Here is a 144179-nt window from a genome sequence, read left to right on the forward strand (position 1 = left end):
GGAGTTGAATTGTTATGTGGAAAACTGAGAAATGTTATACATGTACAAATTATTGTATTTTACTATCAACTGGAAACCATGAATCCACCAGTAAAGATATATATAAATTCTCTTGTTGGAAATAAGAGTTTGGAAGAGATGTTTTATGATTTAGAATATGTGCCACTTTTTTTTTTTTTTTTTAGAAATAAAGTGAAAGAGGGAAGATTTTGTTCCCCTCTCGGTTCCCTATTGCCAGAAAGATTTAGAATTTCAGAACTAATTGCTAAAAATCTGTTAACACTGAGAGAAAGAGAACCCTTGTCTACAAAGTAGAACAGTGGTACAATTAAGCAGAATATGGAACACGTAATTTTTTGTATGTATAATGACATTCATTCTTTGAAGTTTAAATGTTAAATCCTCAGGTTGAGGAGATAGTATAATGGTGACAGAGACAACTTTCATGTCTGAGTTGAAGTTTCAATCCCTAGCACCACCAAATGCCAGAGCAAAGCAGTGCAGGGTGGGAAGAATATTGATTTCCTCTGAAAAGCCTTCTGATTTGCCAACGCACTCTATCACCTATACTTGCACTTTTCTTTTGTTCATGACACATTGTTGATGAGTAGTTCAAACAAGTGTGCAATAAAATCCTCTAGGTTTGTTTAACGCACAAATTGTGTAGCCAAGATGGTGGCTCAGTGGTAAAGCATAGGACTTACATTAGGAGGTCATGAGTGCAGTCTTCGGTACTGCATATATTGGAATGATGCTCTGGTTCTCTCATTAAAATAACTTGGGGGGGGAGAGCATAAATTGCTTCACTGTACCCTCAAGAGTTCTGCTTGTGTGGAGGGGATGGGCCTTAAGATTCAATTTTATACAGATTACTTGTATTTACACTGGCTCCTGTTTAAAAGCTGCTGTATTGAGACTATACTTTGAAAACTATAGTTACTTCTTGTCTTCCTGGAAAAGCTTACTAGAGACCTATTTTGAATTGTAGAGGGGTGTGTGCATCTTAGTAGTAAGAAGGTAAATCCAGCTTGGAAATGGGCAAATAATTTGGACAGAGGCTTTTCCAGGGAAGATATATGGGTAGCGAACACGTGAGGTGACTGGGCTGTGACACACCTGGTTGAGCACACATGTTACAGTGCACAAGGACCAGGGTTCAGGACCCCGTTCCCCACCTGCAGGAGAGACGCTTCATAAACAGTGAAGCAGGTCTAAGTGTCCTTCTTTCTCTCTTCCTGTCTCCTCCTCCCATCTCAATTTATCTCTGCTCTACCAAATAAAAATAGAAAGAAAAAAGAAAAAGAAAAATGGCCACCAGGAGCGGTAGATTTGTAGTACCAGCACCAAGCTCCAGCAATAACACTGGTGGCAATATCCAAACCAACAACGATATGAAAAGATGGGTAACCATTAGGGAAATCCAAGTTAAATTCATAATGAGATTTTTTTTTTTCTGATAGAGAAATTGAGAGGAAAGAGGGAGGGCTGTGGGAAGGAGAAAGAGACTTGCAGTACTACTTTGCCACTCATGGAGCTTTCCCCCTTGCATGTGGGGACAAGGCTTGAACCTGGACCTGTGTGCATTGTAATATGTGTGCTCAACCAAGTGTGCCACCACCCAGCCCTGAGATATTTTATAACCAGGAAAATAACTAAAATTAAAACAGTTGACAGTAATAAGTGAGGATGAGGAGAAAGTGAAACCCTGATCTACATGATAGGATAAAATAAGGTACAAAAACAACAGGTAGTTTTGTAAAAACTTAAACACAGGACCAGCAAGATAGCTTACTTGGATAATGTGCTTGCTTTGTTATGTTCAGAACCCCGGTTTCATCCTAGCCCTCACTATACTGAAGGAAACTTTGCTGTTGTGGTATCTTTCTCTCTATTCCTGTCTCTGGTTTTCTATTTGAAAAAGGCTGGAGCAGTAAAGCCCCTGTGATGAGAAAAAAACAAAACAAAACATAAGGGTAAGCCTACATCTACTTTGTAAGTCATTCACTCCTATGTATTTCCTTGAGAGAAATAGATGTCTATTTTAAGACCTACATGAACATTCATAGCAATTTTACTTTTTTTTTTTTTTTTTCAGAGCACTGCTTTTAGTTTATGGCAGGGAATTGAACCTGGGACTTTGGATCCTCAGTCATGAGAGTCTCTTTGCATAACTGTTATGCTATCTACTCCTGCCCAGCAATTTTGCTTTTAATAATAAAAAATTGGAATCTTCACAGATGAACAAACTAGCATATCAATTCAACAGAATACTAAATAATAAAAGGAGGCATTACAGTTACAAGCAATGATATATATGAGTAATAAAATCATTGCATTGAGCTAAAGAGGAAAGAGAAAAGGTTGCAACCTAGGGAATGGCACAGTGGAATAACCACTGGACCCTCAATCACATATGCCGGAGCACATATCCCAGAATCCCAGAATCACATAGGCCAGAGCCAATGCTCAGCTTCTCCCCCCACCATAAATAAGTAAATTTATTTAAAAATATATAGTGTATTATTTTATTTACTAAAAATTCTATGAAAACTTAATACATATATACCAGTGATTGCCTAAGTGAAAACATCAAAATTTCATACTTAAGATACATACACTTCATTGTTAGCTGTTTTAAACATAACTAAAGCACAGACTCCCTGAGTGTGCTTTTTCACTACGTTTTAAACGGCAGAAACTCTGAATAATCTCCTCTTTGCAACCTTACCTGGAGAGAAATCTCTATAACCATCTGCCCAGGCCTCTGAATTTTCAGGCCTGTCGTCTCTCGATTCGACACTAGGAGGCAGAGGCGGCGGAGGTCGAAGCTCTCTGCCTCTCTAGCCTGATCCCATGTTTGGCTCGACTTCCGGTTCTGCCTAGCTCCGCTTACGCAGGAACCTACAAGCTACTTTGGCGGCCTGCGAGCGACCTAGTGTGTTGTGGCCCGCGCGTTCTGAAATCGTTCTGCTGGGCTGCGGCGGGGGCTGCTGAACGGGAGTGTCCTGGGGCGTCTCGTGCTCCGGCAGTGTTTTCCTTTCCATTGGAGCGGAGGTAAAGTGCTGCCATGACGGCCCCTGCTCAGCCCAAGAAAATCGTGGCCCCCACGGTGTCCCAGATCAACGCGGAGTTCGTGACCCAGGTATGTGCGGACGAGTTCGTGCATGCGGGAAGGTGGCAGCCCAGACCCCGAGCCCTGAGGCAGGGGTTCCCCCTGGGACTGGAAACACCCAGTAATCATTGGTTCCGTGCTGAGACACACAGGCCTTTTTCCCGGGTGTGTGCTGTGCTCGGTGCTGGGGTAGCAAGACGAGAGGAAGGGTCGGTGCTTGGGGAAGAGGAGCACAAAGGTGACAGCCTGTGTCCATAGAAGTCTACCAGGTGCTTTCGCAGCAGAGATGATCCTGGACTGACTATCGAGAGGGAGAAATCGACTTTCTCTTGGCTCGAGTGACCTGGATATGTGAACAGGATGCTTGAGCAGGTGACAAAATACCTGCTGCGCATAGATGCCCCTCGCTGCCTGAGCGCTCCTTTGCCCTCCTCACCACATTTTATTTCGAACCACAGTTGGTTCTCAATAGGCAAACAACCCTGCAGCCGGTAGCAACATTTCTGTCTTTATCCGGTTGCTTTGTGTATTTAATAAGAGTGAAAGTTGGGTCAACAGCGGTAGAGAATATTCCATCCTCCGAAGGGAGACTGGACAACAGACTCTATGCTACACATGAGGAAGATGGGTCCTGAAATTGGGGCAGCTTGGAGTGTTCCTACTCATGACGACAGAATGTGAGCTCAGATCTACAGGGATGCAGAGGTCACATAGGCTTCTAAGCTGAATATGGGCCCCAGATCACATCAGATCGATGGGGTTACAGCCAACAATATTTATACACCTTTCCCATATTTGGGAGCTACTCTGTCTGCTTCTCTGCATCTCTGTCCTCCCCTAAGTCCCATTGTCACCAATGTTTTCTTCCATTGTGGTGAGATGCATAAGGAACAGAGAATGGTCGGGATAAAGTGTTGAAGTTCAGTTAGATTGGAGGGTGATGACCATTTTGGAGAAGGTCATATAAGTTACTGTAAGGTTTTTTGAGTCTTTTGCACAGGCCATTGGCCTCACCATTGGGAATTTATAAGTGTTTTGATTATGACACATGCTTTACTAAGAAACAAGACAGGGGTCTCTTCTCAAGTGTCCCAATTAAACAGGTAGGAAAGGCAAGGTAGATAAATATGTGACTAATAGTGCAGAGAGTTAAAACTTTAATAAAGTTACTCACAACAGGAAGAAAAGGAACAGCAAATTTGCTCTGTCAGGTAGAGTCTGAGAGCCCTCACAGAAGACAGAACATTTCCGGTTTTACTTCTTTGGTCCATTCATCTACTCATAGCCTATTACTTAAGAACCTCAAACATGACAGAAACAGCAGATTCACTTTTTTTTATTGCCTCCAAGGTTATTGCAGGGGCACAGTGCCTGTACCATAAATCCACTGCTCCAGGAGGCCATTATCTCCCCCCCCCCCTTTTGTTGCTCTTGTTGTAGCCTTGTTGTGGTCATTATTGTTATTGTTGATGTCGTTCGTTGATGGATAGGGCAGAAAGAAATGGAGAGAGGAGGGGAAGTCAGAGAGGGGGAGAGAAAGATAGACACCTATGGACCTGCTTCATTGCCTGTGAAGCAACTCCCCTGCAGGTGGGGAGCTGAGGGCCCGAACCAGGATTCTTATACTAGTCCTTGCGCTTTGCGTCAAGGAGACTTAATCCTCTGCTATAACGCCCAACCCCCTGCAGATTCACTTTTACAGTAAATATAGCACTGAGTCTTTCTGCTTGGCCAGCATTTTCTTTTCTTTGTTTTTCTTATTTCATTTTAAGATCTATGTATAGATGAGAGGGGCAGAGCCAGAGAGTCATTCTAGAATACGCAGCACAGGGAATTGAACTCATGATCTAATGCTTCTGAGCCCAGTGGAAGCTTGGGTTTGAATCTGGGGGCATGGCAAAGCAGGTACACTATCCAGGTGAGCTGTCCTGCTGTCCCCATTTTATTTCTTTTATATTTTGTAATTCTTCTAAGTTTCTGGAGATATGTAGATTTAAAACTCACAATTTCTAGATAAAGCATAATCTGAGATGTAACAATTCTTATTCTCTAATAATCTACTGCTATCCTATAGTTTGTTTTTGGCTTTTGGGTTTTTGTTTGTTTTGTTTAGGTCTGTCTGGTTGTGTACTAATCACTTAAATATTTGCTGTTGTACAAATCAACATTCTGAAGCAGGGAGCTAAGAGTAGCTTCAACACAGAGGATTTATATGTGAGAGGTTCCAGGCTCAGTTCCCAAGAACACCAATAGTCAGAGTTAAGTGATGCTTCAGTCAAAATCAAATAAAAATCAGCATTCCTAAAGACTGATTGTGTTTTTCAGTTCTGGTTCAGTGCTTAGCTAATTATAATTTTGAGCAGCTAGCTCACTGGTTTTTCTAGGCCTGAATTTCTTTATCACTATGTTGAAGGTGTTTGACCTTGGTTATTCATTTTTACCCAGTTGTTTCTCTAGGGCTAGTTAGAACACAATATTTTTTGTTCTTTAATCACAGTGGCAGGATACAGTATAGGACTTTACTGGCATTTAGGTGATTACTCTGCCCATCCCCTCACACACACCAATAATGTCTTGTTAATAAAAATATTATTGGGGGGCTGGTGGGTGGTAGTGCACCTAGCTAAGCACATATTTTGCAGTGTACAAGGACCCAGGTTCTTGTCCCGGTCTCCACGTCCAGGAGGAAAGTTTTGCGAGGAGTGAGGCAGTGTTGCAGTTATCTCTCTGTCTCTATCAACTTCTTCCCTCTCAATTGCCATCTCTCCCTGTCCAATAAATAAAATAAAGATAAAAATTAAAATAAATAAGATATCAGTAAATTTTCTCCGCCTGTAGCATCACAGTGCTATGAATCTGTGACTTACTATTTATATTGTTTATTTTTGCAGTTAGCATGCAAGTACTGGGCTCCCCATATCAAGAAAAAGTCACCTTTTGACATAAAGGTAAGTGTTTTCCAGCTTGCAGCCTACTTTTTGAGTAGAAATTTTATTTTGAGGCCATAACTCAACAAAAGTTTTTTTTTGTTTGTTTTTGTTTAAAGCCTTATAAGATTTTGTTATTTATGTACTAAAGAGAGAACCAGGTCATCTGGCATATGTGGTGTGAAGGATCAATCTCAGGACCTTACATTTGCAAATTGAGCTTTACCACTCCACCACCTCCCTGGTCACCCCATAATTTACTTTTTTTTGTCTTGCCTGGCCTTCACCACACCAAGATGACTTTTTCAGGTAGACAGAGGCATAGAATGAAAGACACTACAGCACTGAAAACCTGTTGGGCTCAGACCTCAGTCTTATCAATGACAAAGTGGTACCTTCCCAGTGGACTACCTTGCCAGCCCCATAATTATCTTTTAGATTGGCTGTATTTATCTCATGAGAGAAAGAAGCTGTCCAGATCACCACTCTGTCATATGGGGTGTTAGAGTTTAGTTGCAGTCTCAGGCATATAAATCTATTTTTTTCAGTTTCTCTGTTATTCTCTCTTTCTCCCAACTTCAGTATCACTTTATTGAGAGAATGTTGATTTGCAGGATCTTTGTTGGCACAAGGGTCCATTTCTATATTTCCTCAAAACTGCTATCAGTACATTTTTACCCTCAACTAAACCTTCATCTTATTCTACCATATTATTCTCCCATAGGGACTTAGGGCCCCCCCAGCTCTGTTATTATTTTAAACATTAAAAATGTAGTTTTTTAATTATCAACTAATAATTACTTTTTAGAAAGTTCTGGAAACACAGAAGTTACTCACAGAAAATAATGGTTGCTACCAGAAAGAATCTGTGCTATCTCTTTTTAAATTTCCCTTAAGCCTTTTTTTTTTTTTTTTTTTTGGTGTGGATTTTCCTAAAGACTCATTGTTTTAAATTTTAATTCATTATTATTCAAAGATACAATGTGAGGATCTTTGTAAATACATAATTTTAGGTAATTCACTTAGCATAAGCTAATGCTTTTATTTTTAGGTTGAAAAAAATGATAAAAATCTGTAATAGTGAAAGTTGCTTAATATAGAGGCTTAAATGACTGTGGTCAAGAAAAATCAGTAAGGAGGTGAACTTACGATTCATTTGAAACAATTTAGTTTTATGTTTTAGTAGTGTTTTTATTTGTTATTAGATAGAGACAGAGAAGTTGAGTGGGGAAAGGAAGATACAGAGGGAGAGGGATAGACACCAGCAGCACTGCTCCACCACTTGTAAAGTTCTCCCCCTCCAGGTGGGGACCAGGGGTTTGAACCTGGGTCATTACACTCTGTAATGTGAGCCCTTAACCAGATGTGCCACCGCCTGACCCCTTGAATCCATTTATTAATGAAAGTGGAGTCTGGATATAGTTTACGTGATAGTCTGCTTTACTGCTGGTCTAGCTTCGTGGGCAGGAGAGACGACCAGGGACTCATGGCTGAGTAGTACGCAGTTCAGTGTTTATTCATGTGGAACACAGCACAATCTAAGCTATCTCTAATCACAATCCTGTCCTTATATATCCTGAACTGTCAGGTTGGAAGAGGATGTATGTAGGATAGAGGGTGGAGAGAAGGAAAAAGTGCTCGAACCAGTGAGGATTAAACCAATGCCCTGGAGGCAGGGTTGGTGCTTAGTTAACAGTGTTATGTAAATAGAGAGCAGTGTTAAACCTGCAGGGTGGTGCTTAGTTAAGCAGGATTAAAGACAGAGGCTTTAAGCAGGGGGGAGCTGGCTTACTGCCCAACACTTTACCAAGCATGAGGCCCTAGGTTTGAACACCAGAACCACATGGGAGCATTACACCACCAGGAAAGGTGCCATGGTTAGTGGAACAGTGCTGTATACCTCATTCTTCTCTGTCTCTTTATCTGAAATAAAAAGAATGGGGGGAAAAATCAGCCAGTGAACAGTGTATATGAGGGTTCCTGGCACCCCCTCCCCCCACACACAAACACATAAATTTTAAAAACAGAAAAAAATTTAAATGTGATATAAATTCCTACTGAAAGAGGTTCTTTAAAACTGCCTCTAAGACTGTGAGAATTATGGTGGTTATCATTGGGTGGGAGACACAGACCTTTCTTTGGTGATGGATCCGGTATAACTATACCCTGTAAATAATCATGAGTTTAAAAATTTAAAAAAAGAGGATTTTTAAAAAGAAAAATAGAGCTGAGTAGCATATTACATGCCTTTTAAAAGTAATCACAGCCCAGCATGTGGTGCAGTGGGTAGAGCTTTGGACCCTCAAGCATAAGGTCCTGAGTTCCATGCTGGGCATTACATGTGCCAGAGTGATGTGGTTCATTGTCTGTCTGTCTTGTTAATAAATATATCCTTATTTTAAAAAAAAATTAACTTTTTTTTATTTACTTTTTAAAATTTTTTCCTCTTTTGTTGCCTTTGTTTATCATCATTGTTGTTGTTATTGCTGTCGTTGTTGGATAGGACAGAGAGAAATCGAGAGAGATGGGGATAGAGAGAGGGGGAGAAAAAGATAGACACCTGCAGGTCTGCTTTATAAATTTTTTGTTTTGCCAGCAGTGCTGTTTTTATTCACAATGAGATTGTTCATAAATATCGTAATTGCTTTGCTACTGCTTCAACTACTGATAACTTTTCCTACTATTGTGCTGAGGAATAAACCTAAGGGTTTGTACAGCGTGATCTGCTTAACTGCCTCCCCAGCTAAGTTTTTATTTTATCTTTTGAAGTGAAGACACCAAATCTCCCTTTTACCCCATGGACTTTCCATGTGCCAGAGGTGCCAGGACTTGATGCATGGCTAAACATGCAGATTACCCAGTGGACTACAGCTTGGACCCTGATAACTATATTTAAAGACTTGCCATGTAATAGGAAGAAGAAGAAGAAAAAAAAAAAGACCCACCATGTGTCAGGACTTAATTTTTTATATGCAGATGTGTTATAGCATCCCAGTGGTACTTTTTGCTATTAAATCCTTTTTTGTGGATTGGGAAACAACTTGAAAGTGGTCAGGCATTTACAAGAGCTCTAAGCCATCAGCAATGAATGAAACCATCAACTGCCAAGCCTAAATCCTTGAGAATTATACCATCCTACCCACCCTAGCCATCACAGTACTTCTAAGGTTTTCATGTGCATTTGGAAAACTGGATGTAACAGTTACTATTTCTTTTTGGTTTTTTGTTGTTTTTTTTAATGTGGTGCTAATAAATGAGTCCAGAATTTTTTTGTTTTGTTTTGTTCTCATTATTTAAGAGAGAAAGATCAAGAAGAGAAACTCCACAGCACAGCTTCACTATACATAGAGCTCCCCATATGCTCCCATGTGATACTTGGGCTTACACCCAGGATTTGTTTGGTGTAAAGGAAGGTTCATTTCCCCACTTTTTTCCACCTCTTTTTTTTTTTTTTAATTGGAGAGAGAAGAAGGGAAGAGAGATTCAGAGAATCACTCTGTCTTATGCAGTACTAGGGATCAAACTCAGGACCTCAAGCTAACATTTAATGCACTGTACCACTTCCCACATCACTGTTTTCACAATTTTGATTTATTTTCTTGTTTTTGAAAATGTCAATACATGTTAATATATGTTCAAAACTCTTAATATGTGTTACAACTCTTAAATGAAATCTGGTAAGTTATAACTTTAAAATTAAAAAAATAATTCTCATCTTATGAATTTTGATTTCCCAAAGAAATATTATAAACACATCATATCAATGATAGTTTTTTAAGACTCTATATAAATATATTTTACTTTCTGTTCACATCTTGAGGAATGTAGCTAGTTATAAAAAAGTTTCTTAAATACTGTTTCAAGAGCAGTAATATCGGGGAGTCCGGCTGTAGCGCAGCGGGTTAAGCGCAGGTGGCGCGAAGCACAAGGACCGGCATAAGGATCCCGGTTCGAACCCCGGCTCCCCACCTGCAGGGGAGTCGCTTCACAGGCGGTGAAGCAGGTCTGCAGGTGTCTATCTTTCTCTCCCCTTCTCTGTCTTCCCCTCCTCTCTCCATTTCTCTCTGTCCTATCCAACAACGACAACAACAATAATAACTACAACAATAAAACAACAAGGGCAACAAAAGGGAATAAATAAATAAAATAAATATTAAAAAAAAATAAAAAAAAAAAAAAAGAGCAGTAATATTTACTAGCTTTCCTAAACTAACTTTGTATAGTTTCAATAATTAAAAGGTATTGACTTTGTATCTGAAAACTTGACATATTAAATATTTTTATATTTTTTGATAACAGGTCATTGAAGAAATATATGAGAAAGAGATTGTCAAATCAAGGTAGGAATGAGTTTGTTTTATTTTATTTTTATCATTTCTTTTTACCAGACCACTATTCAGCTCTGTCTCCTGGTGGTGTGGGTGATTGAAATTGTGACTTTAGAGCCTCATCTATGAGAGTATCTTTGCTACTATGCTACCTCCCTCACCCTGGGAATGAGTTTAAATGTTATTAAGTAGAACTATATCAGATCTTGTCTGAACTTCTAAACTAAATGTGAACATAACTTGGAACTTTCTGTCTGTTCTGATTTGGTCATCAGGAAAATAATAGCTAGAAAACTATTCTTTTTTTTTTAACTTTTTTTTTCTTTATTGGGGGATTAATGTTTTACATTTGACAGTGAATACAATAGTTTGTACATGCATAACATTTCTCAGTTTTCCATATAACAATACAACTCCCACTAGGTCCTCTGTCATCGTTTTCCAGGACCTGTACTCTTCCCCCTCGACTCACCCCAGAGTCTTTTACTTTGGTGCAAAACACCAACTCCAGTCCAGGTTCTGCTTAGTGAAAAGTATCATTTTTCTTCTGAAGGCTATATAGATGGGGGCTGGGTGGTGGCACACCTGGTTAAGCTTATATAGTACTAAGTGCACGGACCTGCTCAAGGACCAGAATTCTGATTTCTCTCAGTCCTATCTAATAAAAATAAGGAAAGAAGAAGAAGAAGAAGAAAAATGGCCTGTGGGAGGGTGGATTCCTAGCGCTGGCACCAAGCCCCAGTTATAACCCTGGTGGCAGTTAAAAAAACAATAAAGAAAAAAGAGAAAGAAAAAAGAGAAAGAAATACAGAGGAAAGCAAACATGGAGATTTTCTTTCAGTTCAACTAGTACTAATTTTCTGATAACTCACTGAAAAAGATTATTTAAAAAAATCAGAAATTAAATATAGTTACATAGGAAATAAAATCTATTATAATGGGATTATGTGACAGTGCCCATGGTTGAGTACGCTTGATAGATATATAAGAACCCTGGTTTAAGCCTCTGATCCCCACCTGCAGAGGGGAAGCTTCATGAGTGGTGAAACAATGGTACAGGTGTCTCCCTTTCTATCTCCACCTTCCCTCTCAATTCATCTCTGTCTCTATCCAAAATATATATAGCTATAAACAAATTTAAAAATTAAATATAAAGATCTGTTATGCGCAGCATATAAAATATAACTCTTTTTAGTATTTTTTTTTCCTTTTTTCCCCTTTACTCTGAGAGACAGAGAGGTTCAGAAAAAGAGAGGGGAAAGAGATACCTGTAGCGCTGCTTCTCCACCCAGGAAGCTTCACCTTCCCGGGGGGGGGGGGTTGAACCCCATTCTTGTGCCTGATGACTCCTGTGCTTCACCATTTGCACTGCAATTTTAAATAGAAATTATTTTTAGACAGTATACAAAGGAGGTAATTAAACAAATCTTCCCTACCCCTTAATTGTTTTATTTATTTGTATGTAGATCTATTCTAGTACCTTTTCTCTCTGATTTTTTTTTTTAAATTAGACCTTTTATCTGTACTTATTATTCCAGATCATACCTTTTTAAAAAATTTAGCAGTATATGCCAGGTATATTTCCATATCAGCACCTACTGAATTACATGTCTAGTGAATATTCTAAAAGTCCAACTGAATAAATATTTTAATAAGGAATAGAAATATTTGTTATGATTGTGACAGACTTTATTTTTTATTTATTTATTTATTTTTTATTTATTTATTTTTTTTATTTAAGAAAGGATTAATTAACAAAACCATAGGGTAGGAGGGGTACAACTCCACACAATTCCCACCACCCAATCTCCATATCCCACCCCCTCCCCCGATAGCTTTCCCATTCTCTATCCCTCTGGGAGCATGGACCCAGGGTCATTGAGGGTTGCAGAAGGTAGAAGGTCTGGCTTCTGTAATTGCTTCCTCGCTGAACATGGGTGTTGACTGGTCGGTCCATACTCCCAGTCTGCCTCTCTCTTTCCCTAGTAGGATGGGTCTCTGGGGAAGCTGAGCTCCAGGACACATTGGTGGTGTCTTCAATCCAGGGAAGTCTGGCCGGCATCCTGATGACACCTGGAACCTGGTGACTAAAAAGAGAGTTAACATACAAAGCCAAACAAATTGTTGAGCAATCATGGACCAAAAGCTTGGAAAAGTGGAGAGGAAGTATTAGGGAGGTACTCACTGCAAACTCTAGTATACTTCTGCTTTCTTACTTTGGTGCCATACTCCAAACTCAGTCAATTTCTGCTTTGCGTTTCTACTTTTTTTTTTTTTACATGCATAACATTCCCCAGATTCCCATTTAACAATACAACCCCCACTATTTCATTCATCATTTTTCATGGACCTGTATTCTCCCCACCCACCCACCCACCCACCCCAGAGTCTTTTACTTTGGTGTAATACTCCAATTCCATTTCAGGTTCGACTTGTGTTTTCTTTTCTAATCTTGTTTTTCAACTTCGGCCTGAGAGTGAGATCATCCCATATTCATCCTTCTGTTTCTGACTTATTTCACTCAACATGATTTTTTCAAGGTCCATCCAAGATCGGCTGAAAACGGTGAAGTCACCATTTTTTACAGCTGAGTAGTATTCCATTGTGTATATATACCACAGCTTGCTCAGCCACTCATCTGTTGTTGGACACCTGGGTTGTGACAGACTTTATAAAAGCTCGTGTTTGGCATTTTTTGTGTGCTTGAGGCTCAGAATGTAAATTTTACTAAATATTATGGAAGGAAGTCCTTGACAGTGTCAGAATAAAAGGATAATTGTTTTGTTATGGGATTTTGAGTCTACGTGTATGCATGGGTAGGATCATGTTAGTTTTCATTTGAAGAGCAGTTTGAGCAGACACCAGTGGAAAGTAGTAGACATGATGGTGATTTTTTTTCCCCCTTTGGTTACCCTTGTTATTGTAGCCTCGTTGTGGTTATTATTATTGCCATTGTTGATGTTGTTTGTTGTTGGATAGGACAGAGAGAAATGGAGAGAGGAGGGGAAGACAGAGGGGGAGAGAAAGGTAGACACCTGCAGACCTGCTTCACCGTCTGTGAACTTGACTCCTCTGCAGGTGGGGAGCCGGGGGCTCGAACCGGGATCCTTACGCTGGCCCTTGCGCTTTGTGCCATATGCACTTAACCCACTGTGCCACCGCCCGACCCCCAATATATTTTTTTAAAAGATAACTTACTTGGAGGGGCCAAGAGGTAAAAACAAAAAAAGTTACCTGAGTATTATAGAAGTTGAATTATGGATGAAATTGTCTGAGGAAATTTAGCTAAAAATGAATGGACAGATACATTCTGAGGTCCCTTTCCCTTACAGAGTAGACCTAATTCATTCCAGTGGATGTCTGAAACCACAGATAGTTCTAAACTGGATATGTACTGTTTTTTCTTATACATGTGGGCATATACTAAAGTTAAAAGTTTAATTTACAAATTAGGTACAAGTTATTAATGTCAGTGACCACTAATAGAATAGAGCAAATATAACAATATTAATACTTAATATCACTTGAAAGGCTTCATGGTACATAAAATGTTTAAACTGCAGTTGGTGGTAGGTAGTTGGAAGCAAGGAAAAATGAAACTTCTGATTGGTGGAGGTCAGCTCTCTGTTGTGGATATGCTAATCTGAAAATTATCTTGAATCTTCAGAACTAATTCTCTACCTCTTTTCAGAACTGGCTTTCGATCAGTGGACACTATATGCTTTTTTTTCTTTAATTTAAAACTTTGCTGTTGTTTCTTCCTTGAGCATATTTTTAAAAAAAAATTTTCCAAATTGGAGAACTAAAGGTTTATGGGACAGTTGTTGACACCTGGGTACAATTCTTTTCTCCCTGTAAAAGGTATCTGCACATCAGTCCCACCACTGGGACATAAATTTTATATGATTAGTAACTAAAAGTTACTTAAAAAAAAAAAAATATATATATATATATATATATATATATTGCTGTAAAAACTGACTTGATTCTGCTTGCTGAGAATTTTTGGATAGAAACAAAAATTGAGAGGGAAGAAGGAGGGAGAGAGACACTTAAAGCACTGCTTCACCACTTGTGATGTTTTCTCACTGGAGGTGGGGACTGGGGCCTTGAACCCAGGCCCTTGTGCACTGTAGCACTTACACTGGGTGTGCTGCTTCTGGGCCCCCATCATAGCACTCTTAGTAGATAACTCTTCATCTTGTTTACATTTTTGAATGATTAAAGTTGACCCCAACCCTCTATGTTAAAAATATTTAGTTCACCTCTGTAACACATAGAATATAGAGCCTATTTAAAAATCAAAATGATCATCTTTCAGGTAAGGAAGCAATTTCATTTAGTTATGTGCCACATAGCACCTTCATTTTGAGGGGGATGGTTTGATGTAAGAATTGCTCGCTTGTTTGTAGGCTACCAAATGTGCCAGTTTATAGCCACAAAGCACTCTGAATTTTAAGATTCTTGTAGTACACATTCTTTGTACATCAACCATGCTTTCCTATGTGACACTGGGGGGTGGGAGGGATCAAGCAGATTTGACAGATTAGTATTCTTAAGAGTATAAATAGCTCACATGTATGATATCAAAATATGTAGATGTTCAAATAACCATGGGATTTTTATCAAGCCGATAAAATACCTCATTTAGTGTGCTGCTTTACCATGTGTGCAACCCAGGTTCAGGCTCAGCCCCCACCACATTTTGGTGTTGTGGTCTCCCTCCATCTTTATCTCTGCCTCTCTTTCTTTATTGGGGAGGGGGGAGCCTTCAACAAATGTGTAGTATGTCACATAATTGATTTGTTTGCTGTCCTTAGCACTATGAGATAGGACATGCTTGTCTTACTACTATATATCTATTTGATTTTAAAATATAAAAAGTAGCAGAAATTTCTTAGGAGCTTATTACTATGTGACAGATTTTCTTGTAATCAGCTTATATCCTCACACCAGCTGTTCATGACTGTTACAATCCTTAATTTATGAAGAAGGTAACTAAAATACAAAGATTAAAGTAAATAGCTCAAGATATTTCCCAGTAGTTAGAGGCAGAGCCAGGTACTAAGTTTTGGTTCACTGGCTCTTTTCCATTTTTCTGTTCCTAAAACACATCCCATTGCCCTTTACAGTCCTCTTAAAATATTTTGGCCTGTTATCCTGTTATGAATTTATGCAAGTGGTTTGTGTGCTGGGGAGGGGCTGGGGTGACTTAGAAGGCAATTTACTTTTCTGTTTGTTTTTATTGAAAATGTTTAGATTGGGGGTGTACTTCTCAGGTATAAAACCCATGGCACTTAACCCCCTATACACACATACATGCACACATACTCAACCCACTTATTACAAAATGTAATACAGAAAATACAGAAATGTATTACAGAAAAGAGCATGAAGCAGAAATATATAGCTTTCTGAATTATTAAATGCATTATCATCACCTAGGTCAAACAACCCCAAATTGTCATCATGCTAGAAACCTTCACTTTGCTTTACCATTTTAATGTGTAAGTTTGTTAGACCGGGGCACTGTGCTGTTGTTTTTCCACTGTGAGTAAATGGAACCATGCTATATATGTTCTTTAGTGGTTGGCTTATTATTAATAATTACGAATTTTTGTGTATTAATAAGTCTGGAAGTGGCTTAGAAGTTCATAATGTTAGAGCCCTTGTCATCCTCTTAAAAAGTATTTTTATGGGAGTCGGGCGGTGGCGCAGTGGGTTAAGCGCACGTGGCGCAAAGCGCGGGGACCGGACTAAGGATCCCGGTTCAAGCCCCCGGCTCCCCATCTGCAGGGGAGTCGCTTCACGGGCGGTGAAGCAGGTCTGCAGGTGTCTATCTTTCTCTCCCCTCTCTCTCTGTCTTCCCCTCCTCTCTCCATTTCTCTCTGTCCTATCCAACAACAAAGCAACGTCAACAATGGCAATAATAACCGAAACGAGGCTGCAACAACTAGGGCAACAAAAAGGGGGAAAAATGGCCTCCAGGAGCGGTGGATTCATGGTGCAGGCACCGAGCCCAGCAATAACCCTGGAGGAAAAAAAAAAAAAAGTATTTTTACTCTGTGTGTTTGCAAAAGGGGTTCCACAGCTCTAGACCTCATGTTTCACACAACCATGTTTCAAGACAGAAAGTGAAGACAATCATAGAAGAAAAAGAGCCCCCTCTGAATGTCCCTTTGCCACTTCTTTTCTTATTAAATTACATGACATAGTTAACAATGCAGTTAATGTAAACAGTTTGTTGTGTGTCTGTTACCTAACTTTGGGAAGATCTAATGAAACACATACTAAACCCATGGCACCTTGTCAAGCACAAAGCATACTATTAGTAAATATCAGTAACTTAAAAATGTCTCTGACTTTCCTTATCTTTTTTTTTTTTTAATGCTAAGGTAATTCTTTTTATTTTATGGGAGGGGGTAGTGAATTACATCACATTTGTCTATTTGTATAGTTTCTCAATTCTGCATAACAGGTGTCTGCGACATAGTCTTGCTTCCTTACCTCCACCCCCCATTAAGGACCCCAGGCCTTTTGTCCATTCACTCTGCAGTCTCTTGTTTTGGTGCACTACTACACTCGAGGTCCAAGTTTCATGCTGTGTTCTTTCTCTGTGTTCTAACTTTGTCTCCTAAGTTCCACTTACATGTGGAGTCCTCCAGTATTCATCCACCTCTCCATGACCTATCCCACCCAACACTTTACCTTCTGCTTCAAATAAAGCAAAGATTGCAGTTATAGACTTTCAGTTCTGATGTCTAGGCTTTTGATAGTTGGCCTTGGTTCACCAACATCAGTCACATCACTCTGTCCTATTTGTCCTCCCTTTTCCTACATGTTTGCTCCTTTTGTTGCTGTTGTTTAGAGTTCCCATTTCTATTTAGCCACTAGAATAGACGTGAAAGATTACTAACCAGTGATTGAGAAATAGAGACAGGGCTTTTTTTTTTTTTTTTGGCAGTTATGATCCATTATAAATGCTTACATTAAAATTATATGATATAGGGGGTAGACAGTAGTACAGCGGGTTAAGCACACATGGCGCAAAGCACAAGGACTCGCATAAGGATCCCGGTTCGAGCCCCTGGCACCCCACCTGCAGGAGAGGCACTTCACAGGTGGTGAAGCAGGTCTGCAGGTGTCTGTCTTTCTCTCCCCCTGTCTGTCTTCACCTCCTCTCTCCATTTCTCTCTGTCCTATCTAACAACAACATCAATAACAACAACAAAAATAACTACAACAATGATTAAAAACAACAAGGGAAGCGAAAGGGAAAATAAATACATTTTAAAAAATTATATTTTATAATGTATTTGTTATGCCTCATTACATAGTACATCTCAAGTCATGGTATGGGTAGGCTATGCTACTCTTTGTAGCTAAAAATTAAGTAAGTTGCTATAAAACAAAATAAAAAAATTCTGAAGCAAAATCAGCTTTTTTCCAATGTATATTAAAACAGATTGTTCCAAAATTAAAGTGAGATTCTAGAATTTATCTGTGTTCATAATTTCAAAATATTTATATTCAGTATTTAAATATATTTATTTTCAGGTTTGCCATCAGAAAGATAATGCTTTTGGAATTTAGGTGAGTTGACACTATGACTTATCTAAATATTCTGCATTTCTGTGAGTAGTTAAGAATACAGTATTCAATTTTGAAGATGCACAATTTTGTCATTGGCTAATTTTGGAAGACTTGGATGACATTCTTTGCTCAGAGATCATGCTTTCCTAGCATTCTAACTTGTGTTTTGAAGTGTTTCTCCTGAATTGAGACAGTTCTGCTGAACTATTTCTAAACTCTTACTTGGTTCCTCTAACCATCAGTGGAAGTAAATTGGAATGCATTCTGTTGCCACTTTTTCCCTGCCAACTCAATTTCTGCTAAAGCAGCCTCGTTCTGACATTGCCATTTATAGCACTAATATCAACATGCTATTTGTGAAGGGAGAAATTGAGAGTAGAGAGGCTAAGTAGTATATTCATGTTATTGATAGAACCAAGTAGCAATTGGCAAAGCTCAGATTTCTCTTTTTTCCCACACTACTTTGAGCTCTAGCATGCCTCAGAAGTCTGAGTCAGTATTTATAATTGTTACTATGCTGATTTGAAGCTAGTGAGTTCAATCAAAACATGCATGAAGTAGATTGCTTTATCATTTTTTGGATTGTATTTCTACAAGGAGACCTCTAGATGTACAGTTACTAATGAAGTAGTGAGTTAAATACCTAAGGAGTAAACTCAGGACTCCATGGGTGTGTAATACAATACCACAGAGAAGCCTCTCCAGCTCAGCATTTTAGTTCTTTTTTATTTAGAGGGAGAAAGGTAGCATCACTCCACCATCGCATAGTGGCGGTAGCTCATATATAGCAAGATGTACGCTCTACCAAGTGAGTGATCTGTTGACCCTGAAACACAGGAATATTGGAGATTCAGGAAGTACAGCAAATTCTTAACCCAGCAAAAGCAACAAAGAACAATGAAAATCTTCAAATCTACTGAAGGAAGAGACTGATAATTCAAGGAAGCACAAATTGACTTGTAGGCTTCTTGATTATAACTGTAGCGAAGATAATGGAATAGGATTCTAGTCGCCATCATAGAAAAGCTCCTGTAGCTAGTTAAATTGTCTTACAGTAAATTTCAGCAATGTAGACTGTTGCTGAAAGAAGTTCTTATGGTGCAGGAAAACGAAATTTAAACTTGTAGAAGGTGAAATCAAGCATGTACCTTCTGTTTATGAGTAGCACTAAGTCAGTCCCTGGGAACCTTTGCCATCCATTTTGGGTGAAAGTAGTTCTTTTTCATTTTCCTAGGTTCTTGAAAATTAAACGAGGGATTGTTAAAATAGAGCTCAGGAAAAGCAATGTGAACAGACCTTTGAAACAAAACATGTACAAAATTTCCCATTCTATAGCAGATTTTAAAACATGTAACTACATTCTTGCACTTGAGTGTATGAGTGATTGAAAAGTTAGATGATTGAAAGTAGGAACAGAAGCCATGGAGATGCTACAGTGACTTGAGACGATCAAGCATGAAGTCCTGACTTCCCCACATCATGTGTACCATAGTGATGCTCTAGTTCTCTCCTCCCCTCAATTAAATAAATTAATAATTAAAATTAAAAAACTAAGCATGAACAAAAAGTTCTGTTTATTTTCATTAATGCTTGAGATTAGTTTAAAATTCACTATAGCAATTCATGCTCATAACTACCCTAAATCATAAGAAATGGCTAAGTTATGTTTTGACAATCAGAAATGATTTAAATTTCTTTGTAACATTTTCATCATAGTCTTAAAATAAAGGTTTTGGAATCTTGAACAGAAAACTTCAAGAGAAAACCTTGAAAGTTGACTTATATTGTAAACTATGTCTTACAGAGCATCTTTTTTAGTTTTTGGAAGTTCTTTGGTCATGTTAGGGTGTTATTAGTCAAGCCTCAGTTACATTTACCTATGAAACTGTTGTCTATTTATTTTGTTCAAAAACTTTTATTTTGTTGTTTTGTTTCATGAAGAGTCATAAAGGAATATCCACTGTCCTGATGGTGGTAATAACTATTAGTAAACTTTGATGTTTGCTACTTGGTAGTAAAAACCTGTTTTTTCTTCCAAGCTACATTTGCTGTTTCTACCTTCATAGTATGTAGCAGCGAGCTATACAGCAAGTAAATCTAGGAAGCATTCTCAAGTATAAAAGATTTTGAAAGTGTTTTCAGAAAGTTATAGTTATCTTTCCCACATGAGTAACATACTACATTGATTAGTAATGAAATACCCTGCCTTTTTCTCTCTGCAGCCAGTATCTTGAGAATTATCTCTGGATGAATTATTCTCCCGAGATGTCCAGCAAAGCCTATTTAATGTCCATCTGCTGTATGGTGAATGAGAAATTCAGAGAAAATGTCCCTGCATGGGAGGTAATCAATTTAAATTATTTCATAGCTTTCATACTGTATTCCCTAAGCCACTACAAAGTAGTGGAATGTTAGCTGATAAGAATGTTTTTAGAATAGAACATTGCCTTACATAAATATTTAGAAAGAGGAGGGAATATATGAAAAGTAATATTTGCTGCCTTCAGGTTCCATACTTTATTCAAGCTAATTTGCCATGACTTAAAAAAATAAGAGTGAATTTACTTTTTGGTTTGTTTAGGAGACAAAACAATGGAATACATGATATACAATAAAATGAAATTTATATTACTAAACATAGATCTCAAAGGAGATACTTTCAGTGTGCTATTTCTCAACTAAGTGTATATATTTGCAGTTTTACATGAGTAAACAGTATTCCCAAAGTCAAGACAAATATTTATGTATTATTTTAATTTTCACTTTGTCCCTAACTTGGTGTCTGTTTTCCTTTGAAATTTCTGATAGACTGGCATTTTCTCTCTGTTGCTTGTGCAATAGATGTTTGGTCAGTAGACATCCAAAATCTAGGTTTTATTTGGGCTTCATAACGAGTTTTTTCCTTTTTGATCAGGCTTTTTTAAATGAAGAAAAGATATGGCACTTTGTCATTTCTTTTTAGGGACTGGTCTCCAAAGTGATTTGTTAGACTCATTGAGATAAAGCCATATCTACATCTTAACTATTCATTAAGTAGCTACCCTCTTAAGGCAAATAAGGGCTCGTGGTATATGATGGGGCCTTGTTTCTTATTGAGAGATATTAGATGTTTTTTTTTTAATTTATTTAAGAAAGGATTAATTAACAAAACCATAGGGTAGGAGGGGTACAACTCCACACAATTCCCACCGCCCAATCTCCATATCCCACCCCCTCCCCTGATAGCTTTCCTATTCTCTATCCCTCTGGGAGCATGGACCCAGGGTCATTGAGGGTTGCAGAAGGTGGAAGGTCTGGCTTCTGTAATTGCTTCCCCGCTGAACATGGGCGTTGACTGGTCGGTCCATACTCCCAGTCTGCCTCTCTCTTTCCCTAGTAGGGTGGGGCTCTGGGGAAGCTGAGCTCCAGGACACATTGGTGGGGTCTTCAATCCAGGGAAGTCTGGCCTGCATCCTGATGGCATCTGGAACCTGGTGACTGAAAAGAGAGTTAACATACAAAGCCAAACAAATTGTTGAGCAATCCTGGACCCAAAACTTGGAAAAGTGGAGAGGAAGTATTAGGGAGGTACTCACTGCAAACTCTAGTGTACTTCTGCTTTCTAGATGTTTCTTGACATTGCTCCAAACTAGTATACAATGAGAAGAGGCAAATCTTATGAGTGAGCAAATGAACTAGCCAGTTTGCTAAAAAGATCACTTTAGGGGGCTGGGTGGTGGTGCCCCTGATCGAGTGCACATTACAATGCACAAGGACCCGGACTCAATCCCTCGGTCTCTACCTGCTGGGGGAAACTTCACTAGTGGTGAAACAGTGCTGCAAGTGTCTCTTTATCTCCCCCTTGCTTCATGATTTCTCTCCATTTCTATCCGATAAATAATAATATATTTGAAAAGGTACTTCAACTTATTTTTTAAAAGATTACTGATCAGAACTTCAAATGTAGAAATGAGAATGTACATTGAAAGACATGGCTACAAATTTAGCAGACTTTCGACTGGATTTGATCACTGATAGGGCATTTAGGGAAAGGTATTGCTTTTAATACTCATCCAGACTTGGGCAACTGATAAAGGAGAGTGCCAGTTAGTAAACTAGATGAGAGACAGATACATACTTCAACAATTCAACCTTTTGGACACTTTATGTCAAAAGGAAGCCAACAAGTATTGTTACACAAAAATAAATAATAAAGGGATTAAAGCCTCTGCAATCTCATATCATCCCACAAAAACCTGTATTTGACTTCCTGCCATTAATTATAAATAAATTAATAATCTCTTTCATAATAACCTTGGTTCTAAAAAGTCTACCACTATTTGTTCAAGGGAGGAAAAACAGGTGAGTAAACCATTACAAAAATGAAGTTTTTTCTTTTTGTTCTCTTTTCAGACATTTAAGAAGAAGCCAGACCACTTTCCCTTTTTTTTCAAGTGCATCTTGAAAGCAGCATTAGCTGAAACTGATGGTGAATTTTCACTCCATGAGCAGACAGTCTTACTGCTTTTTCTTGATCACTGCTTCAATAGCTTGGTAATTTTGCTTTTATTTTGGGAGGGAAGCGGTTTAAATGGAATTCTATTAATGTAGATGAGATTACCTGTAAATAGCTATAGACATGGGGATTATGGATAGTGCTTAAAGCTTAACTTCAGCCATTTCTTGATAAAATTACTTAATAAGATCTGTTTACTTTTCAATATATTTAGATTTATTTTCTTTTTATCTAGAATCTAAGACAAATGATAATGTGAGCACACTTAGGGCACCAAAATGAGAAGAGGGGAAAAAAAGAGTCTATTTAATATGACCCTTGAGTAATGAGACTTGTCATAAGCTGCACATAAAATGAAAATTGATAATTTTTCATTCATGCTTAATGCACACCTAGCAGGCCAGCAGGAGAGTTGTGCTCTGAATTAACTGATTAAAGAGTGGTTGTGAATGCACATTGGAACCTCATTTTTATTTAGAATAAAAAACTTAGAGGCTTTTTAGCAACCATCAGTTTACAAAATATAAATTTCCAGATTGCCACTTGACCCCCTCAGTTTGTGTGTAAGTGTACTATCAATTTAGAAGCACTTTATCTTTAGCTAGATCTATAATTTCAGATAACCAAAGATAACCAAAGCACCACATCCAGCACCAACATTAGAGTGTCACTCTCAATGTCAGATTCACCAACTTACACTTCTCACCCCTTTCCCTTTCTCTGGTAATGACCTTGTCTCCCTCCCTCCCTCCCTTCCTTCCTTCCTTTCTTTCTTTTTCTTTCTTCTTATTATTGATTTAATAATGATCAACAAGACCATAGGATAATAGAGGTTCAGTTTCTACCACAGAGTTCCGTGTCCCATCCCCTCCATTGAAAGCCTTCCTGTTCTTTACTCCCTCTGGGAGCATGGACCCAGTATCATAATGGGATATAGAAGGTGGAGGGTCTAGCTTCTGTAATTGCTTCTCCACTGGACGGGAGTTGGTAGGTCGATCCATGCTTCCAGCCAGTTTCTATCTTTCCCTAGTGGGGCAGGACTCTAAAGAGGTGGGGATCCATTGAACATTGGTGAGATCATCTATCTGATGAAATCAGGTTGGTGCCATGGTAGCATCTGCAACTTGGTGGCTAATAAACATTAAGATATAAAGCATAACAAAATGTTTGATAATCAGGAACCTAAAGGTAAGAATATAGCACATGAGCTTTGGGGTCTCCATTTTGGAAAAAGCTAGTAGGTCTGTTTTAGGTATATTCCAAGGGTCCATGACTTTACTGATTTTTGCCGAGCCTGACAGCTAACATGCAGGTGGGTCAAAGGCACTGTCTGGGAAGATGGTGTCAGAGTTGGAAATAGGACTAAATCAGGGAAGAGCATAGCTCCCAATTATGGGAAAGGTATATAGTATTGTTAACTGTAAACCCCATCAGTTTTATCTAGGGCCCATATTCAGCACAGGAGCCTGTGCAACCTCTGCATCCCTGCAGGTTTGAGCTCACATTCCGTGGTCATAGCTAGAAACAGTCTAGGCTGTACTCGTTGCTGAATCAGTCTTCCTCAAGTGGCAGAGTATACCAAACTAACCTCCCTTCAGAGAAGGGGGCAGTCCCCACCATTGCTAACCCACATTGAGGGCAAGATGGCCTTGTTTCTTTGCAGTCCAAGAGACATTATTGTCTAGTTTGTTGCTGTGACTGTGTGTGGAACACTTTCATCCTTCATAAGATTATCTTAACTGTCTCCAGTAATGAATACTTCATTTGTGCTTTCTTGCTTGAGTTATTTGAGGTTTTAGACCAATTTAGAGAGAAAATGCTTTTGCGTTGTTAAGTTGTTTAGACTCCTGCAAGAAAATTCATGTTTTTGGTTTTTTTGTTTTTTTTTTTGGACTGAAGACTAAAGGGTGGTCATTGCCTGTTTTTATGTACTGCCTCACATGGGCCTTATAAAGACATAAAAGGATTTATGATGCTCCCCTGGGTGAAACTATGGCATCTTAATGTCATTCAACTAGATAAACATGAATGTAACTCCTTATCAGAAATTGAATTAAAATAAGATTTAATTAGAGGAACTGGATGGTATTACATTTAATATATCTAAAAGCTTATGGATTATTTAGTTGCTGTGTTCCTTTAAGTACAGAGTAAAATCTCATTATCTGAGGTACATCTTGTTATGTCCTACCAAGTAACTGCAGACTCTGAGTTTGCTAAAACTGAGTCATAGCTATTAATAAAAATTGAGGGCTACTTCTTTTGTTTTCTTTTTTCATAAACTCTGGCTTATGGTGGTGCAGGGGATTGAACCTGGGACTTCAGAGCCTCAGGCATCAGTCTCTTTGCATAACCATTATGCTATCTACCCCCCCCAAGGTTATATTTTTGTAAGATGTCTGGTCATAACATTTTCATCCAGCAATCAACATGTAACTTATTTTATATGTGCTTTAGTTTAAAGACACATTATTTAATGTATAATTGATTAATTAGTGAACTTGTGGCCTACACCACTGTAACTTAGAGATGAACTGCATATTTTCTCCCTAAGGCACTTTACATAGTAATACTAGACAGTAATTGAGTACTGTATTTGGTGGCCACTTTAAGTAGGAAAGTCTCTAACAACAAAGAACACATACAAAAAGGCAAAAATAAAGACACTTAATAAACTAAGAAATAGAACTGAAGCAGAAAGGCAAAGTCACCTATTCAGCGTCAGTTCCAAATTAGTGTGTTGAGCAACTGAAAATTTTTTGCTGCTACTCTATGCTCTGTTTTCATTTTCTTAGAGGACAGCTTTGGGGATTTTTTTTTTTTTTGTCTGTTTTCGTTTGCTTGTTTTTTAATATTTATTTATTTATTCCCTTTTGTTGTTTTATTGTTGTGGTTATTATTGATGTTGTTGTTGCATAGGATAGAGAGAAATAGAGAGAGGAGGGGAAGACAGAAAGGGGGAGAGAAAGATAGACACCTGCAGACCTGCTTCACTGCCTGTGAAGCGACTCTCCTGCAGGTGAGGTGCACGGTGCTCAAACCAGGATCCTTACGCCTTATTTGCTTGTTTTAACTGAGAGAGCTAGAGCATCTCCCTGATATATGCAGTGAAGAAGATTAAATTCAGAAATGCATGCCTGCAAGTCCTGTTCTCTACTACTGAGTTACCTCCCAAGCCGTGTGTGTGTGTGTGTGTGTGTGTGTGTGTGTGTGTGTGTGTGTGTGTGTGTGTGTGTGTGTGTGTTTACCACCAGGAGTTGTTGCTAGGACTCAGTGCTGGCTCTACAAATTCACCTCTCCTGGCAGCCATCTCCTCTCCCCCATTTTATTGTTTTATTTGATAAGACAGAGAAACTGAGTGTGGAGAAAGAGATTGGGGGGAGAAACCTGTAGACCTGCTTCACTGCTCATGAAGCTTTCCCCTGCAAGTGGGGAGTGGGGCCTGAACCCCAGTCCTTGCACACCATAGCCAAACCCCCTCAACTTTGGTTTTTGATGAAAAATTATTTCTACTTTTTTCCTGAACTTCACTTTACAGATATATATGACTCTAAAAATTCAGATATATAGTTATGGATGTGACACTGTAGTATCAAAGAAGATTTATAAGGAGTCTATAAATCTGACCAGGGTCACTAAAATTACTGCCTGCTCTGTGTTCTCTGAATGACCAGGAAAACACCAGGAGTGTTGAATTTGGGCTTGCAAATACTTTATTTTTGTCCAAATTGGGGAATCATAAATAAAGTTTTGAACTTATTCATGGTAAAGTATTAGTGGCACACCCCTAGCCTCCCAAACTTAAAAAAGGCAGTATGCTTAGTATATTTCTTGTGTAAAACCAGGTTAAGATGCTCCGGGGACTAGGCAGTGGCACATTACAATACGCAAGGACCTGAGTTCAAGCCCCTGGTCCCCACCTCTAGGGGGAAAGCTCCACTAGCTCGCCCCCTCCACTTTCAATTTCTCTCTGTCTCTGTCCAATAATAATAAATAAATAAAATTTAAAAAAAAAACAGGTTAAGATGCTGGTATGTTCTGTGTAGAGGTGTGACTCCTAAAAATCTTACAGGATTGCAAAACCAATGGCAGATCAATCAGATTTGATTTGTAAGTGAGTGAATGGCTGAATAATCCTGGTGTGTTTAAAAACATATTTTTTTCATTAAACAGGAAGTAGACTTAATACGGAGTCAAGTGCAGCAGCTTATCTCTCTTCCAATGTGGATGGGCTTACAGTCTGTAAGTATCGAATTCTCAGAAGCTTTGTATGGATTTATGTCATAAGCAGAATATGTGATTGTATACCATGTGGCTTTAAGATAAATATAAAATTGATAGCTTACCACAAAGGTCACAGTTTCAATCTCTGGTACCACCATGTGGCAGAACTGACCAGTGCTCTGGTCTATTTGTCATTCTTACTCTCAGAGAAATAATCTTTTAAAAGGAGGACTGATGAGATAGTTCACCTGGTAGGATACATGCCTTGCCATGTAGGCAGCCCCTGTTTGATTCCTGGCACCACAGAGGAGGTGCTTAGGCACCAAAGGAAGCTCCAGTGCTCTGGTGTTTCTCCCTCCTTCTACCTCTATCTGAATGAAAACGTGGCCTAGAGCAGTAAAATGTGTATGTAGTACCTCAGCTCCAATAAATAGCTAAAAAGGGCACCCGAAGATAGTTCACTTGGTAGAATATTCCTTGCTATGTGTATGACTGGTGTCTGGACCCAGGAACCTCATGGAGTACCAGATACTGGGGAAAGCTCCCATGTGATCTGTTTCTTCCTATCTGTTTGTCTATGAATTTTTAAGAAGTCTGCCTGGTAGTGGTAAAAATCATTCATGACAACTCAAAAGTACTGCCCAAATGTTTTTTTCTTTAAAAAATGGTAGTTAAGGGCGGAGGTAGAAAGCATAATGGCTATGCAAAGAGACTGTCATGCCTGAGGCTCCGAAGTCCCAGGTTCAATCCCCTGCACCACCATAAGCCATAGCTGAGCAGTGCTCTGGTGTTTCTCTCTGTGTCCATCTCTCTGAAAAATAAAATAAAATACTATAAACAACAAAAGGTAGTTCAAATTTTTCAGTGTAGACTCAGTGACTATGCATTAATTTATCACTGTTTTTTTTTTTCATTTTAAAGTTTTTATGTCTAGGCTAAAATATTTTTTACCTAAGTTTTGTATTTTGAGGTGAAGTAGATTAATATCTGTTCACTTCATAGAGAAGTGTGTTTAATTTAGCAAAGAATGATTATTATCTTCATGTATGTCTTTGGATGAGACTAAATGCAGACTTGAATTTTTTTTTTTTGGAGGTTTACAAATTACAGAGTAACAGGGGTACACTTGCACACCTTTCCCACCACCAGAGTTCTGTGTCCCCATTCCCTCCTTTGGAAACTGCAGTGATTTTCTCAAGGTCACAGATATGTGTTAACTATTATTTCTATAACTGTCTCTATATTTTTTTCACCATTTTTTCTATGGTCCTACCTTCTCTTCCACTTTAAGTCACTGCTATACCTATTACTACTTCTGAATGTCTTTCCTTTTTTCTTCTCTCTGTGGGTCCTGATGAAATTGAGCTTCAGAGCTCTCTGGTCATCTTCCCCTAACGTTTTTCCCCCTCTGGGAATAACAATTCTTTTTGGGTTGCAGAAGGTAGGCGTTCTGGCTTCTGTGATTGCTTCTCTGCAGGACATGGGCATTGGCAGGTTAATCTGTACCCCCCAGGATGTTTCTATATTTCCCTACTGAGGGAGAGCTCTGAAAAGCTGAAGTTCTGGGGCACATTGGTGAGATCATAGAGTTCAGGATGGAATCATAGTAGCATCTGCAGTTGGGTGGCTGAAAGGCAGTAAATTATGAGGCAGGACGAAAATGTTTAATAGGAACCATAAAGTAGGAATAGAGCAAGTAAGAATAGGGACTTCAGGGTAGTAAGGAGCTAGGAAGTCTAGTTTAGATATGTTCCTTGAGGCCCATGATTTTTTTACCTGAGCTCGAGCATGGAGGTAGGCTAAAAATAAAATATTGTCTGGGCAGATATAGTCAAAGTTGCGAATAGGGCTAGAAAGTTGGATTAGGGCAGAGTAGCTCCCAAACTTGAAGAAAATATATAAATACAGTTAACTGTTTACCATGTCAGTCTGACCCAGGGCCCATGTATATTCACATAGTACAAGAGCCTACAGACTTTAACTTTTATTTTATTAGAATTGACATATAGGAGAAGATCTGAATCAGTTTAATATCAACTTTATTTTTCTATAACATCTTTACTGCATAATGTGCCAGTATCAAAACTGAATTAACAGGTCTTGGGACTAAAAGTTAGAACTATCAAATTTGAGATAACACTGTATTCGTAGTTCCATTTTCATTTGTTAATACCCAGATTTGCAAGCTCATTCAGTTAATGACTGAAGCAAGTACACAGAAAAAAAAATATTACTAAGCATGAAAATGTTAAGTACCTTAAGAAAAGTCATAATTTGAATACGTTCTTATTCTGTGATCATTGTCTTAAAATCTTTTTTCCAAACTTCAGTGATTATGCTTTGAAGTGTTCTCATTTTCAGACTTAAGTCTTAATTACAGAAATCAGAAGTTTAATCTACGTTTGAGCTGGGGCCAGGTGGTGATGCACCTGGTTGGGTGCACATGTTACAATGCTCATAGACTTGGGTTTGAGCCTCCTGTCCCCCACCTGCAGAGGGAAGGATTTGCAAGTGGTGAAGTAGTGCTGTAGGTGTTGCTTTGTCTTACTCTCTGTCTGCTTCCCCCTTCCTCTCAATTTCTGGCTGTCTTTATCAAATAAATAAAGATAATTAAAAAAAAATTTTTTTTGTCTATTATTGAGCTTAAACTTTTTTACTAGAAAGGCTATTTTTCTTCCCTTCCCCATATTCACCCTCTCCCCCTGCAGTCATTTCCAGGGCTTTGCTGTTGTAGGCCCATTTTTTTCTGATAGAATGAGAAAGAGGCAGAGGGAAAGAGAAAAACCATAGTACTGAAGCTTCCCCCAGGGAGGTGCGAATCAGACTCAAACCTGAGTCATATGCATGACAAAGCAGGCACCTTATCCACGTGAGCTATCTTACCTGCCCTTCTTTGTCTTAACAAATGATAGAGTGGAACAGATATGTATAGTTAATAGCTTGTTTTCAGTGTGTCATGGTGCATTGAGGTTCATCCCATTGTGGTATGTTTATATTCACCTACTGGAAAACTTGCTAAGGATTGATCTAATCATTATCCTTATAAACTTTGCAGTTGCTCACGATTTACCATATCACTCTTGCAGGCACGGTTGGAATTGGAATTAAAAAAGACACCTAAATTAAGAAAATTCTGGAACTTGATTAAAAAGAATGATGAAAAGATGGACCCAGAAACAAGAGAACAGTATGTTGGCAGAGGTTCATCCCATGCTGGTTTTTTATTCTGTGTGATGACTCTTAGATGATGTTGCCTGTTTTGTGACTTCCTTTATATATTGCTAAAGCAAATGCATAGCTGGGTGGTTCTTTTATTCCACTGTCATGGGACTACTTTTCCTAAAGGTCTTAGGAGAAGCTGTACCATCACCATTTTTCTTTTTTTCTTTCTGCTTCAGTGATCTGTGTATTTTCTCTTCTTTTCACTGCTCATTTATTCAGACTGTCATAGATAGGCCTCAGTTTTCTCCATAAACTTCAGACTATCAGCTTAGTTTTTCTTTCTTTTTCCTTGCTTTGCATACTACAACCATATTCCATTCATTTAATAGATACTGAGTGTTTATTGTTTTGCCAGCTGCTGTTATAGTTACTGGGAGCATAATAATAATAAATAAATAAGGAAACTAATTCTTGGTATTGTGGAACTTAACATTCTTGTTAGGGGAGGCAGCAATAAACAGATGGTTTTTGTAGTACTCTAACTAGATGATGGTGTATGTTATGGAAGGAAATAAATTAGGTATAAAGTAGATGAGGATTGACTCTCATGGCCATCTCAAATTACATTTTCTGGGACCACAAGGTAGCATAGTGGTAGTACAAGAGATTTTCACTGTGGGGACTATGAAGTTTCAATTTCAAGCCCCACCACAACCATAAGCCAGACCTGACCTGGGTTTTTGTTTTTGTTTGTTTGTTTTTTTTAAATTTATTTAAGAAAGGAGACATTAACAAAATCATAGGATGGGGTGGGGGTACAACTCCACACAATTCCCACCACCCAGTCTCCATATCCCATCCCCTTCCCAATAGTTTTCCCATTCTCTATCCCTCTGGGAGCATGGACCCAGGGTCATTGAGGGTTGCAGAAGATGGGAGGTCTGGCTTCTGTAATTGCTTCCCCGCTGAACAGGGGCGTTGACTGGTCAGTCCATACTCCCAGTCTGCCTCTCTCTCCCTAGTAGGGTGAGTCTCTGGGGAAGCGGAGCTCCAGGACGCATTGGTGGGGTCTTCAGTCCAGGGAAGCCTGGCCGGCATCCTGATGGCATCTGGAACCTGGTGGATGAAAAGAGAGTTAACTTACAAAGCCAAACAAATTATTGAAGAGACCTCTGGTTTAAAAAAAAAAAAAACACTAAGATTTCAGGCCTAAATTATGTAGCAAAAAGTAGCTTTTGGTTCTTATTGTTTCTTCCACTTAGTAATCTATATATCCATATCTGTAAAGCTTGTAACTCCCATTTAAATTCTGACTGTCATTTTTCCATTCTCAACTAAAATGGTTCCTTTTACCTCACCAATCAGTTCTAATAGTACATTTTGTGGTTTTGTTGTTTGGTTTTTTTTTTTTTCCTTGCTTTATGTTGTTTTCTTTGACTCTTCATTTGATCATGTTGATTATACTCTTTTTTTTATTAAAACTTCCTTTTTTAAGATTTATTTTATTGTGTTTATTTATTATTGGATAGAGAAGGAAAGAGAATACCTGCAGCCCTGCTTTACCATTCATGAAACTTTCCCTCTGCAAGTGGGGACCAGGGGCTTGAACCAGGGTCCTTGCACACTGTAGTGTGTGCACTTAACCAGGTGCCACCACCTGGCCCTAATTAAACTCTTTTTTTTTTTTTTTTACTGTAGTTATTGTTGTTGTCATTGTTGTTGGATAGGACAAAGAGAAAAGGAGAGAGGAGGGGAAGACATAGAGGGGGAGAGAAAGACACCTGCAGACCTGCTTCACCGTCTGTGGGGAGCCGAGGCCTGGAAACAGGATCCTTCTGCAGGTCCTTGCGCTTTGCACCACATGCGCTTAACCAGCTGCACTACTGCCCGATTCCCAATTAAATTGTTTTATATTCCGCCTTCTTTAACTTCTGCAGCTTTCCTAGTTTTTGTTCGTTTTTTTTTTTTTTTTTCTCCTTCCCTGACTCCCTTCCAAGGCATTGACATACCTCAAGGCTTTTTCTCTTACTGTTTTCTCTCAAATTTGTGAAAAATTGAGATCTAGAGAAAAGAAAGAGTTGGCTTTAAGACACAAACCTAGAGAGTAAAAAAAAAAAAATTAGAATTTAGATCTCGTTTCTTCTGTCAACAAATCTTTTCCCTTTACTACATTGCAAATAGGAAATTAGAATTTTATTTTAAATGTGATAAACTGTTTTTATCAATAGTAATTAGACTTAGACTTTGGAAAGCTTATTCAGGGGCCAGGCAGTGGTGCAACTAGTTAAGCACACGTATTACAGTGCTCAGAGACCCAGGTTTAAGCCGCTGGTCCCCACCTGCAGGGGGAAAGCTTCACAGGTGGTGAAGCAGGGCTGTGGCTGTTTCTCTGTCTCTTTCCCTCTCCACCTGCTCCTCTCTCAGTCTGTCCATATCCAATATTTTGTAATACTTTGGACAAGAAGTAGTGATCATTTGAACTATCTCTTGGTAATAGATGATGTAAAATAGAGATAGTTAATGAATTTTGGTAACTGTTAGGTGTGAGATTAATAGTAAGCTTTTTTTCTTACTAGGTCACTGAGTGCTAGTGAGATATTTATCAAGATGGTGACTAAGAGGGTGATTAGCTTTGGCATAGAGAGAACAAATTCAGTTTTGCTATGCTAATAAGTCTTGCAGGAAATAGAAGGATAACTGTAGGATATGCTATATGTGTTGCATGTATAGATAATAATTAAACCCTGAATCTGGGTGAAGTTATTTAGGGAGGTACCTGGAAAATAAACCTGCAAAATTTGATCCCGGATAAGGAAAAGTAATATCTGGAATTACACTAGTAGCTACTAAAGATGAGAAGAACTGAAGAAAAAACAAAACAAAAAAACAAAACTGCATGTCCTATATAATAAATTTGAGAGTAAAGGAAAGAGAGCCATGAGGACAGACTATTAGGGCACAGTAGGAATAGCTCTTTAATATCCAACCATATAGCATCATCTCTTCCGTGACATCTTTTCAACAACTAATCACATGATATGGTATTGTTTGCATTATTTGACTACTACTCTGCCATCCCCCCTCCTCTTATTATGGTTTAAACCTAAATCTTTGTGACCTGAAGTCTCCTCTGTTTTGGGTATACAACTCTTGGCTGTGTACTTTTGGCTAGAAGCATTACTATGCACTCTCATTTGACTCAGTTATGTGATACTCTTTGTTTATTCCTCCCAAACTCTTCTTCCTGCATACTTTATTTTAATGCTTAGATTTGACATGCTTCGTTTCTCTCTCTCTCTTTCTAGCTACTTACATCCTGTCAGCAAGTCCTGTTTCTGTTTGTTTCATTTGTCCTTCCTCTCCCTGTCTTAACTATGTAGACTTACTATCTCTCATCTTAGTATAGGCCTTCATAGCCTTTTGCTAAATTATAATGAATTTCTATTTGATGTTTCTTCTAGCTTTCCCACAACTGAATTTAATTAGCTGTCTATATATAAAATTGTTTACTGTATTCCTACTCACATTCAGTGGTTTCTTAGTTCCCATAGGTTATGACTTGGGCCAGAGACAGGGAGAACTTGAATGGATATAGCGCTTTTTATAGTGATTGCTTAGAACATGTATAGATCAGAGCGTTTGCTGTGTAATTAAACTTAATTCAGTTCCATACTCATTTGCTGTGCAACTTTGGACAAGGTACTTCACCTTCTTGAGCCTACGTATGAGACTGTGACAGTTGTAGCTATGTCACAGGCCTACTGTCACCAGTAGTGGTGATTATTTGTATGAAGTATTGAGTGCAGTTCAGGCCCAGTTAATGAGTAAGTGCATAATTAATGTCATCTGTTTTATTAATTAGTTCCCGGTTTGTGTTATTTTATATTATATGGCTTTAGTTCAAAGATTTTTTGTCAGTCCCCTCTTTTTAGCAGAGCTAGCTAGCACAATGTTATTTGTAGCTGATCCAAATAAATATTTGTATATATTTTAACATGTACTATATATGTTAATCAACAAATATTTACCAGGTATTGAACAGCTTCAAATGATACTGTTAGTTCTGCTGGAAATACAAAGAAGGGGATGACAAAAATATACTTGAACTTGAAATTCAATAAGTATTTGTTGATTGACTGTTAGCATCTTAAATTAGTGAATAGACAAGAGCATATGTAAAGCAGAAAAAGAACACTAAAATCAAATAAAAAACCCTTGGGGATTAGGATATGTAGTCTTTTAAAATATAGTTTTATCGTTTCACCATTGGCTTACAGTATCATGTAAATTTCAGTAGAACAGCTTCACATACTTTGATGGATGTATGTTTCACCAGACAAAACTACCATAAAAATAAAAATTAGTGAGTAGAAGATAGAACTTACTCAGCAGTTTAGTTTTACTTTTGTAATATTATATATATGTATATATGTTTGGGTTTTTTTTTCAAAATTAACTCCATCTGTCACTCTTGTTTTAGGGCATATCAAGAGAGAAGATTTCTGTCACGACTCATTCAGAAGTTTATCTCTGTGCTGAAATCTGTACCACTTTCTGGTAACTCTTTTCCATAGCTCATCGTTTAGATGGCTCTATAGTACTCATTTATTTCTAGTCTCAAAACTGTTCTTAGCCATAGTTTTCAATTGCAGTGACAAAGTATATATCCTTTCTTTTTCAAGTATACTCTTTCCATCTCTATTTCCATCTGCCATCTCAATATCTCTCTGTCATATCTGAAAGGAAGGAAGAAAGGAAAGGAGGTGAAGGAAGGGAGGGATGGAAGGAAGGAAGGAAATAATGGCTGCCAGGAGTGATGGATTCATAGTGCCTGCACCAAGTCCCAGTGATAACCCTGATGAAGAAAAGAAAAATGAATTGAGTACAGAGTTCACTCAAAGAATTTTCTATGAAAAACCATTTACTTTCCTTTGATAGTACCAAGAACAAAAACTAGCAACAGGTTTAAATGGACTTAACTTAAAAGTTGTTAAATTGTTCCTCTTGCAATATGCTCACATGCCTGAGGTCCTCAGTTCAAATCGTTTCATTTTAGTACCACATCTGCCCCCAAACATGCTCTGGACTGTCTCTCACTAAAAAGGTAAAGCTGTTACCAAATCAACTGTTGCTTTCTTCTGTATTTTTATTCAGATCATTTGTTTATCCTGCTGAACTGCCTTTTGCACCTAAAGCCGTCCATTTTAATGTATAATGCACAGAATAATCTAAGTGAGGAATTCTAATTTGCTTTTTCTGCTATGTCTAGAACCTGTCACTATGGACAAAGTTCATTACTGTGAAAGATTCATTGAACTAATGATTGATCTAGAGGTAAGAAATGTACAGTAAGTTTTCTGTTACATAATTACTATGAAATTCAGTGTGACAGGTGTGACTGTATATGAAATATTCACCACCTTACAGTAGCCGTTATTAGTACCTTTTTCAAGGAGTCACAGGAAAGAAACTCAAGATCAATTAGTCCTTGACATTTTTTTAGATGACATCTTCTATCTAACATAGATTACTGATTCTAGGAGAAAAAATTAGTGTAGTTAGTCGCCAAACAATGACAATTTAGTTCTATTATACTTCAATGGCTCTTCATAGAGTTTTTAGTAGTCACCAAAGTCATGGACTTGTAAACTATCCTTTAATCACCTCATTTTACTTTTTGTTCTTAAAAAAACATACATATGTATATGTAATTTTTATTTTATTAGATGGAGACAGAGAGAAATTGAGTGGGGAGAGGGAGAGACACCTGTAGACTTGCTTTACTGCTTGTGAAAATGTCCGCCATAGGTGGGGAGCTGGGACTTAAACCCAGGTCCTTGTGTGGAGCAATATGTATGTTGCGCTCAGCCAGGTGCCCCACCACCCAGCCCCACATCTCATTTTTCTAAGCGTGCCTAATAGTATTTTTAAAATTTATTAATAATTTAACAGCTTTATAATATTATAAGATAGTCAGGGCATAATTCCACATCAATATACCACCATAGTTCTGTGTGCTTCCATCTCCCTCCAGCAGTAACCCTACTGTCATCCCAAGATTATAGGGATGGGTGGATTCTCTCTCTTTATATGTCTCTCCCTTTCTTCGTAAATATAATTGTGTTTTTTTCACCCATTTCTAGTCACTTTTATGGCCCAGCCTCCACTTCCTTACTAAGTCACACTTAACACCTATTACAATTTCCAGTTGTCCTTTTTTCCCTCTTTTCCTATCAGATAAGAGAAATATAAGAGAAATAGTGCTTGGCTTCTTAGGTGTTCTCTCGATTCTCTTCCCTCTCAGTAATAGTATGAAAAGAAAAGTTCCATGTCACAAAAGCTTCATGTCCCAGTGATCATCTTCACCTAATACTACTTCGTCTGGAAGTATGGATGGACCAAAGTTCTCTTTGGGATGTAGAACTCTTTGGTATGCAGAAGGGAAGACTTCTGGGTTCTGTATTGCCTCTACTGGACATGGACATTGGCCATTCGATCCATACCCCCAGCCTATATATATATCATCTTTCCTTATTAGTGTAGAGCTCTGTTGAAGTGAGCTTCTAGGATGTGTTGGTGAGGTCTATTCAGGGAGATCAGGATGAAGTTATAGTAGCATTAGGAACCTGATGGCTGAGGCTAACAATGCTTCTGCTGGTGTCTCAGTTTGATAAGGTTTGCTAAGTTCAATAGTTGTCAGTCTTGTTTGAGAGCAGTTCGCTGTTACTTAATGGCCACACCTCAGAAGTTCCTACTAGTATTGATGAAAGAAGATTTAGTTGTCTTCATCAATTTTTAAAATTATGTTTCTTAAAAAAATATTTCTTACTATAAGATGCAACATTTTGATGGAATTTCAGGTGCAGCATTGATATAGTTCACATTGAAATCCTTTCTTTTACCTCTTTAATACATGGAACTGAAAAGAAAATCCTATCACTTATGTGGAGAGATAGGGTAGTCGACATAAGAATTATTATTGGAATATTCAGCTAATAGTCACACATGAAGTCTTCATTCAAATTCTTGCTCTAACCTCTAAGGATCCTAAATAACCTTTTCTGTGATATGAGGGTGTTTGATCAGATGAGTAATATTTAAACTATGAGTTTAGAATTTTCTTGATGACTGTTACAGTGAGAAGAGGTAGGAGAGAAGTTTCCATTCTGGGATCCCTGTCCTCTTTTCTCTTAAAGCAGCTGTTGTAAAACCTATATGAAATACGTATTTGGATTTCACATAGGTTTTTTCTTGAAAACTACTAGTGTGTCTGAGTCTTCTTTCAGTGCTGTATTTTATTTAAAAATGTTACCACTCAGATCTATAAAAGAAGCAAAAAACTCAGTAAAAAAGTGGGCCAAAGAACTAAACTGACAGTTTTCTTTTTTTATTTATTAATTTTCTTAATTAGTTAATACTGATTTACCAAATTATAACAGGGATGTAATTCCATACCTTTCCTACCACCAGAGTTCTGTGTCCTCATTGCCTCCATTAGAAACTGCATTAGTTTTCCCAAGTTCACAGGTATAGGTTGCCTATTCACTATTTATCTATATTTGTCCATTTTTTTCCTATGGTCCTGCCTTCTCTTCATTTCTAAATCACACCTACTCCTTCTGAGTACCCTTTCATCCCCCCCCCCCCTTTCTTGGGTCCTAATTGGACCTGAAGCTGGAGTTGAAGTTGGAGTTTAGAGCTCTCTGGTCATCTTCCCTTAACATTTGCCTTCTGGGAGTATGGACCAAAATTCTTTCTTCTCTTTTCTTTCTTTCTTTCTTTCTTTCTTTCTTTCTTTCTTTCTTTCTTTCTTTCTTTCTTTCTTTCTTTTCCCTCCAGGGTTATTGCCGGGGCTCGGTTCCTGTACCACGAATCCACTGTTCCTGGAGACCATTTTTTTCCCCCTTTGTTGCCCTTGTTGTTTTATCATTGTTGTGGTTATTATTGTTGTTATTGCTGTCGTTGGATAGGACAGAGAAAAATCGAGAGGAGGGAAGACGGGGAGAGAAAGAGAGACACCTGCAAACCTGCTTCACCAGCTGTGAAGCGACTCCCCTGAAGATGGGCAGCCAGGGGCTCGCACCAAGATTCCCATGCTGCTCCTTGCACTTTGCGCCACGTGCGCTTAACCTGTTGTTTTACCACCTGAATCCCTCAAAATTCCTTATGGGGTGCAGAAGGTGGAAGGTCATGAAGAAATTCTTCACTTATCATTAGAGAAATGCAAATTAAAATACACCAAGATGACATCTCACACCCGAGAGAATAGCATACATCAACAAACCAGGAAATGACAGGTGTTGAGTAGGTTGTGAAGGAAAGGGAACTCTGCTATATTGCTGGTGGGAATGCAAACTGTATAACCCCTTTGAAGACTGTATGGAGAATCCATAAATAAAAATGGAAGTACCTTATGATCCAATAATACTACTCTTAGGCATTTATCCAGTGGACACTCAAGCACTATTTTGAAGGGAAATACACCCCTATGTTCATAGCTGCATTTATTCACAGTAGCCAGTGATGACTGGCTAAGGAAGTTATGGAATATATATTCCATGGCATACTGCTCTGTGATCGAAAAGATCATATTGTGTCCTTTGTGACAAGGTAGATGGAACTGGAGGTGGTTGTAATTAGTGAAAAAAGCAAAGAGATGAAAGACAACTACCAGATGGTTTCACTCATATGTGGAATCTAGAGATCTGGTTTACATGAATTTGTAATATATATATTCTCCAACAAAACTGAAACAAGCAAACTGTAAGACTTGTCCAAGCTATGGTGGTTATGTTATCTTTGGGAGGTTGAAGTGTGGGGATACACAACTTTGGTGGTAGGAGTAGAAAAGAACATTTGAACATGCACTCAATCAGGTAGGCCACCACCTGGCGCCCAGAACTGTATATTTAATCTTGTAATAAGCTATTGATAACAAATAAAAGATATTTAAAATGCAAAAAATATCTTACCGAGTTTCTTTTTTTTTTTAATTGGTGATTTAATACTTATTTACAAAATTAAAAGCTAATAGGGGTATAATTCCATAACGTTTTCACCACCAGAGTTCTGTGTCCTCATTCTCTCCACTGAAACTTGTAGAAGTTTTCTCATGGTCACACCTAGGGGTTGCCTTTCTGTCTAGAACCATTGAGTTCACATCATGAACCTACCCCTCTGTTTTGGTTTGAGATCAGTGTCCTCTAGGAGGATGGAGGGGGCTTTATGTTTGATTACTGTTTCTGAGTGAAATACCAATAAACTTTAGCTTGACAGAATACCTTCAAGCTGATTGCTTTGGTCTTTACTCTTTCTAGGCTCTGCTCCCTACAAGACGCTGGTTTAATACCATCCTGGATGATTCGCACCTTTTAGTTCATTGTTACCTCTCCAATCTTGTTCATCGGGAAGAAGATGGCCATCTTTTCTCCCAGGTGATCACTGATAACGGAACATATTGTTTCCTAATTTTTCTTTTGTTTGCTATACATCTAGAAGCATCTTAACACAAAATAAAATTTGCTCCATATTGTGTTGACTAATGTAAATTCCGAATTAGAGACTCTAAAGTAAAATCAAGCAGTGAGGACTAGGGAGAAGAGTTCAAAGCACAGAATTCCTGCTTATGGTCTCAATAGTTAGTCCCTGGTACTATATATACCAGAACTTCTGCTTGCTCTCATATTTTTCTCTCAGTACCTCTCAAAGTAATTAAAAACAAGCCACACACACAAAGAAAAGAGGAAAGAAAAAAGAAAAAATTGTTACCCAAGAAACATAAAATTAAATTTCAACATACAAAACGAATGCATTCTTGCTCGTGGTTTATAGTAGTTTTATATTATAATTTTTTGTTCATGTGCTTTTATTACTGAACTGAATTATAATTTTGGTGATGTAGGCCCCCAACATATATATTTTCATTTTATGTCAGTAGTGACTATGGAATATAGTAGACTATCAGCATTAATTTCAAATAAACTGCCATAATACACCTGGAACTCTTTTAAAAACATAATAATATGGTGGCAGGCAGTTAGGAGCATGAAAGTATCTATATATACACTTAGTTTGCTGCCTGGGCTTGAAAGAAAAAGTATTCATGTTTCTCATTTAGGAGCAAAAGATAGCGTACCTCTAATACCTACCTTCCAGTGAGATCATAATTAAAGATATAATTTTTTGTATTTGCTTATTTTAAGAATTAATTTTTGTTTCTATAAGCATTCCTTTTTTTCTCACTCTCTCATTAAATTTTTGTCATTAAGTTGCCACGTGTACTCAAACATTAAAATCCTCTGTGATTCGCCATAGTTTATAGATTTGGCATGAAAGCAGCCAGTTGACTCTTTGGTGCTGCTGGCCCAGAAGGAAAGTCGGCCTTCATTAGTCAGCAAAACAGAGACTGCCAAGAGGAGTGAACAGCTTAGCTTTCCCCACCTTGATGTTCTCTCCTATTAGGAGCTACATGTATTTAGAATTCCCACTTAGGAATTCTAACGTCATACAGAAATTTCTATATAAGTAGTGAAATAAAAGACCTCAGGAGTTCCCATGAGTGGCATAGCTCAATAAATTTGTGGTGGCATGGTATAGCTTTGAAAGAATCTTTTTCATTAAAATTTATATACACAGTGGAATACTACTCAGCTATTAAGAATGACGAAGCCACCTTCATCTCATCTTGGATGGAACTTTAAGGCGTCATATTAAGTGAGATAAGGCAGAAGCAGAAGGATGAATATGGGATGATCTCACTCACTGGCAGAATTTAGGAAGCAAGAACAAAAGGGAGGGAGTCGGGTGGTAGTGCAGTGAGTACGAAGCACAAGGAGGCATAAGGATCCTGGTTCGAGCACCTGGCTCCCCCACCTGTAGGGGAGTCGCTTCACAGACAGTGAAGCAGGTCTGCAGGTGTCTTTCTCTCCCCCTCTGTCTTCCCCTTCTCTCTCCATTTCTCTCTGTCCTATCCAACAACGACGACATCAATAACTACAACAATAAAGAAACGGGCAACAAAAAAAAAGGGAATAAATAAATATATTTTTTTAAAGAACAGAAAAGGGAAACAAAGTACATCTTGGGCTGATTTGGTATATTGCACCAAAGCAAAGGACTCTGGGTGGGGAAGGGGGACAGGGAGAGGGGTGAAGTGAGAGTGGGCTTTCAGGTCCCAGTCCATGATAATGGACCTAATCTGGAGGTGAGTGTTTTGTAGACACCTGTCTTGGTGATATGAGAAATTGTGCCCATGTGTCAACAACTGTACTGTAAACCATTCACCTTCCAATAACAAAATAAACAGGAATATCTGGATTTAAACTGAAAAAGAAAAAAAAAATGCTTTCATTTTATTAGATCTTTAACATCTCTCTAGTATTGTGGCTGCAGTTACACTTTATCTCTGTAGAAATAAACCATGCATATGAAATAGACTTAATAACTGACTTAAAAGGCCCAGGCTTTAATTTCACATAAACTTTGGGGAGTATGTGCTGCACTGTTTACACAGTTTCTTAGCATTTCCAAGGATGAAGGTACGTGAACTTACGTGTTGTTTTTAGTAGAACTGTGCTTTTCTGATCTTGTGTTCACAGTGTATTAATTTAAATGTATGCTTTCAGCTTTTGGACATGCTGAAATTCTATACTGGTTTTGAAATTAATGACCAGACTGGAAATGCACTGACAGAGAATGAGATGACTACAATTCACTACGATAGAATTACTTCTCTGCAGGTAATGGAAATGTATGAGAGCCTTGGTGTCTGCTCCATAAATGCGGGTCACACTACAAGTCGGGTTTTATGTGATGGAGAGAGAATAAAAGTAGTATATTAAGAGTTTTTTAATTTAAACTGCTAAAATATTGCTAATTCTGATCAATTTGTGGAGGGGGAGTGTTTTGTCTCATAGTACTCAATCCTGAGAATCATTTTATTTACTTACATTTGGTGCTCAGAAATAGTAATTACTGGGCCAGTTTTCTGCTTTTCACTATCAGTTTCAAGGCCACAGAGTGTAGAGCATTTGCCTTGTGTGTGTGAGAATCTGGACTCACTCCCTAGCACTGTGTAAGAAGTACAGAGACAAATGGGTAGAATTTCATGGGTGATGGGTAGTACTTCAAATGAAGACTGTGCCTGTGTGTTTGTGTGTGCGCATGTGCATTTGTTACCATGCTCAAGGACCTTGGTTCAAGACTCCAGTCCCCAGCTGCAGGAGGGGAACTTCATGATTGTGAAGCAAGTGTTGCGGTTATTTCTCTTCTTTTTTTTACTTATATTTTATTTTTTTATATTTATTTGTTTGTTTTTCCCTTTTGTTACCCTTGTTTTTTATTGTTGTTGTTATTGATGTCGTCATTATTAGATAGGACAAAGAGAAATGGAGAGAGGAGAGGAAGACAGAGAGGGAGAGAGAGACAAACACCTGCAGACCTGCTTCACTGCCTGTGAAGCAGCCGGGGGCTCCAACCAGGATCCTTAAGCCAGTCCTTGCTCTTTGCACCATGTGCGCTTAACCCACCCACTGTGCTACTGCCTGACTCCCAGTTATTTCTCTTCTTTCTCCCCTAATTTCTTTTTTGTCTTTTGTTTTAATTTTACTTATTTATTCCTTTTGTTGCCCTTGTTTTATTGTTGTAGTTATTATTGATGCCATCATTGTTGGATAGGACAGAGAGAAATAGAGAGAGGAGAGGAAGACAGAGCGGGGGAGAGAAAGAGAGACCTGCAGATCTGCTTCACCATTTGTGGAGCGACTCCCAAGTCGGAGCTGAACCTGGATCCTTCCGCCGGTCCTTGTGCTTTGCGCCACATGCGCTTAACCCACAGCGCTACCACCTGACACCCTTCTCTCTTAATTTTTATCTATCTGCACATAATAAATGAAGAATTGAGCCTGGAAAATGGATCCACAGTAGAGTGCATACATGAGAACACATTCATTTTGATATCTGGCACTACATTAAAGCAAAGAAAGAGGTGTGTGTGTGTGTGTGTGTGTGTGTATGTGTGTGTGTTTTATTTTGTTAGTCTTTCAAGATATGACAATGTATGTGTAAACTTGCAATTTTCAGGTAAAAATAAAACTTAGGAGCCAGAGAGATAGTTCACTGGATAGAACACCTGCCTTGCCACGGACACAGCCCAACTTCCAGCCCCGTGCAAGAAGTTCCAGTATTGTGGTGTTCCTACTCTTTCTCTGAGTGCAAAAGGTGGTACAAAAATGGCAAGACCACTCTTTCAGTAGACTCCAGCTCCCCCCACACTCCCTAAAAAAAGTTTAAGGAACTGAGATTTGCCACTGGAGCTCAGATACACCTTCCTCCAAATTCCTTTGCTTTCTAGAAAGTTCCTGATCTCATTGCTCGTGAACTCCTTTTCCTTTGGTGACCCAAGATTTTACTTGTCATTGTAAAGTTATTCATTTCTTTCTGTTTGATTCTTTTTATTTTATTTTATTTTTATTTTTTAATTTTTTCACATTTATTTATTCTCTTTTGTAACCCTTGTTTTATTGTTTTTGTTTATTGATGTCATTGTTGTTGGATAGGACAGAGAGAAATGGAGAGAGGAGGGGAAGACAGAGAGGGGAGAGAGAAAGATAGACACCTGCAGGCCTGCTTCACCACCTGTGAAGTGACTCCCCTGCAGGTGGGGAGCCGGGGCTGGAACCGGGATCCTTCCGCCAGTTCTTGTGCTTTTCACCACCTGTGCTTAACCCGCTGCGCTACCACCCAACTTCTGTTTGATTCTTTTAAGATAAAGATTCAAACTTCAAACTACCTCTAGTAAGCAGTTCCACTCTCTCAAGAAATCTCTATTTTCCTTCCCCAAAGTAGAACTTAGGTATCCCAGTGCTAAGAACGTCTTGGAGGGATGGGAATATGTTCACTCTACCACCTCAAAAGTCTTGTCTTACCTCTTCTTGAATCATTAGTGTTTCTGTTCTGCATTTTCCCTTGAAGTGGCAAAATTTATGTAGGATGTGGTTCTCTTGGCACAAAGCCTATCTGCTCCTGAGGAGCTTAACTGGCTCCTGCTGACAAGGTCTCACTCTTGTTGAAGGTATAGAGCTCTCTCCTGGGAGCTCACTTCCACTTACTGTGAGTTTAGGTCAAGATCAGCCTTGGGTTGTAGTGACCCCATGGCAGACTAGCCCATCAACTTGGCGCTCAGCTGTGTCATCAGCTCCGGGACACATGAGGACCTCTGTCTGAGTCTTCTCTAGGCCACGTGAGCATTAAAGAGGATAGGCTATTCTCACACACCTCTGCCAACTCACCACGACATCATGATTTCTGTCTTCTGACAGCTTTTTGTCTTGTGTTGGTGAGGGTGCTAGCCTGCAAAGTCCTCATCTGTTAGAGCTTCAAATTCAAGCAAGGCACAAGCACACTATCCTTTTGGCCTCTCCCTCAAACTGTTCCTGCAGTGAGAATTTCCCTTGGTGTCTTCTAGTTTTGTTAGGCCAGTACTTTTTGTATGTTTTTTTTTTTTTTTTAAGATTTTATTTATTTATCAGAAAGACAGGAGGAGAGAGAAAGAACCAGACATCAGTCTGGCACATGTGCTGCCAGGGATGGAACTCAGGACCTCATGCTTGAGAGTCCAAAGCTTTATCATTGTGCCACCTCCCGGACCACTTTTTTTTTTTTTCTTTTAACCAGCTCCTGGTTGTGGTGGTGCGGGGGATTGAACCTGAGACTTTGGAGCCTCAGACATGAGAGTCTGCTTTGCAGAACCATTATGCTATCTACCCTCTACCTAGCACAGTGTTTTTATTAGCACATCCCTTTGGATGCCAGCTTTCCTCTCTCCGGGAATGCAGATGTCAGCAATCTAAGGATATCAGAATTTAGACAACCTCCTCCCTCCCCAAGCCCACGTTAGAGGGCCCTGCTTACGTGGGGCTGCCAGTGCAGAGCAGTTCATAGGCTTTTTTTTAGAGCCTGTTAGAGATGGAAGTCCTGGAGAAGTGCTTCTGCTGATTCTGGTGACAGACCAGCTGCTCTCCACCTTTTTGTATGTTTTTATAAAGTCCCTCCCCCCCTTCTGTCAATGAAACTGGCTTTCATGGTTATTGTTAATTATACTTAAACTAGAGTTTTAGAAATAAAATACTGAACATTGACTCTACTTTTGCATTCTTACTAGCAACACTTAGACCTGGGCTATGTTAGCAGATCTCAGTTTTACATTTTCCTAGTAGTGTTGAGTACTTCTGACTGAATAATACAGAAATCATGTTTGAGAAGCATGCAAGAGAAGTGTATTAATATTTAAATGGGGAGTCGGGCGGTAGCACAGTGGGTTAAGCGCAGGTGGCGCAAAGTGCAAGGATTGGCTCAAGGATCCGGGTTCCAGCCCCCGGCTCCCCACCTGCAGGGGAGCCGCTTCACAGGCGGTGAAGCAGGTCTGCAGGTGTCTATCTTTCTCTCCCCCCTCTGTCTTCCCCTCCTCTCTCCATTTCTCTCTGTCCTATCCTACAATGACGCCATCAATAACAACAACAATAAAAAACAAGGGCAACAAAAGGGAACAAATATTTTTTTAAAAGATATTGTAGTTGTGGCATTAAAATATAGACATTAGTTATTGACTTCTTGTTCTTTTCTAGAGAGCTGCTTTTGCACATTTCCCTGAACTCTATGATTTTGCTCTCTCAAATGTGGCAGAGGTGGATACTCGGGAATCCTTGATCAGATTGTTCGGACCTCTTAGGTAAGGCATCCAAAGGAAAGCTGTATATTCTTCTTTTTTTTTCACCATAATTTTGCTTTTCATTTTGACTTTGAATCTTTTTTGTACTCCCTTAAGTGACATCACTTGTACTGGACATAGCTCTTTGCTACCATTTGGATTTTGTTTGTTTGTTGTTGTTGTTGTTGTTGAGGCTTTATTCCTCCAGGCTGACTTTTTTCACACACAGACAGAGAGGAGAGAGAAACCACAGCACTGAAGCTTCCTCTCGTGTGTTCAAAGACTGGGTTTGAACCTGGGCTGCGTGCTTAACAAAGCAGGGACCTTCCCAGATGAGCTATTTTGTGAATCCAAGGGATTTTTTTTTTTCTTTTTAATGTTCTGCCAGAGTTTTATCCAGGATATCTCATGCATGTGCATTATCACCCATTGAGAGCCAGGTGGTGGACCATCTGGTTGAGGGTACATGTTCTAATGCTCATGGACCCATGTTCAAGCCTCTGGTCCCTACCTGTAAGGGAAAAGCTATTTAGTGAAGCAGTGCTGCAGTGTCTCCTGCTCCATCTCTCTCTCTTCTTTACCTCACATTATCTGTCTCTGATAATAGATAAAAATAATTATTTTTTTTTAAATGAGCAAGTGAAAGTGAAAGAAGAGAGACAGAGGGAGAGCAAAGCACCACTGCACCATCCATGAAGTTTCTTTCACTATATTTGCTATTAAAAGGTGTTTGATATTTGACTCACTTAAATATAATCACTCATTCTCTCTTTTTCTTTCTCTTTTTTACTTTTATTAATTTTTGAATGAGACTTTAGCTCTGTTCAAAAATTGCTCTAGCATATGTGGTACCAGGGACTGAACACTTCTATGTATATGAAATTCACTACACCCACCACCAAAGTTCCAGTGCCACCCTGCCAAAAAGACTCCTCTCCCTCCTTATCCCTTCCAACCATCTCCTCCTATAATCACCTGAGTTTTCATGGAATAAGAATTTTTTTAAGACTTTTTAAAAAAATTTTTTAAAAATATTTATTTATTCCCTTTGGTTGCCCTTGTTGTTTTATTGTTGTAGTTATTATTGTTGTTGTTGATGTCATCGTTGTTGGATAGGACAGAGAGAAATAGAGAGAGGAGGGGAAGAAAGAGGGGGAGAGAGAGACACCTGTAGACCTGCTTCACTGCCTGTGAAGCGACTCCTCTGCAGATGGGAGCCGGGGCCTCGAACCGGGATCCTTACTCCAGTTCTTGTGCTTGGTGCCACCTGCGCTTAACCCGCTTAACCTGCATTACCATCCAACTCCCGAACTTTTTTTTTTTTAATTGACAGTTTACTTTTCTGCGTTTGAGTGAAACCATTCAGTAACTGCCTTTTACTTTCTTGTGCTCACATAATCACCTCTACTTCTGTCTGTTTTACTCAAAAGGCTCCATTTCACTGGTTTATTTTAATCTATAATTGTATATGTGTTATTCCATTATGTATATTCCCACAGTTCCTTTGTGCATTCATCTGTGGGTGGCCATTTATGTTGATAATGTGTTTTGACTTTATAGTGATTTGCTATAAATATAGGTGTGCATATATCCTTTTGAATTAGCAGTGTTCTGACAAAAATAACTAGCAAACAAACTGATCTATATCTCCAATTCCCAAATAGTGTTTCATGGGGGCCAAGTGGTGGCGCACCTGGTTGAGCGCACATGTTACAGTGTGCAAGGACCCCAGTTCAAGCCCCTGGTCCCCACCTGCAGGGGGAACGCTTTGCAAGTGGTGAAGCAGGGCTGCAGGTGTCTCTCTCTCTCCCTATCTCCCCCTTCCCTCTCGATTTCTGACTATCTCTATCTAATAAATAATAAAAAAGAAAGTCTTTTAAAAAAATAGTGTTTCATATCCTTCAGATAGATACCATTTATGATCCTACCACTGTAGAATCATAAGCTGTTTCCCTTTTAGAATTTTTAGGGAACTTTTATACTGTTATCCAGGCTCTTCCAGTTTACATTCCCACTAAGACTGTACCAGAGCTCATTTTTCTCCACATCCTCATCAATAGTTGTTTCCAATCTCATTGGCTTGGGCCTTTCTCACAAGTGTGAGGTGGTAGCTCATTTTAGTTTTGATTTGCATTTCCCTAGTAATGATAATGGTGTGTTCATTTTGGCCCACATATCTGTAGGTCATACACATATTTTTGGAGAACATCTTTTTTAGGCAAAACTCTAAGTCACTGTTAAAATTACATGTTACAAAGTAAAGTGAATATATTCGCATCTGAATTTTCTTTATTCTGCAGTTCAAATACACTCCACCAGGTGGCATCATACCTTTGCTTGCTACCCACTCTTCCTGAAAATGAAGACACAACTTTGGATAAAAAATTTCTTCTAGAATTACTGGTAAATATGGTCATTTGAATTTCACATGTAGTTTCTGTTATCTTTTTCAGTCTTTCTGAAATATGTAGATTGGCACAGTGGTTTTTTTTGTTTTGTTTTTTGTAAGGCATCAGATATATCCTAACCGATTTGTAGTTCTATAATTTGATTTTGTCATATTTATTACCGTATCCAGCTCTTTTTATCTTTTAGAATGTTTTATTTATGACAAAGAGTCATAACATATAAGAATTTTTAAGCAACTTCCTTGTTGGTTACTAGCTTTAGGTATTGGGAATAGTTGACCCTGCTTTTGCATTTAAAAGGTGACAGTTATACAGGCACACACAGACAATCCATCTGTATCCCTACCTTTGTACTTTTAAAATGCATCATTTAAATATTTCAATATTAAATTCAGTATCTTGAGCATGTTTAGAAATAGGATAAGCTATTACTGATTTGTTGGTTGCAGAAGCCCAAGGGAGCTCCCAGTTTGTTTGGGAAATGAAGAATTTAGTTCTTGAATGAATATATTTTTGATCATTTAATTTTTAATTAAGTTTTAATTTATCTTGAGAGAGATCAGAAACTACTTCACTATTTTAAGCAGTACTGGGCATCAATCCCAGGAATCAAACCACTCAGCCATCTTCCCAGCACTAAACCTGAATCTGTTGAGATAAGTGTTAAGTTCATAACAAAATTGAGGAAAAGAGAGCTACTTTATTTTTCAACTTTAAAAAATTAGTTCAACAACAGGAGGGTATCTAGTAGTGAAAATATTTGATTAAAATGTATATACTTTAAAAGATAAAGGGTGCCATCAAACTAGCCTCCGAAAGATGTATGTTCCCAACAGAATGTTACCCTAATGTTTTTGTTTTTGTTTTTGTTTTTGCCTCCAGGGTTATAACTGGGGCAAATCCACTGCTCCTGGAGGCTATTTTTCCCATTTTGTTGCCCTTGTAGTTGTTGTTATTGTTGTCATAGCTGTTGTTATTGAATAGAACAGAGAGAAATGGAGAGAGGAGGAGAAGACAGAGAGGGGGAGAGAAAGATATACACCTGCAGACCTGCTCGAACCAGGATCTTTACACTAGCCCTTGCGCTTTGCACCATATGCGTTTAACCTGCTGCGCTACCACCCAGCCCCCTACCCTAAGCTCTTATCAGCACTGGGTGTTTTGAATCTTTCTAACTTTTTCCCCTTCTGGTTGGTAAAAGCATAATAGCTTATTTTAAGTTTTCATTTTCTCACTGCTGGAAGGTTAAAGCCTGTGTTTCAGACATTTTTATACCCATAAACACATATTTTTTGCTGTGTGTGTGCGTGTGTGTATGTATTCATAATATTTTACATGTATACAATTTAATGTTTAAATCCCACCCTATTAAACTTTTAGTATAGGGTGTACAATACAGCTCTTTATTGTAGGAAAAAATATAGCATACTGGTGTTGGGAAATGACAGGAAACTATTTGCAACAGGTGTTTTAAGCCTGGTGACAGTTGTTTAAGTGCTATTTGGGGGAGAAATCCTTGGGAAGGTTTTTTGAATTAATTTGAGCATTAAAATACTTGACATTGACCTGTCTTGAGTGACCATCTTGGCATTCTTTCTTACAAATAGCTTCATTGTTTCTGACTGCAAATGCTTTCTTAAAAAAAAAAAAAAAAAAAAAAAAGCCCCCCCCCTTTTTTCTTTTAAACAGTGTAGAAATTTTTTATTAAAGTAGGACTTGGGGTGATAAATAAGTCTTGCTAGGGAAAGAATTTTTTTGTTTGGTAGTTTGTTTTTGTTTGGATTCACAGCTCTTACTGGTGGAAATAGTTCTTAGCATAACATTGACCCTTAGGGGCTAGATAATGGCACACCTGGCTAAGTACATGTGTGACCATGTGCAAGGATCCAGGTTCAAGTCCCTGGTTCCTACCTGCAATGGGAAAGCTTCATAAATGGTAAAGCAGAGCTACAACTGTCTCTCTCCCTCTGTTTCTCTTCCCTCTCAATTTCTCTTTGTCCTATCATCTAAAGTAAATAAAGTCAATCAAAAGTTGATCCTTTGCTATTTTAAGATTTTATAGCTAAAATTTCAAATACTGTAGTGTTTATCAAAACCATGCTAGCTAGCATATTCTCTTAAGTATATTTTTCTTATGTGGCTACCATAATGTTATCTCCAAAGATATACTTACATTTTTTCCCCTCTAATAATTGTTGAATCATGTTCAAAAACCAACCAGTTTGCCCAAGAAGCTTATTCCCAGCTAGAGCTCATTACTAGGGTCCTCTACAAATACAACTCTTCAAGATAGTGAATGCTTTTCCAGCAGGTTTGGAGGGATAAGTGTTTCATGGACTCCACCAAGCACAAGAGTTGTTCTCCCAGCAAATGCCACCCTTATACTTCAAATAGTTATACCCAAAGAAAATAAGTTGAAAACTTCGTGTTGCCATAGCTTTGTCTGTGTATCCCCTCACTTTCCCAAGGCTTTGAATGGTCTGATATCCAACGTATGATATATATGTTGAATTAAGTATTATTGTTTGTGTGTCATGTATCTTTCCTAAAATAAGTGTCATTATGAAATAGTATGTGATACATTTCTCAAATTTATCATTTTAACATCTGTTGGTCAGGTAACAAGCAAAATAAACTTCAGCTTCTATTTAAACAGGTTTCTGTATTTGAGCTGGATAATTGTAATAGTGAAATTAGGAAGGTACATAGTTATTAAATAGAATTCTCTTAGTTACAAAGGAGATGACTTAGGGCAGGGGTTTAGATAACTTTTTTTTTAATTTATTTTTTTATTGGGGAATTAATGTTTTACATTCAACAGTAAATACAATAGTTTGTACATGCATAACATTCCCCAGTTTCCCATTTAACAATACAAGCCCCACTATGTCATTTATCATCCTTAGATAAATTTTCATATGATTGTTTAGATAATATAAGAATGAAAACTAACCTAAAATCTAGGGTCTTTTTTTTTTTAAGTTCTTTGTATATGCCAGGTACTCTTGACACTCTTACAGTATTCTATTTCATTTTCATTGAAATACCTAAGAGCTAAGTAGCAATCAGTCTTACTGAAAAGGTAATCAAGACAAGGAAATATGAACTAATCTACCCAGTATTTGCATAGCTCATGGTGGAGGTGTTTGGAGTAGAACTCAGGTCTTTCTAATTCTGAAGCCCATCATGACTGATATCTTTTTTTATGTTTGATTTATTGGACAAAGAGGAGCATTTAACAAAAATAACTGGAAAACATAAAACTTCTCATTGTATGGTGAATTCTCCCACAAATTTATTTTAAAATTTTTTCCTGTGGTTAAGTGCACACGTTATTAAGATCAAAGACCCAGATTCAAGCCTGTAGTATTCACAAGTGGTGAAGCAGAGCTGTAGATGTCTTTCTTTCTGTCTCTGCCCCCCACCCCACACACACACCCTGTAGTTGGGGAATCAGAGCTCAAACCGGGGGCCTTTGCACATGGCAGTGTATTTGCTCAACCTGGTGTACCACCACCCAGCCTCTTCCTTCCCTCTTTCTTTCCCCCTTTCATAAATATTTTTTTTATAAAAAGGATGCTTCTAACTTACTGCATGAACTTGTTCTTTCAGGTATCTCGTCATGAACGTCGAATATCTCAGATTCAGCAATTGAACCAGATGCCTTTGTACCCAACTGAGAAAATCATATGGGATGAAAATATTGTGCCAACTGAGTACTATTCTGGGGAAGGTATGGTTAAGGAATACAGAATGCAGGTGTACCCTGAAACTTAGGTTTGTCATATGTCACATACAGTTTGCTATATGTAACTGAAAACATACCTATACATTAGGATAATTTCCTGCTGCCTTTAACTTTAGAAGCTAGAAATGATTTGGTATTTTGGCTGGTTGGTATTTTCTTAGAATTCTTATTAAATTTCTTCGGACCATCATTGTGTGTGTGTGTGCGCGCACGCGCACACACCTGTGTCTTGAGAAAATGAGCCTGAGATGGTAAAGCCAGGACCTCACCTCACAGTTCTCAGGGCCACATTTTCACAAGATAGATGTCAGTACACCTCACCACTCATCAAACCATCTTCCTCCATCATGGAGTACTGAGTCCCCAGTTCTGTCTTAGCAACATCCCCCTCCCTTCTCCTTTTTTAATTCCCAGATCTGCTGAGATAGACCACAGTCCAATAAAGATAATACTCTTTATTGGCACAGTAGTAATTATTGGAGATAGACTGTTATAGTATAATATACATATTAAGTTTTCATGCTAAATTTTGTCATAGGCTGAATTTCTGGTGGCATTATTTATTCAGATTTAGGACAATTTTTGAAATTACTTGATAAGTGTCACTTTCTTTTACAGGTTGTCTTGCACTTCCTAAGTTAAATTTGCAGTTTTTGACTCTTCATGATTATCTCCTGAGGAACTTTAATCTCTTCCGCTTAGAATCAACTTATGAAATCAGGCAGGACATCGAGGATAGTGTCAGCAGAATGAAGCCATGGTTAGTAAATTGGTTTCACCTTACTGATTTATAGAAAAATGCACATGCAAGCAGTGACACTTTTGTAAGAAACCTCCAACCGTATTTAAAACTTACCTACAATATGATGTATTCACTCTTTGGGAAAAAATCCCTTGTAATGTGAATTAGAATATATCAGATGTGCTAAAGTATAAAACGTGTTATCTATATAATTGGGAGTGGGGTCAGGAACTGGCATTAAGGGAGAAGAGGAGTAATGTGGAGGTGGGTGTGTTGGATGCTAATGGAAGGGTAAGAGGAGAAGGTATTGTTTGACCTGTTGACTTGTACTAGCGCAGGACAGTTAGGTCCTGGAAGATAGAGTTATTTTACTGCTCCAGCTACTCTGGTGCCTGTTACTAGTCTCACTTAGCCTCTGTGAAGCCCCTGGCTGGAGAAAGCAGTGTTGCTAATAGTGCCCAGAATAGAACCCTGGAAAGTTTTCCCTTCCCTTCAATCCATAATTGATTTTGAAGACACTACATCAGCAGGGTTGACATTTAGGTCCATTTGAGCAAATCTCATTATTTGAAGAACTCTTTAAATTCAGCTACCCACTTGCTAGTTTATGTCTAGCATTCCTGTAGCTGAGAAAGGATTTCCATTTTAATTATTGTAGACAGCTCTGCTTTATGAGATCTGTGAAGGAGAGCTCTGTTTTGTAGACATGGCTGGCTGGGCAAAGGCTTAGTTAGCTCACTATTTCATTCTAGATGTGGAATTGACGGAGACATTTTGAATCAACAGTGACTGTAAGCAAGTAAAACTGATTACATCAAGTGGATGTTTATTATACTATATATAGTATATATACTACTATAGTATATATACTACTATATAGTCACACCATGTATGTACCTACAGTGGTACTGCATTCTTTAAGAAAAGCTTGACATCTTTTGGATGTGAGCCGATTCAGCAGGTATCATCTAGGCTTCTGTCCTTGCCCTTTTCTGAGCACTGCATGGACACTGTGATTATGGTCTGTGTTTTTCACTTCCTCATTTCATTTCATACACAGTTCTATTTTTTAATTAATTATAATGTGAAGTTATTTTGGGTGAGCTATAAAACACAGCATAAAGTATTTTTGACTTAATAATCAGTTGAGTCAGTAGGCAGGCTGGCTAACTGGGGGATTTGTATCCTCACTGGCTGATCCTCTCTGCCCACAGCTTTGCTGAAATTATTGCCCATTGTTTGGACCCCGGGGGAGTGTTTGATAAAAAAGCTTCCTTTATCTATGATTACCTTACATTTCCATGCTCGGATTCTGACCATTTTATGGCTGGTGAAATAGTTTACTTGGACAGTGTGCTGCCTTGCCATGTGTGAGACCCAGGTTGGAGCTCGGCCTCTGCCAAATGCTCTTGTCTGTCTGTGCCTAAAAAAAAATTGAGTAAAAGGAAAAGGATTTTGGCTATTTTGCAAACTAGGATTTATGAACTAGCTCCTCATCTGGAAGAATTCCCTTGTTTTATTTAAATGCCAAACAAACCAGAAATACTTGTGATCTTAAATGCAAAAAGAAAATGTTTTTTTCCTACATTATTTTCTGCTGGTGAAGAAGCCACTTTTTAGAAGTTTTTCATCTACACTTATGATAAGAAATTTTTCTCAGTTTTTATTCACAATTGTTTATTGTTGATAACTGCTCAGTATAAGATCTGTAACGACTTCTGTTCCACTGCTCCGGGCAGCCATTTTTTTTCTCCTTTCTTTTTTCCTTTCCTTTTCCTACTTCTTTCTTTCTCTCACAGAGATAAGTTGAGGGGGGAGATAAAGAGAGACACCTACAGACCTTCACCACTCATGAAAAACCCCCTCACCCTACTGGCGGGGAGTAGGGACTGGAACCCGGGTCATTGTGCATGGTAATGTGTGCGCTCAACCAGGTACACCACTGCCTGGCTGCCTCAATATATCCTTTTTTTTTTTTAACATGAGGAAGAGAGAGGATGAATAGAGGGAACCAGAGCATCACTTTGCCATTTCATGTAATAGAAATAGTGGTTTGTGGTAAAAGTGTGCAAATTACTAAAAATCCTTGATCTGTATGTTTTATAGTACATATACTATATTGTATTCAAGTTGTAAAAAATGGGGTGATAAGAAGTTGGAAGAATCCCCGGCTCCCCACCTGCAGGGGAGTCGCTTCACAGGCGGTGAAGCAGGTCTGTAGGTGTCTATCTTTCTCTCCTCCTCTCTGTCTTCCCCTCCTCTCTCCATTTCTCTCTGTCCTATCCAACAACGACGACAACAACAATAATAACTACAACAATTAAACAACAAGGGCAACAAAAGGGAAAAAAAGAAGTTGGAAGAAGATTTGTATATTAGGTTATTATTGTATATTAGGTTATACCTTTAAGAAATTATCCTAACACTAGCAAAATCATTGCATTGCAGAATGTTTATTTCAATTAGTTTCTTTCCTTTGATATTATAAAGTTCTATGCTTTATTAAGACACAAAAATCTTTACATAGGATTCTTTTTTTAATTTTTGTAAATGTGTTATTTGGGATAGTAACTTCAATTTTGGGATGTTGCTGCAATTTTTATTGAACAGATTTCCCAAATTTGTAAAATCTAAAGCAGGAATTAGACTAATTAAAGATGAAAGTATGAGTATCCGGGTGGGCATAATAATTACAGCTAGCATGATTGTCCCCACTTCATTCTATAGTTGCTTCTTTTAAATGATTTAAATACTAGGCCCTAGAGGAGGTATTTCCATAGTCATTATTTGTCTGGTTGTTTTTAATTTTTAAACTTAGGCTTGTTCAAAATCATATTTGAAGCAGAAATACTTAAATATGAATAAATAAAAAGGGGCACTTGTGACTATCTTTATGAAGAGAGGTAACTGCTAAGGATATAAAATAAAATTAAGTCTGTTAGATTATTTAATTCTTTGACAAAGTATTTCATCTCTACTGTGCAGTTTTTCTGTAGAGGTGTGGGCAGTATTCCTGTACTGTTTCCCCTAGACTATTTTTACCTGCATTGTTACTTACATAATGGGGCTTAAAGTTTGGAAATAGGAGTTACTAATGTAAGAATTGAAATATGAGGGTTAAATGGGATGTTTTTCCTCTTTTTTAAAAAATATTTTATTTGTTAATGAGAAAAATAGGAGGGGAGAGAGAGAGAGAGAGAGAAAGAACCAGACATCACTCTGGTACATGTGTTGCTGGGGACTGAACTCAGGACCTCAAACTTGCCCTATCCACTGTGCCACCTCCCAGACCACTTTTTTAAATTTTTCTATTTTTTTTTTCCTACCAGAGTTACTGATAGGATTTTGTGCCTCCACAATGATTCAGTCATTCCCAGTGGTCAATTTTTCTTGTTTATTTTTACGGACAGAAGTAGAAAGGGAAAGAGAAAGATTGAGGTCCCTATAGCACTGCTCCACCACCAATCTCCAATCCCAGTCTTCATGTATGTTATATACTGAGTACACCACTGCCTGGGCTCCAAAACAGGATTTCGGGGGGGGGGGGGGGGGCTAAGAGGAGAGACAAACCCTGCACCTCACACATAATGATTTCACCACTGCTGGCTACTTCTTAATTTAAATACACAGAGGGAGGGAGAGCTAGATAGCACAGAACCGTAACTTTCTCGAGTGCCAGAACACTTACCATACAGTGTGAGACCTCAAACTTAAGTTGCATTCAAGGCAAGGCAGGGACTTTACCCAGTCATTTCTCTCATCTGCCCTAAGTCTGAATTCTTATTTTCTTGTGTAAAAGTTGGAGAAAAAGGTTTTCGATTTGGTCATCATCCATTTTTTTTTTAATCTTTCAGGCAGTCTGAGTATGGAGGTGTAGTGTTTGGGGGCTGGGCACGAATGGCTCAGCCTATTGTGGCTTTCACTGTGGTTGAGGTTGCCAAGCCCAACATAGGTGAAAACTGGCCAACCAGAGTCCGTGCAGATGTCACCATCAATCTGAACGTCAGAGACCACATCAAAGATGAGTGGGAAGGTAACTTATTTCAAAAATTCAAAGTTCTTTGGCCTTTTTAGTTTATAGACTTTCACTGATAGCTTTAAGAAAACATTTTCATTAATCTTCCCTTTTAAAACTTTTATTGTATTTTATCTTTTAATTTTGATTTGTATTATTAGTAAGGAGACCAAGGTGTACAGTAAAATCAAACTGTGATACTTTTGTGAAAAACACAGCATAATATTCATCAAATAAGTGTGATTTGAGCATTGCAGTTTGTAAAAGGAGAGAATGTTTTTGAGTCTAGAATTAAATTATATAGTATTTATTAAATGGTAATATCAATATAAAAATATTTGTTCACAGAAGGAGTAAAACCCTCATATCATTTGCATATATGTAGAACAAGTAAGGAAATTTTTTATTTTAAAAGGTAAACAGCCATCAAAGGAATGTCTGAAGTTTGTGGAAAACAAAGCTACAAAGTCAAAATTCAAAGAACTCAAAAGGAATTTAAGTGAAAACAATAAAACACAGATAATAATAGTTTATTTATAATGAAGGAATGAAATCAGATTTTAAAAAAAAACAGTGAAATCCACTGTGTTCGTGGATAAATAATAACTGCAGAATCATTAAGTAAATAATTTTCTCTCCGTGCTTCTGGAAGATTTGCAGAATTGTAGGTCTACGTCATAATTCCATTTAGCAATACGTATGTCCAAAGCTAGTAAGTTAGCTTGAGTTAGAGCATCAGTAACACCTGTGCAAGAAGTAGTGAAGAACTCCTTTTCAGTTGACACTTTTATATATATATTTTTTTTTCTCAAAGGTATGAGACAGTTTTTGCTTGCTGTCCTATTGTGAAAAACAGTAGCGAGTAGTTTTTGTTTCTCTCCTACTTCTTGGCTTATTTTAGAGGGGAAGGGATAGTCCCTTAATTTCTAGAAATTATTGCTCTCCATCTAGCTGTTCATAACCGTAGAGACACTGATATATCAATCAAATAATTATAATAAAATCCACCAAGACAAGCCAGATGTTTAATAAATAGCCACTGTATTTGGTATAGTTTGACACATATTTTTTGTGACTTCTATTTTCTTCAGAAGTGTTCATTAAATCCAGCATGTTATATTTCTAGAATAACGTACACCTTGATTACTGCTGAATTTCAAGAAAGACAGGGTCTTAAATTTATTGCCCCATGGAGCTTAAGGAGGTATTAAACAGTTTTTCACAATAGTTAATAAATTGAAGTGATTTATTAGCTACTTCTAAATATTGTATTGGTTGGAAATAAAACTTTAAAAGGGAGAAGGTATTCTTGGTTGTATTTTTGAAATAACAAGTGGCAAGTCTGCTTACTGATGTTTATAAAGGGGAAGTAGTATCTAAAACTGCTTTCCTCCATTACTTTGGAAACCACTATACGAAGAATATTCGTCTCTACTTTTTTTCTGCTTTCCTCCATTACTTTGGAAACTGCTTTCCTCCATTACTTTGGAAACTGCTTTCCTCCATTACTTTGGAAACCACTATACGAAGAATATTCGTCTCTACTTTTTTTCCCCTCCTTTTTTGAAGTATAGGTAGAATGAAAAACATAATGGCTAAGTTTTGATGAGAAATGGATAATAATAAAACATCGGCGGGGGGTGGCACATGTCATGGGGTATGATGGGGAGAAAAGGTTTTCTGGGGTGCCAGAGGCAAAATCTAGACCGTAGTATTATCATAGATGGATCCACATTGAAGCTGGAAGCCAAAAGTGAGAAGGAAGGTCTATGAAAATTATTGTACTACAAAGCAAAAAGAATCATTGATTTTCCCAACCAAAAAAAAAAAAAATCAGTAATAGTCTAATAATAAATGACATCTTTGTTTTCCTAGGGCTTCGTAAGCATGATGTATGCTTCTTAATTACTGTACGTCCCACAAAACCTTATGGCACTAAGTTTGACCGGAGAAGACCTTTCATTGAACAAGTTGGCCTGGTTTATGTCCGAGGCTGTGAAATCCAGGGCATGCTGGATGATAAAGGGCGTGTCATTGAAGATGGTATGCTGATCTATATTTCTCAGAGTGTGTATACATAGTGTATACATTGCCTTTTTCTTTCCCTTTGCATCTTAGATAGCATTTGTTTGTTTAGATACTATAAGAAGGCTGTAAGATACCTACTACTTCTTTTATTTATAGTTAATGTGGTTTTTAAGTTCTTTTGTAAGATATTATAGGGAGTGAGAGCTTCTGAAATCACCATTATTTAAAACTTGTCCTTTGTACAAGGGAGAGCAAGAGGAAGGGGGAGAGAACAGAGAATTGCTCTGGAAATACGCAGTACCAGGGATTGAACTGAGGACCTCACACAAAAAAATTCTATGCATTACCCACTGTGCTACCTTCCCAGATGCAAAACTTTACCTTTGCAGCATTTTATAACAGTATTATTAAAAAAAAAAATTGCTTTACTTCTTTACAGCTCTTAAATGATGTATTTGCCTAATTTTTTCTTATTAAATTGTAATTGAGTTGATTCAGTATAATAATGGTTCTCAATTAAAAGTATATATTTAATCCGATAAACTTTTTCAAAATGCCCAGGACCTGAGCCCAGACCCAACCTCAGAGGAGAATCAAGGACATTTAGAGTGTTTTTGGATCCAAACCAGTATCAACAAGATATGACCAATACTATCCAAAATGGTGCAGAAGACGTATATGATACTTTCAATATAATAATGAGAAGGAAACCAAAGGAAAATAACTTTAAGGTATTTTTATTTATTTTTTTATTGCCACCAGGGTTATCTATGGAACTTGGTGCCAGCAGTATGAATCCACCACTCCTGTTAGCTGCCGCCCACCACCAATACCACCACCACCCGCTTTTATTTGATGGCACGGAGAGAAATTGAGAGGGGAGGGCCAGATAGTGAGGGAGAGAAAAAGACACCTGCAGATCTGCATCACCACTCATGAAATGTCCTTGCTGTAGGTGGGAAGCAGGGACTAGAACCTGCTTGTGAGGATCTTTGCACATAGTACTATGCACTTAACTGGGTGGTGTGCCCCCTTAAGGTAATCTTTAAAATTTTGCTCTATAGCTGAAAATACTGTCATACTTTTACTAATTTTAAGAAATATGTGTATAGATACCATGTAAAAAAAATATATCAAGAAAACCACTGGCTTTTATGTTTTATTCTAAACAATCCTCTTAAATCTTTAGCCTATAGATCAAATGTTGACATTGAAGGGTCTCCACCTAATGCCACATGAAATACACCAGCACCTCTCACATCCTTGCTTCCATGACTGGTCTTCCCCTCCCATTATCCTCCATATAGCAACTAAATATAAATTATACTTCAATACTACTGTTCAATACTCTTTAATTATTTTAGCACATATTAGAAAGTTGTTAAAATAACCCAAATGACCTTGTATTGAACAGTGTTTTGTTGTCTTTGATATTTAACATTTAGTTCTCATTTATTTCCTTTCTTTTCTAGCCCATTCAGCCTGCCTTCACCCGGATACTTTACTTTTTGCTTGAATTGGTAGATTACTAGCCTTCTCTGTCACTGCTCACGTTCTCATCAGAGTCTCCTATTTTTATATATTTCCACTAATTCTTTCACTCTCAAAAATCCTTTACAATTCTTTTTTTGAGCTAAGTTGCAGTGCCATTTTCTTCCAAAAAATCTCCCCCCAAATCAAGTCATCCCTTCATCCATCTCTCACAGACCTCCAAACTATTTTCACTTTATTTTGTCATATTCTTTAGTATTTGCCACATTGTGCTACTGTATCTCATTGTTGAGGTAATATTTTTCTCTTCCTACTAGATTGTTAATTTCCTTAGAGATCAGAGCTTTCATCGTATTCATCATAATGTGAATTTTCTCATTTATCTGTTCATCCATCTATTCACTTGTTTCATAATCAAAATCTGTATTGCTGCTCTCATGAAAATGTTATCTTCATGGGAATAAGTCAAATGATAAACAAATCACCAAAGACATAGATAAGGAAATTTTAGACAGTGTATTAAATGCGAGAAGATAAAACCACGCTATGGGGTAAGAGTGATTAACCTGTACTATCTTGATATTCTGTCCTTTTAGTTGTACATTTGATATCAAATGGCTTTATGATTCTTTGAAATTAATACTCACTCTCTGATTCCCGTATGTTGGATAAGTCACTTTGTTGAAATGATTATTGGAGAGTCTAGGAATTTGCCTTGGCTTTTGGTAATTACTTCTGATAATGTATATGGTAACTACTATAATTTCATTTTATTCTAGTCCTGATTCTGAAATTTTATTTGACATGCTTTTATTTATTTATTGTTATTAATATTTTATTTATTTAAAGAGGTAAAGAGAAAGGTACAGAGGGGGAAAAAGACCAGAGTACTGCTCAGCTCTGTCTTACGGTGGTGTTGGCAAATTGAACCTGGGACCTCAGAGCCTCAGGCATGAAAATCTTTTGCGTCACCACTTGCTGTCTCCCCAGCCCATGACAATGTTTTAAATATTTTGGTTAATTTATTTTCTAGCAGTATTAATTTTGATATTTCTATGCTGTGAATTGTTTTACAGTTGAAGCATACATTAATATGCTTCTGGTTGTGTGACATTAACACACAGGACCTATTGAATATAATAAAGAGGAGAAAACTCTGGGGTTTTCTTTAATAAGAGTTTGTTTTCCATTGTTTTCTTGCTGTTGTCTATATCTGATAGAATTTTTATCCAGTAGTCAAGTTGTAAACTTCTTTATGACATTCTGTCTAAATGAGCTCCTAGTGGATAAACTGTTCTTGCTAAGTTTGGTCTTTTGTTTAACTCAGTGTATGGTATCAGCTGAAAATATAGCTGTTGACTCAGTCTAGCCAAGCACCTGTCAGCAGAAAATAGCTTCTTGCCCAGAAACACTCAGGAATTCTGGATTAGCAAGTCCAGCACTGCATTCCATTGAAGTGCAAATGTTTGAGATGTCTTCTTGACACAACCTTTTTCTGTACTTTTATGACAGGCTGTGCTGGAGACCATTCGGAACCTGATGAATACTGACTGTGTGGTACCTGACTGGCTGCATGATATCATTTTAGGTTATGGGGATCCAAGTAGTGCCCATTATTCAAAAATGTCAAATCAGATCGCCACCCTTGACTTCAATGATACATTCCTCTCCATTGAGCATTTAAAAGCCAGCTTTCCTGGTCATAATGTTAAAGTTACTGTGGACGACCCAGCTCTACAGATACCCCCTTTCAGGTAACGTCAGAACATGAGTAATTCCTTTTACATGTTCTGTAGTCAGCTCAGGGCTATTCAATTTTGAGTATCAAATTTGGATTTTGTTTGGGCAGTAAACTTTTTCTTCTTTTCAAAAATATTTATTGGAAGGGGCAGTTGGTGGGGCACCTGGTTAAGCACACATTTTACAGTGCATAGGAACCAGGCTTCAAGCCCCTGGTCCCCACCTGCAGGGGGAAGCTTCACGAGTCGTGAAGCAGGGCTGCAGGTGTCTCTCTCTGTCTCTTTCCCTCTCGATACCACCCTCCCCTCTCAGTTTCTCCATATCCAATAATAAATACATAAAATAAAAAATAATTTGAAAAACATTTATTGGTTAGAGATAGAGAAATGAAGAGGGAGGAGACAGAGGAAAAGAGAAGAAGAGACACTTGCAGTGCTTCTCTATCACTCTCAAAGCTTTCCACCTGCAAATGGGAACTTGGGCTTGAACCTAGGTCCTTAGGTCTTGTAACATGTACTCAACTGAGTGTATCACCATCCAGTGCTATTACTCGGCTTTTTCTAATTCTTAGTACAGAAGCTGTTCCAGTGCCACGGTGGAAGTAGCCTCCCATTTGACAAGTTGTCAGCAAATACTGTTTTCTGAAGAGTACCATACTAAATATATTTGTAGATCTTTTACATATTATATTATCTTCCCATCTTGAAATCCCACCATTATTTTTTAGTTTAGTTTTTGAAGATTTATTTATATATAAGAGAGAGATAGATGGAGAGGGAGATGATAGAGAAAATGAGCCGAGCATCACTCTGTCACATGAGGGATCGAACTTGAGACCTCATGCTTGAGAATCCAGTGCTTTACCCACTCTGGTACTTTTCTAGCTGCATTTCTTTTTCACTCCCATTACTCCTCCTATGTCTTATAAACTCAGCCTTCAAGATTTTTTTTTTCCCATATCATTTCAGACTGCTATCTCTTTAGACCTTCAGCACCCTTAGTCTTTGTGATGGCAGTGCCTTTCCTTCCTCCATTTTCTTGCATGAACTCACTACATGCCCTTTTGCTAGAGTCATTCTACTCCCTAACTAAAGCTCTGATTATTCCTGTTGCTTATCAGAATAAGAGCTGAACTCATGAACTTTTGGATTCTCAGTAGTTTGAAGATTACTGTGAAAGTGTACATGAAGAATCAATCTTCTAGTTTAATTTTAGGAAAGTCATTGACGTTCATTGCCTTTGGAGAGTTACTTTCTGAAGTAGCCCTGATCCCAGCTCAGAATTTTCACTCAGAAGGCTTGGAATTCCAGGGATATCCTAACAAGACTTTAGCCTGCCTTAGCCTGTTCCCTTAATATGGCCTCCATTCTAGCAAAGCTGACCACTTGTACTTGGGCCTCTGCTGTTGTTCTTTTTACTGTTGGTATCACCAGAGTGTCACCATATCTGGCTGAATTTCTCATAGAGACAGAAAGATACCACAGCACTGAGGCTTTTTCCAGTGTCGTGGGGAGTGGGGGCACAGGGCAGGCTTAAACCTGGGTTGTACACATGATAAAACAGGCACACTAGGTAAGCCACCTTACCAGCCTTTGGCTTTTATATCTTTCTTCCAGTTGTCCTTGCTCACATATTTGCATCTCTGAAGCCCTTACACCATCTCTCCCATGAAGACTTTTCTTAAATAAATGAAGTACAATGTGTAAAGTATTTTTACAGTGCATTTAAGTGTTTCTTCTTTGATTTTCCCCCACCACTACCACTAATCAGATGACTAACCTAAACACCCTTAACATAAATTTTGGTGGCTTAAGTCAGATCTTTCCCCAGAATTCTTTATATCTGTATATAACCAAGATTTCACACATATAAGACTTCACCACTCATGGGCTAACTTACTGTTTTTTAATTCAGATAGAGAGATAGAGGGAAAGACTCTGGAGCCTACCCTGGTGTCATGCAGTTTCATGTAGTGCTGGGCCCTCACTTATCAAAACATACACCCTACCTTGTGGACTATCTCTCAGCCCCCAGAAAGTGATAAATGTTTTTTTTTTCCCTTATTTGATTACTCTCCGTAATGTTATGCACAAGACAGGTGTTTGTTAAAATTATTTGCTAATTGTGAAACTGAAGAAAGGTTTTGTTTTCACAGGATCACTTTTCCAGTAAGAAGTGGGAAAGGGAAGAAGAGGAAAGATGCAGATGGTGAAGATGAAGACATGCAGGATGCAAAAACTTTAATTGTTGAACCTCATGTTATTCCTAATAGGGGTCCTTATCCTTACAACCAGCCCAAACGGTAATTTTGGTTGTAATAATGAGTAAAAGCCTGCTATATCAAATGAATCAGTAATTTTACGTTTCTGATGATCTACAAATTAAATAGATTTCAGATGCTATGAGAAATCATTTGAACACAAACTTCTTAGGTCACGAGCATGTGTCATATATAGCGGCTACTCTCAAGCACGGGAGCATGACTAAAAAAGGGCATTATAGTTGGTATTAGATTGGGGACTAGAACTTTGATACTTGAGTGAGGTACGACGTAGATAAAATATATTGAAAAGTAGCCAGGACCTTTTTTAAAAAAATTTTATTAGTGATTTAATATTGGTGACAAGATAACTATGACATTTTTTCCACAAATGTTTCCAGTTTCAATTTGGCTATGGAGAGAGAAAGAGGGAAAGGAAATATTTAGAAGAGACTGCTTTAGTCGTCTGAGCTGTATTTTTTTAAAATTTTATTTATTTATTTTAAATTCTATTTATTTAAAATAAATAAATTTTATCTATTTTATTTATGTTGCCCTTGTTTTTATTGTTGTAGTTATTGTTGTTGTTGTTAGATAGGACAGAAAGAAATGGAGAGAGGAGGGGAAGACAGAGGGGGAGAGAAAGATGGACACCGGCAGACTAGCTTCACCGCCTGTGAAGCGACTCCCCTGCAGGTGGGGAGCTGGGGGCTCGAACCAGGATCCTTATGCTGGTCCTTGGCTTCGCACCATGTGCGCTTAACTCACTGCGCTACCGCCCAACTCCCTTAAGCTGTAAAATTTTTAGAGATCTGCACTGCCATATAGTGCTTACCATTGGCAGTCCTGAATTGCATGCTTAAAATTTGTTAAGCAGTACAGAAGGGGACTTCATCATTCTTATTAGCTGAGTATATTCCATTTTGTGTATGTGCCACAACAACTTTCTTAGCTACTTATCTGTTGTTAGACACCTAGGTTGCTTCCAAGCTTGGGCTATTACCAATTGTGCTGTGTACATAGAGCAGAACTTAAGAAACAAGAACAGAAAAGGGAAAAACAAGTAAAACTTGAACTGGGTTTGATGTATTACACCAAAGCAAAGTACTCTGGGGAGGGAGGGGGTTGGGGAGAGTTGGGAAGAACCTAGGTGAGGGTGAGAGTGTTTTCTTCAGACACCTATCATGATTAAATGAGAAATTTTCCTCATGTGGCACCAACTGTACTGTAAACCACTGACATGCATTCCCCCACCCACCCATACCAGTTTTTCTTTTTTTTTCTCTCTCTTAAGAGGGTAGATCCCTTGTGTTTTAACACAGACACTACTATACCATTTAACACAAACAGGCTGGGATGTAGAGATGAGATTGGGAGAAAAGGGATAAATATAAGAGTGTATGTTTAGATTCCTGGTCATTGTTATCTAAATTTCTACTCATCATCACTTATCTGTATTTGTAATCAAATTTCTATCTACTCTTCTTTACAGTAATACAATTCAGTTCACTCATACACAGATAGAGGCCATTAGAGCTGGAATGCAGCCTGGACTAACTATGGTAAGGCATTTAGTGCTCTTTCTATTCTTTTTTTTTTTTCAATTTATTTAAAAAATGAGACATTAACAAAACCATAGGACAAGAGGGGGACAACTCCACACAATTCCCACCACTAGAACTCCGTATCCCATCCCCTTCCCTGATAGCTTTCCTATTCTTTAAAATCCCTTTGAGAGTATGGACCCAAGGTCATTGTGGGGTGCAGAAGGTGGAAGGTCTGGCTTCTGTAATCGCTTCCCTGCTGAACATGGGCATTGACTGGTTGATCCATACTCCTAGCCTGCCTTTCTCTTTCCCTAGTAAGGTGGGGCTCTGGGGAAGCGGAGCTTGATTCAGAGAAGCATCAAGTTTTTTGAGTATGCTGTACTTGGAACACCAGCTCAACTGACTTCAAGTGTTTATAAATAATTGTGGCATGGCATACATAATGATATCTTATTTTTCATTTCAGTGTTCATAATGTTTCATTATAGCATGGATGGCTGTGTCCATTTGTTTATATTTTGCTTACCTGCTTTTGTGCTACAGAAGTAGAGTTTGACTACTTGGGTCAGAAAGTGTATGAACTGCGAAGTCTAAAATGTTTTTTCTGTAAACCCTTCACTGAAACATTACTGCAAACTAACTTAAAATTGTATTCACTTGGAGACTTGCCTTTTTAACTTCCAGTTACTAATTTCATTATGGCCAGAGAACTATCTGTGATTTCAGCTTTTTAAACTTTTATTATTTTTAAATTTTATTCACTTATTAGAAAGAGATAGATAGAAACTGAGGAGAGCAAAAAAGGAGACACCTGCAGCACTGCTTTACTGCTGTGAAGCTTCTAGTCTGTAGTTGGCTGAGGGCTTGAACCCAAGTCCTTGCTCATGGTAACATGTACTCAACTAAGTGCACCACTACCTGCCCCCCCCCCCCTTAATTTGTTGAGGTTTATTTTATGGCCTACGATATTATTTATATTGATGAATAATCCATGTGCATTTAAAATAATGTATATTGTATTGTCTGGAGGCAATATCCCACATGTTAGGTTAATTTGTTTAATGATATTATTTATACTTTCCAGGTAGTTTAAGATTTATTTTATTTATATGAGAGAGAAAGAGTGTAGTCAGAGCGCCACTCTGGTACATATAGCACCAGAAATCAAACAGCTTCAGGCATACAAGTCCTATGTGCCACCAGCTAAGCCATGCTTTGCATGTTTTTTAAAGCTTCATGGATGATAGGACACGCATTCTGGGTTGTTATGTCTTCTTGGTGAATTGATGCTTATCATTATGTAATGTCTTTCTTTATCTCTGGTACTTCTCTTTGCCCTAAAATCTGCTTTGGTACTAATATAGTCACTGCAGCTTTCCTTTGATTAGTGCTCCCACCTGCATGGAGAATGTTTCACAAGTGATGAAGCAGATCTTCAGGCATCTCTTTTCTCCCCTCTACCTTCTACTCCTCTCTCAGTTTCTCCCAATCCTATCATAATAGGAACAACAACAACAAAAATTGGTTTTCAATACTTTTATGGTATCATTCCACTTCTTTTCAGTTATCTTAGTTTATGAGAGAAATAGTGTTGTTTGAAACAGTCATGCAATGTATAAATTTTCTTTTTTTTTAAATGTTTTTTGTTTTGTTTTTGTTTTTAAAGATTTTATTTATTTATGAGAAAGATAGGAGGAGAGAGAAAGAACCAGACATCACCCTGGCACATGTGCTGCTGGGGATCAAACTCTGGACCTCATGCTTGAGAGTCCAAAGCTTTACACTGTACCTCCTGGACCACACATGTATAAATTTCCTCTGGCTGCTTTTAAGATTTTTTGGGGGGGAAATGTTGCTAGCTTTTTTTTTTTTATGTGCTAGGGAATGAACCCAGGGCTTTGTGCATGTGTGATACTACTGACTTCCTTCCCCAGCATAATTTTTTAATTTACATTTTGAAAAAGGAAGCAAGGGAGTTACCGAAGCACTGCTCCATCATTCATGGAGTTCTGCTAGTGCTGTGCATGGTCTTCTCATGTAGTGCTAGTGATCAAACTTAAGGCCTAACAAATGCTACAGCATGCCCTATATCCACTAAACCCTGAGCTTCTTGAATTTACACTTTTTTTAGTAAGCTTTTTGGAAACTTTTAGCTATCATTTCTTTAGACTTTGTTTCAGTACTTTTCCTCTTTTAGGATTTCAATGACATGAGTACTAGACCTTTTAGTACTGCCTATTAAATATAGGTTAATGTGGTGGTGCCTGCCGTGCCTCATCTGTTTCTCTTCTTGTTCAGGTTTGGTGATTTTTGTTGCTGTTTCTTCTGCTACTGGATTGATTCAGAAAAATCTAAAATTAATCAGATATTCAGTTTTTAAATTAACATTTTCTAACAGTGTGATAATTTAGTAGTTTACTCTTATGTTCATCTCCCTACTAGGTTGTGGGACCACCAGGAACTGGAAAAACAGATGTGGCAGTCCAGATCATATCCAACATCTATCACAATTTCCCAGAACAGAGGACTCTGATTGTTACTCATTCCAATCAGGTAAGCATGTATGTGTGCATACATAATCACTTTCTGTTCTTATTTATTATTATTATTGTTATTATTATTATTATTGTTATGACCATGGCACTGCTCAGCTCTGGCTTAAGGGGTGGGAAGAGGACTGAATCTGGGACTTTGGGACCTTAAGCATGAGAATCACTTTGCAATAACCACTATGCTTTATCTCCTTCCATAATGACTTTTGATAGTATCCTCTACTTAGGGTTGATTTGTGTAGCACCAAAACAAACAAAAAGCCTGCAAGATTTCACTCTAAATGAGAATGATAGTAGAGAACTGTTTGTATTATATATGGAAATGAAGATCTGATAAAGCAACTCTAACATCATTCATCTGACAAACATGAAGGAGAGTGATTTGATTATCAAAGGATCATGAACTGTTCAACAAGCAGTGAGATCCTTATTGTTAAAAGATAATATTTTGCATTTGTTCTTGTTTTCTTTTTTATTTTGATTCTTTCCTGATTGAGTGGCACCCACTTTTTTTTTTCTTCTTCTTCTAAATATTAGTTTTTGTTACTTTTAAAAGTATCGCTGTATTGCATCAAAGCAAGGAACTCTGGGTGAAGGGGGGATGGGGCGGAAGAGACCTGTGGGAGCCAGGTGCATAATGAAATTCTATGCATTGACTCCTTCAGTAAGGAAAATCATTAATTATTGAAAACTCACGACTGTGTTTTTTGTTGTTCATTCGTTCGTTTTACGCTTTAGGCCCTGAATCAGTTGTTTGAGAAGATCATGGCTCTAGACATTGATGAGCGCCACCTCCTGCGTCTTGGTCATGGAGAAGAAGAGCTGGAAACAGAGAAAGATTTCAGCAGGTGAGTGCAGAAGGTGCATATTATTCCAAATATGCGAAGAGAAACAAATATGCAAGAGAATTCCTAACGTTCTCTATTAAAGAATGAGCTAAAGGAGAAAACAGTAAACACTCCAACCTAAGTCTGTTTTTTATTTTATTAGGGATTTGATATTGATATACAAAGTCATAAAATAACAGGTATAATTCCACAGTGTTCCCACCACCAGAGTTTTGTATCTCCATTCCCTCCACTGGAAGCTACAGTAATTCTCCCAAGGTTTCAGATATGTGTTAACTATTATTTCTCTCACTATTTATCTATATTCCCCCCCCCCCTTTTTTTTCTGTGGTGCTGCCTTCTCTTCCATTTTAAGTCACAACCATATCTATTAATAATTCCAAATGTCCTTTTTTTTTTTTTTCCTTCTATCTTCTGGTCCTGATGGAGTTAGAATTCAAGTCCCTCTGATCATCTCCCCCTAACATTTCTCCCCCACCCCTCCCCCCTTCAGGAGTATGGACAAGAATTCTTTTGGAGGTACAGAAGGTGGGAATTCTAGCTTCTGTAATTGCTTTTCTGCTGGACTTGGGCATAGGCAGGTTGATCCATACTCCCAGCCTGTTTCTATCTTTCCCTACTGAGGTAGGCCTCTGGAGAGTTGAGGTTCCAGGACACACTGATGAGGTCATCTGCCCAGAGAAGTCAGGATGGCATTGGTAGCATTTACAACTTGGTGGCTGAAAGACAGTAAGATATATAGCAGGACAAAATGATTAATGAACAGGAACCAAAAAGTAGGAATAAAGCAGATGAGAATAGGGATCTTAGGTTAGAAAGAAGTGAGGAAATCTATTTTAAGTGTGTTCCTAGGGGCCCATGACTTTATTTTTCTTGAGTTTGGTGACTAACATTCAGGTGGACAAAACTATTGTCTAGGAAGATGGTGTCAGAGTTGAGAGAAGGGCTAGAAAGTTGGATTAGAATTCCCAAACTTAAAGAAAATCTATAAATAAAATTAACTGTTTACCCCATCAGTCTGACCCAGGGTCCAGATATATTCATACTTAGCACGGGAAACTAACCTCTGAGTCCCTATCAGTCTGAGCTCACAGTCAGTGATCACAGCTGGGAACATTCTAGGCTGCACTCATTTCAGAACCAGTCTTCCTCAAGTGACTGGGTAAGATGACCCACCCTCCCTGCAGAAAGTGGGGCAGTCCCTACTATTACTGCTTTATAGGGAGGACAAGTTCCTGGAGTGGCCCACAAGAGTGCTTGTGATGACATTCCTGATGGAAGTGGCCAGTGATGGTAGGGAGAAGGATCTGTTAGAGGTCTAGGCCCATCCTATCTTTGTGAGAATCCAAAGATCCCCTAACTAGGGCCCCAGATGATGGGTCTGATACTGACCAATTATGTAATCCAGTCTCTTGCCCTTGTCCAGCTTTTGTAATCCTTTATCTGACAAGTTTCGACTTTCTCCCAGTTGTCAAAGCATTGAGTGTCATTTGTTGTATCCAAACTGTTATTAGGTTTATGGGGTCTGCCTTCTTTGGACCTTTCTGCTAAACTGTCAAGATTATTTTGTCTATGTCTAAATGGTAAGAGAATTCCATTTGATGCCTTTTGGGGGGCCATCTGCTAAGATCCCAGGCTTTTTAGGTCTAAGTCTAATCATGGAGAGCTATTAAGCACTTTTCCTTTGAGGTATATAATTGCCCCTTTATGGATACATGTATACCTGTACCCAGTACCCTAGGCCCTGGTCTGTGTATAGTGTCTGTAACTTTGTTATAGTGTGCCATCTGTAATGGAACTAGATAGTCCCATGTGTTAGGAAAGATCTCACCAGATTGGAGGAGTTAAGAGGTTAACATCTCAGGATTGGTGACTCTGGTGACAATCCACAGAAATGAGTCAGTAGCAGCACAACGTGGCAAGGCAGCATTGTAGCGCTGATTTAGTTGAGGTCAACAGAGCCAGTGTGATTATAAGGGATCAGAGAAAAGAACCGTCAAGAAATATGGGCATGTCCTAGAGGTTCCAGGACTAGGAGAAATAAGGATCTTTAAGAAAATGGGAAGAGTAGTTCCTTATAGTCTTACAAAGAGTTTACACTAGCAATAGTTAATTGTTATTATAACCAAATTAATTGGGTATTTTTTTATGAAAATTCAATGGTTAGGATCCACTGTAATATGCTTGTCCTCACTGCATTTTGTGCTCTTTAGGAGTATCTACTATTCACCATATCTTAGATACCGACAGGGCCAAGTGGATTTGATTTATCTGGCCTGTGGTTGTAGGTAACTCAGATGTTTAAAAAACTATATATACCAATATATTTTTTGAACTCTTTGAATAGTGTAAGCCCAGCCCAACATAATTTTGAAAGCTTCTAGTATAAACTACTTAGACTATATAAACAGACCTGCCAGTATGTTTTTAATCTCCTTTTATCTTAGTTCTTTGTGTTTATGCCACTGTCGGAGGCCTCCCCCTTGCTGCCACACTGGCCCTCCTCAGCATACCTCACTTGCTTCAGTGAAGTGAATTCTCTTGTTCATCTTCTTAAAATTCTGACTGCCAGACTGCCATTTGTTTTCTTTTTCTTGAGGTATTTTTTAATATTATCAGATCAAAACTGTACAACTTTACATGATTCCTCTTCACATTTCATTTAATTTGCATATAAGACAGCAATTAATTTGATTCATTTAATGAAATACAGTTGAAAATTAATGACTAGAAGATTTCAGATTTTGTATATTTCAAGGATTTATTTCTGGCTCATGTTTAATATCATGTATTATAAAATTGTTAAAATGTTATAAGTCAGATTTTTTTTTTTGCCAGTTAATCTTTTGGTTTTTTATTTTTTCTAAGTAGCTTTATAGTAACAGCTCATTTTTATTTAAACTCATTTTAAGGCATAACTTCATATACTAGGTATAAGTAACAACTCCACATAATTAATTCGGCCATTAGCTATTGAACATGGTCTTTTACTAAAATTGAGCATAAACATCAGACTAAGAGTATTAAATTATTATCTTACATCTACTTTGAGTTTTTGTAGACTTCACCAGATGTTTGTTACCTTCTAAAAAATCAGAGGGCAGAGAGCAACACACATGAAATTATTTGAGGCTCCAGATTTTTAATTTAGGACCAGCCAGTGATACTTTTAAATTATTCAGAGAATCTTCTTCAAGTATCTCCTCATTGATTTGCAAGCATCAGTTAGACTGTTCTAATAAGCAGTATTTCAATAAACATAAAGGTGCTAATGGATGCTATTATCATTGCCACAGAACTTATACTTTTTTAAAAAATTATTTATAAAATTAAAAATATTGACAAGACCATAGGAGTAGAGGGGTATAATTCCACACAAATCTCACTACCAGAGTTCCATATCCCACCCCCTCCCTTGAAAGCTTTCCTATTCTTTATCCCTCTGGAGAATGGACCCAGGATCATTATGGGGTGCAGAAGGTAGAAGGTCTGGCTTCTATAATTGCTTCTCCACTGAAAATGGGCATTGGCAGGTCGATCCATACTCCCAACCGGCCTCTCTCTTTCCATAGTGGGACAGGGCTCTGGAGAGGTGGGGTTCCAGGACACATTGGTGAGATCATCTACCCAGGGAAGTCAGGATGGAGTCATGGTAGTAGCATCTGCAGCTTGGTGGCTGAAAAAGTATGAAGATATAACGTGGATAATCAGGAGCCTAAAGGCAAGAATATAGCAGATGAGAGTCTCCATTTTGGAAAAAGCTAGTAGGTTTATTTTAGGTATATTCCAAGAGGCCCATGACTTTACTAATTTTTGCCTGAGCCTGACAGCTAATTTGCAGGTGGACCTCAGGTATTGTTTGGGAAGATGTTGCCATAGTTGGAAATAGGACTAGAAAGCTGTATCAGGGCAGAGAGTAGCTCCAAAATATGGGAAAACTGTATAAACATTGTTAACTGTAAAACCCATCAATTTGATCTAGGGCCCATATTCAGTACAGGGGCCTCTGTAAACTCTGCATCCCTGTAGGTCTGAGCTCGCATTCTAAGGAATTTTGCAATAGAACAAAAGCAAAATGTATTTGCTCAACTAGTACACTCTTCCATTCCTTTTCTTTTTTCATACTTGAAAAGGTAAGTAGTGTTTGACTCTGAAAGTAACATCACTTTCACTAAAGAAACAGTTTAAATCCAATTGGGTATTGCCATTCATAAATCTACCCAAAACAAATATTTGTTCGTCTTTTTTTTTTTTTTTTCATTTATTATTGGATAGAGACAGAGAGAAATTAAGAGGGGAGAAGGAGATAGAGAGGGAGAGACAGTGAGGCTCCTGCAGCCCTGCTTCACCACTCATGAAGCTTTCCCCCTGGTTATGGGGACAAGGGGCTTGAACCCAGGTCCTGGTGCACTGTAGTGTGTGCTTAACCAGGTGTGCCACTCTACCTGGCCCCTGTTAGTCTTTTATTTTTTTTAAGACTTATTTAGGAGAGAGATAGGGTGTATGTGTATGTGTGTGCGTGTACACTCTTGTGGGAAATAGTTATCCAATAACTGAGTAGTTATTAGTTAATGTAACAACTAATTGCCCTAAGTTATTAGAAGGGTAGCCAGTGTTCCATTCAGTGATGTAATTGATTTCATTCTTTATAGATCACTGATACATTGCAGACCAGTACTGACATACATGGGGGGGTGCACTTTTTTTAATTTATTTTTTATTATTATTTATTTTCCCTTTTGTTGCTCTTGTTTTGTTGTTATTGCTGTTGTTGTTGTTGGATAGGACAGAGAGAAATAGAGAGAGGAGGGGAAGACAGAGAGTGGGAGAGAAAGACAGACACCTGCAGACCTGCTTCACCACCGGTGAAGCAACTCCCCAGCAGGTGGGGAGCCGGGGGCTCAAACTGGGATCTTTACGCCAGTTCTTGTGCTTTGCGCCACCTGCGCTTAACCCGCTGCGCTACCGCCTGACTCCCAGGGGGCTGCACTTTAAGTAGATTTGGGACAAACTAAGTCATGATCTATCATTTATAGGTAAGTAAGAATATTCTTTCTCTCTTTTTCTTTTCTTTATGCCCACTTACATAAATCCAAACTAGTAAACATTGGCTCACAGCACTGTACTACTAATTTCTTGGGTATTTTGCTGACAGTTTAACTGCAAGTTTTCATGAGATGATTTTTTTTTTTTTTCCTTTCACTCAACTGAAATTTCTAGGTATGGAAGAGTTAATTATGTCCTGGCTCGAAGAATAGAACTTTTAGAAGAAGTCAAACGATTGCAGAAGAGCCTAGGAGTTCCAGGGGATGCTTCTTATACTTGTGAAACTGCAGGCTATTTCTTTTTATATCAGGTAAGAGAGTAAATCATACTTTACTGTGATCTGTTTTCCATTGGAAAGTGCAATGGGTTCTTGAGATCCCTCTGGAAAGCTTTTTTTTTTTTTTTTTTTTTTAATATCTTGCCAAAATTTTGTTTGTGAACTTTAAGTGTGTTTCCTATTATCTTCAATTTGTCTTGCTAAATAGCTTTGGCAACTCATTAAGTGAAAGATCAATGTTTCTACTTTAAAATAAAGATGTTTCATATTTTTTACTATTGACAGAACTTCCTTTTTTTTTCTTTTAATGCCACTAAACATTCTAGCCAACCATTGGTAACAGTACAATAACTTACTTTTACTATGTACATTAATAACTAATGGAGAAAAAAACATTCAAGTTTCTAGAAATAACTTTTATATTGGAACAAATTTCAAAGGCAGCTGTTAAGTTAAAAATCCTATGCAAGGATCCCAGTTCGAGCCCCTGGCTCCCCACCTGCAGGGGAGTCACTTCACAGGTATGAAGCAGACGTGCAGGTGTCTATCTTTCTCTCTCCCTCTCTGTCTTCCCATCCTCTCTATTTCTCTCTGTCCTATCTAACAATGACGACATCAATAACAACAACAATAATTACTACAACAATAAAAAACAACAAGGTCAACAAAAGGGAAAATGAATATAATTTAAAAAATTTTTAAACCCTTTTACTTCTGCATAGGGATGTTTTTTGCTTTTGTTAATAAGGGCTCATTGGTGGAGTAGTGTATAGAAACCACTAGAAAAAAAACCCCAGTAAAATGAATAAGATTACATTTTAATAGTTGGTCAGTTGCTTCAAATAGATTAAGGCATAGTCAGATAATGAAGATTTATTTTTTGAATTTTTTTATTTATAAAAAGGAAATGTTGACAAAATCATAGGATAAGAGGGGCACAACTTCACACATTCCCATCACTAGACCTCCGTATTCCATCTTCTCCCCTGATAGCTTTCCTATTCTTTACCCCTCTGGGAATATGGACCCAAGATCATTGTGGGATGCGGAAAGTTGAAGGTCTGGCTTCTGTAATTGCTTCCCCACTGAACATGGGCGTTGACAGGCCATACATACAGGGCGTTGATCCATACTCCCAGCCTGTCTCTCTCTTTCCCTAGTGGGGAAGTGCTCTGGGGAAGCCGAGCTCCAAGGCACATTGGTGGGGTTGTCTGTCCAGGGAAGTCTGGTCGCAGCCTGCTGGCATCTGGGAACCTGGTGGCTGAAAAGAGAGTTAACATACAAAGCCAAACAAATTGTTGAACAATCATGGACCTAAAGGCTGGAATAGTGCAGATGAAGTGTTGGAGGGTCCTCCATTTTGTAGATAGCTAGTAGGCATATTTTAGTTATATTTCAAAGGACCTGTAGCTATACTAGTGTTTTTTTTTTGTTTGTTTGTTTTTCTTTGTTTTGCCTGAGCCTGAAATCTGATATGCAGATGGATCCAAGTTGTTGTCTGCAGAGATGATGTCATGGCTGGGAAAAGGACCAGAAAGCTGGATCAGGGAAGAGAGTAGCTCCCTAATATGGGGAAGGGGTATAAATATTGTTGACTGTAAGCCCCATCAATTTGATATGATCTGGGGCCCATAATTAGCTTAGGTGCCTGTGTGACCTCTGCATGCCTCTAGATCTGAGCTCACATTCTGTGGTCATGAGTAGGAACATTCCATGCTGCTCCAGTATCGATCCATCTTCCTCAGGTGTAGCATAGAGTATGTTGTCCAGCTTCCCTTCGGAGGATGGAACATTCTCTACCATTGTTGATCCAAGTTGAGGGCAAGGTCCTATGGGGGGTTCCTGATAGAGATGACCAGTAACAATGGAGAGAGGGATTTATTTGAGGTCTAGTTCCATCATGTCTGTTTGGGAATCTCAGGACTCCCTGAGTAGGGCTCAGCTGATGGGGTGGCCTGATAGTGACTAAAGAGTTATCATTAAAGTATGCCAGTCTCTTGCCCTTATGCAGCTTTTGCAGTCCTTGCTTTGATGAGGTTAGCTTTGGAGTGACGGAGAGAACTGTAATAGGAAGTAGGTGAGGAGGGTATCTAAGTCTAATTAGATACTATTTCATTCTGAACTTTATACTGAGTCACTTACAGACTATTGTGTATTTTTGCTTTCAGGTATATATTTTGCCCTAATTTATGGACACATGTGAACATATGCTCTAACGAGACCTGGCCTATATCTAGGTTTTGGGACTCTATTAGGAAGTGAACCTATAGATAATGGAGATTTTTATGTTTTTTTTAATTATATTCTTTTTTTAAATATTTATTCCCTTTTTTTGCTTGTTGTTTTATTGTTGTAGTTAGTATTGATGTTATTGTCGTTGGCTAAGACAGAGAGAAGTGTAGAGGAGGGAGGGGGGATGACAGAGAAGGGGAGAGGAAGATAGACACACCTGCAGACCTGCTTCACCGCCTGTGAAGCGACTCCCCTGCAGGTGGGAGCCAGCACTAGAACTTGATTTTTATGGTCTCATTTGTTTTCTCTATACTAATGCAATTATATATTTTAGGTGTAAATTATAACATTGAAATATATATTTCATGTGTATATAAAATACTACTGTGCTGATTATAATGTGGTTATAAAGACCAATTGGGTTCATTCTAAATGAGCACATTTTGTAGTTTGTTTTGAAATAAGAAAAATATACATCATCCTGCACAGAGACTGACATTAGACTAAAACTGTTAAGAACTTTCAATAATAAAGATAGGCTTAAGTGAAAAATTATCACAAATTAAAAATTGGTATAGTCTCTGAAAGCTTTTAGAAGGAGAGGAGAGGTTTATAAATTATGTAAGATAAGCAATAAACTTGGAAAAATGAATCTAAGGCTTCACTGTGTAGAGCAGCAATTTTGGGGATACAAGATTATTACTGAGAAAAATTGTTTACTAGGACATAGGACAGAAAGAAATTGAGAGGGGGAAGGGAGATAGAGAAGAGAGAGACAGAGATCCATATCACTGCTTCACCACTTATAAAGCTTCCCCCCTGCAGGTGAGGACTGGAAGCTTGAATTCAGGTCCTTTGTGTGGTAGCATGTGCACTCAACTGGGTCCACCACCATATGGCTCCATAAAATTAGCTTTCAAACATATATCTCAGCTTAATAGAACAAGTTCTCTATTGGGCCTACTGGTGATATACGTACAAGCCCCTAGTCCCTACCTGCAGGCAGAGGAAAGGTTTTACAGCTGGTGAAACAGTGCTGCAGGTTTCTCTCCCTCTCTATCTCCTCTTCCTTTCTCAAAATCTCTCTGTCCTGTCAAATAAATATTTTAAAACAAGTTCTCTGTTATACTAATAAGAATTGGAAAAATGATATGGCCCTAGGAGAAGTTTTGACAAGTGTCAAATTTATTAGAAAAAATGACTACCATTTAGGAAGAGAAAGTAAGATAATGAAAAATGTAAGATGTATTTGGTCAGACTGTTACTTTTTAAGCACCAGTAATAAACTATTTTGGATATACGTGGAGAATCCAAAATGTCTGAGATTGCCCTAGAGAGCTTTTTTACCCCCCTACAATCTTAAAGCATTTTCTAAAATAAATATACCAATGACATCATAAGAAATAGTCCAACTGGGTCAAAGATTACTTTTCATTTTCCCTTACCTAGCAGATCTTATTTTGTATCAAATATTTACATTTCATATCTAAAACTAAATGATTGACTTATTAACAGTTTAACCTCAAGTACCTTCTTTCTTTAGGTAATGTCTCGTTGGGAAGAGTATATCAGCAAAGTAAAAAATAAAGGTAGCACATTACCAGATGTTGCAGAAGTCTCTACTTTCTTCCCTTTTCATGAATATTTTGCAAATGCTCCTCAACCTATTTTTAAATGCCGATCATATGAAGAAGACATGGAAATTGCAGAAGGGTGTTTCCGGCACATTAAGAAAATCTTTACTCAGCTTGAGGTATGGATTAATCAAGTTTAAACTTTGCTTTTAAGGTTTTAAGCTTATTTTTAATGATATAAATGTGGAATATTCAAGTCTTTCAAACCAGATTACTTTTGAATGTCATTATTAAAACATTTATAGCTCAAGAAATAATTTTAAACTAAGGAGATGACTAATTAGTAATAGCCAAAACCTGAAAGCAACCTAAGTGCCCAATAACAGATGAGTGGCTGAGAAAGTTGTGGTATATGTACCCAATGGAATACTACTCAGCTATTAAAAATGATGATGTCACCTTTTAAACCTCATCTGGGTGGAGCTTGAGGGAATCATGGTAAGTGAGATAAGCCAGGAAGAGATGGATGAATAAAGAATGATCTCACTCATAGACAGAATTTGAGAAATAAGAACAGAAAGGGAAACAAAGTAGAACTCGGACTGGGTTTGGTCTGTTGTACCAAAGAAAATGATTCTAGGGGGAGCGGAGGCTTTCAGGTCCTGGTACATGATGGTGGAGGAGAACCTAGATAGGGGATGAGAGTTTTGTTTTGTTTTGTTTTGTTTTTTGCAGAAAACTGAGGTTTACACATGTACTAACAACTGTCTTTATGGTTTACTGTAAACCATCATTTGCCCCAATTTAAAAATAAATGTGGGCCAAAAACTAAATAGACAGATGCACATGGCCCATAGACAAATGAAGAAATGTTCCACCTCATTTATCAGTAGAGAAATGCAAATTAAAACTACACTGAGATTCTACCTCACACCTGCAAGAATGGCCTACCTCAACAAAAGTGACAGATGCTGTCAAAGCTGTGGGAGGAAAGTGACTTTTCTGCACTGCTGGTGGGAATGCAAACTGATACAATCTCTTTGGGAGATGTCCTTAAACAAATGCAATGCTGCTCTTGGGAATTTACCTAAAGGGCATGCAAGCGCTTATCCAAAGGGACATATGTACCCCTATATACATAGCTGCATTATTCACAGTGGTCAAAGGCTGGAAGCAGTCTAAATGCCCACTGACACATGACTGGTTAAAGAAATTGTGGAATATATACTCTATAGGATATTACATTGCAGGGAGTCGGGCGGTAGTGCAGTGGGTGAAGCACATGTGGCGCTATCCCGGTTCGAACCCCCACTCCCCACCTGCAGGGGAGTTGCTTCACAGGCAGTGAAGCAGGTCTGCAGGTGTCTATCTTTCTCTTTCCTTCTCTGTCTTCCCCTCCTCCCTCCGTTTCTCTCTCTGTTATATGCAACAACAATGCCGTCAATAACTATAACAACATTAAAATAACAAGGGCAGCAAAAGGGAAAATAAATATGTTTTTAAAAAATTTAAAATAAATAAATAAATAAAAATAAAGACTACTACATTGCAGTTTTTTTGTTTTGGTTTGGTTTGGTTTTAAGGAGATAATGTGTCCTTCTGGACAAAGTGGACAGAACAGGAGGTGATTATTCTTAGCAAAATAAGTAAAGAGATGAAAGACAGCTACTAGATGGTTTCACTCATATGTGGAAACTAGAGACCTGGAATACAGGAAAAAAAAACACATAAACAGTCTCTAGGACTTTATTGAGAGCTATGGTAGTTACCATTGGGTGGGTAAGGGCACAGAATTTTTGTGGTGGGTGTGGTGTGGACTTATACCCTATAAATGTATAGTCTTGTAACCTATTATTAATTGCACACAGAACAAAGGTAAATTAAAATGTATTGTTATTACTAAAAAAAGATTTAAGTAGATGGATGGTAGTTTGGAATAATAAGTATACAGTATGACAGGAGATAAAGTTTTTAAATGCACAGAATACTATGTTTCTGATTATATAAACACAAAAAGTAAGAATAAATAATTCATAGAACCATAGAGATAGCATAATGGTTATGCAAAAGTACTTATAATGTCTGAAGCTTTGAGCTCTTATGTTAAAGTCCCTATACCACCATAAACATAAGCTGAGCAATATTCTGTATTCTGGCTTGTATATATTGGCTTTTATATTTTTTATGTATATTATGCTTATATATATTTATTATATAAAATATATATATATATATATATATATATAGGCTTTTATATATTGGGTCATTGGAAAAGTCATGACTTTTTTTTTGCCTCCAGGGTTATCATTGGAGTTCGGTGTTTACACTGCAAATCCATTGCTCCTGGCAGCCGTTTTTCCTTTTTTTTTTTGATAGAAAAGAGACATTGAGAGGGAGGGGAAGATAAAGTGAGAAAGATACCTACAGACCTGCTTCTGAAGGGACCCCCCCACACACACAGGTGGGGAGCTGAGGCTTGAACCAGGATCCTTGCATGAGTCATTGTTCTTTGTACAGTATATCTAACCAAGTGTGCCAGCCCCCAGCCATGATTCTTTTTTGGATAGAAAAACATGAGGAAAAAAAAAAAAGTCATGACTTTCCCAACAGCCCAGTAGTATCCGTCTTGGGTGACCATGGGAAGATAGAGATACAAGTGCCTTACCTATCCCTGTAACATTTTAAGTATTTAAAAAAAAAAAAGTCAAAACAGTAAAAACTGATTTAAAAAACTGTTAAAACTGATAGTAACAATGTAGTTGACTTTTTTTTTTTTTTTTTTTGGAAGGAGCTTGAGTAAAATGTATACCATGATGATTGCTGTTTTATTCTTTTTTTTTTTTTTTTTTAAGAAAGGATTAATGAACAAAAACATAAGGTAGGAGGGGTACAACTCCACACAATTCCCACCACCCAATCCCCATAACCCACCCCCTCCCATGATAGCTTTCCCATTCTCTAGCCCTCTGGGAGCATGGACCCAGGGTCGTTGAGGGTTGCAGAAGGTAGAAGGTCTGGCTTCTGTAATTGCTTCCCCGCTGAACCCATGTTGACTGGTCGGTCCATACTCCCAGTCTGCCTCTCTCTTTCCCTAGTAAGGTGTGTCTCTGGGGAAGCTGAGCTCCAGGACACATTGGTGGGGTCTTCAATCCAGGGAAGCCTGGCCAGCATCCTGGTGGCATCTGGAACCTGGTGATTGAAAAGAGAGTTAACATATGGAGCCAAACAATTTGTTGAGCTACCATGGATCCCGATTGCTGTTTTATTCTATTGTAAAAATTCACCTTACACAATGAATAGTTTAAATTGTAGTTGGAATGTTACCTGCTTTTTTTTTTTTTACATAGTATTTAATTAGTGGTGAACAGACTTATGATTCAGTATGTTTAGTTTATGAAATGTTTATATTAATTTCTCAGGAATTAAGTCTGATTAGCTAGGTTCCATATGCATAAACTTTGTTTCCCTAATATTCTGTCACTGCCTCCTCTTCCCCCCCAACCCTTTCTAATAGGAATTCAGAGCCTCTGAACTGCTTCGAAGTGGACTGGACAGATCTAAATACCTCTTGGTGAAAGAAGCAAAAATCATTGCTATGACCTGTACTCATGCTGCCTTAAAACGACATGACTTAGTCAAGTTAGGTTTCAAGGTAAAGATTTTTATTTAATTTCCTTAAATCACCTTCTACTTTCGGGGTGTCTCTCTCCTCCGGCACGGAGTCCTCCAGGGGAAAGGTAACAGGCTGGTTCTTTCTCGCTCACGACAGGGGTGACACGAAGTAAAAGACACCAGGGGACTCTTAGCGTGAATCTAGAAACTGAGTCCTTAGAGTCCCAGAATCCTAGAGTCCGTTTATTGGCAAAGTGGACATGAGTTAAATAGAAAAGCAATGGAGGTAATTATTGTTGCAATATGACAGAAATTACAGGTTTCTTAACAGTCAGCATGCCCCTAAGGTAGGGGGTTGGTATGACAGGAATTGATGAGATACAAGACAGTTATTTTCCATAACACAAGCAACTTAATTATCCAAAGGTATTTGAGAGAAGCATAGGGGTTAAACCCGTAGGGTGAGACAGAGAGAAGATGACTATCAAAAGGCCATATAGTTTGGAATCTCTCTTGTCTGGGGTCTGAGGTGTGTGATGAAGTGCGTGATAAGGTGTGTTCTTCTATGATCAGAAGGTGACTTTGAATGAGTGAATCTGTGACCATGTGGCCTGCAGTTAATGGAGGGAAGTACTGGGGTATCTGTGGGCCTGAGAGTCAAGAAGGAAAGAACCAAGTCTGAGTTTCCCCCCTTATGCTCACCTCGGTTGAGAGAGACTTACCAAGAGGTTATCTTCTCAGACCTCCATCCAAAGATGGGGGTGGTTCTCCCTAAGCTCTATCAGGCTCACACATGTTCCCAACATTCTACTAAAGATAGGATTCGGTTTTCTTCCTTGAATATTTCTCTTTCCCCCTCTCTCTCTGTCGCTTATTTTGAGAATGGATCATTTTTTGAAGTTTTCATTTCTAGTTCCTTATAAATGTCTCTATTAAGCAAATGTTTATGGCCTCCCTTGTTTATATGACTGATGAATTCTAAATCTAGTTATCAATAGTATGCCAGTAAGTAACATAATGATATGATTGTTTCACCAGGTTCTAATAATTGGTTTTTCTAATAATAAGTAGTTGATTAGTTTGTTTTCACTAGGTTAAAAAAAAAGTCTCCAGGAGCCAGGCGGTGGTGCAGTGGGTTAAGCGCACGTGGCGCAAAGCTCAAGGACTGGCTTAAGGATCTGGGATCTAGCCCCCGGCTCCCCACCTGCAGGGGGGGTCACTTCACAGGCGGTGAAGCAGGTCTGCAGGTGTCTGTCTTTCTCTCCCCCTCTGTATTCTCTTCCTCTCTCCATTTCTCTCTGTCCTATCTAACAACATCAATAACAACAATAATAACTATGACAATAAAGCAATAAGGGCAACAAAAGGGAATAAATATTTTTTTAAAAAAGAAACCTTTAAAAAAAAAGTCTCCAAATACAACTGAAAACTGTAAAAATGACTTTTGAAAGTGTTTTGTACATCTTAAGATAGGTACATAATCCACATTTTAGACATATGCTACTCCCAGTTAATTTTTCATTCAGTAAATAAAAAGCCTTCCATATTTAGATATGGTCTATTCATTTAGGCTCTAAAGCTGTTATTGTAAATTATTTTATCACATGATAAAGTCAGGAGGAGAGCTTAAAGGCATGATAGATACCCTGTTAGCTTTTGATGCATTGAGATGGAATATAACTGAGCAGTAAATGTGACTTTGCAGAGTGGGATTTTGCAGTGATAGTTAACCTAAGCTCTGATTTTTATGCAATTCACTCAGCTCTGCAGTTGGTTTTACTGAAGCATTATTAAGTATTTTACAACACTTTATGTGTTCTAGTAGTTTCACATCTCTTCAGATGGCTATTACCACACCACACCCACCACCAAAGTACCGTCTTTCCTCACCACACTCAGTGGATTCCTCTACTTCTCTTCAAGTCCCTCTTCAACATCCCCTCTTCTCCAGTAACCTCACTTCTGTGTTTCGAGTCCAAGGCTTTCTTTTGTATTTAAAATAACACCCGTGTACTGACTTGAATTCAATGTCAATAAAGTATTTGTTGTTACTGAAAGTAGCTGACAAGTTTTAAATATTATGAGCTCACAAGTGCTAAGTAAATTCAAGGTGATAGAATTGTTGTTATATTGGATGAGAATATTCCTCAGTTGCAAGGTGTAGGATAAATGATAATTTATGAAAAGCTAGTGTGAGCTTACCCATTCCTATGCTATTGATGAGCATTTCCTACCGGAATATTTTGTTATTTGTGCTGACATGAAATATACTTTGAAGCTGGTGTTCAATCATATCAGCTTAATAATAACCAGGGAGTATGATCTAAGCATACCAAGCTTTTTTATACATTTATGCAGTTCGTAAAAAACTTTTTTTTTCTTTTTTTGATAGAGGTAGAGAGACAGTGAAAGAGACTATAGCACTGAAATTTCCTGCAATGCCACAGGAGCCAGCCTCAAAGCTGGTTTGTACCCATGGCAGAGCAGCACACAGTCCTAGTAAGCTATTTTGCCTGTCCTAATACAGGTTTTCATTAACCATTATCTTTACTTACCAACATGCTCTCCATTGAAACATAGTTAGCTTAAGTGCTGACTGTACCCCGTAGATTTATTTAGATTTTCAATTTTAAGCTTTACTTTGACCAAACTTAAATATCCACCTGGTTGAAGAGTTCAGAACTTTTATGGATCTGCCTAGCATTTACTTTAAAAGCAGTTCCCTATAATAAAACTGATTCATTTCCATTTAGGGTCTTGTATTTTGACTCAGTGCTTTCCTCATGAAGACATGCATGCATATTCCTGCTCTCTTTGTCTTCCCTATGACTTCCAGTATAGTTTTGTCTTAATTTTGTTTTGCAGTTAAAGTCTCCTTTTTTAAGACCAGAATCTATTGACATGTTTTTATAAATTAATAGCACAGAGCTAAACATTAGCTTTAATCATGTCCAGAGGACTCCAACTCAACTAAGTTACCACTCTTGGACAAGTACAGATATAAATGTGTTATCACCCAAATTACAAGATATATAAGCAATTCATTTTTTTAAAGTATAATTAAGCATTAAGAGTTAAGTATTGTATCTTCAGCCTCCCTAAAACTATAAGGAGAGAAAATTTAAAAAATAGAAAACAAAGGGTCTTTTATTTATACTTATGAGATTTGCAAAGTCAATATTTCAAAACAAAACAAAAAAATGGGAGAATTGGATGTCATACATGGTAGAGGTGGGGGAGGGGCCTGGTAGAGTGCACACATTACTATATGCAAAGACCTGGTACAAGTTCTCCGTCCCCACCTGCAATAGGAAAGCCTCACGAGTGGTGGAGCAGTATTACAGATGTCTTTCTTTTTCCCTATCTCCCCCTTCCCTCTCAGTTTTTCTCTGTCTTTACCCAGAAGGAAGGAAGAGGGGGAGAGGGGAGAGGAAAGAGAAAGAGGAAAGAAAATAATGGGAGGATTGGAGGCAGAAAATAGCCACCAGAAGTGGTGCAGAAGCAGTACGCTCACTGTGCAGATATATAATCCCAGCAACGACCTTGGTGACAATTAAAAATGAGGAAGTAGAGGGAAAGGATTAAAACATTGAAAATAAATAGGTCTCAAGCTGAGAAAGCAAAAGAAGAGTAATTGTCAGAGAAAGAATGAAATTCCCTTCTGTCTGAGAAAGACTTGATTTATCTCATTATTATATAAACAAGCAGTTCCTAGCATTATAGTAGACTTTACTAATGGGAGTAAGTTGCTGTGAGACAAAGGAACAGAATATGATGCAATCTGTTTTAGATTAGGTAGTCAGGAAGCAGACAAAATGTGAAAGGAGAATACCATGGGCCAAGGGTTTTAGGCAGGACTGGCGATAACATTTCTGAGAAAATAATGTGGTCGAACAAGAAGAAAGAAAAATGAAGTAGAAGACGAAAAAGGGGCCAGGTTGAATATAGGTCTCAGTTAATACATCTCATGCGGACCATCTTGAAGGATTTCTCTTCAGAAACAGTTTGAAGGTGAAGAGTTAAAACCCAGGCAATGATGTTACCAGGTGACTTTGTATCAGTGGTTTAAAGAAATAAAGTGGACAGGGTGGAACTACTAGCAAAAAGTTTACAGATAATAGAGTGATGGCATGAACTAAAGTGTTGGTTGTAGTAAGAATGGAGAAAAACAGAGAGATTTAGGAGGGAATTCTGAAAGTAAACTTGGCATGCTTTGGTAACAGATTGTGTGCCAAGGGGTGAGACAGAAGTGTACTGGTAAGTGCCAGCAAGGATTTTTTTTTTTTTAATTATTATTAACCCCAGTCACAGCCTAGCGGAACAGTACCAGTAGAGAAATAACTTCTTACATGATCACACATTGATTTTTGTTTATGTAGAACTTTGAGAGGTAAACTGAAAAATAACTGAGCTGATATTACAGTCTAAGAAAAGATCTCTGTGTAGAGTTATGTACTCAACAGACTTCCCTGCAAAAGACCTGAATAGAAGTAGCAGAGATACAATGATAAAATGATTAACTTTCCTTTTGAATACTTTTTGTGTTGTTATTTTTGCCTGAATTTACATGGCTTTTTTCTGGGTGGTTGTTATAGTTATGATAATGGTTTTATGGCATTCAAAATGTCTTTTTGACAAACTTTCCCTTTCTCCTTTGTCAGTATGACAATATTTTAATGGAAGAGGCTGCTCAAATTCTGGAGATAGAAACATTTATACCTCTTCTTCTACAGGTAAGACACTAGAATCTGAGGCAAGAAAAGATGAGCTGAGGAACCCTGGCAGGATGAGGGGGGTGCTGCATAATAAAAATACAGAATTTGGGGGTGCTAATTGCCATGATTATATATTCTTCATAACTTCATTATGTTTGATACTCTATTTTAAGCCTGTAGACTTCCTTTAATCTAATCACTGGTTGTTTAGTATTTGTATTGTTTCTGGGAATACTATTTAAAAATTCATAGTTTATCTCTAAATTTTAAAAAGACTTAGTAATTTTAATCAAGAAAATTACATTGTTATACATTGGAGAGTAGATCAGCTATTTTTTCTATCCTTTTGTTAAAGTTGTTTCACATTTGTTTTTTATTTTCACTGAGTGTATATTCTTCATTGCATGACTAGCTTTTTTTTCTCTGTTTTTAGCTAAATAGTGATACTTAAGAATGTATCCAGATTATTGTATAATATTTTTTACTATGGAAACATTAAAAACAAAATGGAATTCCCAACTTAAGAATAGATACTGCTCAAATTTAGATATTAATAGGTTCCAATTTGGTTTTCTGAGACAAATGACTTGGAACCTGGAATGTATTTTATCAGTTTGTGTTTTAAGAAAGAGACACGTTGAGAAGAAAAATGAACTAATAGTGTAAGAAATAAAAAAATAATAAAGATTTATTTTTACCACATGGCTCATAAGGAGTTCAGAACCGACTCGGCATAATTGTGACACAAGTTGTGTTTCCTTTGGTATTTCTATTTCTTTTCATGTCCTGTATGCCTAATTCCGTCCTCGCAGACCTCTTTTGGATTGCCCAACCTCTTAAACTAAGGTGATCCATGCTTGTCTTCTCAATCCCTCCACCCTCTCTCAACCAGTTGTGATGGTACTTAGGCTTGATTCCAAACTCATTCTGATACTACTTTTCTCTTTCCTGATATAAATAAATAAATCTAAAACCAAAAAAAAAAAAAAACCCTAGTGTTATGTATCATTCTCCATATGTACTGTATTCCTTTCTGGAGCTGGCAAATATCTAGAATTAGTAAGCAAATAAAGCCATTTTGTGAAGAAAGCAAGATTCTTATATAATATATTGGGGGTTATCAGGATAACACATTAATTAGTCTACTTTTACCATTTCATCACTTATTTCTAGAATCCTCAGGATGGTTTTAGCCGACTTAAAAGGTGGATTATGATTGGGGATCACCACCAGTTACCTCCAGTTATTAAGAACATGGCCTTTCAGAAGTATTCCAACATGGAGCAATCTCTCTTCACTCGCTTTGTTCGAGTAGGAGTTCCGACTGTGGACCTTGATGCTCAGGGGAGAGCCAGAGCAAGGTAAAGGACGGGTACGCCCCAGCCCCCTTTTTCTCTTGCCACTAGGATTATTGTGCATGCACAACTACTACACCATTCCCAAAGACCTTTTTACCTTCTTCTCTTCTCTCTCTCTTTTTTTTTTTCTAATAGAGACGAAAGGAACTATAAAGATGGAGAGACAAAAAGAGAGACCTGTAGCACTGCTCCATTGCCTCTGAAGCCTATGCCCTGTAGGTGGAGGGTAGGGACTTGCACTTGGTCTTCATACATAGTAAAGTATGTGATCTACCAGGTGTGTTGGCACCCAGCTGAGGGGTTACTTCTATGATTCAAGTATTTAATAGCATCTTCTCTGTAAACTCAGCATCCCCTGCTATCCAGGAACTCGCCATCTACAGATCCGAAAGCATGTCCATTCCCTGTCATTTGATGTTCGATGTGAATTGATCAAATGGTTTTCCTTCATTTTATTCATGAAGATTCATTTTAAATGACTTAGAAACTAAAGACCACCTTCCACTGTCCGTCCCCTCTATTTTTATCAGAACAAACTCTCCCACCCTCCCCCAAGATAGATGGTCCAAATCAATTCGGGATCTAAATCAAAAGGTGAATACAAAGAGACCACAACAAATGCTTGCTTTATGAAGTTAGCAGACCCCATGTCATAGGTACCTCAAATTCTTCCTTAATTAATAGCCATCTCTCACTCTTAAACTTAAGAGAATAAAGTTTACCTCAGAGCATATAATGGAGCTTTTTGATGTGATTTTAGTCTTCTGAAGTTAAACACAGAGGCAAAAAACAGAAAATAATTTTATTTATTTTTATTTGCTAAAATGATGAGCACAAAAATATGTAAAAATTAAAAAGACCTTATACAAAAGTTTCTTATAAATTTTATGTGTTTGGCTGGGTGGTGGCATACCTGGTAGAGTTTATATATAATATAGTGTGCAAGGATCTGGGTTCAAGCCCCTGGCCCCCACCTACAGATGGCAAGCTTCAAGAGCAGTGAAAGTGTGCTGCAGGTGTCTCTATTTCCCCCTTCCCTCTTAAGTACTCTTGGTCTCTGTCAAATAAATAACATCAAACCTTAAAATGAAAGAGAGACTGACAGACAGTGTTTGCGGTCTGGCGGTGGTGCACCTGCTAGAGCGTGCAAGGACCTAGGTTCAAGCTCTCAGTCCCCACCTGCAGTGCTACAGGTGTCTCTCTTTCCTCCTTTCTTATCAATTTCTTTTTGTATTTAAAGGGTTTTTGCATCACTAATATTTTCTATTTGGGTATTTGTCTTTGGAAAGCTTGTGCAATCTGTACAACTGGCGATACAAAAATCTAGGAAACCTACCCCACGTGCAGCTCCTGCCAGAGTTCAGCACAGCAAATGCCGGCTTGCTCTATGACTTCCAGCTTATCAATGTCGAAGATTTTCAGGGAGTGGGAGAGTCTGAGCCTAACCCTTACTTTTATCAGGTGAGAAAAAAAAAAATGGAGAGGCTTGCTTTGTTCATTTTAACTGGGGCACTTGCTCAGCTGTGGCTGATGGTGGTGATGTGGATGGAAGTGGGTCTTTGAGCTTCAAGCATGCTGCATAATTCTTATGCAGGCCCCTTAAATGTGCAGCTCTTTTAAAGCTTATTTTGTAAGCTTATTTACTACCTAGATTAGTGATCCTGAATCACTTGGCTAATACTTGACAAAAAAGGAAAAGTAAGTCCTTATCTCATACACAACTCAAAATGTTTGAGATTAACTAAAAACATATATGGATGTAGATCAAAGAAAACAAAATGTAAGAATACTAGAAAAAAAAAAGGGTATTGGTACATAAATTTCCAAGTGAAAAATGTCTTCTTGAATTCACTACCAAAAGAAATCATAGGGACCTGGTGGTGGCACACCTGTTTGAGCCCCCAGTCCCCACCTGCAGGGGGAAAGCTTTGCAAGTGGTGAAGCAATGTTGCAGGTGTCTGTCTCTCCTTCTCTATCACTCCCTTCCCTCTAGATTTCTGGCTGTCTCTATCCAATAAATAAAATAAGATAATAAATTGAAATCATAAAGAAAAATATTGATTTGAAAATTAAAATTGTTAAATATTTAGCAATAATGGGTTAAAGTCTGAATATATTGAATATATAGAACTTTTCAAAATAAATTTTATTAGTGATTTAATTTTGAGTTACAAAATTATAAGGTAACGGATATGATTCCACACCTTTCCTACCACTGGAGTTCTGTATCCCCATTCCCTCCAGTTGAAACTAGTTGCGTTAGTTCTCCCAAGATCAGAGGTGTGTCGACTATTACTGCTGTAACTAACTATATTTATATTTGCTCATTTTTTCTATGGTCCTGCCTCTCTTCCTTTCTAAGTCACATCTACTTCTAAGTGTCTTCCCCTTTCTCCTTCTCTCTCCTTCCCTCTCCTTCTCCCTCTCTCTTTCAATATATACATAAAAGATGTTAAAGCTGCTACCTAGATAAATGTAGTCTGCAATCAGTATAGAAAATGAAAAGATTTCAGGGAGTCGGGTAGTAGCGCAGGTGGCACAAAGCTCAAGGATCGATGTAAAGATCCCGATTTGAGCCCCCCCCCATACCTGCCAGGGAGTCGCTTTACAGGTCTTTTTCTCTCCCTCTCTGTCTTCTCCCCTCCTCTCTCCATCGCTCTCTGTCCTGTCTAACAACATCAATAACTACAACAAGGAAAAACAGGGCAACAAAAGGGAAAATAAATAATAAATTAATAAATAAAATATAAATTAAAAAATGTTTTTAAAGGAAAAGATTTCGTTTTCATGTGGCTTCCTGAGAGCTTGTTTGGCGATTCTAGCAGAAGAGCCCTCAACCGAAGCCCCATCTGTCTCTATTCAGGAAAGGTCGTCTTTTTTGACCAAGTGGCGCAGCTTCAGAAGGGACACACATGGAGCAATGAGGGAGGAAGAGGACATTCGCCTAGCCAGACAGATAAGCCAGATCATCCCTGGCAGTCAACGGGGTGATGGATTTTGCAGCCAGATCATCCTCACATCCTCATGTGGCTTCTTTTCCCTATTCTACAAAAACTAAAAAATTTCCCCCATTTTCTCTTTTCTGCCAGTAGGGTTATCAGTGGCATTTGGTGCCAGCACTACTGCTCCCAGTAGCCATTTTTTTCCTCCCCCTCCCATATTTGTATTAGATAGGACAGAGAGAAATTGAGAGGAGAGGTGGAAGAAGAGAGAGAGAGAAAGAGAAAGAGAAACACTGCAGACGTGCTTCACCTCTGATGAAGCTTCCTTCCTGCAGGTGGGGTGCGGGAGCTCAAACCTGGATTCTTGTTCATGGTAGCATGTGAGCTTAACCTGTTGTACAGTGGCTTGACCCCGCAAAACTAGAAATCTTAAATGAAGATATCATTCAGCTGTGTGTCATTTTAATGAATTTTCGGTGATTCTTCCTGGAATTTCCCTATTGCATATATGTGAAATTCAATGTTTGTCTTTCTTTTAAGACTTTCATGTTATGTTTGTGTTCTCATTTTATTTCCCTCATCTATTACTTCCATTTGGTCTCTGCAGTAGCAAGGTGCCCCCCACCAAAGTTCTGTGCCCCAGCCCTCTCAACAATAACCACAAAGTATTGGGCAGAATTTCTGAGTGATTTATTCAGTAGTCACCTTGCTACTTTTTGTTACATCTCTTCCCATAATTGTAGTTGTAGCACACTAAAATAATGTTGAGTTATATTGTCCCTTTTTTTTTTTTAAAGGACGACTCAAACAGCAAGTCATTTTATTAAAACATTTTATTTTTTTTAATCAAGAGAAAGATACGGAGAGAGTGAGATCAGTACACTGCTCAACTCTGGCTGTATGGTGGAACTGGGGAGCCTTGAGCCATGGAGCCTCAGGCATGAAAGTCTTTTTGCATAACTAATTATGCTATCTCCCGAGCCCAAGTTGGTAACTTTCATGATTATTCCCTGCCTTACAAATATATAGCAAATGTGTCAAAGAAAATAATTACCATGTGTTCTATTTTTATTTGTCATTGTTTTTCTTTTTTTGCATCCAGGGTTACTGCTGGGGCTGCTCCTGGAGGCCATTTCTCCCATTTTGTTGCCCTTGTTGTTGTTATTGTTGCCATTGCTGTTGTTGTTGTTGGATAGGACAGAGAGAAATTGAGAGAGGAGGGGAATATAGAGAAGGAGAGAGAAAGATACCTGAAGACCTGCTTCACCACTTGTGAAGCAACTCCCCTGCAGGTGGGGAGCTGGCGCCTCTAACCAGGATCCTTGCACCAGTCCCTGCACTTTGCACCATGTGTTATTAACACACCATGCTACTGCCCAGCCCCCCGGTATTTTTCTTAGATAAAGTATTCCTTAGTTTTATGAGGTTGTTCACATCTGGAGATGTAATGATGAGCAGTTCGATGAGCAGTTCTACTTAACCATTTCTTCTATAGCATTGAAGCAAAAGGAAATAAATTCACATCTCGATCCTATTTGTATTACAGAATCTTGGAGAGGCAGAATATGTAGTGGCACTTTTTATGTACATGTGCTTACTTGGTTATCCTGCAGACAAGATCAGCATTCTAACAACATACAATGGACAAAAGCATCTTATTCGTGACATCATCAATCGAAGATGTGGGAACAATCCATTGATTGGAAGACCAAATAAGGTAGTTTTGTGAACATGATGTGTTCTCTGTTTACCTCATTATCAAGATGGGAAGATTTAAGTTTATTATAGCAAGCTTATTAAATTACACTGATGGGCATCAGACTAGGATACCAGGCAGCAGAGATAAACACACTCTACTTTTGTGGAATTTGGTAGTCTAGTGGAGGAAGAATATTCCACAAATACTTTGTTGTCAACAAACATGAGAATTATAAGAATAATATAGCTTAATTTGGTTATTGTGGTTTATTTCCTAATATTTATTGTTCTCTGAATTCCATATATAAGATCATGTCTGTCTTGGGGATTATTTAAGGCTGAGATTTTATTTTTTTACAGCACTATTTAATAGCTGTAGGTTTTGTTCTTAGGCTACTTTAAAATATACTATATTTCCCCTTTTTTTCTTTTTAGGTGACAACTGTTGATAGATTTCAAGGTCAACAGAATGACTATATTCTCCTTTCTCTAGTACGAACTAGGGCAGTAGGACATCTGAGGTACGTAAGGAAGAACGTTCATTTTGTTGAACTCTATTGTTTATATTTCTACTTTGAATTTCAGTGTCTAAGTAATTTTCAGTTTTTGAAAGTTTAAATCATGATTGTTAATGTTAACGTGCCTTAGTTGGAAAATAGCAGCACCAGCTTTCTTGTCTAGTTAATCATTGCTATTGCTTGTAAACTTTTTTTACTCTGAATTGTTCCAGTGTTTTAATTCTTCAGTAGCATTCAAAGATAATCTTTTATTATAAAGTCTTTACATATATATTGTACTCAGATGTATTTTCTATGTATGTTGAAAACATGCTGTCAGATATTCAAGGAGGTGAAGTAAAAAGCCTCTTCAGAGTAGATTTTTCATTGCATGGGATATCTGACTCCCAGCCCCACCCCCCGTAGACAGTCTTAAAGCTTCAGCGTTAGAGGATAAAGGAGCCATTTGTTCTCCCAGGATTAAGAATTGTCAAAACAATCTATTTTTAGCATTTATTGTGATGTATTCGTGAGCTACAGATTTATAGAAATAATATCCCGTCTTATTACAAAGCGGTCATTTATTTTCATATAAACCTTTATCTTGTGTGACATACCGTCAAAACTAAAAGGAGTGTTCCTTCTATTATTAGGTGGACTTCAGAAAACAATCTAGGTTTTCATAATGCCGTCAAGTCCAGCTCTCTTTGGAGCTTAACCCAGTGATAATGTTATAGAAATCTGGTAAATTTTATGTAAATGTAAGCAAATATGTGTTGTTTCAATATTATTTCACAGCTGTAGCATCCTAAAATACTATTTGTTTTCTGTTTTTAACTATCAAACATGTTTAAGACACTAGCTTTCCTCAAAAGCAATTCCTTTTCTGCATTGAGCTTTATAGCTACTCTCTGAACTAAACATCATGATTTGCATAATTGAAATCTTTCCAAAACTATGAATATATGAATACTGCTTTCTCTTCTCGCTTTTCAGAAATCCTTGTTTTTAATCACACCCCTGTGACTTAAATTATTCCCTTTATGATTCATTTATTTACAAGAAAGAGAAACAAAGGGTCACTTTGGCATATACAGTGCCAGAGATGGGGCTAGGGTCTCACGGATATGAGGCCTGCCTCTAGATTCTCATTACCTAGATAGCTCTGGTTTTATAATGAGGATTTTATCAGAATTCATAGAATTTTTTGACTTTTAGAGAACATCTTTTACTTGTTAGTAAGAAAATCATTTTCAAGTCTGTAAGACAAGGAAATTTATTTCCTTGTATCTCTTGAGAGCAGCTCTAATGACACACAGTATATATACCATATAGTTCACCTATTTTAAGTGTATGGTTCCATGATATTTTATGCTACTATTCAAGTTTTAGGGTATTTTCATCATTCTGTCAAGAAACATTACACTTGGCACTTGCTGCCCTTCCTTTTCCCTCAAGCCTTTGGTAACCACCATTTGATTTGTGTGGGCATGTCATACTTATGTATTTATGGAGAGTTGGGTATTTGAATTATTTCTGTTTTCAACTATTATGTATAATGCTGCTCTGAATGTTCATACACAGTTTTGTATGATCACATTTTCCTTTCTATGAGGTGTGGACCTGGGAAATGGAATCCTGAGTCATTACAAGTCTGTTGAACCACCTAAGGAGCCTCTACACTTTTCCTAATGTATTTAACCACACCTTTCTCTTCCAGGGTCAGCTAATCCAGAGATTGTATAGTTACCACACTATTCACTTCTGCTTCCAAAAATCTGTTCTAGGACACTGCAACTGCCGTTGCCCTGGTTCAAGATACTGCTCCCAGGAGCCCTGTTGACTCACAGTGCCATCCTTTGCTTTCCTTTCTGGTGTTGTTTTAGTTTTGGTGTTTGCTCATGCATTTCATGAATATTTTCAGATCTAACTATTATTTGGCAATTCGCTAGATTCTTGACATCTTCAAAACTACAGCAAAGGGATATGCCTTTCCCTTCTACCTATGAACTTTTCTTAGTTTTCAAGGGGAGCGGACTGATTTCCTAACACTCCTCCCACCCCCACACATTGGCATTAATATAACTAATATCATGCCCTGGTGTCACACAGCACCTCTTGATAAAAAAAGCTAGATCCCTATCAAGGCTATACAACACTACAGAAAATGAAGTTGGATTAAAGATATTTCCAAAAGGTTTTGCATGATGCAAAGATAAAAGCCATTTGACAAATATACCAGTTGCTGGTTCTCTGGTTATTTATTTTGTGACAGTCTTTGTAACATTTGATCTTTGTAACACACCGTAGCATTTTGGGGGGTTAAGAATGATCATTGTTGGACCTTATTGTTTATAAAATCTTCTCTCGTAAAATTTAAAAATCATTAAAAAAAAAAAAAAACCTGATATCAGGGGCTGAGTGGCGGCACACCCAGTAAAGCACACACATGCACCAGGACCCAGGTTCAAGCCCCTGGTCCTCACCTGCAAGGAGGCGGCTTCACAAGCAGTGAAGTAGTGCTACAAATACCCCTCTTTCTCCCACTCTGTCTCCTCCTTCACTCTCAATTCCTCTCAGTTTCTATCCAATAAATTAATTAATTAAAAAAAACTAACATTATTCATCATACAGTCAGTCACATGTAGGGTGTGATCGTTCAGTTAAACCATTTTTATTACTGTTCATATCAACACTGAGTACATATAGACCAGGCATGGAACCCAAGTGCTAGAGTAAATAGTGATCATAATTTTTTTAATTGTCTTTATTTTTATTCATTAGATAGAGACAGCCAGAAATTGCAAGGGAAGGGGATGTTATAGAGGGAGAGAGAGAGAGAGAGAGAGAGAGAGAGAGACCTACAACACTGTTTTCACAAAGCTTTCCCCCTGTAAGTGGGGACCAGGGGCTTGAACCTGGGTCCTTGCACATTGTAACATGTGCACTCATCCAGGTACACCACCACCCAGCCCCTGATAGTTTTATCACTCTATCATGTTTTTGTTTATGATTGTTCTGAGTTACTTAAAATCGTGTGTTAAGAGTTAACCTACCAAACCAGCAAAAAAGCTCACTTGGATAGTGTGTTGCTTGAACCTGGCCCCCACCAAATTGAAGGAAACTTCAGTGCTGTGTTTTCTCTCTCTCTCCCTCTCTCTCTCTCTCTCTTCCCCTCCCCTCACACACACACACACACACACACACACTCTAACTCTCTCATCTCATTTCTCACCTCTATCTAAAAAAAATAATAATAATTAATTAAAAGTTATTCAGGAAATAAAAATTGATGTCAACAGAACCTGGAAATTTGGTAAGTAAAGAAATGGAAAGACGCTGGTACATATTAACTGGCAGCTGAATTGTTCCTTCACATTAGTGAAATAACTACTTAGACCTTTTCATTGCATTGGGTTGTCTTATGATTTCCTCTTCTATATCCTTTCCAAAATATTCAGACGTTAGTTGATTTACTGTTTACTTTTTAAAACTTGTTTTTTTGGGGGTTTTTTTTTGCCGTAGCTTAAAAGGAATATTTAGTGGAACATTGCTTAAGGAAGAAAAGCTATGTAAATATACTATTCAAATATGCTTCTTGATTTTGTTTCTTTCCTAAAGGGATGTTCGTCGCTTAGTGGTGGCCATGTCAAGAGCCAGACTGGGGCTTTATATCTTCGCCAGAGTGTCCCTCTTTCAAAACTGTTTTGAACTAACTCCAGCTTTCAGCCAACTCACAGCACGCCCACTTCACTTGCATATAATTCCAACAGAACCTTTTCCAACCAGTAGAAAGGTAGGACTTTTTCTGTCTTCCTGTGTAAAGCAGCTTTCTTTTAGAGATGACCAGATTACCTAGAATCATAATCACACAGATCTACTTATATATGTTATCTCATTTCTTCTCAAGAACAGCCCTGCTCCATAGACTTTACTCACCTCATTTTACATATGAGAGAATTGAAGGCTAGAGAAATAAGTTGCCCATACATTTATGGGGAAGTGAGAATCCAGGATTTGAAAATCCAGGCAAATCAACTCTAGACACCATATTAGTAATTAATAATAGCGCAAATATTAACAAATGATGACTTTTAAGAGGAATTTAACTAAATATTTGTTAATACATTAATAAATGGTTTAGCCCTTAAAAAAAATTCTCTGAAGTTTATATTCTAAGAGATAGTACATATGCTTAACTAAGAGATTTAGAGGTCCTTGTCACTGCTGCCTTCTCCCAAAGGTAGCCAATCTCTTTAGTCACTCGTTTATCCTTCTTATAGTCCATCTGCAAAAGAAACAAATGCATGTTCATTTCCTTTTTAAAACTTTTAACAATCATACCATAGTTCTTAATGAAAAATTGCCATGATCTTTATGAAAAGTTCGGTCCAGTGGTAATGATTTATTTCTCTCTCCCCTGCTATGATTTGACAACTTATATAAGTGACTGTACATTTCTGTTTGACGTTACACATCATGATTTCAAATCAGTATTTTGTAAACCTTGAGTGAGCTTTTATATCACACACACACACACACACTCACACTTCTGCACATAATAGTACAACTAATACTTAAAATACTAAGTCGTGTACTGTCCAACCTCGTACTATTTCATGTCTTTAGAACCCTGATAGTTTGTTTGGGTTTTTTACCCTTTTTTTTTATTTCTTTATTGGGGAATTAATATTTTACATTCCACAGTAAATACAATAGTTTGTACATGCATAACATTTGCCAGCTTTCCATATAACAATACAACCCCCACTAGGTCCTCTGTCATCCTTCTTGGACCTGTATTCTTCCCACACACACACACACTTTGGTGCAATATGCCAATTCCAGTTCAGGTTCTACTTGTGTTTTCTCTTCTGATCTGATCTTGTTTTTCAACTTCTGCCTGAGAGTGAGATCATCCTATATTCATCCTTCTGTTTCTGACATATTTCACTTAACATGAATTTTTCAAGGAGAACCCTGATAGTTCTTACACATAAGATCGAAACATTGGCTTCTATTGGAATGTTAGCTTTTAAGGTTTTTACTCAACTTAACTTTTTTTTTGCCTTTTAGAATGGAGAGAGACCACCTCATGAAGTGCAGATAATCAAGAATATGCCCCAGATGGCAAACTTTGTATACAACATGTACATGCATTTGATACAAAGCACACATCATTATCATCAGGTAAGTTCTCAGAATTGACTCTTATTTTCTTCCATTGCAGAATAAATCTTTGAAGTACTTGATTCCTTGTGAGTAATCCACTAAACCAAAGTACATTGATATTATGCATGTTTTCAGATATCTTTGTGTAGGTATGACTTGGCGTGATTATAAGCATACAGTTTGTTATATTCTAGCATATCTTTTCATTGGTGTGTAGTAATCCAATGTGTATGTTCAAGTTTTTAAGAGTATTGCAGGGCTGATGAAATACCTCACTTGGGAAGGGCGCTGCTTTGCTGTGTACACAAACCAGGTTTGCACCCAGCCCCGGTTTTCTTCAGATCACACTGAACAAAACTTTAGTGTTATGGTCACTTATTTTCTCTCTCTGTCTCTCTATATGAATTTAAGGGGGGGGGAGGGGAGAAGAAAAACTCCAAACTGCTGGAGAAACTGATTGTATTATTTCTCATTCTCACCAGCAGAATGAGAATCAGCTTACCTATTTCTACTTCCCAAGAAAGTAGAATAAGCTTTGATTGAGATATTTTGGGACATATGCATTCCTTGTGATCAATTTGGGGAAATTAACAGTTTTTAAGACATCAGCATACTTTTCTTTGTGTTTTTATATTTGATAGAACAGAGAGAATGAGAAGGAGGAAGAGATAGAAAGAGAAAGAGAGGGAGTTGGGTGGTAGCACAGCGGGTTAAGCTCAGGTAGCGCAAAGCACAAGGACTGGCATAAGGATCCCGTTCGAGCCCCCGGCTCCCTACCTGCAGGGAAGTCACTTCACAGGCAGTGAAGCAGGTCTGCAAGTGTCTATCTTTCTCTCCCCCTCTCTGACTTCCCCTCCTCTCTCCATTTCTCTCTGTCCTATCCAACAACGACGACATCAAGAACAACAGCAATAACTACAAAAATAAAAAAGCAAGGGCAACAAAAGGGAATAAATAAATAAATAAAACCTGTCAAAAAAAAAAAAAGAAAGGGAGGCAGACTGGCTTTACCACTTGTGAAGCTTCCCCTTCACCCCCTACCCCTGAAGGTGGGGACAGGGACAGGGGTCTTGAACCCTGCTCCTTCTGCATGGTAATATGTGCACTCAATGGAATATACCACCACATGGCCTTAGGAGATTTAACATCTTAACACTATTAAGTGTTTCTTTCTTTGAATTCTCTTCAATGCTTGATAGTCTTTGGCACACAGGCTTACCTTTATACATATGTTGTTAATCCTATTAAGTATTCTTTTTTTTTTTTTTAAGTTCCAGTTTCCAAGAAGAGAAATAGCCCCTACAGAGAGAAGCTGGGCCTTAGCTTTAGACTGGCACATGATAAAGTGAAAGCGAGGCATCCAGAGCTGCCCTGGGTTTCATTGTAAGGGACAGAAGCCTTGTGCCTGTTAACTCCTCTCTGTGCCAAGACTTGGTCCCTCTCCACTTCTCACAGGACTGACCAAAACTGACTCTTTTTTTTTTTCTTCTTTTTTTTTTTTTTTATATAATTTCTTTATTGGTGAATTAATGGTTTACAGTCAACAGTAAAATAAAATATAATAGTTTGTACCTATGTAACATTTCTCAGTTTTCCACATAACAATTCAAACCCTAGTAGGTCTTCCTCTGTATTCTATGACCTGCACCCTCCCCCAGAGGGAGTTTTACTTTGGTGCAATACACCTCCTTCCCCACCCCCCAATTAATTTATTTTACAGGAAGGAGAGGTAGAGATACTAGGCTACCACTTCAGCATAGGCAGTGCCACTGTTTTAGCCATGGCTTCACACAGACAAGTCCTGCATTTCACCTGCTGAACTGTCTCTCCTGCCTCTGAAGCTAGTCTTATCTTGAGTAATTGTGGCAATTAGTCCCAGTCAACAGTCGTTTTTCAGGAGTGTGACAGAACATTCCTTTGGTTAAAAAACAAAAACAACAAAAAAGTCGATTGCTTAATTTCTCTCTCTGACAGCTTAATATGTACTTTGAACAGACCATGTGATATCTACTAAGCATGTTCCAGGATGTCAGCAAAACCCAGGCTGTTGTCACCAGAGTTGTTAGAGGTATCCTATAAAATGATCAGCAGTGTTGAGAACTCAGTATCTGTTACTTTTCTAAATCAGCGTTTGAATTCACATTAATGGTTGCTTTTTCCACCAGACTTTCCTACAGCTGCCACCTGCTATGGTAGAAGAAGGGGAGGAAGTTCAAAGTCAGGAGACAGAACTAGAGCCAGAAGAAGAGCCTGCACCTCCTCAAGCTGACATTATACCAAGTTCAACAGATGGTGGCTCCAGTCAGGAAACCTTGGCTCCTGAGACTGAAAGCACTCCCAGTCAGACTGAGACCACTTCTGGTCATACAGGAGCCACCTCTGATTCAGAAGTCCCCCCTGCTCTGTCTGAGGTCACTCCTGCTGTGGCAGAGCCAATAGAGGAGCCTGAAGAGGCTAACAGCCCTCAAGATGCCTCCTCCACCCCAGCAGAGTCCAAGTAGCCAAACTTGAAGATTTCTCAGGACATTTCATTTGTAAAGTCACCTTTTTTATATTTTACATTTGTTTCTGTTAATTTAATGACACTAGCTAATTTTCAGAACTTATTTTTGCTGATGGATTTCAGTGTCTGTTCTGTTCCTAGAGATGATAAAAGTGTTATCTATGTGGACTCCAGTTTTATTTCTTTAATCAGAAAGTAACTGTTCAAAAGACAAAAGTTCCTTTGATGGGAGTCAGGCGGTAGCGTAGTGGGTTAAGCTCATGTGGCGCAAAGCCCAAGCACCGGCATAAGGATCCCAGTTCGAGCTCCCGGCTCCCCACCTGCATGGTGGTGAAGAAGGTCTGCAGGTGTGAAGAAGGTCTGCAGGTGTCTGACTTCTCGCCCCCTCTCTGTCTTCCTCTCTCTCCATTTCTCTCTGTCCTATCTAACAACGACGACATCAACAATGACATCAATAACAACAACAATAACTACAACAAGAACAACAAAAGGGAATAAATATTTTAAAAAGTTCCTTTGAAATCATTAGCTGATATATACACACACTATAATACCTTCATTAAAACAAGTATCTGCATAATAATACATCACACTTTTAGCAATCTTCTCTAAAGAAAAGATCAAAGTACAGTAGAATTAACCGTATATAACTTTAAGCAAATATTTAAATTGGGAAGGAAGTTATTTTTTCTGTCACAGTGCCAGATGCTTGAGCTGTTATTTTTTTTTTCCTCCATCTTTCTTTGCTATCTTACTTAATATAAAGGCACTGACCCCATGCGATACAGGTTTCTCCGATCCATGGGAGAGGTGTCATGCATTTCCTTCCCCTGAATTTCAGGATTCATTAGCATCACTAAGAGTGACATTTTGTTTGTGGTGCCCTCCCAAACCCTAAGGAACCAGAATTTCAAGGCCACACCTTAGGAATCTATTTTTGCAGGTGTCCCACACCACTAAAGTTTGAGTTTCTGGCAGACTGGCATCAGGTGAGACTGGAGAGACTGAGCCCATTTGTCATTCAGCTAGTCAGGAAGGATCTGGCAAATCATGGCCAGAAAGAAAGAGCCAGAGTCTGGACAGTGAGTGATAGTTATGAGTTCCTATGTGCAGGGTGGATTCCTCTATAGAAAAGTCCTGATTTCTCGGTCCTATCTAGTTCTCTTGATTATCAGCCATAAGGAAACTGAAAGGTAAGAAATACTCTGGATTTGGAAGGGGAAAGGTATTAGGACCTTATTACTCAAATTTAGTATGCAAATCAGCAAAATCATCCTTGTACTGAAGCTTATTAGAAACATGTAAGTTTGACCCAGATCCTATGGTGTCTTTCTGTGTCTCTGTCTTTCTACCTGAAAAAGTCAGCCTGGAGCAGTGAGGCCCCCACAGATGACCAAAAAAAAGGAAAAAGAAAAGCAGAAATTTGGGCTAATTAAAATAATCTGAATCTGCATTCCAGCAAAGTTCCCAGAAGGCTTATATGCACTTCATAGTTTGAACAGCACCGTACTGTGATTTTTCTGTGGTTTTCGCATAAAAGAAAGAATGTATTAGAGGGAGGAAAAATGTACCTGTTAATTCTTCCTTCCCCATTTTGACATTTCCCAAAGTGGCTAAGTGGAGCATTTCCCAAAAATATTAATGACTTTTTAGAAAAAAAATATTAATGACTTAATAGTAATTTACAAAATTAAGAGACAACGGTATAATTCCACTCTGTTCCCACCACCAGAGTTCTGTATCCCCATTCTCATGCTTTTTTTTTTTTTTTAATTTTTATCACCATCAATGGGGATTAGATTATAGTACCAGCACTACAAATCACTCCCAGTGGCCATTTTTTCCTTTTTTTTTTTTTTTTTTTTTAAATTTTCCTTTCTATCATGACTGATAGGACAAAGAGAAACTGAGAAGGGATGGGAGATAGAAAGAAAGAGAGAGAAACACTTGCAGATCTACTTTATCATTTGTGGAAATCCATCCCCACCCTCACAGATGGGGATCAGGACTCAGACCTGGGTCCTTAAATGGTATGCTGCCACCTGGCCCCTGCTTTCATGCTTCTGGTTCTGACATTTTGAAGGAAATTAAACCTAGGAACTCAAGTCAGCAATATTTTTGAGAGGCAAGTATTGGGTTAGATTACCAGAATGTGATGGATACAATTCAGACTCTCGTCTTAAAATGAAATATTAGGGCATGAGAACACTTATGTGAGTGTTGGCGAAAGAAGAATGTGGAAGTGACTTGTGAAGGAAAAAGCCTGAGTCTATTTATTATTTGAGTAAGGATTAAGCCAGATAGGCTGTTACATAATTTCTCAGATTATAAAAATGTGGAAGCAGGTGTTGTGGGCATCAGCATGAGGGCTAGCACTCACAGAATTATTTTTATTGCTGTATATATAGTAGAAAGCTAAGCAAGAGGGAAAGAAGCTTTACTGTATTACTCAGAAAAGATTGCTTTTTCTCACCACATGATAACTGACACCCAAATAAGCAAATTGTTACACTGCCTTCTCATTTCATAGCTGGTGAATTGCGATTGACTACAGAAACAATTTTTCAAGACACTTAAGAAATGCACTCCTAGGAGTCAGGCAGTAGTGCAGCAGGTTAAGCGCACGTGGCACAAAGTGCAAGGGCCCTTATAAGGATCCCAGTTTGAGCCCTGGCTCCCCACCTGCAGGGGAGTCACATCACAGGTGGTGAAGCAGGTCTGCAGGTGTCTCTCTTTCTCTTCCCCTCTCTGTCTTCCCCCTCCTCTCTCCATTTCTCTCTGTCCTATCCAGCAATGACGACATCAGCAACAACAATAATAACTACAACAATAAAAAGAAAAGAAATGCACTCTTAAATTATGGAAGATATGCAACTATGGGAGAGTGGAGTAAATTCTAAACTTGAAATCCTAAACTGTTTTTCTCTTCCCAGCCCCCTCCCCCGATTGAGCATGTGTAAGTGGTTGCTTCATAAATTGTAAAGTTTTCTATTTAATCTGAGATTGCTCCATATAGGTAAGTTGTATCTTGTAACCATTTCAGATTAGTTTTATCGTGTTCCTCATCCTCTGGTTTTCGTATCTGAATGTGTCATGATTTTGAAATCTATTTTTAAAAGCAGACTAAAATGATGCATGCCAAGAGAATGAGCATGAAATGAAGCAATTCAAATACTTAGACTGTTCTTCTCAAAATGCTGAGTTAAGAAAGTTCCTCACCAGCAGTTGAGAATAAATAGCCCCATTGATTTGGACAGATGAATGAGAAGATGTAAACATTATAGGGTCTCTTGAAAGTCAGTGTGATGATGGAATTTGAGATGTTTTTGCTAGATGGCTAAGAGAATTGGTGCAAGTGAGCGATTTGCATTCCTGCAGGAAATAAACACTTATGATTAGGAGACAGCATGGCTCCAAATTCTATCTTGTTGGCTCATCAGCACACGGTTTGACCTTGGATAAGGTTTATAACCTTGCTAAGGACTCACTTAATAGAAATGACAATATCTGACATTTACATTCTCAGTAAATACAAGCCCCTTTCCACTTTCCCCCCTGGATCTTTGAGACAATGTCATCTGTTGCCAACTAGTCCCTGACTTGGACACCCAAGAAGCATAGAGAATGAGAAATCTCTGCAGTTAACCTCTGAGGACCTTTGGGAAACTCTGAATCAGACCATCCAATGCAACAAGGAAAATGGGACTGCTGAAGTTAAAATTCTGGCTGAGCTACACACCAAAGGGAGACACTTAAGTTCTACTGTGATTCTGATGTGCTGCTGTCAAGTTGGAATCCTACTCTCTACCCCAAGATTATTGTATTTATCTCTGTAACTGTGATCCACTTTTTCATTTTTATCTTACAGTCACTTGGATGGTATTTTTAGAGATGTTTCTCAGATAAAAGTTAAGATCAAGATTGAAAAATACTGGGGTTATGTGGTGGTGCACCTGATGCATATATTACCCTGGAAGGGCCTGGATTCGAGCCCCTGATCCCCACCTGCAGTGGGGAAGCTTCATGAGTGGTCAAACAGGTCTGCTGGTGTCTCTCTGTCTCTGTCCTTCTCTCTTGCTCTCCTCAAATTTCGCTATATTCTATCAAATAAAATAAAGTTTTAAAATAAGACTTGATTAAAAAGAAGTGCTGACCCTTTTGTAAGAAACAGAAGAGTAGTTAAAAGCAAGCAGTGGACCAGAAACAAATACTTAGAGGAAAACATTGGTAAAACACTTTCCCACCTACACCTCAAGGACATCTTTGATGAATCAAACCCAATTTCAAGGAAGACTAAAGCAGAAACAAACCAATGGGACTACATCAAATTGAAAAGCTTCTGCACATCCAAAGAAACTATTAAACAAAGAGACCCCTCACAGAATGGGAGAAGATCTTCACATGCCATATATCAGACAAGAAACTAATCACCAAAATATATAAACAGCTCAGCAAACTTAGCACCAAAAAAGCAAATGACCCCATCCAAAAATGGGCAGAGGATATGAACAAAACATTCACTACAGAGGAGATCCAAAAGGCTAACAAACATATGAAAAACTGCTCTAGGTCACTGATTGTCAGAGAAATGCAAATTAAGACAACATTAAGATACCACCTCACTCCTGTAAGAATGGCATACATCAAAAAGGACAGCAGCAACAAATGCTGGAGAGGTTGTGGGGACAGAGGAACACTTTTGTATTGCTGGTGGGAATGTAAATTGGTCCAGCCTCTGTGGAGAGCAGTCTGGAAAACTCTCAGAAGGCTAGACATGGACCTTCCATATGATCCAGTAATTCCTCTCCTGGGGTTATACCCCAAGGACTCCATAACGCCCAACCAAAAAGAGGTGTGTACTCCTATGTTCATAGCAGCACAATTCATAATAGCTAAAACCTGGAAGCAACCCAGGTGCCCAACAACAGATGAGTGACTGAGAAAGCCGTGGTATATATACACAATGGAATACTATGCAGCTATCAAGAACAATGAACCCACCTTCTCTGACCCATCTTGGACAGATCTAGAAGGAATTATGTTAAGTGAGCTAAGTCAGAAAGATAAAGATGAGTATGGGATGATCCCATTCATCAACAGAAATTGACTAAGAAGATCTGAAAGGGAAACTAAAAGCAGGACCTGATCAAATTGTAAGTAGGGCACCAAAGTAAAAACCCTGTGGTGAGGGGTAGACATGCAGCTTCCTGGGCCAGTGGGGGATGGGAGTGGGTGGGAGGGATGGGTCACAGTCTTTTGGTGGTGGGAATGGTGTTTATGTACACTCCTAGCAAAATGTAGACATATAAATCACTAGTTAATTAATTTGAGAGGGGGAAAATCAATTGTATGTCTCAAAGTTTTTCAAAACACAAACTGAATCTTTAATATATAGGCTGTGTATTTGATATGCAGACTCTCTCAAAAGCCTAGACCAAGTAGATCAGATGCATCCAATAGCACAGCTATATACAAGATACTGGGTACTGTACAGCAAACCATAACAAAAGAACTTTTCAAAGTTAACCCAATTACCAAATAATGTGATGATAAAATTAACTATCGATTGTCTTTTTGAACCCTAAGACAACAGGAACTTCACATCTCCACTATAGAGCCCCTACTTCCCCCAGTCCTGGAACCCTTGGATAGGGCCCACTTTTCCATATGCCTCTCCCAATCCATATCAAATAATATTGCATCCGCCGATCACAACCTAACCAACACAATGATTGCCACCTCAACATGCTTCACTTCAGACTGTGTCCAGAGACTTCACATGTGGAATGACAACCCTTCAGCTTCATTACTCAGGTGAGACCTTTCCTTTCATAGTATTCTCTAATTTCATCTCAGGTGCTTCACTTTCTAACAAAGTCCCATAACCTAGATATACACCAGTTTCTGTGAGAGAGAGCATATCTTCACACGTATCTATAAACTACTGCAAAATATATACCTGAAAGCAGAAGTACACTGGAGTTTGCCATGAGTACCTCCCTAACACTTCCTCTCCACTATTCCAAGCTTTGGGTCCATGATTGCTCAACAATTTGTTTGGCTTCGTATGTTAACTCTCTTTTCAGTCACCAGGTTCCAGATGCCATCAGGATGCTGGCCAGGCTTCCCTGGATTGAAGACCCCACCAATGTGTCCTGGAGCTCCGCTTCCCCAGAGACCCACTCTACTAGGGAAAGAGAGAGGCAGACTGGGAGTATGGACCGACCAGTCAATGCCCATGTTCAGCGGGGAAGCAATTACAGAAGCCAGACCTTCTACCTTCTGCAACCCACAATGACCCTGGGTCCATGCTCCCAGAGGGATGGAGAATGGGGAAGCTATCAGGGGAGGGGGTGGGATATGGAGATTGGGTGGTGGGAATTGTGTGGAGTTGTACCCCTCCTACCCTATGGTTTTGTTGATTAATCCTTTCTTAAATTAAAAAAAAAAAAAAAGCAGTGCCTTGCTCCCTGTGAAAAATGCTGGCCAATTAGCTTTTGCAGTTATGCAACAATCACGTTAATACATATTTAAGAATAAAGCAACTGGGGCTGTACTAAAACAAGGAATGAAAATAAACGGGTCTATTTTTCATTCATTCACTGCTACACTTTAGTGCCAGAGAAAGGATTTTAATTCATTCAGAAGGACCCAGGTTTGGACGCTTTAGTTTTTTCCCTAGGGACAAGCCCAAGCTCAGGCTTTTGGAGTATGATTCAAAATGCACCTTGTTTCCTGATGATCAACACTGTGCTTAGTTTAATTATCTGTCTACCTTTTAGTTCGGACTTACACCAGTGATGCCTCAGATGTTTGCATTTACATACAAAGATAGCTAACCTCATTATTTCTTAACGTAAATTATAGGAAATCCTAGTCAAAATACTCTGAAAATCATGTTCCATAGTTAAATAGCATTGAGGACACAATGAAGACTACCACAAGTTTGCAGAATCACAATGCATTATTAGCTAAAGGTTCTGATAATCCCTGCTTGGGAACAAAGCATCATGTTTAACCATATTTAATTTAGTATTTCCCAAGCATACTTGACCACATGACTTTTTTTTAAATATCTATTTCCTTTTGTTGCCCTTGTTTTATTGTTATAAACTATATAGTGATTGTTGTTATTGATGTTGTTGTTGTTGGATAGGACAGAGAAAATGGAGAGAGGGAGGGAAGACAGAGAGGGGGAGAAAGACACCTGCAGACCTGCTTCACCACTTGTGAAGCGACTTCCCTGCAGGTGGGGAGACAGGCTCGAACTGGGATCCATACACTGGTCCTTGCGCTTTGCGCTACGTGCGCTTAACACGCTGTGCTACCTCCCAACTCCCCACCACATGACTTTTTAATGATACTTCAGGGAACTAAATCCTCAAAACAGTTTGGGAACCAGTATCTTTACATCAGCATTTGAACTTTGATCCCCACCCACCCACCCCCCTTAGGTACTGAAAAGGCTTAAAATATGCAGTCCCAAAATATGACACTTTGGCACAGAAATATTTTGAGCTGAAAGCAAATGAGAGGAAACAAATTCAGTAATATCTTCATCTTGCTTCTGGCTGAAAGCATGACATAAATTTCCTTTTGTGAAGGCAAGATGGAGTTTCTCTTCTGTGCCAGGAAGAAGGAACCCACCAGTATGACTGAAACAGAGTTGATACTGAGTTGTGTCCTCCTGAGTAAACTTTGTAAAATTAATCCTTCCCCACCAGTTTCTCCATACATTTACTTTCCTACAGTAGATCACACCTTAATGCCCAAGTCTTCTTTTCTTTGCTGATTAAATACTCTGTAGCCCCATGGAAGAAGAGATAAAACAGATGTCTGAGTGCTTTTTTCTCTTATAAATCTCTTACCAGTTCAATTTATAGATCACCACACAGAGAACTTGGTAGAGGAAAAGATTCTTAAGGATTTTTTTTTTTTCCTTTTTCCTGTAATTAGCCAAAAGCTTGAAGAAGCATAGTTGAGGAGACTCGAGGTGATTTGCACCAAATGTCATTTGGTAGTGTCACTTGAGTGTCACGTGATATCTAATAGCATCCAAATGAAAATGAATCAAAGTTTGATCATTGTAGCATGACTTTCATGTGAATCATCTGAGAAAAGGTCACTGAACATTATCCACATTTTTAATTTTAGAGCTCAACATTTCTCAGGAGGCTTCTCTTTCTCTCTCTCTCCCTCTCCTTCTCTAGCTGTGCAGTGAAAAAGCAGGCTGTGCTATTTACTAAGCTTTTCAGTTCCTAAATATGTCTTTAAAAAGTTTAAGTTAGAGAGTCGGACAGTAGCACAGCGGGTTAAGCGCAGGTAATGCAAAGTGCAAGGACCAGCCTAAGGATCCCAGTTCGAGCCCCCAGCTCCCCACCTGCAGGGGTTGCTTCACAGGTGGTGAAGTAGGTCTGCAGATGTCTGTCTTTCTCTCCCCTTCTCTTCCGTTCCTCTCTCCATTTCTTTTTTTTATTTATTTTTTTTAAATTTCTTTATTGGGGAATTAATGGTTTACATTCAACAGTAAATACAATAGTTTGTGTATGCATAACATTCCCCAGTTTCCCATTTAACAATACAACTCCCACTAGGTCATTTATCATCCTTCATGGACCTGTATTCTCCTCACCCACCCACCCCAGAGTCTTTTACTTTGGTGCGATATGACAATTTCATGTTCTACTTATGTTTTCTTTTCTTATCTTGTTTTTCAACTTCTGCTTGAGAGTGAGATCATCCCATATTCATCCTTCTGTTTCTGACTTATTTCACATAACATGAATTTTTCAAGGTCCATCCAAGATCGGCTGAAAACGGTGAAGTCACCATTTTTTACAGCTGAGTAGTATTCCATTGTGTATATAGACCACAACTTGCTCAGCCACTCATCTGTTGTTGACACCTGGGTTGCTTCCAGGTTTTGGCTATTACAAATTGTGCTGCCAAGAACATATGTGTACACAGATCTTTTTGGATGGATGTGTTGGGTTCCTTAGGATATATCCCCAGGAGGGGAATTGCAGGGTCATAGGGTAGGCCCATTTCTAGCCTTTGGAGAGTTCTCCAGACTGTTCTCCACAGAGGTTGAACCAATTGACATTCCCACCAGCAGTGTAGGAGGGTTCCTTTGACCCCACACCCTCTCCAGCATTTGCTGCTGTTACCTTTTCTGATGTATGACATTCTCACAGGAGTGAAGTGATACCTCATTGTTGTCTTTATTTGCATTTCTCTGACAATCAGAGACTTGGAGCATTTTTTCATATGTTTCTCGGCCTTTTGGATCTCTTCTGTGGTGAATATTCTGTCCAAGTCCTCCCCCCATTTTTGGATGGGGTTATTTGTTGTCTTGTTGTTGAGTCTGGCAAGCTCTTTATATATGTTGGTTATTAAACTCCTATCTGATGTATGGCATGTAAAGATCTTCTCCCATTCTGTGAGGTGGTCTCTTGGTTTGTGTAGTGGTTTCTTTTGCTGTGAAGAAGCTTTTTAATTTGATGTAGTCCCATAGATTTATGCTTGCCTTAGTCTTCTTTGTAATTGTATTCATTTCATTGAAGATGTCTTTAAAATTTATGCGGAAAAAAGTTCTGCCAATATTTTCCTCTAAGTATCTGATAGTTTCTGGTCTAACATCCAAGTCCTTGATCTACTTGGAATTTATTTTTGAATTTGGTGAAATACAGTGATTTAGTTTCATTCTTCTGCATGTTTCAACCCATTGTTTCCAACACCATTTGTTGAAGAGACTTTGCTTTCCCCATGTAATAGTCTGGGCACCTTTGTCAAAGATTAGATGTCCATACGTGTGGGGCCTCATTTCTGGGCTCTCAATTCTATTCCACTGGTCAATATGTCTATTCATGTTCCAGTACCAAGCAGTCTTGATGACAATGGCCCTATAATACAGTTTGAAATCTGGCAGTGTGATGCCTCCGGTTCTGTTCTTTTTTCTCAAGATTGTTTTGGCAATTCTAGGTCTTTTCTGGTTCCAGGTAAACATTTGTAGCATTTTTTCTATTCTCCTAAAAAATGTGCTTGGGATCTTGATGGGGATAACATTAAATTTGTAGATGGCTCTGGATAATATATTCACTTTGATGATGTTAATTCTACCAACCCATGAACATGGAATATTTTTCCACTTCTTTGTGTCTTTTTCAATTTCTTTGAATAGTGACTCATAATTTTCAGTATACAAGTCTTTCACTTCTTTGGTTAGATTTACTCCTAGATATTTTATTGTTTTTGTTGCTATAGTAAAAGGAATTGATTTCTGGATTTCAATTTCTTTAACTTAGTGTTTGTATAGAGGAATGCCACTGACTTTGGAATGTTAATTTTATAGCCTGACACCTTACTGTATTGCCTGATGATTTCCAAAAGCTTCTTGCTGGATTCCTTAGGTTTTTCCATGTATACTATCATGTCATCTGCAAATAAGGAGAGTTTGACTTCTTCTCTTCCAATCTGTATCCCTTTAATTCCTTGCTCCTGCCTGATTGCTATGGCGAGAACTTCCAACACTATGTTGAATAGTAATGGTGATAGTGGGCAGCCCTGTCTAGTAGCTGATCTGAGTGGAAAGGCTTCCAGTTTTTCACCATTGAGTATGATGTTGGCTGTAGGTTACCTCTCTCCATTTCTCTCTGTCCTATCCAACAACGATAACATCAACAACTATAATAAGTACAACAACAACAACAAAAAAAACCAACGGCAACAAAAGGGAAAATAAATAATTTTAAAAAATTTAAGTTCAAAAAAGAAAAAGAGGGTCAGCGAAACAGCTCACATGGACAGTGTGCTGCTCTGCCATGTGCATGACCTGGGTTCAAGTCTGACCTTCATCGCACTGAGGAAAGCTTCAGAGCTGCAGTTTCATTTTAAAAATGAGGACATTTTTCGTTCATGAGAATGTTTTAGGGGACTGGGTAGTGGTACAGCTGGTTGAGCACACATGTTCAATGTCTTAGGAGCCAAATTCAAGCCCCCAGTTCCCACCTGCTGGGTCAAAGCTTTATAAACCTTGAAGCAGTGCTGTGGTTTCTCTGTCTCTTCTATCTCCCCCCCTTCTCTTTCAATTTGTCTCTATCAACTAAATAGAATATTTTTTCTAAACAATTATTTTAGTTATGGGACACCAAAATTTGCCATCAGACATATTAAATTCTCTCCATCAATCACCAGATATGACTCTTCATACTCTCCCCTTCTCGCCACATTGGGCCTGCAATATGTACTGGTTCCACATTTACACTTCTTTCAGCAAATTTAGGTGCAAGAACCTCAATGGTAGCTGCTTATACCAGTAGACAATATCTGATTTAGTATAAAGGATTCTTTTAGGAACTGATCTTATTGACATTTTTCAAAAGGTCAAGAGTTTCATCGAGAAAAATGACTCAGTGGATAAAGACAGGACTTGCATGCCTAAAGCCTCAGATTTCATCCTTGAAAGAACAGAACTGCAGAACTGCACTGTAATCTCTCTCTCTCCATATATATATATGTCATGCACATGACAAAGCAGCACACTGTCCATGTGTGTTGGTATGCATGAGACCCCTTCTGTTTCATTTGGTTTAAATCCCCCCTGCTTAACACTATTCTATTTACATAACCACTTCATTCTATTTATATAACCGCTGTTAACAAGCACTTCCCTCCAGGGCATTGGTTCAATCCCCACTGTTTCATGATATGTTTTTGCTCCACCCCCCCTCCTTGTCACACTCTGATTGTCACCAGTCACTTTTCTCTCCACCCTCTCTATGTCACACCCTGTTTCCACCCTACTTGTCAAGTATATATAAAGACAGCATTGTGAGTTTTAGAGTACTTTACCTTTAGTTTAGCTCAGCTCAGCTCCGCTTAGATTGTGCTGCGTCCTGCATGAATAAAGAGATACTGCCTACAGCTCAACTATGAGTCCCTGGTCGTCTGTTACCTGCCCGTGAAGCCAGCCCGGCGAAAACAACCTAACCCGTCGAAAACGACATATGGCACAACAACGTGGGACCAGACCTGCGCAACTCCCAGATAAGTGAAGACTTTGCCTACCTATGCACTATGGTCTTCTCTTCTACTTACGAAGAGGTTTGCCAAAGCCTCTACTGTTTCATTATGAGACAGTTTCTCTGTCTCTGGAACATTTTACTCTGGGCCACACTTCGGTTCCCTCACCGGGAACTTTGGTTTCTTATGACCGGGATCATAGAGCTTGGGAGATGCACGGAGATTTCTCCTTGGACTTTCTGGATTCCCTCTCCCATGTTTCCTGAGGAAAAGGACTACATTTTGCTCCGGGCCACAGTTTGGTTCTTTATGACCGTGATCGTAGACCTTGGGATATGCATGGGGATTTCCCCTGGGACTTTCTGGACTTCTTCTCGAATGTTTCCCATGGAGAAGGACTACTCTAATTTGAAGAACATTGTCGAGTACCCTGGCAGTTCCCAAGTATGGAGACATGTGGTTAGTTCTACTCTCCTGATTAGATTCTTTCTTCAATGGGAAGACGCTTTTAAAAATGGGTGCCTGAAGCAATCCAGCAGGAACAGTCAGAAACACCCTAAATGGAATTTCGAGGACCTTTTTGGACTAGGTCGCCCTCCGGGGATTCTTAATCCTACATGGTGAGATCTTGATAATCTGGTTCAAGTTGCGTTTCATAAGAGAATGATTTGAATGACTGAATTTTTGTTTGACATTGACTTTAAAAAAAAAAAATGCTGGACGCAGCCATGATTTCTAGAGACATCCATAAACAATCCAAAAAATTGTTTTTTCCTCCTTTGATTTCTCTTTTACGTCTTGACATGAATCTGAAACGTTTAATCCTCAAAACGGTATGAGTTATGGGTGGGGCAGATAGTGCAATGATTATGTTAATTATTCTCATGCTTGAGGCTTTTAACCATGGTTCTTCTGTTTACCTTTCCACATTTTATTGAGTTTAAAGTGTTTTAACAACCTTGAAATGATACTAGAAAGGACTTCCAATTATAATGGAGTTATCAATGATAGTAAACTTCTAATCTGCTACAAGTTTTGTTTGACAAGTAAGTGAATTTCAGCTGTCAAGTCTTCACATGAAAAAGCATCTACTCAAATGGAATTCCCGGAAATCCATTTGGACCCCTGTTCTCTGACATCGCCCCCGGAAACCAATAATGTGACCTGGCACGACCTGAAGAAACAGATTCACAGACTCGAAAGCTCACTCTCTACAGAAAAGCAGAATTCTGGTGGCCAACATTCCCCATCGAGACAGACGTGCAGTGTTTCATCCTCCGGCATTTTCTTCTGTGGTCAGCTACTTTGGACTGACACCTCCATCGGACTTACTGGTACACACAGCTGTGTTTCTCAAAGACTAACTTCAGCCAATTGCCTTGAGACTTTATAGACCATGTCCCCTCGCCTGCAGGCTCTGTCCCAGAGGCAGAAAACTCCCCCTCCTTATTAGGTTATGCCCACAGAGGCATGAAGCGCCCCAAGAGGCAAGAGATGCCCACAGAGGCAGGAAACGCCCTTTGAGGCAAGAGATGCCCCCAGAGGCATGAAGCGTTCCCAGAGGCAAGAAATGCCCTTTCGCCTGCTAGGCCTTGCCCTTTGAGGCAAGAAAAGCTCCACTTGGCATCACACTGGTTATTGCTGCTCGCCTATTTTGTTTTCCATGTCTTATGCCAGTTCTTTTGAAAACGCCTGTACGATATACGTTTCTGTTCACCCCAAAATGGCCATTAGTTAAAAAGAAAGGGGGAATTGTTGGTATGCATGAGACCCCTTCTGTTTCATTTGGTTTAAATCCCCCCTGCTTAACACTATTCTATTTACATAACCACTTCATTCTATTTATATAACCGCTGTTAACAAGCACTTCCCTCCAGGGCATTGGTTCAATCCCCACTGTTTCATGATATGTTTTTGCTCCACCCCCCCTCCTTGTCACACTCTGATTGTCACCAGTCACTTTTCTCTCCACCCTCTCTATGTCACACCCTGTTTCCACCCTACTTGTCAAGTATATATAAAGACAGCATTGTGAGTTTTAGAGTACTTTACCTTTAGTTTAGCTCAGCTCAGCTCCGCTTAGATTGTGCTGCGTCCTGCATGAATAAAGAGATACTGCCTACAGCTCAACTATGAGTCCCTGGTCGTCTGTTACCTGCCCGTGAAGCCAGCCCGGCGAAAACAACCTAACCCGTCGAAAACGACACATGTGAGCTATTTCACTGATCCTCTTCTTCTTTCTTGAACTTAAATTTTTAAAAATTATTTATTTTCCCTTTTGTTGCCCTTGGCTTTTTTTTTATTGTTTTGTGTGTGTATATATATATATATATAGAGAGAGAGAGAGAGAGAGAGGGATACGGCTTTTTAATAATTTTTAAATTGCTGATACATATGATGAAATGAGAATTTGTATCCATGTGTCAACAACTGTACTGTAAACCACTAACTTCCCAATAAAAAAAAGTTAAGTCAAGAGGTATGTAGTGGAGATAGGCATACAAACTATCTCTTCTTTATTATAATTTTTTTTCCTTCTGACTTTAGTTCAGTTGGTTACCAATCTATGTACAGACTGTATTTCTATATTTACTTTCACAGGCATGAATGAAATATAATAGGAAGCTGGCTGAGGTCATTAAAGTGATTTCAATCTTGTGCATTCATGGACTACTGAGAGCCCACTGTACTTATTAGTTCATAAATGAAAACACTGAGGTGTTGCATTATTGAGCTGAGAGACCAGAACTGGGACCAGAACCACTATTAAGGTAAAGCTCACCATGATGTTCTTTCAACTTGTTTTTCTTGAGACAAGGAACAGTGCTTACTAAGGCAAGCCTACTGAAAGATTCCTCTCAGGCTAAGAACACCAGAGAAAGGACTAGAATCACGATAGGAAACAGAAGGTCTATAGAAAGTGTGATTGGCAGCCAGGCTGTAGTGCACCAGTTTAAGCACACATAGAATGAAGAGCAAGGACCAACACAATGACCGGGTTGGAGCCCCTGGCTGAGAGCAGTGAACCCATTCATTCAATAAAAGCACGGCTAGACTAAGAGTTGCAAAGGCATTTTCTAAAAACTCATCACAGTTGACTTTGTAATTATATAAGGACATCCTGCTTATATTGCTTTAAAAACAACTTTCATCCTGAAGAATTTTACTCATACAGATACTCTTTTTTATAAAGGTAGGGGTGGAGGGGGAAGAACTGGAGCATTACTCTGGTACATCAGTGCCAGGTTTTGAACTTGACACCTCACACAAGCAAGTCTTGTACTCTATCTGTTGAGCTATACCCCCAGGCAAACATAGATGTTCTCAGCTTTGAAAAATATACTAATGCTGGGCTAGGCATAGGTACAAGGAAATTGAAAAGCTGAACCAATTGATTGATAGCAGTTATTTATCCAGCAAGTCTTGGTCTCCTCTACAGAAATACAGTTCCTATTCTACTGAAGAACCTGGCACGATGAAGAGCTGTCACTGATACTTAAGGAATTAAACTGGCCAAATTGTTCTCTTAAGTTGCTATGCCATTATTACCCTTGGGTGTGTGAAACGAACTTACTGGTCCTTGATTAAGCAGTTCATTACTGGGGCAAGTGGTGGCATACGAGGTTGAATGCACATGTTACCATGTGCAAAGACCTGGGTTGAAGCTCCCCAGTGTCCCCAGTCCCCACCTGCAGGCTGGAAGCTTCACAAGCTGTAAAGCAGGTGTCTCTTCCTCTCTCCCTCTTTATCTCTGTTCTCCAACTCAGTCTCTCTCTGCCCTGTCATATAGATAATAATAATAAATATTTTTAAAACAACTACTTTCAAAACTATGTTGAATAGTAGTATAGGTGATAGTGGAGAAACCTTGTTCTAGTCATAGCATGTGGAAATGAAAACGAAAGAAAATGGGTTCAAAATGGAAGAGAAGTAAAGCGATCACTATTTGCAGATGATGTGATGATAATACACAGAAAATCTAAAAGAAACCAGTAGACAACTCCTAAAAATCATTAGACAATATAGTTAGGTAGCAGAATACAAGTTATACCAGAACTTCCTTAACAGTTAACCTGTTGTTGAACACTTGGATTATTTCCAAATTTAGGCTAACACAAATAGTGCTGTTGTGAACAGAGGAGCATATAGATCTCTCTGGATAAGTGGTTGTTTGTTTCCCCCGCCCCCTCCATGGTTGGAATTGAAGTTGACTGAATATGTTGAGTGAAATAAGCCAGAAGGAGAAAGACAAATGCCACCACATATCTCATCCGTAGGTGGAACCTAAGAATCAAAGGAAAGGAAAGGACTGTGGCCTATTGCAGCAATCCTGGTAGTAAGGGAGGTGGAGGCGGAGTGGAGTGGGGTGGAGGTTAAGGCTCTACTATCCTAAAGGAGGAAGATGGTTTGGTGATGGAGAGTGAAATGTGGCAATAATCCTGTACACATCAACATCTCTTCAATAAAGTGTTACTGAAGTTGAAAAAGCTGATTTCATGGATCAGCTGCCATAGACATGGCTAGGCTAAAATGCTGAATGCAGGTCAAATGAGTGCAGGGATCTCTGACATCAGACTTGGTTTTCTCAGAACAAATTAAAAATACCAGTATGAGTAGTATTTCCTAAATTGGTGGAATTTTGCATTCAGTAGGGTGCATTATACATGAGTAGGCATTTAGAGATCCCAAGGGATACATTTCACATAAATTGTGTGAAATATTTACATTTATTTTTAGAAAGTAATGAGAGTAAAAGAAAGAGTATTGGTGTGTAAGTGCACAAATTACATTGGTTCTTATGTCAGATATGAGTGAACAAATTTTTCTGCTTAAGTAGACTTGTCAGGAAAACATATTACACACACACACACAGAAAAGTACACAAATCTAGGTGAACAGTTCAATTTTGTTAAAGTGAAAACAATCATCTAGTCATCACCTAAACCAAGAAATAGCATGGCTGAGATAGGTAGAGGTGGTCAACTATGTTGACAGAAACTGTATTTTAGAAGGTGAGCATGATGTATACAACTGTCAAGTTATAATTCTCTAATCTTGAAATGTTCATAATGTCTCTCAGAAGACTAGAAATGGACCTACCCTATGCTCCTGCAATTCCTCTCCTGGGGATATATCCTAAGGAACATAACACACCCATCCAAGTAAGATCTGTGTACACATATGTTCTTAGCAGCACAATTTGTAATAGCCAAAACCTGGAAGCAACCCAGGTGTCCAACAACAGATGAGTGGCTGAGCAAGTTGTGGTATATATATATACACAATGGAATACTACTTGGGTATTAAAAATGGTGACTTCACCGTTTTCAGCCCATCTTGGATGGAGCTTGAAAAATTCCATGTTAAGTGAAATAAGTCAGAAACAGAAGGATGAATATGGGATGATCTCACTCTCAGGCAGAAGCTGAAAAACAAGATCAGAAGAGAAAACACAAGTAGAACCTGAACTGGAGTTGGCATATTACACCAAAGTAAAAGACTCTGGGGAGTGCGGTGGGGTGTGGGGTAGGGGGTGAGGGGAGAATACAGGTCCAAAAAGGATGACAGAGGACCTAGTGGGGCTTGTATTGTTATATGGAAAACTGGGAAATGTTATGCATGTACAAACTATTGTATTTACTGTCGAATGTAAAACATTAATTCCCCAATAAAGAAATTTAAAAAAAGAAATGTTCATAATGTCACAAACCAATGCTATCTTAAAATTTTACTAAGAAAGAAAAGAAATGAAATAGCCATTGGCAGAGGTAGAGTCATGTAGGCAGTGAGCCCCCACAATGACTCTGATGGCAGTAAATTACATAGATCATCCCTTTAAAATTACTCCATTACTCTAAGCCTTATCACCCTGTGTCAAACACTTTATATGAAGAAAACTGGGGTCTGAGCTCTTTTAAATTAGTGATTTAGTATTGATTTTCAAAATTATGAATTAACAGCGGTATAATTCCACACCAGTCCCACCACCACAGTTTGGTGTCCCTATCTCTTTCATTGAAAACTGCAGCAGTTCTCCCAAGTCCACAAACATGGATTGACTATTATTTCTATAACTATATAACTATATATATATATATATATATTTGCCCATTTTTTTCCTATGGCCCTGCCTTCTTTTCCTTTCTAAGTCACAACTATACCTGTTACTACTTCCAAATGTCCTTCCATTTTTCTTCTTCTCTCTGTGGGTCCTGATGGAATTGGAGTTCAGAGCCCTCTGATCATCTTCCACTAACATTTCTCCCACGTTGGTAGTATGGACCAAACTTCTTTATGGGGTACAAAATGTGGGAGTTCTGACTTCCGTGACTGCTTCTCTGCTGGGCATGGGCACTGGCAGATCAATCCATACCCCCAACTGTTTTCTAAATTTCCCTAGTGGGGATTTGAACTTTGATGTGAAAGTTCATCTTTCTCTAAACTATTTGAAAATAAAACACATCCTGTTTAGTTAGCACACCACAGCCTGGGCTCAGAAGTGAGCTACATTATCTATGCTGGTATTTATGATATAAATGTTGTTTGTGATAAAGAGATCGCCATAGGTTGTGAATCTCTTCTGCCCTATGTTAGGTGGAGGTCAGGGTAAACTCTTCAGCTGGTGTGTTGCTTGTAACTACCACAGGGTTTGCTGCAGGAAGTCTCTTTCTAATTCAGTCACCATAGTTACAAAGCTGTTTACATCATTCTTACTGAAATAGTTGTCAGCTACTTGTGAAGCCAGTGTCCGAGAAAGCCCATTGGCTGTTACTCCTAATGTGCACCCCAGTGCACTTAGCGTAGAACAGCACAGGTGTATGTGCTCACGATCATTTTATTATTGATAACGCGAAGGGTTTGTGTTCCCGCAGGCCCTGGATTGAAGCCAAATAGACACCCTTTGACCTTCTTGGGATGGAGAGTGGGGCTGTTGCCTTTGGTCAGCTCTGCTTACATAATCTGGAAGAAGAGCATTTACCACTGTTCACAGTGAGGGTCTGGGTGCCAGCACCCTGCCAAGTACTCCATTAGTTAAGGAGAAAAGCCATTTGTATTCTGAAATTGCAAATCAACCAGGCAATCACCACGAAGAACTAGCCCCCGTGAAAATAAAGCGGGTGCTATTTTTGGAGCCTTAATCATGTGTATTTATAGACCTGGGTTTAGTTCTATTTGAAAGTTTTCACATTATACAGTAGCACTGTGATTATCAACACACTTAGAGTATAAGGGGATGGATGGGAGGCTTGATCCACTTACATTTATTTCTGAGTAATTGGAGTTAGTCACAAAGAAACACTATGGCTGCTACTGAACTCCTTTCAGAAACTGCTGTAGTCAGCTCACTATCAGATCAGAAAGCCACCTATGAGGTCTTGTGGGTGAAAGAGTAGGAGAGGGTGTTCTCACAATATTTGTCACTGATAAATACAAACCTTCCTTAGAGATTCAGCCTTCTGACTTCAGACCTCTTTTCAGGTGAAGGTGGTTAAAATATCTTAAATAAAAAAAAAAAAGACCTAAATGTAATCTTAAGAGAGATGATTCCCCTGTTCATAACAGCCTTGTTAGAAAGCAGTTATCCTAAGGGGTATATGTGTTAAAAAGAGAAAACAAGCAAAAAAAAAAACCAGAACAACGAAACAAAAACCCACCTCACTTTAAAATATATATATATATATATATATATGTGTATATATATATATATATATATACACACACATATATATATGTATATATATATATATATACTAGGGTTGGGGCTAGTGTGATGGTTCAGTGGAATAGTGCATTTTTGAAACCATGGAATTGGCAACCAGACACATACACAAGAAAACACATTTAGTTTGGCAAACCAGAGTGGTTATAGATTTTCAGAGGCTGGAAAGGTGAAATTTTAACCCAACTGATTGATAGTCTCATAAATCACTATTAATATGACATGTTGGGGGAAAATAGACTTATTATCTCAAGTTCCCTAAGTGCCTAGACCATAACCCTACACACAAATATTTGCTTTAGCATAAACATTTAATATCTTAAATCTGCAAGATGATCAAACTCTGATAATGGGATAAAATTGTTCAAGGAGCTCTAAAAATGTATAAAATAAGAGCAAATATAGCTCTTATTTTTATTTATTTATTTATTGCCTCCAGGGTTATTGCTGGGGCTTGGTGCCTGCTCTATGAATCCACTGTTTCTGGAGGCGATTTTTCCCATTTTGTTCCTGCTCATTGTTGTTGTTATTGTTGCCATTGATGTTGTTGGATAGGACAGACAGAAATCAAGAGAGGAGGAGGAGACAGAGCGGGGGAGAGAAAATAGACACTTGCAGACCTGCTTCACTGCCTGTGAAGTGACCCCCCTGCAGGTGGGGATGTTGGAACTCAAACCGGGATCTTTACACAGATCCTTATGCTTCGCACAACGTGAGTTTAATCTGCTGCACTACCACCTGCCCCCCAAATATAGCTCTTTAAACATCTAAATCAACTACAACTTTAGGTCATAAAGATCACTTGGCCCTGTAAGTATCTAAAATACAAAGAGGTTCAGATACTACTAAAAGGGTTCTAAGCATAGTGAAGTCAAGTATATTAATATAGATGCTAACCACTTATATTCTTATCCAACTTCAGGCTAGCTACCAAACTCAAGCAAAACCACCATAGTTGTGTGCCCCCCCCGAAAATGCCTAAAATAAATTTCCTAGCTTTCTTCTACCCTAAAATCCCTAATATCATCTGCTCTATTCATAATTTTTGATTCAGTTTGTCTCAGCCCAGGAGGTAGAAGAGTGGATAAAGCACTGGACTTGCAAGCATGAGGTCCTGAGTCCAAACCTCAACATGGCATGTGACAGAGTGATGCTCTGATTCTCTTTCTTTAATAAATAAGTGAGTCATTTGGGGAGTCGGGCAGCAGTGCAGCGGGTTAAACGCAGGTGGCACAAAGTGCAAGGACTGGCTTAAGGATTCTGGTTCAAGCCCCCGGCTCCCCACCTGCAGGGGAGTCGCTTCACAGGCAGTGAAGCAGGTCTGCAGGTGTCTATCTTTCTCTCCCCCTCTCTGTCTTCCCCTCCTCTCTCCATTTCTCTCTGTCCTATCCAATAATGACAACAACAATAATAACTACAACAATAAAAACAAGGGCAACAAAAGGGAATAAATAAATAAATATTAAAAAAAGATAAGTGAATCTTTTTTTTTTAAAATCAAAGCAAATGTCAAAGACAGTTTGGGAGTCTGGTGGAACTGAACTAAAAGTAGCATTGCCATTTGCTAACTATGCACCTTGTTTTTGTTTCTTCAGTGACATAATGAGGATAACGATACTTTCCTTGAAAAGCTGTTGAAAGCATTGCATGTCTTAAAATATGGTCATTGAGTCATAGAAATTCTTTTTTTTTTTTTTTGCCTCCATAGTTATGGCTGGGGCTCGGTGCCTGCACCCTGAATCCACTGCTCCTGGAGGCTATTTTCACCCTTTTGTTGCCCTTGTTGTTCATCATTGTTGGATAGGACAGAGAGAAATGGAGAGAGGAGGGGAAGACAGAGAGGGGGAGAGAAAGACAGACACCTGCAGACCTGCTTCACCACCTGTGAAGTGACTCCCCTGCAGGTGGGGAGCCAGGGGCTTGAACCGGGATCCTTACGCTGGTCCTTGCGCTTCATGTCATGTGCTTAACCCTCTGTGCTGCCACCCAACTTTCGGGAGTTAGAGAAATTCTAACACATAGTGAGCACTCAATAAATAGTAGCTACTATTTATGTTCTGATTTTTTAATTAAGGGTATTAATGGTTGAAATTGTTGATACATGGGTAAAATTTCTCAATTTTCTGTAAGACATTCTCACCCCCTGCCCAATTCCTCCCCCATATCATGTACCAGGATCTGAAAGCTTCCCCCTCTCCAAAATCCCTTGCTTTGGTGCAATACACCAAGCTCAGTCCAAGTTCTATGTTGTGTTTCCTCTTTCTGTTTTTATTTCCCAACTTCCGTCCATGAGTAAGATCATCCCATACCCATCCTTATCTTGCTGGCTTATCTCACTTAACATGATTCCTTCAAGCTCCATCCAAGATGAGGTAAAGAGGGTGAATTCATCATTCTTAATAGCTGAGTAGAGTTCCACTGTGTATGTTTTGTTCTGATTCTATCTACTGAGTTGTTAGGAGGACTTTGCCATGTGAGGTTGTGGTGCTCACTAATGGATTTTTTCCACATTGGAATGAATTCCAGTGACCTATTTCAGCCAGTTTGGAAGCCAGGTAAAAAGTGGCTGAGGGGTCAGGTGAGTTTAAAGCAACAAAGAAACACTTCCTACAGTCAATTAAGTCCCCCCCACACACACACACTCCCAGCCAGGATGCAATTTGGCAGTACAGCATCTACTTCTGAGGCTGGATCACACACGGAGATGCTGTTCAGGAAGGCAAACCCCAGATTTGAGGAAAGTGGCTGGCATGTGAAGTTGTGTCACTGGGAAACCTTAGTGATGCTTTGGAGACATTGGTGGGGACTACTGAGACTGAAGGTGGCACAGGAGGTGTTTTTATCCATTTGGGAAATGTACAGGGTAGTGAGCCAGCTCCCACTGGCCTCTTCAGGAAGTATAAGCCCTCTTAGTTTTCTGAAATATGTTTCTATTGTGCTGGCGAATTCTCACTCACGGCTGCTGGGCAGACGACCCGTATCTTTGGCCACCAGCAACAATGACATGGGACAAAATGCACTGCAGTGACATGCATTCCTCAGCTCTGTGCTGCTTCTAAGATATGATTGCTTTTATCAGAAAAACAATGTGAAGGACTGAGCAGTGCTGCAGTAGAGCAGGCATGTTACCATGTACAAGGGCTCAGGTTCAAGACCTATAATCCCCTACATGCAGGAAGGTGACGGGCAGCTCCCCTGCTCTGATGCTGTGGTCTATTTACATAATCATTGTTTTGCCTGAGACCCACCCTGCCTGCAGGGTATTGGTTAATCCCACTGGTTAGAACCTTTGCAACACCCCTAGCCATTTCCTTTTCCTACTTGCCACTTCCGGTTAAAGATATATATAAAGGTGTTGTCGCTGATCAATAAAGGCATGGCATTGCGTTCCCACTCCGCCACAAGTTCCTGGTCTTTCTCCCTCATTGCTGAGTAAGCAGCAGCAGCAGCCCAGATTGGCTCTGGTCGAGTTCTCTCCAACCCAGAGAGCATGTGCCCAGGAAGAAACTCCCGTGATGCTAGCCCGGCAGGAAGGAAGGACCATGAGTATTGTAACAGTGCTGCAGGTGTCTCCACTTTCTATTTCTCTTTTTCCTTCCCTTTCTCTTTCCCTCTACCTCCCACTCTTTCCCCCTCTTTCTGTGTTTCTCACCCTCCATCAGAAAATAAAGAAATGGTTGTCAGAAAAAAAATTGCAAAATTTGAGCCTGACTATATACATATTTGGATTTTTCTCATTAAACAAAGCACTTAAGTGGCCCAGTGGTGGTATACTCAGTTAAGTACACATGTTATCATGCTTTGTTCAAGTCCCAGTTCCTACGTGCCGGCTTAGGGGGGGAGTTTCATGAGCAGTGGAGCATAGCTGTAGGCGTATCTCTTCCTATCTACTTCTGTCTCTTTCAGGAGAAAAATAAAGGTCATTAGGAATAGTGGAGTCCTTGGGTCAGCACTCAAACCCAGCCATAATCCTGGTGGCAAAAAAAAAAAAAAAAAAAAAAGACTGAGTACTCAGCTGTCATACTAGTGGCAGGACAAAGCCAGGTTTCAGTACAGTATTGGCCCATAGGCAAGGTGGAGCTTAAGTGTGTGATCCTCAGAGCCTCAGGCATGAAAGTTCTTTGCATAGCCATTATGCTGTCTCCCAGCCCAGATCCTTCAGCTCCTTAACAGACTCACCCACCATACTCACCAAATGTCTTTCATGTCTTTCTTCAGTGTTTACTGCATAGCCCAGTGTCAAAGGTCTTGAACTTCTCTTTGCACTCTTTGAGATCTACCCAGCCCTTGTATCCCCACTGTCTCCTCCACCTTAGCCTTGACCCCACCCTATTTCTCCAGAGGTGAGGAACTACTTTAATCTCTTTTTTGCTTCCCACTCCACCATAAGCCAGCTGTGATGGTTTTTCTCTCCTTTTTCTGCTAGAGGTTTTCTTAAAAAAAAAAAAAAAAAAAACAGTTGGGAAAAATAGATGACTATGTATCTTAGCTTATCCTTAGGCATTTACTAAAATCCATTTGTTCATTCAAGTCCATGTCTAAGGAATCAAAGAAATTCTAAATCTTTCTAGGTCACTGTCACCCTCACCATTGTTAGGAGAGTAAAGGGAAGTTACTCTAAGGTCCCTCTCACAGCCTCTCATTGCTTGCATTATAATTCATAAAATGTTGCAACTAAGTAAATTCAATAGAACTTTTGTGCCACTGTTCATTGAATGAAGCAAAATTAGGACAATTTCACACACTTTTTTTTGCCTCTTCAAACAAAAAGAGATGTTCAGAGGCAGGGAGGTGGCTAACCATGTATATAGCACATTTTGCCATATGTAAGGATATGGCTTGAATCCCCAGTCACCAGCAAGGAGATGCTTCAGAGTTGAGTCACACCTTCTGTCTCCATCACTCCTAGAAAAAAAAAAAAATTTAAAGAAAAATGTGAATCCACTGGGAGTGAAGGACTGTATAGGTATAGGGCCCCAGGGATAAACCTGCTGGTAAAGAGAAAGAGAGAGACGGAGAGAGAGAGAGAGACAGATTGAGAGACACTTTGGTAAGAAAACCAGAGCTTAATGCCCATAGCTTTGTCCTGGGAAAACAGAAATGGGCACCACTTGTATCAGAAAGGCGAAGATGTAGAATTACTTCTGCAAATAGTAAACTCTGTGCGTTGCTCTGTGTCTTTTCACAGGCACATCCTGTGACCACCAAGTCCTTGATCCTTGAAGAAAAAGTCAGCATTTACCTCAACTCCATACCTGTGTAACAGAAATAATTGGCATGAGAAAGATAAGAAACAGGTTCCCAACCGCTTCTTTGTTTCTTTGTTTTTCTTTTTTCTTCAGAATTTTCTTTGGGACTTGACTGCAGGATTCCATCACTCCAGTGTACTTTTTTTCCCTCTTTGTCTCTCTCTGTAATAGAGGGTGAGAGACAGCGGAGGAGAGCACTGCTCGCTCTGACTAATGAAAGTACATGCTTCCACATGGTGGCCTGGGGCTCAGATCCAGGTCTTTGCATATAGTAAAGTTCTTTTGTTTGTCTGTTTGTTTTTTGAGAGAAGGGGAAAGACTGACCACAGCATAGCTCTGCTTCATCCCATGCTAAAGTGTGTGTTCTGGGTGAGCCATCTCCCAGCCCCATACCAACAGCTACTGAATGAGACACAACATGAGACAGATAATGGAATCCCCCGTATCCCTCTACAATATAGTCTGATGAGAGTTATCATTCTCAGAAACTCTTTGTAGTTATCATTACATTTTGTAAAGCTGAGCAACCCTTTTAAGCATAATGATATGCAGATATCTAAATCTACTTTCCCCATTGTTGAATGAAACCAGTCATACATGAATTACATTACAGTTGCATTTATATAAAATTCAGAAACACAGTAATAGAAATCTTTGGTGAGAGAAATCAATAATTGTCTATAGATGCAGAGACTTGAAGAGGGATGCTAAAAGAACTTTCATATCTGAGGCTCTGAGGTCTCAAGTCCAATGGTCTATGTATTATATAATATATACTTATATATTATACATGTATTTCTACATTGGTTTTTATATAAAAACACTGTTTTTAATATTTATTTACTTATTTTCCCTTTTGTTGCCCTTGTTGTTTTGTATTGTTGTTGTACTTATTATTGTTGTTGTTACTGATGTTGCCATTGTTAGATAGGACAAAGAGAAATGGAAAGAGGAGGGAAAGACGGGGAGAGAAAGACACCTGCAGACCTGCTTCACTACCTGTGAAGCGACTCACCTGCAGGTGGGTAGCCCGGGACTCCAATGGAGATCCTTATGCTGGTCCTTGTTCTTTGCGCCATGTGAGCTTAACCACTGCGCTACCTCCCAACTCCCCAAAACACTGTCTTTTTTAAACAACTTTTTCTTTGAGGGGTTAATGCTTTACAGTGCTGTTATTGTCACATGCATATAATTTCATTATGCACCTGCCCCCAGAGTTCTCTTCCACTCTACCTGCCCCCACCCCTTTCCCCAGAGTTCTTTGCTTTGATCAATACACCATGCCTGATTCATGTTTCACTTTTTTCCCCCTTGATCCTAATTACTAGGTCCCACTTATGAGATTATTTGGTATTCATCCTTCTCTTTTTGGCTTATCTGACTTACCATGGTTTCTTCCAGTCTCATCCAAGATGACATAAAGGAGATGACTTCATTGTGTTTTTAAACATTTTTTTAGAATTTTTATTATCTTTGCTTATTTATTGGATACGGATAGTCAGAAATCAAGAGGAAGGGGGAGATAGGAAGAGAGACAGGCACTTGCAGCACTGCTTCACCACTTGCAAAGCTTTCCCCCTGCGGGTGGGGACTGGGGGCTCAAACTAGGATCCTTGCACATTGTAACATGTGCACTTAGCCAGGTGTTACCACCACCTGATCCTGACGTCATCATTTTTAACAGCTGAATAGTATTCCATCATGTATATATACCACATTTTTTTTTTTAGCCACGCATCTGTCATTGGACATCTGGGTTGCTTTCAAGTTTTGGAGATTACAAATTCTGCTACTGTGAATATGCGTATACATAAATCTCTTCTTATAGGTGTTTCCTTTAGATAAATCCCCAGAAGAGAAACTACTGGGCCATATGGCAGGTCTATTTCTAAAATTATGAGAAATCTCCAGACTTAAAATGTCTGTTTAAAATTATTATTGGTGATTTAATATTGATTTACAAAATTATGAGATATCATGTATATAATTCCACACCAGTCCCACCACCAGAGTTCCATGTCCTCATTCCCTCCACTGGAAACTGAAATGGTTCTCCCAAGGCCACAGACATAGATTGACAACTATTTCTATAACTATATTTATAAATATTTGCCAAATTTTCCTATGGTCCTGCCTTCTCTTCCTTTCTAAGTAACACCTACACCAGTTACTACTTTTTTTTTAACTTTAAAAATTTTTATATTTATTTATTTTCCCTTGTGTTGCCCTTGTTGTTTTTTTATTGTTGTTGTTATTGATGTCATCATTGATAGGACAGAGATAAATGGAGAGAGGAGGGGAAGGCAGAGAGGGCAAGAGAAAGATAGACACTTGCAGTTCTGCTTCACCACTTGTGAAGTGACTCCCTTGTGGGTGGGGAGCCAGGGGCTCAAACCAGGATCCTTATGCTGGTCTTTATGTTTCGTGCCACATGCGCTTAACCTGCTGGCTACCACCTGACTCCCTTCTGTTACTACTTCTAAGTGTACTTCCTTTTTTCCTCTTCTCTCTCTGGGTCCTGATGGAATTGGAGTTCAGAGCCCTCTGGTCATCTTCCCCTAACTTTTCTCCCCCATCTGGGAGTATGGACCAAAATTCATAAAGGGACTATCTAATCAGTAGCTTTTGAGGTTCTTATTTTGGGCTAGGATAAATTTCCCAAAAATCTGTTAGTAGACAAGCCACATTATGGATCATGGCTGTTAGGTCTTTTTTTGTTTGTTTGTTTGTTCTAATGATAGAGACAGAAGTAAGATGAGAGAGAGGGAGAGAGAGGGAGAAGGTGAGAGAGAGGGAGAAAAAGAAATATGTAGACAGAGAAATCTATATCCTGCTCCACTGTTCTGGAAGCTTCCTCCCTGCAGGTGGGTACTCAAACCCAGGTCCTTACACATGGTAACTTGTGTGCTATACTAGTTCTGTTAACACCTGCTAGTTATTTGTTTTTATTTATCTTTTAATTTTTTATTAGTGATTTTCTATTGACTTACAAAATTGTTAAGATAATAGGGGTATAATTCCATAAGGTTCCTACCACCAGAGTTCTGTGACCTCATTCTCTTCATTGGAAACTGCAGTAGTTCTCCCAAGGTTACTGATATGGGCTGTTTCTTTTTTTATTTTTATTTTTTTTTTGTTTCTATAACTATCCATCTCTATCTATCTATCTATCTATCTATCTATCTATCTATCATCTATCTATTCCCCATTTTTTCCCCAATGGTTCTGTCTTCACTTTCTTTCTAAGTCACCCTTACACCTATTACTACTTTCAGGTGTCTTTTTGTCTTTTTTCCCTCTTCTCTCTTAGCTAAGAGAAACTGTGCCTGGCTTCCTCTGGTGTTTTCCAGATTCATTTCCCTTTCATTGATGATATAAAAACTGTCAGGAAGTTGTAAGGATGTGGTTGAGCTTGGCAGGGCTTGATTTGAGGGTCACATCAATCCTGTCAGTCTCTCTCTCTACTGAGAAGTTGAGCGAGGAGAGACATGACTCCCCAAGATTTGCTTTGTCTTATCAGACTCCCTGCCTCACAAAGCAACCTGCAATCCTGATACTAAGGCCTGCTCCCTTATTATCTACATAATCATTGTTTTGCCTGAAAGATTCCCACCCATTCCATTCCTTTGATCTATCTTCTTTCTACCCTCAAGACCCTCCCTTATTATTAATTATTATTAATTAATCCTACCAGTTAAAACCCTTGCAACTGTTGCTAAGGAAGTTCCTACTTTTCCCAGCCCTTTTGCCTTTCTCCTCCCCTTTCCAAACAATGTCAAGCCATTTCCATTTCTGACTTGCCACTTCTGGGTCTGCCTTTTTTTTTTTTAATATTTATTTTATTTATTTATTCCCTTTTGTTGCCCTTGTTGTTTTATTGTTGTAGTTATTATTGTTGTTGTTGGATAGGACAGAGAGAAATGGAGAGAGGAGGGGAAGACAGAGAGGAGGAGAGAAAGATAGATACCTGCAGACCTGCTTTACCGCCTGTGAAGCGACTCCCCTGCAGGTGGGGAGCCGGAGTTCAAACCGGGATCCTTATGCCGGTCCTTGTGCTTTGTGCCACCTGCGCTTAACCCGCTGCACTACAGCCCGACTCCCCTGGGTCTGCCTTTTAAAAGCCTTGGCTCTCTGATCAATAAGGAATTGAATTGCCTCGCCGCCACAAGCTTGGTTCCTGGGTCATCTCTCTTGCATTGCTGAGTAGCAGCCCAGGCTGGCTCTGGTCACATTCTCTCCAACCCAGAGACTATGTGCCCAGGAATAGGCACCCCCATGCTAGCTTGCATCCAGTGCCCAACGTGGGGCGTGGTTTATATGGGTAATATATTAGGGCAGTGGCTCCTTTCTTGCCACCACCTGTGAAAATTGGGGCAGAAGAAATGGGAGTGATGGAGAAAAGTCTAGGTACCAATAGAGGCAGCAGGGGTAGCAAAACTACCCATTTGTTGGGAGGGTAATGATTATCTAATTGTCCTGAGAACCAGATTAAGCTTATGGCAGAGTGGGAATGATAATGTAGGAGCAATTCTGTATCTGACAGGGAAAAAGGAATGACAATGGTGTCTGGTTCTCTCCCAAAAACCTATGTGGACCTGTCTCTCCCCTGATGGATCATGGATGCTAGGGCATCAATTTCAGTGAGAAGGCTAGGGGCTCCTAGGCCCCTAGCCCTTGAGGGTCTGATGGACCCTCTCAACAATGCCTTGTCCCTTAGGGTTATAGGGAATGCCTATAGTGTGAGTAATCCCGTGAAAACACACATGCAAAACCCCTTCCATGGCTTCACAAAAAAAAAAAAAAAAAAGATTCCTAATGACAAATGCTCTGATCCTAGTGGAGTGAATATACAGAGCCCACTGGTTTACTTCCCTCTGGGAATATGGATCACAATTCTTTTTGGAATGCAGAAGATGGGAGTTCTGATTTCTGTAATTGCTTGTAATCATGGATGTTGATAGACTGAACCATCCCCCCAGTCTGTCTCTATCTTTCCCTAGTGTGCCAGAGCCCTGGAGAGGTGAGGTTCCAAGACACACTGTGAGGTCGTCTGCCCAAAGAAGTCAGGATGGAATCATGATAGAATCTGTAACTTAGTGGCTGAAAGGTAGTAAGATGGAAAGCAGGACAAAATGTTTAGTAACTAGGAAGCATAGTGGGAATAGAGCAGATGAAAGTAGGGACCTTAGAGTGGAGCCTATGTTTTGGTAAACTTTCCCTGAGCTTGAAAGCTAACATGAGGGTGGACTAAGATCTTGTTTGAGAAGATCGTGTCAGAGTTGAGAAAAGAACTAGGAAGCAGGATTATGGTAAAGAGCCACTCACAAACTTGAAGAGAATACATAAATGCAATTAACTACTTACCACATCGATCTGGCCTAGGGCCCATATCTATTCATATTTAGCACTGAAGCTTGTAAAACCTCCAAGTCCCTATCAGAATGAGTTCAAAGTCCATGGTCACAGCTGGGAACATTCTAGGCTGCACTCACTTCAGAATCAGGCTTCTTCAAATGGCAGGATAGGGTGACCCAGCTTAGCCTCCCTTTGGAGAGTGGGGCAGTCTCTACCGTTGCTAGTTGATAGTGTTCCCTCTAGTTATTTGTTAGTAGTGTCTCAATCCAACTTCTAAGTGAATAACATGCTTCCCAGTAACAGCATTGAAATAAAAAAAAAGAAACATACCATCATGAAAACCAACATATTCTTTGGGAGATTGACAGATGGCTGTGTCATCTTCTGTTCTTGTCTATCCTTTACCTTTTGATTTATGTTTTTCAGCTGTGATTATCAGCCAAGTTTAGTGTCCCCCAACCCCCAAATGTCATACCTAGGTCATTACTGAATGGAAGAAAGTAGTTGATCCTAGTTAATTAAAGTGAAATAAATCATCAGTTTCATTTGTAATGTGATTTAAATATCCCTGATCACAGTCAAAATCAAGGATCACTGCTGCCCTGTCTACTGCATGAATTTGTCATCATGTATACATTAGAGGTTCCTCTTCTACTCTGGGAATTTCCTGACTGAGGAAAAGCCATAAATTTATGCTTCTTATGATATCGTCCCACTGAAATTCTTGTTTGCACTAAAATATTTAAAGAAGGGAAAAATGGCACCCAAACTGAGAATTGCATCATTTATGTGAGAAGTGTGCTTCTACTGATATCATGTGCTAATCAGGATGTGGGACTGAAATAAATTCACTGTGATGTGGAAGGTTTTTTCACATAGCTGAAGTGTGTGTGTGTGTGTGTGTGTGTGTGTGTGTGTGTGTGTATGGGGTGGGAAGAGAGACTGTGGAAAATACAAATATATAAGAACAAATTATTTCCTGGATTCTCATATGCACCTTTCTCTCTCCTTTTTAATGTTTTCTAGGCATACATATATTTATAAGTGGCTTCTATTCCCAAATACCTGCTGTTGTAAGTTAACTTAAAAAAGGGGTTGTGGTGGAGGCTGGTGGCTGCTGCGGTGCATAAAAGGATTCACAACAGGGAGCTGGGAGCTGGTTTAAACAATACAAGGTTTTTTAGGGTGAAACAGGTAAAAGGAAAAATAAGTACTTATCATCAAGGGTTAAGAGTATACTAGGTCCATAAGGTCTGGGTATAGTTATTGAAAGTTTAGTCCCATAAGATAAATAATTATCAGCTCTGGTAAAGGTTGCTCATGGCTGTAGAGGGGTCTAAAAGTTTACCAGCTAACAGAATCACATGTGTTCAGTTCCCAGGAGAAGTAGCCATGGTGGAACCTGGCGCACCTCTGCTGAGATGCTTCTGATCAGGAGAAGCAGCAGCAGCCCATAAAGGGCGAGTTCCAGCTGGATGTACTTTTCTTTGTCCACCATCACAGACTGGACCTTCCCACAATCCACCATGCACTTGTGCAGATCACTGCATACTCTGTTGCCAAGGCTGACGTCTGCACTGTGTAGGGACTTCCATCCATGGTCGCCGGTATACTGCGTCACCACTCCTGCTACTAAACTGAAGTTACATTTCACAAATGATAAGCTCCTAGACATGGAAAAGCAGTGCAGACAGAGATAATTTTGACTGTTGATGGAAAGATACATTTCATCACAGACCAAAATGGTCAGACCTACCCACTAGGTATAACTTAGAAAAGCAACATTTTCTGTCTCTCAGGTTGTCCTTTCTAGAAACTATATCAACAGGCTTTTCTGATAACTTAAATTTAGGGGAAAATAACCAAACTTTTTTTAAAAAAAAAACACTTATTTTTAAAAAATCCTGCTGGTTTAGTTAAAGTTCCAAGGAATTTGTGTTAAGTGAGCAAAAATGTAATTTATTTAATTTTAAAATATTTTTTGCCAATAGCATTAATGTGGTGTTTGGTGCTGGCACTGCTCCTGGTGACCTTTTTTCTTTTTTCTTTCTTTTTTATTTTTGTATTACCTTTATTTCTTTATTGGATAGAGATAGTCAGAAATCAAGAGGGAAGGGGGTGATTGAGAGGGAGACAGAGAGATACTTGCATCATTGGTTCATCACTTGCAAAGCTTTCCCCCTTCAGGTGGGGACCATGCTCAAACCCGCATCCTTGCACATTGTAACATGTACACTCAACTAGGTTTGCCACCCTCCCTTTTTTTCCTTCCTTTCTTTCTTTTTTGCCTCCAGGGTTATCACTGAGGCTTAGTGCCTGCACTGTGAATCCAATCCACTGCTCCTGGCAGCCATCTTTTCTCCATTGTTGCTATTATTGTTATTATTATTGTTGTTGTTGTTGTTGGATGGGACAGAGAAAATTGAGAGAGGAGGAGAAGGCAGAGAGGAAGAGAGAAAGATAAATACCTGCAGACTTGCTTTACCGCTTGAAGCAAGACCTCTCTGCAGGTGGGAAACCAGGGGCTCAAACAGGGACCCTTGCACTTGTCCTTGAGCTTCCTTTTTTATTTTTCTAATAGAGACAGAGAGACTTGGGGGTGCAGAGAGGGAAGAGAGAAAAAGAAAGACACCTACAGAAGCTTCTCCTCTGTAGGTGGGAACCTGAGGCTTAAACCTGGATCCTTGCACTACAGAGGTGTGTCCTCTAGAGGGTATGCCACCATCTGATCTCAGCTTCCAATTTCTTTATTTTTATTTATTATTGGATAGAGACAGATGAGAGGGAAGGAGGATTTAGAAAGGGAGAGAGACAGAGAGACACCTGCAGCCCTGCTTCACCACATGCAGTTTCCCTCCTGGGAACAGGAGCTTGAACCTAGGTCCCTGTGCACTATAATGTAGGCACCTAACCAGGTGTGACACTGCCTAGCCTTACCTTTCAATTGCTTTGACACTAAAGGTGATGTCCTTCACAAGGCCCAGAAATAAGCTGGCCTTTCCCATCAGTATCTACTGAGGTCATACTTCTCACTTGCTTATTCATAAGAACCTCTTGCAGGAAAGCAAGAAGAGACAAGGCAAAGGGTGTAGAGTTTCCCTTTAAGCTCTGCTGGTAGGGTTCTAGACTGTCAATATGGAAGACTCATATGAGACTTGGTCATTTTCAAGGAAATGAACATTTACTAAAACAACACAGGCACAGAAAAGAGACAGAGAAAGATGCATACATTAAGGCATTAGATCAGAGAGAGAGAGCAAGAGATGAGAGAGAGAGTTAGAAAGATAGATAGATGAAATGGATATATACCTGAGCTCCCAGCTTCCAATTTAAATTTTTTTTATTTATAAGAAGTAAATACTGACAAAAACCATATGATAAGAGGGACTACTCCACATAATTCCCACCACCAGAACTCCATATCCCATTCCTTCCCCTGATAGATTTCCTATTTTTTATCCCTCTGGGAGTATGGACCAAGGGACTTTATGGGGTGCAGAAGGTGGAAGAAAGGTCTGGTTTCTGTAATTACTTCCCTGCTGAACATGGGCGTTGACAGGTTGATCCATATTCCCAGCCTGTCTCTCTTTCCCTAGTGGGGCGGGGATCTGGGGAATCAGGGTCCAGGACACATGGTGGAGTCGTCTGCCCAGGGAAGTCCAGTTGGCATCATGTTAGCATCTGGAACCTGGTGGCTGAAAAAGAGTTAACATATAAAGCAGAACAAGTTGTTGAACAATCATGGACCTAAAGGCTAGAATAGTGCAGATGAAAAGTTGGGGTGTCTCCTTTTTTGCAGATAGTTAGTAGGCCTATTTTAGTTATATTCCAAAAGGCCCATGACTATACTATTTTTTTTTCTTTTTTTTCTGAGTCTGACATCTGATATGCAGGTGGGTCCAAGTTATTATCTGGGGAGATGATGCCATGGCTGAAAAAAGGACCAGAAAGCTGGATGAGGGAGGAGAGTAGCTCCCAAATATGTGATGGGTCCTGATATTGGGGCAGCTTGGAATGTTCCTACTCATGACCACAGAATGTGAGCTCAGATCTACAGGGATGCAGAGGTCATATAGGCTCCTAAGCTGAATATGGGCCCCATATCAGATTCAGTCTATGGGGTTTACACCCAGCTTCCAATTTTTATAGTGGGTTCTGAGGACACTTAGGAGATTAACTTTAGTCATTGTCTCCAAATGTTCATATCCAAACTCACTGCATTTTATGGGTGTAGCATTCAGGAAAAAAGAGATAAAGAGAGATACCATAGAGGATGTAGACATCTTGGCATTTGCCCCCTCTTCCAGGCTACCTGCAGAGTGACAGTGCAGGAGTTGCTAGTGTCCTTCCTTTCAGAGCCTTTCTCTAACAAGCCCACTTGAACCTAAATGAATATGTTCACTGCCTTGTGATAGACTCCTCCCAGTATACACACACACACACACACACACACACACACACACACACACACACACACACACACACACACTCACACACACACATTTTTTGCCTCCAGGGTTATTGCAAGAACTCAGTGCCTGCACTATGAATCCACTGCTCCTGGAGGCTATTTTTTTCCCTTTTGCTGCCTTTGTTGTTTATCATTGGTGTTGGATAGGACAGAGAGAAATAAAGAAAGGAAGGGAAGACAGAGAAGGTGCAAACCTGCTTCACCACATGTGAAGTGACTCCCCTGCAGGTGGGGAGCTGGGGGCTCAAACCAGGATCCTTGAGCCAGTCCTTGCACTTAGTGCCATGTGTGCGCTACCACCCAGGCCCACCAACTCACATATTTTTAACATTTTAAAGAATGTGTTAATTTATTAACATGAGACAGGGAGAGATCGATGGAGAGAGAGAGAGAGAACCAGAGCATTAGTCAGACACATGTAATGCCAAAGATAGAATTCAGGACTTGGTTTTTTTAATTTCAGCATTCCAGTCACGTCATTACCTCCTGACCACACCCTCCAGCTTGGATTCTTGGGCCATCACACTCACTCATCCAGCAGGTGTTTGCCACATGCATATGCAAATAGGACAGAGATTGAAAATGAATTAGTAAAAAAAAAAAAAGAGGCAAATGTGAAAATGTAATCCATCTCTCAAGGAGTTAAGGCATTAACCCAAACTTCACTCAAACTTGAGCACACATCACAATCACCCTGAAGGCTGGTTAACCCACAAAACGGTGGTCTCCTACCCCCAGAGTTTTTAATTCAATAGGTCTGGACTAAGTCGGAGAATTCATTTTCCTAACAAGTTCCCAGGGGACTTGAAGCTGTTGGCCTATACAGCACACTTTGAGAATGCCTGCCTGCTCTAGCAAGGAAGACTGATAAGATACAACCAATCCTGTAATACACTGTTAACTTCTAGATGAGGAGGTGCACGGGGCACCATAATCCATAAGGCTAGCAAGGAGTCCCTCGAGAGGTCATTGAGCTGAGCCTAGGGAATGAATTAGAACTGTGTGGATGGCAAAGAAGAGGGAGGAAGATGACTCTAGTCAGACTGTAAAGGTCTAATGTATTTGGGGAAATGAAAGAAATTCTTGGCTGAAGAACAGAACAGGAGTGAGAGCTTGTCCGTAGAGAAAGTTAATGTTTTATCTTCCTTTGCCCAACAGCTTAATGGGTGGTGTCTATAGCTGGTCAATTAGCAAAGTGCTTTTCCTCCCAGAGACACATTGGAATCACCTGGGACCTTATAACAACACTAGAGCACAGGAATTGTGATTTAACTGGCATAAGATTTGGGTTCTGACAATTTATATATCTCCCTAAGTGATTCTTTTTGCAACCAGTCTTGAGAATTGAAGAAAACTGCAGATTGTATCTTTTGCATTTCTTCGTCAAGGGGTTTGTTGCTTCCTATATTCACTTTTTCCTGTTGGTTGACACATTCCTGCACACTAATTCCTTACACTCTTATCTTTTCATTATATCCTTTGAGGTCCTCTGAAAAATAAGGGAAAGCAAGAGAAAAAAAATTGCTAGGTGTTTAATTCTTTCAAAATACCCACAAGGTGAAACGTGAAGCAAGACTGAAAAAGGCAGACTGATGTTAGTCAGCGGGGTAGTTCTCCCTACCCCCCAAATTAATTCATTTTTAAGTTGGAGTCATTACTTTTTCAGCCTGTAGACTTTCCTTGGTGGGGCTGAATTTTGTACAATGCAATTTTACATAAGGTATAATTTGTGTTTTTTTTCCCTTGTGTATGTGTGTGGGAGTAATTCACGCTTAGGAAATCACAAGCATTTAGAAAGAATTCTATGTAGTTTTCATGAAGAAGGTCTATCTATGCCTTAGATATTTTTACATTTCTCAGAGAGTCTGGTTTGTAATGGCTGAATACAATGCTAAATAGGAAAGAAGTAGGGAGATAGCTTGATCTGTTAGAGCACAGAACTTGTATGCCTGAGACTCAGAAAGACAGACAGAACTAAGTAGTGGGCTGGACTCTCTCACCTTCTCTCTTCTCTTTCAAATAAAAATAAGTAAAAATTAAGAGAGAGAGAGAGAGAGTGTAACACACAGAGATGCATTCTATTAATACAATTCTCTATCAGAAATTTGTTGTTTAGATGATTTTGTATCCTTTAGGACAAAATAGGTAAAACTGGAGGGGATTATGCTTAGAGAAATCAATAAAGAGATAAAAGGCAACTACTGGAAGGTTTCACTTATATGTGGAATCTAGAGAACTGATATACATTAGCTTGCAAAAGCAAACAAACAAGCATAAAAAGACAGAAGTGAACAAACTTTTTAAAGACTTTGTGAGAATTATGGTTGTTATCACTGGGAGGTGTGGAAGGGGTACACAGAATTTTGGTAGTGGGTGGTGTAGAAATATGCTTTGTAATCTTAGAATCTTGTAACCCACTGTTAATCACAAATAAAAATAAAATTAAAACCTAAATAAAGTGAAAAGGAAAACAAAAACAAATTACAGTGACAACGCATCTGGAGGAAGGCCATACATTTTTACTTCATGCTAGACTCCATGTTAAGTGCTTTTCATGAATGATGTCTCTGGATACAGTTTGAAGTGAAGCATGCTGAGGTGGTGGTACTCATTGCTTTGATTAGGTTGGGATCAGCAGATGGAATATCATGTGGTATGAATTGAGAGAAGCATGCAGGAAAGTAAGCTCCACACTAGAGGTTGCAGAACTGGGAGGAAATATAGGCCCTATAGAGGAAGTGGGAGGTTCCTGCTGTCTTAGGGTTTAAGAAGTCAGGCTCAAAACAAAGAAAAAAAAACTAGTATAGTCATGGGCCCTTTGGAATACAACTAAAATAGGCTTACTAACTATCTACAAAATGGAGACCCCCCCAACTCTTCATCTGAACCATTCCAGCCTTTAGGTTCATAATTAGTCAACAATTTGTTTGGCTTTATATGTTAACTCTTTTTTCATCCACCAAGTTCCAGATGTTAAGATGATGCCAACTGGACTTCCTTGGACAGATGACCCCACCAATGTGTCCTGGAGCCCCACTTCCCTAGAGTTTCACCCCACTAGGGAAAGAGAGAGACAGGCTGGGATCATTGGTCGACCTGTCAGTGCAATGTTCAGTGGGGAAGCAATTACAGAAGCCAGACCTCCCACCTTCTGCACCCCATAATGTTCCTTGGTCCATATTCCCAGAGGGATAAAGAATAGGAAAGCTATCAGGGGAGGGGATGGGATACGAAATTCTGGTGGTGGGAATTGTGTGGAGTTGTACTCCTCTTATCCTATGTATTTTGTCAGTGTTTCCTTTTTATAAATAAAAATTAGAAGAAGGAAAGAAAGAAAGAAAGAAAGAAAGAAAGAAAGAAAGAAAGAAAGAAAGAAAGAACCTGGAAAGAGAAGACTCCGGTTGACATCTATGAATGATGTGTCCTTGGGCACCACAGAGCTTCATATCCCTGGCTTGGAGCAGAGAGGAGAAGGAAGAAAAGTCATGCCTTCTATTCTTGAAACTTAAGAAGGTGAAAATAGATACTATGTGCATAAGGACACGAAAGGAAAAGACACACCATATAAATAAGCCCAGTTACAATGCACATGTACTCAGGGCACTGCTAAAATGGGACTGAAGACCCAGGGCCTGGGGAGTGTTGCTGAGCTAGGGGTGGAGGTGGGCTGCTGGGAAGAAGGAATGGGCAAGAGAAAGGCTTTGAAGATGACCCAGTGAGGATCAGTGGATGTTGGCTTTGTTAGGATAGGATGCACTTGGAAACTGAGTGAAGATATGGTACAAGATGAAGGCAGTGGAGTCAGAGAGGTGAAGAGCTGGAAGAGTTCTTGAAGAGTTCTGGGAGCTGTTGAGTGAAGACGAAAACTGCACAATTGTCAGAGAGGATCAAGATTCATAGTGGGATGAGCAGCCTCTCTCTACAGCCAGTCTGGGAAGGGCATTGGTAGTCATCTGTTAGCATGAGCTTCAAGCAATCCTTGGAGCAGTAACATACACTTGGTCCTTTCACCATTCCTGGATTAAGATCTGCATTTTCTTGCTTATTTATTATTCTTTTTAAATATATAAGATCATATATATATGTAGATAGATAGGGAGAAAGACCACAGTACTGAAGCTTTCTTCTCTTCTGTGCAGTAGGGGCTGGGCTCAAACCTGGGCTGCCCACATGGCAAAGTAGTGTGTTATCCAAGTGAGCCATTTCATGAGCCCTTATCTATTTTTAAATAATTTTACTAGCAGTGATTTCACTATAATCACAATAGTATAAGTTCTCTGGTTTAGCTCGGTGGCGGCACACCCAGTACATTGCACATTACAGTGTGCCTAGACCTGGTTTCAAGCCCTCAGTCTCCGTCTGCAGTGCTGCAGATGTTTCTCTTTCTCTCAATTTCTCTGTCTCTATATATATAAAAAAAGTCTCCTTTACCTGTGTAGGTACAACTCATCACACCCATCACCAAAGTCCCTGTCCTTCTCCTGCCTCTTAAAATCCATCTGCATTTTAGCAAGATTGTCAGGTAACTGGGTACAAGTGACACTTACCAAGTACTTAAGGAGAGTGTGTGAGAGGCAAAGGTATCTTGCCTCTTGTCAAGTGTGCAAAAGAACTGGAACCAGAATGCTCAAGAACCAGTAATGTTGAAGCAGGAAGCGACTTATGTTAAGGCCTCTTGTGCTCCCCTGATATGAAGTGGTTCTGCTAGAATATTAAATACCATGGCAGCTGGGAGATGATCCCCAACTTGTGGCACAAAAGAATATGTAGCCTAGTTTTCTCCAGGTGAGTAATTTAAAGTTACAGTATCCTGTTGATCTGGTTGCTATGATCTTATTATCAGCACAAATCTCTATAAAGCCTCATGGAAAGTCATCTAAGTAATGAAAAAAGGAATATGAAGAAATCTAGGGATGCACTGGCTATTGAGATTTTGGGTTAGTTATTGAAGCAGTCCTGATGTTAGTACGTGTGTGTAGGGGGAGACAGGCTGGGGAGATAGCTCAGTCTATTAGAACACAGAACATGTATGCCTGAAGCCCAGATGAGAAGTTCAATTCTTAGTACTATCTTATGACAGAGCTGAGTCATCCTTTAGTTTCTCTCCCTCTCCTCCCTCCCCTCCCTCCCCCTGACACTCTGCATAACAAACAAGTCTCTTTTTTTTTTTGCCTCTAGAGTTATCACTGGGGTTTCATGCTCTATGAATCCACTGCTCCTGGTGGCCATTTTCCTCCCATTTTATTGGATAAGACAGAGAGAAATTGAGAGAGGAAGGGAGATAGAGAGGGGAAGACAGAGAGAGAGACACCTGTAGACTTGTGTCTCCACTAATGAAGCAGACCCCCCCCCCCACAGGTGGAGAGCTAGAGGCTTGAACTTGGATCCTTGCGCAGGTCCTTGTGCTTTTTACTATGTGTGCTTAACCAGGTGTGCCACCACCCAGCCCCCACAAACAAGTCTTTAAAACTGTTTAAGGAGAGATTTGGAAAAAGAAACAAGTGAAATCCTAGAAAATGACAGTTCAAGGTACATCTTCCAACTCCTAGCAGTGCCTGAGATTCCTTCACCAATTTCATCTTTTCCCATTTTTGCTACCAGGGTTATTGCAGATGCTCAGTGTCTGTATGGTCCCACTGTTCCTGGTAGTTGTATATGGGGAAAGAAAGAGAGGGAGAGCCACCTGCAGCATTGCTCCACTGTTTGTGAAGCTTCCCTCCTGCAGGTGGAGAATTGGGTCTTGGCACAGCACAATGACTATGCCCTGCCAGCTGAAGTACCACCCACCACACTAGTCTCCTTTCTAAAACTCCTATTCATAGGTCCATCTCAAGAGTGGGAATTCTCTGAAGGTCCCAAAAAAGGATAAAAAAAATTGTGATATAATGGGCAGAACAAAGTAATGAATTCACTAGAGAAACATGTGGAGATGGGAGGGCAGCTGTTGCCTTTTTAAGGTTAATGTCCCCATGTGTTTTTCATTTGTGTAGGTGGAAGCCTGGAGAAGGTGATATTCATGCAAGGTGATATTCATGCAAGAAGATAGGGACTTCTTGTCAACTACATGGCTAGTGTGCCTAATTTTAAAAATATATTAGTTATTTATTTATAGGACAGAGAGGAATTGAGAGGCTAGAGGAGATGAAGAAGAAAGATGCCTTCAGCACTGGTAAATCTTCCCCCCTGCAGGTGGGAACTACTTTATTTATTTTTATTTTTATTTTTTTTTTGGAACTACTTTATTGTTATTATTTTTTAAACAAATTTTTATATATTTTATTTATTTTTCAGAGAGATGCAGAGATAGAGAAACAGAAATACCAGAGCACTGCTCAGCTCTGGCTTATGGTGGTGTGGGGGATTGAACCTGGGACTTTGGAACCTCAGGCACTACAGTGTCTTTGCATAACTATTATGCTATCTACCCCCACCCATTTTATTGTTATTTTGACCTCGTACCAACCTTTTCAGGTAACATAGCTTTAGCCTTGTGCTTTTGACATGATCATTTAATGAATCTAATTAGTTGAATGGGAAGGAACACAGTTTTGAGAACTTGGGAGAAGGGGACAGGACAAATATTCCCAGAGACCTTCCTGTCACTCTAGGATCCCCAGGATAGCAAAATGACTAGCCCAGAACTCATAGACAGTCATTTAAAATGTATAGGACTTTTATCTTGAAGAGTAGACTTTTTTGTTGTTTTTTTTCTCCTGATGTTTCATGGAATGCTGATGATGTGGACAGGATGAGATCTAAAGCTTCTAATTTTGAACATGGAGTTTATTCTCCTGACCTCATGTCATCTCATTTCCTTTTCACTTATATGAAATAAGAGATATTTGATTTGAAGTGATGAAGCTTTTTTAAAAGAAAGTTTTCACTAGTAAGGATCTCACAGTGGCTTAGGCAAGTACAGTTGTGTAGTAATATTCCATTGGATATATAGCCCATTACTTTTTTTTCTTTTTCTTTTTTTTTTGCCTCCAGAATTATCACTGGGCCTTGGTGTGGGTACTATAAATTCACTGCTCCTGGTCACCATTTTCCATTTTTATTGGGTAGGACAGAGGTGCAATATACCAGCTCCAGTCCAAGTTCTGATTAGTGCTTTCCCTTCTGATCTTGATTTTACTTCTGTCTATAAGTGAGATCATCCCATATTCACCCTTTTGTTTCTGACTTATCTCACTTAACATGATTTCTTCAAGCTCCATCCAAGATGAGGTGAAGAAGGTGAATTCACCATTTTTAATAGCTGAGTAGTATTCCATTGTATATATATATACCACAACTTACTCAGGCACTAACATGCTGTTGAACACCTGGGTTGCTCTCAAGATTTGACTATTATAAATTGTACTGCTATGAGTATACACATACCATTTTGGATGGGTGTATTTGGTTCCTTAGGATATATCCCCAGGAGATGAATTGCAGGGTCATAGGGTAGGTCCATGTCTAGCCTTCTGAGAGTTCTCCAGACTGGAGAGCCCAACATTTTATCCACTATGCCAACTCCTGGACCACAGAATTTCCATTTCTATTTGCTTGAAAACTCTCCATACTATTTTCCTTTTTTTTTTTTTTTTTTTTGCCTCTAGGGTTCAGTGCCAGCACTATGAATCCACTGCTCCTGGAGGCCATTTTTTTCTATTTATTTATTTTTATTGGGGAGTTAATGGCTTATAGTAAAAAATAAAATACAGTAACAAAAAAACAATAGTTTGTACATGTATAACATTTCTCAGCTTTCCACATAACAATTCAACCTCCTCTAGGTCCTCTGACATTATGTTCCAGGATCTGAATCCTCCCCCCTCCATCCCTGAGTCCTTTACTTTGGTGCAATACACCAAATCCTGTCCAAGTTCTGCTTTGTGTTTTCTCATTTTTCACTTCTTTTTACTTATTTATTATCAGTGATTTAATAATGATCAACAAGATTGAGGGATAAGAGAGGTATAATTTATACAATTCCCACCACTGGCATGCCATATCCCAATTCCCTCCATTACAAGGTTCCCTATTCTTTATCCCTCTGGGAGTATGGACCAAAGGTCTTTATGGGGTGCAGAAGTTGGGAGGTCTGGTTTCCGTAATTGCTTCTCTGCTGAACATGGGAGTTGGCAGGTCGATCCATACCCTCAGCCTGAGGAGGCTTTTTTTTTTTTTTAAACAGAATAGGACAGAGAGAAATTGAGAGAGAGATAGATAGACACTGCTTCACTGTTTGTGAAGCGATACCCCACCCCCACTACAGCCTCGCAGGTGAGAAACTATGGGCTTGAACCAGGATCCTTGAGTGAGTCCTTGTGCTTTGTACTATGTATGTTTAGCTTGGTATGCTACTGCTGGCCCCTCTCCATACTATTTTCCATAAAGGCTGCACCAATTTGCATTCCCACAAATACTGTAATAAGAGTTCTTTTTCTCCACATCCTTACTAACATCAGTTTTTTCCTGTCTTGTTGATAAAAGCCCATTCTCACAGGTGTGAGGTGGTATCTTGTTGTGGTTTTAATTTACATTTATCTAAAAATAAATAATGTGGAACAGTTTTATTTTCATAATTCTGTAGGTTTCATGTATGCCTTCTATAGAGAACTGTCTATTCAGATCTTTAACTGACTTTTATTTTGTCAGATTGCTTATTTTGGGGGGGTTGAGAGAATTTCTATACATATAAATATATAATTTCTATAGAATAACATCTATAATTCTATAGATATAATATTTATGACTTTACTATGGAGTTTTGCTATCAGTCCCTTGTTGACATGCTGACACCTTAATGAAAAGAACTTTGGT

The 144179-nt window shown here is 38.9% G+C and overlaps 1 protein-coding gene across 1 annotated transcript; it reads left to right on the forward strand.

Annotated features, from left to right (window-relative positions):
* Positions 1-2881: 2881 nt before the first annotated feature.
* Positions 2882-100720, forward strand: AQR (aquarius intron-binding spliceosomal factor). The gene is made up of 35 exons (XM_007521693.3): positions 2882-3142; positions 6004-6060; positions 10339-10379; positions 17925-17960; positions 20183-20303; positions 22353-22493; positions 26629-26697; positions 29766-29866; positions 34322-34398; positions 35111-35175; positions 39159-39275; positions 41466-41579; positions 45465-45568; positions 47848-47950; positions 51568-51688; positions 52322-52463; positions 56300-56478; positions 58336-58503; positions 59050-59219; positions 61492-61733; positions 63875-64021; positions 65472-65541; positions 67969-68079; positions 68817-68926; positions 74147-74282; positions 78025-78234; positions 81570-81707; positions 86329-86400; positions 87556-87743; positions 89030-89201; positions 92229-92399; positions 92816-92901; positions 96499-96673; positions 97954-98067; positions 100215-100720. The coding sequence occupies exons 1-35, from the start codon at positions 3068-3070 to the stop codon at positions 100548-100550; spliced, it is 4479 nt and encodes a 1492-aa protein (XP_007521755.1). The 5' UTR covers positions 2882-3067; the 3' UTR covers positions 100551-100720.
* The last annotated feature ends 43459 nt before the right edge of the window (positions 100721-144179 follow it).

The sequence above is a fragment of the Erinaceus europaeus genome, chromosome 16 (genome assembly GCF_950295315.1).
Source record: "Erinaceus europaeus chromosome 16, mEriEur2.1, whole genome shotgun sequence".
In the NCBI taxonomy this organism is placed as follows: Eukaryota; Metazoa; Chordata; class Mammalia; order Eulipotyphla; family Erinaceidae; genus Erinaceus; species Erinaceus europaeus.

What these genes read in the sequence shown, in the direction of transcription:
- AQR (XM_007521693.3), top strand. Translation starts at nt 3,068, where the DNA reads ATGACGGCCCCTGCTCAGCCCAAGAAAATCGTGGCCCCCACGGTGTCC. An exon ending in ATAATGCTTTTGGAATTTAG is followed by an intron (nt 17,961 to 20,182) that starts GTGAGTTGACAC and finishes TTCTCTCTGCAG; the next exon opens with CCAGTATCTTGAGAATTATC. An exon ending in CAGGGGAGAGCCAGAGCAAG is followed by an intron (nt 87,744 to 89,029) that starts GTAAAGGACGGG and finishes GTCTTTGGAAAG; the next exon opens with CTTGTGCAATCTGTACAACT.